Source organism: Plectropomus leopardus, chromosome 1 (genome assembly GCF_008729295.1).
Source record: "Plectropomus leopardus isolate mb chromosome 1, YSFRI_Pleo_2.0, whole genome shotgun sequence".
NCBI classification, from domain to species: domain Eukaryota; kingdom Metazoa; phylum Chordata; class Actinopteri; order Perciformes; family Serranidae; genus Plectropomus; species Plectropomus leopardus.
In genome coordinates this window covers 35,565,628-35,709,806 of record NC_056463.1, presented here as the reverse complement: position 1 = coordinate 35,709,806, position 144,179 = coordinate 35,565,628, and the positions used below count along the sequence as shown (strand labels likewise).

Below are 144,179 nucleotides of genomic sequence, written 5' to 3'. Positions count from 1 at the left end.
TATATATATATATATATATATATTTATATAATGATACAAGATACACACACACACACACACACACCACTCACCCAAAAAAACGTCTACATCACCTGCAGAGCTCTATATTAGTTACATTGAGGGTGGAGAGAACAGTATAACTTCCTCTGCAGCCCACCAACATTCCTTGTTAATGTGCATGAAATCGAAGCAAGACAGTTAGGCTAGGGCAGCAGGCCCCTAAATCAATAAATCCTCCCCTGATAACAAAGAAAGCAGCAGAGAGCAGCTGGATGAGAGATGAAGCGATGAGTCGTTAATTTATAAAGAATTCCATCTCCAGTCTGACTAAAACTGGGACTAACACAAAGTCTTCTGTAGAAGTCTGACAGAACCACTTCTTACCGCTGAACATTTGACTGTTAAGATGCTGTGGAGCTCAGAGGAAAAACTGCTGTTTGTCTCCCTCTCTCACTGATGTGGTATTTGTTTTTATTAGGCTTAATTTTTTGTCAGTTGCTGAAATTCATCTCTTGGGCCCAGTTACCTGGGTTCGGACAGAAATGTACTCGCACTCTAGTTACCAAATGTGCAGACATCTGGCACACAGTCTGTTTACAGGCAAGTTTTGTAAAAACAAAACAATAACAATTTATGTTTATTTTAGGTATTAATTCTCTAACCAGCTGCTGGATGGTCAGTAAAACACAGGACACAGTGGTAAGGACTGTGCACCACAGACAGTGTGCATTTGTGGATTTTATCTGACAACATAATGATAACCTGGTCCGTTCACAGTGACACGGTTCAGCACTATCACCTGATTGTTTTTTTCTCAGATGTCTTCTTTGTTTTGTTTCTTTTGTGGTACATAATGCCACTACGTATGGTCGACAGAATGCTTCCTCCACCCAACCGAGCGTTGTAATTGAACACACGAGCTTGAACCCGTATGATGGATGCAGAGGTGGGAAGTAACAAAGTTCAAATACTTTGTTACTTTACTAAAGTAGATTTTTCAGGTATCTGTACTTTAATTGAATACTAATTTTTCGACTTTTTACTTTTACTCCCTACATTTGAACACAAATATCTGTACTTTCTACTCCTAAAAACAGAGGGAAGAAGGCGAGAGAAAGCGTCGAGTGAGTGTTGCTACAGTTTATGAAAGAGAGAAAACTTGCAGCAGCGACATGGATGAAGAAAGCGACCCAGAGAATATTGCAGATGACGACGCTTCAGTTTCAGAGAAGCTAAACATTCCCCATCCATGGCCTTCTTTAAGAGGACTGTTTGATGTTGTTGGCTCCAGGAATGATTCGTGGCAAATGAGTTGTCTTGTGCCAACCTAAAAACCACAAACTTCTAGCGTTCAAGAATTCTCTATCTAATCTGAAAAAACACATACAGGTAAGGTGTATTCAGTTGTAATCTTTAGCTTATTTACCATTTTTGGAAATCAGTTTACAACATTAGCAATGCTATAGGAACACATTGTTTTGATAGTATAGTAGCTAGCTATACACTAGCTAGCGCTCAGTTAAAAAAAACAACAACAATAACAACCTGATAATATTCAATTCATTGCTGTTGTGCCACTGTTTTGAGGTGATACTCTTCATGGCTATCTGCCAGAAATCCCCTTTTGGGTAAGTTTAGGGGTTGAGTGGTGGCTTTGGTTAAAATAAACACATTTTCTAGTAGAAAAGGCTTTTATGCTGAAGGTTTGCTGAAGGCTAACGTCCCGTGTGCCAGTAGTAGTTAGTCATCTATGTCAGCTCCCCATGAAGACAATGTTAAACATTAATATAACAATTGTAATTCTGTCAGATGAACCACTTTTCTCTTTTTTGTGTATGTCTGTGTCTTATTGCTACTCACAGAGAAAGCATGTGAATCACCTGGAGAGATACAAAAACTTCGCTGCGCCTACTTTGAAGAGGAAGTCCACCTCAGATGAAGGCCCATCCAAGCAGCTTAAACTGTGGGAAACCAAGAGATTGTCACAGAAAAGTGTGGATGAAGTCATCATGAACTTTGTCAGTCAAGTTTTGCACCCTCTCAGTATTGTCCAACAGCAGGGTTTTAAAACTCTTGTGCATCACCTGCAACCGGATGTGGTCGTAATGTCCCGAGGCACCATGAAAAACAACGTTGAGAAAGCAACACTGGAAATGAAGAATAATCTGAAAGCTGCCATGAGTGAGGTTGAGTTCCATGCTACCACTGCCTATTGCTGGACGGCACACAGGAGTTTCCTTGGAGTCACAGCACACTGGAAAGAGCCTGAAACAATGAACAGATGCTCTGCTGCATTAGCATGCAAACAGCTCAAAGGATCACACACTCTCTTTACCTGCTGGTGCCCTAACTGACATTCACACAGAGTACAACATCCGTAACAAGATTGGGTGTACAAGCACTGATAATGGCTTCGATTTTATCAAAGCTTTTCGGGTCTACCGACAGCTGGATGAAAATGATAACCAGATTCCACTTGAGGAGGCAAGGCCAAGTGAATCAGCAGAAATAGAGAACAGCGAAGAGGAAAAGGAGGAAAATGTTGACCTTCTCGAGTTTGTTGTAGCAGAAACCTTGTTGGAAGAAGATGATGGCCTAGTATATCAACTGCCAAAGAATCAACGCTGTGCCTGCCACCTTCTGAACCTGGTGTCAACAGTTGATGTTTAAAAAGCAAATTCCAACAGCGAATCTCTCGTTCAGCATTTTCAAAGTGCTGGAGTCTATGGAACAAAAGCCAAAGATCCACTACAGCTGCTGAAATAATTGAAGAAAAATGCAAACTCCCGCTCTTGAGGCCAAATGAGACAAGACTGAATTCTGTTTTCCTGGCTGTGGATTGTGAGGATCATGAGAGAACAAGAAGAGGAAGCCATTACAGTTGTGTGCAGTGCGCTAAAAATTCCCATGTTAGTAGCTTACATTTTCACACTTTAGTGACTGTTATTAATTAGTTAATATTAATTCCATTACGTGTGTGCAACATACATAAGTCATATGTTACATGTTTGACTTAGCCACTGATATGTTGTGTTTTAAATGTTTTCTGGCAGGTTCACTCCTGCTGAGATTGCTTTTCTTACAGAATTTTTCAAGACAATGAGCCCATTTGCAAAGGCAGTTGATGTTCTTCAGGGAGAGCCCAGTGTGCAGATAGGGTGGCTGGTACCCATAATAACACTTCTCAAGACTAAGATACAGAACGTTCGACTTTCCTCCAAGTTCTGTGTGCCATAAGTAGATGCTCTTCAAACAGAATTTAAAAGGCAACTGGGGCAGATGCTTGCTGATCCAGAGCTGATTGCTGCTGCCATTCTCATCCCCAAGTTCAGGACATGCTGGACAAGTGACAACAACATCCTGAAACTTGGTATGTGCTAAAGCATTTGCTTAATGCTTAAATTTACTGAAGATAAAGGAGGAAATTTTGGAATCTGAATTATCCATATCATACTGGGTAACTATCATACAGTAACAAATGAAAGTCATGTTGAAAATTAAAAAAAATCATTCTGTGTTTTTGTATTCCATAGACCTTGACTTTATCGAAAGCCATCTGAGTAACCTATAGTGCATCCAAGTGACACTTCCCATTCTTCTTCAGAGGAGGACTTCTTTTCCCCCATTTAGCAGGGAATTGTTCAAGAAAACTTCAAGCAGCTAGAGTCCTATCTGGCCTGCCCAGATGACACCATGGAAGTCCTGAAATCTTTCCCAGCTGTCTGCAACTTGTCACTCAAGCTCAACACACCTCTACCTGCCTCAACTGCTTGCAAGAGATTTTCAGACCCAAAAAGACACCTTCATTCAAAGAACTTTGAGAACCAGCTTCTACTGAGGCTTAATAAAAGACTTTGGTAGATCTCTCAGAAGAAAAAAAAGGCTTGATTAGACCTGAAGTTTCCATGTTGATCATAATGTTACAAATGTAAACGTTAACAAGTTCTGTTGCTGACATGGAAAACTGATTTGCACATTTGTTTGTTTGTTTCTACTTAAGTATAGAATGTGAATACTTTTTCCGCCTCTGGATGGATTTTTGGGAGGCACAAATTTCCCTCTTTCTTATATTGGGGTGGACATGACCCCCGGTCCCCCATGGAGATTATGTGCTTGGTGGAGGGCCTTGAAATTGAGAGAAATATGGAAGAAACTTGATGGGCACCAGGGACATCAGGAAAGGGGAGTGAAAAACACAAGTCTCTCGGTAGAACTGGGAGGGTTGACATGTATGTCAACAATACAAAATCCTCATCAGATGCACACATTCATTCTGTGCTCTCTGAACTTGAGATAATACAGTATATATTTCCCTCCCTTTAATAAAATATTTGATGTTTGGCTTTAATGTTAACTTCTTTTTGTTATTCCATGTGTACAGTAGAGATGGCATGTGCAAATTCATATCCACTCTACCTTTCTATTCCCCAAGGATCGGCCCAGCTGACTTCAAACAACTGCATTTGCTCCGGGCGATGTGGTTTGACTAATTGGTTTCTAAATAATTAAAGAGTTTCTTTCTAAAATGACACATCTACCATTTGTACAAAAGTGACACCTACTTTTACAACAAGATTGATAGCACCATTTAAAACATATTGTGGCACTTTGAAAGTCCTTGCCTGACAACATCACAATACTTTCACAGACTAGATTTACATATATGAGGGTAAAAGGGATGAGTGTATTGTTTGGGGAGAGTCTGTGGTAGCAGATGTTTGGACAAGAAAAGAGAGCGCTCTGGTGAGAAATAGGTCAAGATCAAGCTGCCAGTTTCCTGACCAATCATGTCCTACACTTTTTTGTTTGTTTTTACTGGAAAGGGTGCAGGAAGGATCAAGGCACAAATATCTATCCTTTTTACCATGAAAGACAAAATCCTGGCTCACCTCCCACAATGCACTGTGCCAGGGGAGAGGGCTGGTAGATGGGCTGACCTCACCACTTGGCTAACTCTCTCTTTCTTTTTCACCCATGCAGTAACGTGCACTGCAAACTTAACCAGTAGCAGTGGTGCAACTGTAAATCACATGGCAGTGGAGCTAATTAGCCTTCTAATGGGGAGGTCACTGTTAAAGGCAGGTGAGCATGCATTAGTGACATGGTCGCAGTATTCTGCATAGAACATGCTTGTTACATGCTACAGTGTGTTTCACAACAAACTCGTTCATTGAATTCATCACAGGAAACACAGGCTTTGCCACCACAATTTTAGTTTAGACAACAAAAGTAATTGCTATTGCTGCATGGGCCTGTTTAGAAAATAAAAGATTATGGGTTGAAATAACTGCATTTGTTATAGTAACTCTTTACAAACGTTTTGATTCATGCGGCCTGACATGTGGCTAAAAAAAACAAATTTCTTTCACACAGATTGAAGGAGAAGAGGGAAGCTGAGTGACAGCACCTCAGAGTGAGGAAAGAATTGGGAAATGGGAATGAGATAGATAAGTGTGTATGTGTGAGTGTGTGTTTTTGTGCATGTGTGAGCTTGTGTGGTTCATGCATATGTGTGTGTGTGTGTGTGTGTGTGTGTGTGTGTGTGTGTGTGTGATAAAGAGGTGGTTTTCACAGAGGCTGTGTAATGGAGTTACGATGTTTTTTTAAAGTTGGCCATATGGGTCTGGACCACAGAGCGAAGTGTCCAGCAGCTGGTTGTCTGTAACCACAGACGGTGTTCAGATCAAATGCTCCTCACTGCTTGCAACCTGCAGAGTATCTGGTTCAAGGAGCATGGCCGACTTACCCATTACAATCTGTCTAATTCAGACAGCTTCGTGGAATATTCAGTTGCACACAAGAAAATATTGCTACTGGCAGGAGCTCTTCCATAAGACTAGCTAACTGAAAACAGAGCATTCTTACATGAAGCTAATTGGTCATAAAAATACACCAGACAAGAGCTTGATATAAAATACAACCATGTTGTCTGCCTGAATCAGGAAGCAGGGTTGAAATCCAGAAGAGCATCCAGTTCTAACTAAATCACTTGATGGCTCAAATTAAATTGCGGTGTTTGGACGGAAAAGTGATAACTCAAAATAAATACATATAAATTCTCCTCAACAACACTGTGCTGCACTCCAACCAGAGAATAATGGATTCCCCGACATTAAACCATTAAGCTACAGCCCGATTGCTGGAAGAAAATGTAGGCATTGTTCATTTCTGCAAGCCATGGATATGTTACATTTACACGATAGGCAACATCATATCAAAATTTAAAAAGTGATATAATTCTGATTACGTCGTTACACGTTATGTGTATCTGTGGTTTGCAGAAATGTATAATGCAAACATTTGTTCTTGCATTTGGGTTGAAAGCTAAATACCTGTAAAGCGCATGTTACATTAGCTTGGTTTAAAGTAATCAACAGTTATGATATTACCAGTGCGTTTATATGATGTGATGACGTATGATGTGTAATTTGAAGGGTGTCATTTCAGCATGTCAGTATTAAATAACAGTGAGTTAGTCTTTATAAAATCAGAACTTTTTGACAGGATTGGTAGTTTACACCGAGGGTCATACCAAGCCCCCATAACAGTCGCCCAGCCTTGCAGCAATTTTTTTTTTTTTTTTTCAGTGGCCACTTGCAGTATTGTGAAAAAGTTAGGAAAAAAATGATCTACAACCTAGAAAGCTTCTTTCCGTAGGCCACTACATCTGTTAAACTGTTAACAGGACACCTCAAACTGCAAACAATGTCAATTATATATTTTTTTATTCTGAATTTTTGAGCCACGGTGGCTTTATATTTGTAAACCACTGTTGGTGGTTTTGCGGAAGTGGTGGTATTTTACAAGTTAGAATGAGAAGGTGCTGCTATTTCTGTACATAAAGGGAGTATAATTGAGTCCTTGGAGCCTCCAGTCAGGGAACAAAAATCTTCCTTGCACAAATCCATGAATACATCTTTCTTTAAAACAAAGAAAACAAAGTGCAAGCAAATATTTTTAAGGGATGTTGTCTGCATGGGCCTGTTTTCAAAACAACATCATTATTTTTCTTATCAATATCTGAATTGTGACAAGTGAAGAAATAAAGCTGAACAAGTATTTTTAAACTTCTTTAAAGCACCCAATGCATATTAAGTCAGCATGACATCAGAGTGGCCCCTATGGCTGCTCACTGAAACTGTGAGACGCTACAGAACTACATTTCTATGTCTTGTATTTGTCAGTGCAAGTTACCTTTCACAGCGATGCCAAAAATATCAGACAGAATTATTCATATGGAGGATTCTTCACTCCAGTAAGATTGTCTTTCAAAAATTTCAAGTTTCTAGTCTCACGGGGAAGTCAGAGAGGTTGTACCAGTAGTTTATGGCACATGCAGTACTGTATCAGTCACCGTCAGACAACTGCGACTTGTAGCCAGCAGGGAAAACATCACATGAGCTAAAAGCAATACAAACACACACCCACAAAAAGTCCCACAAACACAAGCCATTGTTTGTAACACACAATACCCGATGTCCTTAGGGATGTAGACTTCATTGTAATTCCCCTGATGAGGCAGAAGACCTATAACTTAGCCTTGTATTTCTCTCCCCCCTCAAACCTCTACTTTTTGTCTGCTTGTGGTTGAGGTCTCACTTCATTACATCCTAAGGCTCATTTTTGACATTCTTAACTCGCGTTCTCATCTTGTACTTCTCGTTGTTGTGATGTACTCATTTAAAAAACAACACACTTAACATTGTGTTTATGTCATTGAAAGAAGTCCATGAAGATGGTGCTCTGAAACAACATGACATTTTCCACTGTAGCATCCCTCTTGTTGCCTCTATTACAAATAGTCATACCTGCAACACCTGTCACACGAGCCTCTGGGCTTAAAAAAACCCACTTTTTTTCAGTTATTACCGCTTCACTGCACTAGATATGGAGAAAACAAAGTAGGAGAGTTGCAGAGATTACGCACAACAAAGGTCATGAACCAGACAGTGCGATACGCCTCTTGTGGCCTGCTGTACCCCCAGGGAACCCGAGAAACACAATTTCCCATGAAATGTCTCCGGTTGCTTCAGCATGTGCAATGGTTGCAACATGTGGAGCACGACCTTCGGTTCCTAATATTTCCGGCCAGGTCTAGCCACTCAACATTTAATGGCATCTATTCTCATTAAGTGCAATGTACTTGTGGCGTGCATCATCCAGGAAGGGGCTTAATCCACACCTACGCAGCTGCATGACAAGAATGGATGAGGACTAGACAGACGCCCGACTGGCGCAATAAATAGGCCTATAAATCTACTGAGCTGCCTACTGTCTGTGTGTGTGTGTGTGTGTGTGTGTGTGTGTGTGTGTGTGTGTGCGTGTGCGTGTGTGTGTGTGTGTGTGAGTGTTGGTGTCACCCCAGGGGTGTCTGTTAGTGGTCAAAACAGAGGTGATTGCTAACTTACTATCTGTCTGCATTCCTGAGCCAGTTGAAATAACAAGACAACACAATGCAAACACATTCCATGCAACAGAGAATAAATGGGGTGGCGGAGATGTTCTTATGCTTGCCGATACATCCTTTTTACTTGCTGTCAAAAAGCTACAACTGATCCTTGGTCTTTTTTGCAGCCTTGATACAATGAAATGCTGATTAATGAAATGAATGTTTTTTTATAGAGGGAGTGGGATTAAGGGTCTCATCTACCAAATAATAATATTATATACAGACTGTGTTTTTGCAGAGGTTCATAATGTTTCTACTGAAAATTTTTAAGCTAAAAAGTGTTATTATAAAACCCCAAAAAGCCAATAGCAAATGCATTTTCATTACTGCAGTATTTAGCAGTCTCTTACTTCACCTCTGAATTTTTCTTTCTTGTTTCTGATAAATCTCTGCTCTAAAACTCCATCTCATTTCTCTCTGTTTTGAAGGTGTGACTTCAGTATTTATCTTTCAGTATTTAATAAAAATTCTGAGAGTCTATTCCAGCTAAAGAGTTTAATGTTGCCACCGATAGCTATCCTTTAACACTAGGTTGATCATTTGAATTTGGGAAATGAGTCAGGCAAACTGTTTATCTGCTTTAAGTCTTTGTGCTGAACTAAGCTAGTGTTCTGTTGCACAAACCTTAGTTTTTTAACCTGTCATTAGCAGCAGGTTGCATCTGCAAATTTTTGGAATGTCACAAATTTCTATTTTCTGCCATATGCTCGGGGTGAAACCAAATATTAAGGGAGCTATATGTGAACTTCAGAGCATTCATAGAAACAGTGTTAGCTGCTAGCTGCTGGCTCAGCCACCTTCATGTTGAAAACTGTGTGCAGACAGCCTGACTCTGAATCGTATATAAATATATATTTAGACATAGTATACAGCTCATTATAATCCAAAGAATGCACATCTTCTTTGCTGCAACAGAGGGCTGAAATCCCAAATGGGCCTACAGTAGCTACTTGCCTACTGGCTCTCACTCCAACTTAACATACAGACTTGTAATTAAGATATTTTCATCTAACTCTCGGCAAGAAGGTAAAAACAGGCTATTCGCCAAAATGATGCCTCCAAATATTATTGATAAGCGAATAGTGTAGGAGCTAAGGTCAGTGGGTACACCTGCTCTCTTGTATGCCTAATAAGCCAATGAAGTAAAAGAAAATGGTAACAGAGTCTGGATTTAGTCTACAATTAGTGAAATATCTAGTACACTAAGAAGCCTATCGATATTAAAATTCCATTTTAAAAAAAGATGGCTGTAATCAAACGCAGGTCTTGTGTAGGGTGCTCATGGAAAACAACAAAAACAACAATCCAGGCACTCAAAAGATGTGAAAAACTTGATAAATAAGGAAGAATTACATTGAAAAGCTTTTATTATAGTGGCTTAATAATTTAAAGAGCCAACAGGTTTCGAGGTCTTCATCAGGGTTTAAAAAACATATGCAATGTAGGTGTTGTCCTACTTATATAGGACAATATAGCAGGAGCTGGAACCAATAGCAAGCTTTTTTGTAATTCCTCCTCATTTTTCATGTTTTTCACATTTTGGGAGTCCCTGGATTTCCTTCCAATTGAAATTCCATATTGAAGTATTTTAAACACACAGCTCCATTTTTTTTCAAAGCTTTACATCACATTTCCCTGTTTTATAATTTCTGGACAGACTTAGGCCTATTTCTGCTGATGCTGCAGCTGGATTGCCTTAGGCATTTAATAAGCATACTATCTTATGGAATAGGAATCCCCCATAGTTATGGAATAGGAATCCCCCATCTCTGTTGGCAATGAAGGCTGCTGATCTCTTGGATGTGATTCGGATAGGTCACAGTGTGAGGACAAAGCTGCCATTCAAGCAGCCAGCAGCTGGCCAGACAGACATCCTGCAGGTCAAACAGTCAGTATGTCAGCAAGGGCTTGATTCAGAATGTACAAAGTATTTTTGCCTTCTGTTAACTGAGATGTGCAAATGTCTGATATTTAAAGAGTGGAAGTCTGATGACGTCTTTTCATGTTAATAAATTTAAACAGCTATTGTGAGCCAGGTGAGAATGCGCTAAACTGGTGGCGTTGTAATTATACTTCAGCGGACAGCTGGACAGCACCGGGTGCGTCCTCATGCAACACGTGCAGGTGATTTCACTTGAGAACAGCGAGATAGATCTGGTCGCATGCATATAAAACGCCAAAGGACAGCGTCAGGTAATAACGCTGCTGGTAACAGCATAATATAAGTGAGTGCGTTCATAAAGTGGATGGGAGTGGAGGTGGATGGGTCCCACAAACAACTGACTTCTGTGCAGGAGTCTGAAGATTGCTAAGTGTGTTAATGTGTGCGTGTTTTTCTACATCTTACCATGTACGTCTTTTAGGCGTCTAACCATCTGTGACTTTGTTGCTAAATTCTTACAAGTGACAGTTTACGTTGGCTGTCATGTGCTGTTGTGTAAACACAAGGACGATGCTGCTTCATCCCACCACGTGCATTTATTGACATCACGGTAACAGAATCCCAGAGTGTAAACTGCTGATGCAGAAAAATACCTAAAACGTCATAAAAAGACGCGGAAGGCGACTTAGAGAACGGTATCATTGGACGAGTTAGGATGACAATGTGTTTCATATACAGTATAAGAGCCATTGTAACGTGTTCAAATCTTCCCCCGGTATCAATAAAGTCATCTGGGTTTCTGATTTCCAGAAAACTGCATGCACCAGCAAAGGTGGCTGCAAACAATTTGTAGTTTTGTTTCATTGTCAAAAAAGGATCAAAATCATAGAAACTTCTGAAATTGCTCCTGTAGCATAATCTCCACTCTCTGTTTAAATTAATGAATAAATAAATACATATGTCAACAGAAGCAGGACAGTCATTTGTTTTGGTGAGAATCTGAATATTATGACTGAAACCATCATTGGTCTTGGTTATTTCTCACTAATTCTGAACTCATCAACTTTAAAAAGTGAAATGGGACGAGTGTCAAACTCTCGACAAGCAAAAAACCTCAACTCCAAAAAACACCCACACTTAGCTGGTTATGAACCCTGTCAGCCTGTTAGAAAGTCACCCAGGCAGACTGCAGATAGACAAGCAGCCACCTACTCAGCCCACTCAGCCAGTCAAGAGTGCATCAAGACTGAAGCCATTGCCCTGGGCTGAGATGAGACGGAGGCTGGAATGCATGCAGAGGCGAGAGTTGGGCCAGACTGCTCTTGCTCCACACAAGAATCCTTTATTCTGAGGGCAGACATGAGAGAAAGGCACCGTTAGACCAACGGAGGGAGGGGGTGACAAGAGCCTGATAACCAACTGGCTCCAGAAAATGAGATGCAAACATCAAAAACAGTGAGGGGCATCATCTGAAACACGATTGGCCTCAATATGTTTTTGCTCAATTAAGAGTCAGGAAATGGAAGTTTTAAAATGAGAAAAAATTCACTTTCATTTCCAGTCTATAAAACATTACAAAAAGATCAGTTTTCCATTATGTTGTAATTTGCACTTTTTTAAATTTAACATTTAAATCAAGCAAATTGAAAGTGAACCGCCAACAGGGACTCGGAGTCTTTCTCTCCGTCTCGCTCTCTTTCGCTGACTTTACACCCTCTCCTTCTCTCTCTTTCATGTGTGTCAGCGCGCAGGCATATCTTCACTTTGAGGAAGCTATCACAGGAATCCTTCTGGCCCCAGGCGGGGTCTGACGGAAAACGAAACGAAGACAGAACAGACTCGCCTCGACAGCACGATGAATGAGCAGGAGTGATAGAGGGAGATGAAGCGAGCCGAGAAGTGTTTCTGCCATAAAAAAAAAGATGAAAATGGGGGAGAATGAGAGCTGAGATGTAGAAGCCCGAGCTGAAAAGAGTTCTTATCACTGTCAGCGTGACAGTGAGAGCCGTCCAACAATTGCATGTAGCAACTAAAGACGTTATTCTCATAGATAGAGACATACAGAAAAGCAGCAACATATAATTAGCTACCTGTTGCATCAGTCTTTCCATATTAATTGCTTTAATCAGCATGAACAAACGAGACTCCGTTCCAAATAATTATTGTCATGGCAGGCAGTATTGTTCATGCTAATGTCTCTTGAAATAGAACCATATTTTCTGAACCCGTTGCGTCTGATAAACAGGATGTTGGTGCTTGGATCTATTTATGCTGAAAGTGCAGCACGTCTTCCTGTTTTGTGCCTTCAAGCACTCTGTGCCATGCAGCAGCAGATATACAATCCACGGTGCAAAATGACTGGAAAGCTATTAGATGACACTCCTCAGCGGTCTCTTTTGTATCCATTATCCTCTCTGGATTTATGGTGTACTGATGCCGAATGTCAGAGGAGTCAGAGGCAACATAGTTAGTGCAATTTTGTTGCACAACTTCTAACTCTAGAACAGGTTTCTACAGATACAAAAGCTCTCTTGCCGAGAGTTTGATGAGCAGCTCAATACCGTGTTTTGAGTCACATGACTTGACTTTATTATTATTAGTCATGCCTCCACTGTCAATATACATTTTGCATTTAATACTATATGCTATCATACATTACATGTATTCATTTTTATGTCTGTTACTATTGTTATATGTTATGTTATTGTAAACATTATTGTTGCTGTACATCTTTACCCCTATCTCCCTCTCTCTTCTTTCTCTCTGTCTCTTTTTTCTCTCTCTCTGATAGATCATTTTGTCATCTGCTGTAATTTAATTGTTTTATGATATATTTTGCACGTTCTGGAAGAGGGATACCTCCTCAGTCACTCTTCCTGAGGTTTCTATCATTTTTTCCCCATTATAAGGTTTTTTGGGGGGGACTTTTTCATTTTCCACTGTGAGGGTCTAAGGAGAGAGAGATGTCATATGTTGTAAAGCCCTCTGTGGCAAGTTGTGATTTGTAGTAATGGGCTTTATAAATAAAATTAACTTGACTTGACTTGCCTTAGACTGGTATTCAAGACTTGAGGCTATACTTAAACGACATTCTCCCTGCACAAAAAAACTGCTAACGTCTGTCTTTTAATGCAATGGGAATGCGTATGATCGGCATTTACACCTGGGTCAAATGACTCTGCAGTACACAGGGGTTTTTATCGCCTCCAGCATCAATGTGATCACAACCTGGGTGAACGCAGCAATTTCAGCTACTTAATCTGCGATATGCAATGACAATCCGTCACTAATTACTGTCCATCTCCTCCTAAGCAGCGCTAAAACATCCAAATTTTTCAACATCTTCAAAGACCTCTGTTTCTGCCGACCAACAAGACAACACTCACACGCACACACACCCCTAAGTCAAAAAGCATCGGTCACAATTTACGTGACTTAATACATATTCATTTAAAAGCTTTTACACTGTAATTTTGTTGTATGCAATTGTATATTACACTGTTAGACTTTCAAAGAAGATTTTTCATATTAAAGGCTGACTCGCTCTCCAGTGGTCAGTTCACTGGCAGTGGGAATACTTAAAAACCTGCATGCACATGCTAGTTTAGGTGGGAAAGGGTTATGGGGACTTGATGCAGATGACTAAAAAGGATGTGACTTTATTCATTAAATATTTATGTTGTCCAGATATGTTTTTCCAACCAAGCTGTGACTATTTATCTTGTTGAAGTGTCCTTGATCAAGAGTTCTTATCCTGAATGTCATCAGTGATTATTAATGTTTTTGTTGATTCTTGATATAAATTATTTATATCCATCATTGGCTAACATCCTGTGTGATGGTGAATTTTCCCACTAAGGCAGAATTAGAGGAATGGGACCTGCCTGGGAAACCACCTGGTGTGTAAAAGTTTCTCATTTCCTGACACACAGACACACATGCACTTGTGCGTCTCTCTTTCGCCATTTGGCATCTGCTTGTTTTCTGCCAGTTAGAAGCCCGCCTCACCATCCCTGCTCCAGCTGCTGGAAAACATGACGGCATCTCCAGAGCCTCTCCAGGACCATGGGCTTCCCTCCTGCTGTGTGGCCCACTAACGCTGCGTCTTGTTGGACTCGGCTCCAGATGTCCCTGCCCTGATGGAGGCAGAGTTTCTCGAGACAAAGGTACCGTGTGTGTTTGTATAGCTGTGTGTGTGTGTGCGTGTGTGTGTGTGTGTGTGTGTGTGCATTTGTTTGTGTGTGTGTGTGTAAGTCTAACAGCTGTTAGACAGCCTGGAATCATGGTTGGAGAATGTTTGACTAATCTTGTACCCAGATGCTGAGAGTATCTTTGTGTAGGTGTGTGTGTGTGTGTGTTCTGTAAAATCGGTTGAATAACTTGCAATAAACACACTTATCACAAAACAGTCCCTCACAACAAACACACACATGGCATTTGCAGACCTGAGCCATTTCAAAAAAATGCAAATTGAGAGTAACCATGAAAGAACAAAGGAAGAACATGTCATAGTTTTATCTAAGCTTATAGTCATGTTTGGTAGATGCGCCCTGTGACAAACTCTACTTATAGGACATCTATTATCTTGGTTTATATTGAGCTCATGTGGTTTATATTTCTTTAGAAATAAAAGGTTTAATTTAAATACCACAAAGTAATTGACACACACAACCTGAGCCCAGGTAGTCTGCTGTATGCACTATGTTTAAAGGGACTTTGGAGGCAGTAGGTGGGACAGAGCTGGGTGATGATCATGACCGATACTGTGCGACAGGAACCTGATGTACCATCCTCACACATCCTCAAATTCTCATGATGATTCCCAAACAATGAACACACAACAAGACAACATGAACATAATTCTGAACATACTTTGCTTCCTGCAACCTTGAAAGAGGCAAGCAAAGACATCAAGTCTGACCAATCACATACTATTGATGTATTGATTGGGGACCACCTTTAACAACAGTAAAGCCTCATCTAGCTTTGAAGATTCACTTTCAGTTCAGTTTGAATTAGTACAGTTTTAGCAAAACTGTTTTTGGGAAGTACTAATATGACTGGATAAATAAGGCTTGGATTATACTGCATGGGTGGTGTGAGAGTCTAAAACTAATGTTTTATATATATATATATATATATATATATATATATATATATATATATATATATATATATATATATATATATATATATTTGTTATATATATATATATATATATATATATATTTGTTTGTCCCCAATAGATTAGTAAATCACCATTTTCTATGGAGAAGGTATGACGTGACTCATTTACTTAAAAAAAGGTTAATTGGGTGAAGTACTCTTTAAGTCTGTCCTAGTAAGCCAGATAAGATGCACACAGGTAGGCGTGCTATTTTTAGACCTGGTTCAGGCTTACAGATTCAATGAAGGAAAAAAAGGATCTGTATATTGGACTTCAAAACTTCAAAAAAGACCATCCAGGTCATCAATGGCCATTATATAATTATAGGCTCAAATTGATTACAGCATGTTGACTTGAGTTGAACATGTTGACTTGAGTTGAAGACAAAAAAAAGATACATTCAGCAACACATGGAAAAGGGATGGATGTGATTATGTACAGTATATACATGTGTTGCTGATCAAATGACTATGACTCCGCAATTAACAGGATGTATTCAGTTTTATGCCTGCATACACCTTGTACTTTCTCATATTGACAATTTGCCTGTTGAGGACACACTAGGGTTGAAACTTTTTTCCACTTCAGCAAAGGCCGTGACACACCAAACCAACATCAGAGAACTAGCAGCGAAGAAAGCTTCCTGCTGCATTGCCTTGTGTTGCCGAGTCTTGGCCAAAAAGTTGCACGGGAACACACCAAACCAACAGTCAACAAGCACGTATGTTTATCGTCTGCGTGAGAGGAGAATGCGCTCCAAACCAGCAGATGGCAGTCGTCTGTATTCATCAGTAACACAGCTAAATGGTAAAAAGAAAACAATTTTGCCACATAAATATATACCTCACTCCCTCTTAACCATTTGTTTACATAATTCACTTTTATTTATCTTCTCGTGCACTGAGCTGAACACCAAAGAATGGCAGCTGATTCTACATGCTAAATCAGTGGAATAAAAGAAGGAACGTGCAGGATAGCCGTTGGCCCAACGTGGGTGGACGGTCAACTATCGGCTTGGTGTGTCACAGCCTTAAAGTTTTGGGAGCTGCAATGGTGTGAGCTTATCCCAAGCATTATTGGGATAAGTAATTCTAATGTAATTACTCAATTAAAATTATAATCCATTATAGTATTTTTTACAGGGAAAAGTAACCACATCACTAAAGTGGAACACAATAATGTGTCACTGCCCAACACTGCACTTCAGTACTCCTCTGTAGTCTCTGACACAAACAGAGTACATCCTCATAGCTTTCTCTCAAGGCAGCCACACACACTCGAACACACACACAGCTGCAGATACACACACCATATGTCCCTTGTGATGTTTTGGTCATTAACTTTATTACATCGCATAATTTTATGAGCTTTCCTGCCGGTTGTTATGATAATAGGTTTAACATCAGTGTGAAACCAGCCTGTGCAGGATCTATCCATGTACACATCCTCAAGTGTGCACATAGGAGTGTGCACTCACACATATATAAGTTTTATTGTGCAGATGGGGGAAACTACATATCATAATAAAATAACACAGACACAGCAGGTTTGCATTAAATCTCAACACCTCGTCTCAGTTCTCTTTGTAGTCTCAGCTTTGTAGTGCACATCAATGCACAGTGCTGCACATCAACCGCTGCAAAGAGTTGATGTAGGATGTGATAAAAGTTTAGAGACAGTAATATAAAGTCAGGAGAACATGATGACCAGGTAAGTCTGCCTGTGATTGTTGTGAGATTTCCCTGTGGATTCCGATGTGTGAGCTGAATCTCGAGAGTTTGTTAGCTCATCTTTTTAGGCTGCAAATGTTCCCCACAGGCTGAGCGATGCTTTCAATATTTTGGTTCATCTGTAAGGAATGTAAGGGTGGAATAATTGGAACGACCTGTGGGAAAGGAAATGCTTTTTTCCCTCAAAGTTTCATCACAAGAAAACAAAGCTGTTTAATTATACAATTCCGTATTTATTGAGCCTTTAACACCTGGATCAACATACATTTTCACAACCATTAAAACCTCTCAAAAATTAGTTTGATTTCTTTCAAAAACATGAGAAAAAATACAGTGAGCAACTTGGCAAGAAATGTCATCCATACTGACCCGAAAAAAATAGCTTGTTGGATTATTAGATATTATGTTTAAATATACTTTTTTTTTTTTGCTCATCCAGGTAATTTTTATTAATTTCTTGCTATTTTTTTTTTCTGGTTCAATTGCTTGTTGCCTCCTTCCCATGTCTTTCAAAGAAATCAAGCACATTTGCTCAGGTTTCAAAGGGTTAAAATTAGTCATAAATTTGGCAATAATTCTACATTTTCTTTTAGTGAACACAGTAACTTCACAGATATCAGAGCAAATTCATCTTACAAAATGTGTCTCCTACTAGTTTGTCTCGTCTCTCATGGGTCTGTGGAGGTCAAGGTTCATAACATGAGGGATTGTGGGAAGTGAGGAGTCTGCTTGTCTTTTAAAATTCAGCTGCTGTGGAGATGAGGTCAGAACTTTCTCTCAGGGACATGAAACGGACTGACTGCGGAAGTTTTGTGGTTGACATTTGTGAAACAGCTGGACCATTCAGCCAAACAAATACACATAAACACACGTACAGTATCTGTAATGCTTGTTGTTTTAGGTTTTTATAGATCTTCACGTTTACCATACAGCCCACAGCATAAAGCAATTCATTTTCCATCACATTCACTGTCACTAGCTGTAGTTTCATTTCTTTTATGCCTCCACACTGGCAGTAGTCATGGCCGGAGGCAATGTTTTCAGGTTGTCCATCTGACTGTACATACTTATGTCCTATTCTCATGAAAGCAAATCACAAGAGCACCTTGATGGAGCATACTGAGATTCAGCACAAATGTCCACTTGGATTCAACAGTTAACTTATTAGATTTTAGTGGTCATAGGTTAAAGGTCAAGGTCACTGTGAGCTCTTCTTTCTCATTCTTGCGAAAACTTTATCTCAAGAACACCCTCACTTGGAATCAAGGATGAACTTATTAGATTTTGGTGGTTGCAGGTCAAAAGTTAAGGTCACTGTGACGATGCATCCACCCCATTCTTGTGACCTTGATATCTCACAAACACCTCGACAACATTTCTTCAAATTTGTCACCAACATGGGGCGCCCATTGGCTTAGTGGATAAAGCAGGCACGCCATTAATGAAGGCAGTGTCCTTGCCACAGCGGCCTCAAGTTCAATTCCAACTCGCAGCCCTTTGCTGCATCCCCTCTCTCACCCCCTTTCATGCTAGTGATCTGTCCTATTTTTTTAAGGCAAAAATGCCCAGAAAAATTATTAATTAAAAAAATGGCACCGATATTTAATTAAACTTAAACCTTAAACTTATTAGAATTTGATGGTCCAAAGGTCACGGTGACCTTGCATCCATCTCATTCTTGTGTGTGCAATATCTCACGAACACCTTGGGAATAGTTGTTTGTTTGTTTTTTTTCCAAATTTGGCACAAACGTCCACTTGGACTGAAGAAAGAACTTATTAGAATTTGGTGGTTGATGGTCAAAGGTCAAAGGTCATTGTGACTTCACAAAACTTCTTTACAGGAATTCATATAATTATGACAACATTTAACACAAATGTCTAACAGGATAAAATGATGAAGTGATGACATTTTATATGCAAAAGGTTGAAGGTCAACATCGTAATTGTGTACACTAATCTTGGGTGTCCACCTTCAAAGCGTGCTGATTGTAGAGAAGAAGATGAGTGTGAAGTGATCATGTTTTCACAGACATGGATGTCAACTGTCAGTGAAACTCGACTGGTGCATGGAGGCAGATAACTGTGAAGTTGTAATTTTAGTTAAAAATCAAAATGAACAGATAAGAGCCCAAAGAATCTTATGATTTGCTCTTTTGACATCCACCTGTGTGTTTGTGTGTGTATGTGTGTGTGTGTTTTTCTTAAGTACTCATGCACCTGTATCAGCATGTGTTAATTCAGGAATTCTTTGCATGTTTACGTGTCCAGATGGAATTGGTGAGTACATCCAGGTGTTGCTTGTGGTCCCATGCTGGAGGCCAGCTGTGCTTCTGTGTCAGCTAAGTGAGTTAGACATCTCTACACACACAGAGTCAAACACACTATAATGACACACAGGTACATGCTGAGCAAAGTCTAATTTTTGACTTAAAAGTTTCCCAAATGGCTGAAAGGTTTTCAGTCTGACGGTAGTGCTGGGTGTAAAGCTGGAGGAATGCTCTCTATGTTTGAATAAATAAAATCAGACTTTTATGCATCATTTTTATGCCAGAAATGTTTACCACAATTTTAAGATGATTTCCTGTTTTTATCACTGTTTAGAGTTAAAATTCTGGCTTGTTATATTAAGCTTTGATTTGTAGCAAATGAAGCCTTTTCGAGATCAATTATATTAAAGCAGGAAGGTCTGCAAGGTAGATAAGAAAGGTTTATGTCTTGGTTTTATAGCCTGGTGGTGGAGACAGAAAAACTGCAGGACCCTTTGACAGATTAATTAAGCCAGTGCACGCCGTGTCTTTCCCAGAAACAAGGAGGACTGGGGGCACTGATAGCTGAGAAGACAAAGTCAAGAGCAGGCTGCTCTTATGCTTTATTTGTACATTTTGCTACGTAAAGTAATTCACGACAATTTGTTGTCCGGAAGGCTGCAATCATGTGACCAATGCATTGATGGGAGTAAATAATTAGATTTAAAAACTATATATTTTTAAAAAGCTAAGGAAAAAAGTGAAAAAAAACTATTTTTATAATTAGATTTAGACATTTTACAGATTATTTTCAGATCATTTCCTTGTTTGTTTTATTTAAATTTTTTGTTGTACTTTTTCTTTGTTTTTTCCCCCCTTCTATTTTTTAGGTATGCCTCTTGTACCTTTTATTCACAAATTTTTCAAATTTTTCAACAGCAGGAAAGCAATTTTCAATCATCACTGATGACTGACTTAACCCTTTGAAATCTGGGCAAGCTGCTTTGATTTCTTTTTAAAAAAATGGAGCGAACGCAATGAGCAACTTAACAAGACATGGCCCAAACATTTGCGAAAAAATAGTTAAAAAGTTAAAAGAAAAAATAAAAAGTACAAAGCAAAAACAAACAAGAAAATTACCTAAAAAGGTGCTGAAAAAAGTGTTTATGTTTTTTTGTGACATAATTTAAAATATAAAAAGAATATAATTATAAATAAATATAGTTCTCTGGACACTTCTCCCTATTTTGTGGATGATTTTCTAATAATCAGCTTTTACTACTTCCTTGTAATTTGTGGTGCATTTCTTGCCAAGTTGGTTTTTGCCTTTTTTCCTATGTTTTCAAAAATGTTTGCTCAGGTGACAGAGGGTCAGATATCTTGCGAAAGGTGTCTGAATGCAGCACAAGAAAACTGATGTCAATCCAGGTTTCAAAGGGTTAACACATCATGCTTTGTTTATGCTGAGTTATCCTTAATAAATGACTTGCTTAATTAAATTGTTGCTGTGTGGACCTCCCTTCTTTGTTATGGCCTGAACGAGCCAGGCATAACAAATATTACTACACCAGCAATGACTACACCAGCTTTTATAAGCATCAGGGAATACTGAAGCACCGACCAAAACATTGGCGATCACACCAGCCAGCCCGTGCCACCCTGCAGTAGCATGTCCACACCCTGCACTGTAGTGATGTGTGCCAGAGCTGGCACAAAAAAAAAAAAAAAACACTGGACCCAGCTCGATTACACCTCCAGATGTTCCCACAGCATTACCTCATTGTGACATAATAAAAATGAAGGAGGGAAGGGGGATGTACCAGAAAAAAATGGAAACTATGTTTTTTATGGTGGGGAATTTATACATCACTCACACATGTGCAGCACAGAAAACATCCTGAGGCTGTTTTATTTTCTTATTTATATTCATTCAATCTTCAGTGTCTTTTACCTTTGTTTCAAATGACAAATATTGTCATGCTCAATCCCATGTTCGTAATATTTCTTTTCTTTGTCTGACTATGATCACATGCTGTATTTCTGTACATCCCGGGTGCTTTGTTCTCTGGATGCTCCTCTGCTCTATTTTTATTTTTTCTTTGCTGTATCCCATTATCTACCGCCTCGGATCACCCCAAGGCTCATTAAAGTTTCATCTCATCTAATCAGCTAATCTAAATAAGTTATATTACACCTAAAGTAAAGTACAATAAAAGAACTTTGGAGTCTTTTAGATTTATAGCACATACACTCTCAGCTAAAACTTTTGTATATTTCACTAAATAGCTTTACAATGCATGATGTATGCAATTATGTTTAGACATAGGCGTGTTATGGAGCCATAATGGAAAGCCTATTATACGTGGGAGCGGCCACGTATGGAGGTGATAGTCCACAATTTCACCGAGGAATTGTGGATTCAGAACAAGGATCCAGTCAACTTTTGAAGAGTTATGCGAGGCAATAACAGCTCTTGTAGCACCTGCTGCATCAGGGAGCCAGTTCCTACTGACAAGCGAATAGCCATAGCATCACGTGACCTGCAAAAGCCAAAAAAAAGTGTTTACATTGCAGTATTGCAAAATCTGACTTTTTTTAATTGCCTGAAATAACACCTCTTGTGAGCGTGAAAACTTTTTGCGATAAATGAAAGGTTTTTTCAACTGAAGTGTTTCCATTAAGGGGGAACTCTATATTTGTGCAATTTGAGAGTTAATGGAAACCTGCTTATTGTGTTCAGCACACAGGATGCCCAACAGGTGTAGTAATCTGAAAGCATTCTTGAACAGGTGGTTCAGTTTCACCACAGACACACCACAGCTGCTAGTGATTACTTCTTCTGTGTGTGTGCACATGCACATATTGTGTGTGTGTGTGTGTGTGTGTGTGTGTGTGTGTGTGTGTGTTGTACGGCTAAAAGTGAGTTAATTTTCACCACAGAAGAAAGAGATGACTGCAAGTAATCACAGTGCTCCACAGGGTGCACCCAGTGATAACTGCAGAGGATGGATTTAACAAGCAGTGATCTTGGCCAGAGTCGGTCTTTACATACACAGCAGGAAAGCATTAAAACCATGTAAACACTGTGCAAAACAGGCCAACATTCAGAAACAGTGTGTACACACAACATGCTTCATTAAAGTTGTTTGTTTACAGAGAGCACAGAGGTATGTCCAACTTTCAAATAACATTTAATGTTGACAGCACATATAAGGTAGGTCAATAGGAGGCAGAAAGTTTGGTAGTACATGCATCCTCCTCCAGTATTACAAGTCAGACTTGTTCTCTGAAGCAACTTGATATCCTTCTATATGGGGTTACTAAGTTTCCCAAGAAGTTGTCAAATAAAATACAATTCTCAGATACCTGTGTTGCAACCCGAGGACTAATAATGCTCATTAGAGCTGTCCTAATCAATTTTTCATGGTAGAGGGGTTACGCAAAATGTGAAAGCTTCTCTTGTAACTAACCCACAGAAAACTATCACCTGACAGTTCTCATCACCTTTACGGAGCATTTAAGCGTCTTTCAGCTTGTTTTGCTCTAGGGTCGAAATTCACTGTTTAGATTGACTCCCACCACTCTCAGTGGAGTCCTCCTCTCGAAAAAAACTCCATTTATCGCAAAATAGTTTTTACACTTGTGCAATGTAGTAAGGCGAAAGAAAAAACAAACTATTTTTCGCAAAACTACAATGGAAACACTTTTGGGGCTTTTATACATCACATGATGCTATGACTATGTGCTTGTTGGTAGGAACTGGCTCCCTCAGGCATGATGCAGCAGGCGCCACAAAAAGAGTTACTGCATCACATAACTCTTCAAAGGTTGAGTGGATCATCGGGAAGTTTTGAATCCACAACTCCTCCGTCAAATTGTCATGTTGGTCATGTTTTGAACATCGTTGCAGTAAATCTTGGAATGACAAGTTTTGTGCAAATCTGTAATGGAAACCTGTCTTGTGTTTTCTGAACATGTAAAAAGGCAACTTTTTCCTAACATGTTTGCCAATGTCATGTTTACAACATGTTTTACAACCTTTGTGCTGTCCCAGAGTTGTTAAAATTATGCTGGTTCAAAAACCAAAATTATATTATTTTGCCGTACTTTGGTATCGCATGGAAAAAATATGAGCGCCTGGCCCATGCTTGGACTGTGAGACGGGATCATGGTTGGAATCAAATATTTTGTGGACAATAAGCTGCAGCATACTGGTCTGCATATACACTCCTGTTTGACTAAAGTTTACTTAAAAAAAAAAAAAAAAAGTGGGTATAGTTCTGACAGGGAAGGGACACCGCAAACTATTCAGGAATGGACTAATTTATGCTTGATTTTTATGGGATCTATTTACAACATATAGTTAGGATTCCTATTCTAGGGGCTAATTTTATTTACTATATATCAACTATCCATCCACTGTCTGGTGAGATATTTCACCAAGGGCGAGACAGACATTAAGAGATGTCTCCAGCATGTCTTGTTTCCTCTGTCTCATCCTACTGATAAGTGCCTTCTTTTTAAAGGCTTTCAGTCCTCAGATAGCCTCAAAAATTGATCACGAGGACTCTGATGAGAACAAAATAACTATCATTTGGTGTCAATTTTGGCCAATTACACCCACCACAGGATGTGAGTAGGTGTCGCTTCATTTTCAGTCTTGGCAGCTACTTATTCCCAAAGACATCTCATTAAAGGCAGCCGTCAGTCTCTGTTCTGTAATTTTGGTGTTTGGATAAAATCCATCATAAAAAAAGCCTTGTGGTGCTGTGAACAATGAATTTCCTCTCTGCGATGACAGTATGGCTCTGTCGCTTTCTTACAGGCTCTACAAGCTGCTCGCTAACTTCCTCCCTGCTCATGTGGCTTCCTGGCAATCAGCCAGACCCCCTCTCTCTCTCTCAACATCTCAGCCCGCTGTGCTGCCTGTCCCGTGTGAGACAGGAAGCAAGGCCCTATGGACAGTGACCTCACCGCAGGAAGAGTGTGTGTACTGTATGTGCGTGCAGAATTGTAACTGTATTGTCTTCAGATACTTCAGAAAGCACAAAACGTAACTAAAAAATAAAAATAAAAAACTCCACTTTTCATATTTTCAGAGCAATTTTTAATGTGTACATGTCCAGCATGGCTTGTTAACACACTCAACTAGAGGTAAACACACAACAACACAAATGTATAAAATTTTACATTTTCTACAGAGAAAAAAACCCACTAACAACCAATCAAAAAAAAACTAATTGGAATGTTATTCACAAAAAAAATATCCTATCAAGTTTGGAGAGAAAAAAAAGCACAAATAAAATCAAAATTAAAAATAAAAATTACCAGACAAACAAAAATCTAATCAGTTTTGATCGACTGCTGCTTTCTTTTTTTTCCATTTTTGTTTTTCAGAAAGTCACTGAACCATTACTCAGGTAGTAAGAGAGGCCTATTGTGAGATATTTCTACTATCAATGATCAGCACAGAATCGTCTGAATCCAACAAAATCTACTGTCTATTGTAGCTGCAGTCAGTGGATGAACACTTTTCTTGAGTGGGCTGCTCAACAGTTCGGATGCCTGCGTGAAGCACCACGAGAGCTGCACTCGTTCCAGGGCAAAGCCGCGACACATAAGCTGAAAGTCACTTGTCAGCCATCTTTTCCGTCTCATCCGCAGCGGCGAGGAGTCGAGTGGTCATTTAAAATGAGTGGCTTCAGAGTGGATGGGGGTCAATGAGCAAGGTGAGATGCACTCTGGGAAAAGAGAGAAGCATCTGGACAACCCACGATCCTTTGGGTTTGAGCCATAATTAAGCCACAGGGGTGACCCGGGTGAAACAGAGACCCAGTCGTACTGTCAGTCTTTTTTTTCCTTCTTTGATCTGTTCAGTCTGTTATTTATTGATCTGGTTTCTCCCAGTAGAGTTCAGACTTTGCACAGGGCTGATGCAATGACTTTGAAGCTTGTGGTTATAAGGAAGTGCAGGGATACACGATGACCACAGGAAACACAAAATGTGCACAGAGAGAAGACCTGCCTTCTGAGTGAGTGTGGAGATGTTCATTAAAATAAAAGACAAAAAAAATGTTCAGAGCCTTAAGAGCAGGGTTGAATGAGGAGTGCTTAGCATGCAGTGTTTACAGAAACACATCCTGAGAGAGATGAAAGCTCAGACAAGCTCAGCATTCCCCGACCTCGCCTTAACTTTGCGTCTTTGCACCTGTGCTTCTAACCAGGTCTCACTTCCTGTTTGTCAAATGTCTTCACTTGGTCAGGGGCCCGTTGGTGTCAAAAAGCACAGAAATACTTTTTTAGCAGTGGTATGAGACTACCTGGGCAGTGGCATTTGTTGTTGCTTAGGGCAACTGCAGTTGTTTTGTTTTTTTGTTATGTAATTTTCTTGTACTTTTTTTACTGATTTCTTGCTAACCTTTGGATCAGTTGCTCATGCCTTTTTTTCTCCATGTTTTTTGGAATAAATCACATTAATTTGCCTGACATTGCATGTTACGAGCATTAATTGACAAGCCATCCCTAAATGTCCAAGACTGACACAGGAGGGGCATCTAGTGCGACATATTATCACAGGCAACTGACCAAGTATTTGACAAGCTGGGAGTGAGAGTGTTGGAACTTCAAAATGAACGGGGTATTAACATAAAAAAAACAAAAAAAAAACAACTTTGCAACTTTGAACCCAAAGTGACACCATGTTGCTGCGTTCAACAAACCAAACAGGTACAGTGTTTTCTTTAGTGAATCCCTCCACAGTGTTAAATGTTGCTGAACAAGGTTCTAAAAACAGACGTCTGCTGTGTGAGGCTGGACCTTGGACTGGACTAGTTTCCTAAAGGGGGTGGAGGAGGAGAGAGAGGAAGGTGATGTTGGGGAAGACAATAATGTGTTTGTGTGTGTATGAGGGAGAGAGAAAATAGGGGGAGGAGAAAGAGAGTGTGTGTGTGTGAGAGAGAAGGCCATTGTTGTTATTATGATCCCCTCGGGCTTACAGGGCTGGGCTGAGTATGTGGAGGGGGAGAGAGAGTGTGGGAGATTTACAGTCAGAACACAGGCCTCGCTTATGGAGAGCAGAGCTGATTAAGTGAACACCTCGACACACACACAAACACGCATCAATCAGCCGCGTTGGAAAACCTGTCACTGCTTCTAGCCGTGCGGAGACAATGAGCATCAAACCGCAGAGAATCTCTCAAACTGCTGAATCGCACAAACTGTGATTTCAAGTTAAAGACTTTTTTCAACTTTCAAGTGGTTATTTTTTTTTTTTTTTAAGTGGTTCACTCCCTATAGGCTCGCTGTCCCGAGGTTACAGAGGAGAAAAGGAGGGTTGATAAACAAGAAGAGCGCGCGCACAAATGCTGCGTCGAGTGCAGTGAGTCGACATTTTCTGAGCCTGTCCAGACACCGGGCTGTCTGAGCGCTCATTGATGTGCCTGCAGGAAGAACAGGACAGGAGAGGATAGAGGGAGCAGAGGGGGAGGTGGTTGGAGGGGGTGCTTTTAACGCTGATTAGCTACGTCCGCCAACCACCCCCCCACTCTTCAACCCAACCTCTGATGGCGAGGAGGTGAGCGATGGACACAGGACACCGTTTCCTGGCAACCGCTATTGACCGGCCACAGATCAATCTCCAGACTTCTGGTGACGGCTGATTATGCGTCTTCCTTTTTCTTCCCGTCAGTGAGTGTCCTGTTAGCTTTGCCTGCGTTAGGTGTCTCACCTCAGCCTGTCTGCACCTCGCTGGAGGTATCCGCCTGTCGACATGTGGCGCTAAAAGAGAGACGGATGAAGCACGGATGCTTGTTTTTTTGCATCCCTCACAAGCACGGTTGTTTGTGAGGGATGCAAAATGGGTAGATTCACATGCAAAGCACTTCTTTCAAAAGATCTGTGGCCCAATGGAAGCTAAAGTTTCCTCTTTGACCAGGGCTACTCTTGAGCTAAGAGGAGAATCTGGGTCACATGAGCCATTGCCAGTAGGATAGAGCCATCAAAGTCCTCTCTCTCTTTTACCCCTCCTTATTGTTGAGATCCAAACTTTGAAAGCTCAGGGAGAAGAGATCAGCCTGCCCCTCCCCCTCTTTTCACTTGTCTCAACCACAAGAAATCCAGTCTCTCCTCACCCTCCCCGTCCACATCTGTAACCTGAGCCGGCTGAGCTCAGCCCCCTCTGGTCAGATTGGCAGCTTACTTCTCAGATAAGCTTTCCTCCCATTCATATTTGAAGTGGCACTCTAAAGCCCCGCACACTCTCTTGTTTCAGGCTGCTTTGTTGACTTAAAATCGACTTTTTATTGAACAACTAGTGATGATGAGATGATTTCATGTTTCCCGCTGCTGCTACACTTATTGAGTATTTTGAAAATATTTCACAAGAATAAGGTTAATTTCATCTGACCCGAGAAATTCTTAAAAAAATGTATTCTCAAATGGGTCAGAAAATTTGCTTGTCTTTGATTTACGTTGTTTTGCTTCTTTTGAGAAAAACAAATCTAAAAAACAAGCTGTAGCCCCTTTGCCTACCGTAGCGTAGAACTGCCAGGCCAGAAAAAACCCCACAAAAAACAAAACCTGACCAGTATCAGGTCATAACATGAAAAGTTTCTTGTTACAACAAAATATTTTTCACATTTTCACAAGAAATTTTCACGTTATAGCAAGATTTTTTTTAATGTTATAACAAGAAATGTTTCTTGTTATGAATAAATATCTTTAAAAAAAATCTTGTTTTAACAAGATATTTTTCATATTCTGCGAAAATAAATGAAAATCAAAGGCTATAAAAATTAACAGTAAAAATAGCAGCCAAAGTTCAACATCTTTTAAAACTGACAGAGTTCAGATGGACATTTTTCTGTACCCTTTTTCCCCATCTCTGTTCTTGCAAGATGAAAAGGGCCCAGGGAGTGTTTTGGTTTTCAGGAGTTCAAGGTTTAGTTTAGGGGTTGCAAGGGGTTAACAGCAATATTGTTTTACTTCTTTTGAGATAAAAAAAAGAAATTTTTTTCAGGATAACATACCGTAGACTCTTAACTACTATTTAACAATGTTTTAACAATGTGGGGACTATTTTACAGCAACTGTTTTTGCAAACTCTGTTTGGGTTTTTTTGGTTTTTTTTAGATTTTTCAGTGCGTTTCAATGGCAGCCATTGGCGTTCATTAATTTTCTTCCAATATAAATATCAGAAAGCAAACTCTAAAAAACTTGCTTGAGGTGCCTCATTCATCCAAGTGAATTATTTTTGCATTTTTATAGTCTCTTACTTTTATATTCTACAAAGATTAATAGAAATCATTGACTGCCTGGAAAAATACAACACATACTGAATACAACATTTTTTTTAAACTGATACAGTAAGTAGTTCATATTGACATTTTCTGTACCTTTTTTTCCCATCTCTGTTCTTGTGAGATGAAAAGGGAGCGGGGAGTGTTTTGGTTCTGGGAGTTCAAGGTTTAGTTTCGGGGTCGCGGAGGTTAACAGCATTCGCACACACCTGCTGTTTTTTAATGAAGAGGATTAGTCTTTGTTCACATGAGCTTGCCTGGCCTGAGCCCACCCCGATGCTTCCAGCTTTGTTTTATATATTTACAGCAGATAGACCGCAGGTCATCTGTAAAGTCTCTCAAATTGTCCTTTTAGAAAAACACTAACAGTAAAAAGTCCATTACAAATTGCACGGTACATTAGCTGCACCCGGCCACTGCTGTGTTACACTTATAGTGCTCCATCCTGTTCTGGAGTTAAAGGCTGCGGCTTTGCTTTGTTTCTCCCTTGTTTTATGTCACGCACACACACACACACATACACACAAACAGACGCAATGAATGCTCCCTCTCTTGTGTTATTTCACAGTGAGCTGACTCTTTAAATTAACCATTAGTCCGTCTCTTCTCTTGCACAAAGAAAAGGTCTTATTGTTGACTGAGAGGAAGCTCACAGAATTAGCCACATAAATGAAAGTTAAGGGAAGAGATCCCCTGTAAAGTCTGAACCCTTTCAGCCAAGGAGGTCTTTAAAGGGTTTCCAAATAAGGAAAAGAAAGACGGTGGACCCATTGTCTGACTGTGTGAGCACAAGATAAAGAAGGAAAACAAGTCAGTCCTTATTTTTAAAGCCACAGTTTCTATGTGATAATATAACATTGATCTTTTTCTTAAAAACTGGAGGCATGGGGAAACAGCTTCCCTGGCTAAAGTGTCCTTTTTTCCCCCTTTCTTTGCAATTTACAGGACATTTAGTGTTGCTGATTGTCTTTTTTCCCTGTTTTTTTTTTTTTTTTTCTAAACCAATTTGCTCTCGTCTCAAGGGTTAAAATGCTTGTGAAATAAGTCTGAATGCAACACAGGAAAACTGAAGGCGATCCAAGTTTCAAAGGGTTAAAAATAAGATCTAAATTGTAGTAAAAATGCACGTATTCTTTAAAACCAAAGTGGTGTTTGTATGACAACGACTGCGAAACAGCCGAAGCCTCATCACTGTCAGAGGGAGTCAAAGGGAGGGTAATATTTGGGCTCAAGGCAGGCCTCAAAATACCTCTTAATGTCAACTACAGTGACAAGTCTGTTGTGACTAAAAGCCTGTTTCTCTCTAAGTCACCTCCCACCACATGACACTCTGTACTGCAGAGCAAAGGAAGAAGAAGAAAAAGGAGATAAGGAGGGAGGATCACTACCGAGCCCTGCTAGAAGCACAGTGGTCCGTCTATAAATCACTCTGTCTTTTCAGACCCTTTGCATTTCTTTCTTTTGTTGCAAGTGTGATAGCAAAAGCAGATGTCAAGTTATCGGAGAGCACAAAGCCTCTACTGAGATTAGAGGGCGGAGGAAGGCGGTGCAGGCAGAATAGAAGGGAATTCCTGGTTTAGAAATAATAATAATAATAACAACAAATAATCACACAAAATGAACCAAAACAAAAACATGAAAAAAAAAAACAATGTGCAAACTTCTCTCATATAAATAGACTACAGTCAACGCATTGTAGAGCACCATGGGAGGCAGAGGAGGTTAGGGTGGTGTATGTGTGTGTGTGTGTGTGTGTGTGTGTGTGTCAGTACAGTATTGGATCTTCTACCACAAGAGCTGCAGGAGCCACTGAGCACAGAGACGTGAGACAGATGGAGGAGGGATGGATTAGAGGACGGGTGGTGGTGTCTAAGATTTCAATTGAAGTTCAAAGTTCAGTGTCCCCCTAATGTAGAGGGTCAGACCCAGTCCTGCAGCGAGCGTTTGCAGTGCACCAGCAGTCGCGGCGCCCCTTTGCTCTGCAGCGTGTTTATGATGGCATAGATCAGTCCCAGGATGCACAGCACCAGGACCAGTGGGATGGTTACCATCAGGATGTTCATGGTCCGCTCCTCGCTGTCGTCCACCTTCAGCACCACGTCCACCTCGTTGGTGTCTTCCTCGTGGCCCTCGCGGTAGTCTTCGTCTTTGTCATCCGACCCTTTACCTGTATCTTTGTCTGTTCCGCCTCGATCCGTTCCCTCTCGGTCCTTGCCCTTGTCGCCATCCCGTCCGTTCACGTCCGGGTTGAACGGTGGGCGGTTCACATCTGGGTATTTGCGTCCTGAGTCCGTGTCTGTGTCTCTGTCTGGGTCCAGGTCCACGCTGCAGCCCATGAAGTCTTTCAGGATGGACTTGGGGTAGCCTGGTTCGCTCTTCATGCGGTGGTTGTCAAATTTCCAGTACTTGGAACCCTTGTAGAAGTAGGTGTAAGCTAGAGAAGGCAAGGAGAGCAGACGACGTCAGCAAACACAACGATCTGAAGACGTACAGTTTAAAGCAACATTTCGACATTTTCTCAAACTCTTATCAAGACTTTGATGAGAAGATTGATGCCACTTTCATTATTTAGCGAGGTATTACTCCTATACTACTCCTATAAAATATCAAATTGATTATTTATTCAAAACATTTTCATGTATAAATGTAAAAATGTTTCCATTCAATAAAAAACACTCTTGGAGACTGGATCCGTCCTCTCTATTTTCACTCTAACCAAATACAGCAAATCAAAAGACTCTTCACATTCAGGCTCAAATACACACACACACACACACACACACACACACACACACACACACACACACACACACACAGAGAAGCCACTATTCTTGTCTCAGCTCACCTCCATCGTCGCTGAGGAAGGCCCCCTTGGGCGAGGAGGGCACTGATGATCCCCAGACGCTGATTGGTTTCGGGTAACCTCGGTCAGCCAAGCGGGACTGCTCGTTGAAGCGCCAGTACCTGCGGCCAGTGACAAAGAAGATGTTTTTTAACTGTCCGAACAACAATACAGCAGACTTGTGAAGAGTAAAATTTCCCCAGAACATTCAAATCTGTCTGCGTGTAAATGCACTATTAAACCTGAATAAAGTCGGCCAGTCAAACTGTGCTTAGTGAGTTTATCAAATTCACAGACCTACAGTGTAATTATTTTCCAATGAGTATTTTCTCAGATATGTTAGCCCTTCATACACTTGAGTTATTTCTGCTCTACAGCAGCTCGTACTGTTCAGAGAACTTTCTAACATTGTTAACAAAGAGCTGAACAAATGCAGCTGCTGCTACACATCTAGTATAGCTTAACCCTTTGTCACCGCAGAAAACTGGCTTGATTTATTTTAAAAACATGAAGAAAACACTTAGCAACAAAAGATACAATGACCCACAAATTTGCAAGATATTAGTAAAAATGTACAAGAAAATCAGTAAAAAAAAAAAAAACAACCAACCAAAAAAAGGGAAAGTAAACATCAAACAAGGCAAACAAGACTTTGAAAAGTGTTTAAAAAACCCTTAATTTTAACATAACATAATACAACTTTAAATATGTAATTATGCTAATTATAATATAGTTGTCCTAAGATTTAAAAAAAAATAAATCTTAAGACATTTTCCACTAGCTTTTATTTTTATTTTTTAAATCTACGATATTTTTGTAATTTGTGAAACATTTCTTACCATGTTGCCCATGATTTTTTCCTCATGTTTTTGAAAGAAATCTAACCAATTTGCTTAGGGTTTAAAGCTTTAAATTAGTGATGTCCCTCAAGGTTTCAAAGGGTTAATACTCACAGGGCAATGCTGTGAGCACAAACTGTTCCTGTGATCTCAGTCATTTCAGTCTTGAAATCAAAAGTCTGAGCAGTGTTTGTCTTTGCATCAAAGAGTCGTGACACTGTGTCTGCTGTCCATGTGAATAAAGCCAGGTTGGTGATTAGAGTGGACTGTTTTGAGGGGAGGGGTGGGACGCTCTGCTGTGATTGCTTGTTAGGTCATTAGCTGAATTTGACCACAGACACAAGCTTTTTTCTGCTATCACTGATGGTTGTTTAATTCATCACAAAACATCATTTTTTATAAACTCTTCATCTGTGGGTTGTAGAGGCAGTCACGGCCTGTGAGAGCAGATCCAGGACCCACAGAGCATGCTGGAGGCTCCATATCCAGGGATGTGAGGACAACAGCGGGGACTCAGACCCCGCAGACCTCCTGCACTCTCTCTGGTTCTTTAACATGTTTTGCGGGGCCCTGTCTCTCCATGCACTCACTCTGACAGCCTCTTCATCCGGTATGCAACGGGGGCCCTGCCTTTACTCTCAGCCGGCAGACTCCCACAGCCCCTTAGTAGCCTCCAGCAAGCCCCACTGACCCGCACTGTGTTCTGCTCCTCTGCCCAAAAACCAGACGGAGTGCGGCGGGGCCCACGCCCACAGCCGAGGGTCTTCTGCAGGTTTTCCTCCAGTGTCCACATACCCCAGGATGTGGAGCTGTGCACTTTGCCATTTTGTTTTCCCGGGAAATAGTGCGCTCCTGATTTCCAAACACTGGTTCACTATGATTGGACAAACAACGCTTCGCACTCAAGTCAATCACATTGGGATCCACCGTCCCAAACCATCCATTCTAGCATCGACCATAATGCTGATCTTTCATACATACATCACTGTAAAATCTGACAAGTTGATTCTACTTAAAAAAAGAAAAACTAGAAAAAAATGTGGGTAAATGTAACTATTAGTCTTAATTTAGGTTTACTTTATATGTAATTGTTAAGTTTAATTAAAATTTAAATTTATTTACTTAATTTTGTGAATACGTTGCAACTTAAAAATAAGATGAGTTAAATCTATATCTCTAAGTTTTAGTAACTTCAGTAAACCAAGTTTACTGTGCTATATATCTGGATTCTGGATTTTTTTGACTTGCTGTAAGTGGGAGCAGCTTTTGTGGGGTCTTGGTCAAGCAAAAGTGTTGGACTGACAAACTAACACACCCCTCCATAAAGCAAAACTGCTAGTATTGCTACAAAATAAATAAATAAAATAAATATGACGACTGCCATCCATGTATTTGGGCATATGCAAATCATTCTGAATTTTGTGATCGAGCTTAATGTGTAAAAGTCTGCCATAGAACTGGTCAAACTAGTGATATACCAGTACATAATATACTTATTAACCCTTTGAAAACAGAGTAAACTGTGACCCAAAACTTACCAAATATTAGTAAACAGTACAAATGTATTGCAATTTGTGGAACATTTCTTGCTAAGGTCTCATTGCTTTTTTTTACCATGTTTTTTTTTTTTTTTTATTGTTACAGAAATTGGACCAATTTGCCCACATTCTGAAGGTTTTAATACTAAAGGAGTCTGAAAAGCAGCACAGTGAAAGTGATGCCACTCCAGTTCAAAGGGCTAACTGGGAAGTAGGTGAATGACACTGGATTTCACATTGATGTAGACAGGTTAAAGGCTACGTTACCAGTCTCCTTGGAAGAAGTAAGTGTAGCCCGACGGCTCCCACCAGATGGCTGTGTCTATTCGGTCGTACGGAATATCTTGTCCATAATCAACCAGCTCCATTGGATAGCCCTGCTCCAGGTTAGCCTCCCTAAAAAGCCAGAATCTGTTCGCTGGAGAGGAAAGGACAAGTAGAGGAGAACAAGTGCTTAATGATCCTTTATGGTGCATACATCTGTACATTCCTCATCCAGCCCCACTCACGGCCCTTATAGACTCTGGAAAATGTTAGCACGCACAATTATACTGCACATGTCATGTACACTTTATTACACACACGTCCACGGACACAAGAACAGATGTATCCGTGCACACTCTGCTCATGCACGCACATTTTAATTTGCTGGCACAGAAAATGTCAAATAATTGAAACTAAATGAGAAATAAAAAGAGAACAATAGGGACAATCAGAGAGAGCAACCCAGCATTTACACACTTGTAAATTATATGAAAGCAATAATGATTTGCTGGCGAGCAATCAAGAAACACAGCAGAAATGAGTTCATCATCGACTAAGGAGTTTTGGTTTAGCTTGTAATTATCCATTAGGAGCGCCTTGTCTCATGTCGGGCCGAAGCAGATTTCTCGCTGAAGGGAAGGTTTTATTGTGTTTGACTGTGTCAGACAGGGGGACTCCGTTCCTCCTGGCACCATTACATCTCTCCTCTTGGCTTCAATTCCACTTTTCCCCTCCCTTTTCTCCCCCACCACCACACCCACCAATCCACCCACCCACCTCCGGCCCCTTTGCTCCTTGTTTAAAATGAAAGCTCTACACTCAGCATCTGGAGAGAACAAGAGGTTGATGCAATGCTTCCCAGGGTTCCTGCGGCGCTCAGCCCTGATGTAAAATCCCATGACTTATTTCCATGACTTTCCATAACTACGCCGGAGCGCTTCAGTGACCTACAGATCTGATTTCTTCCTGCTGTGAAACCGATGTTTCTCTAAAGGGATAAACACTTTGGTTTCTATTACAGTTGGGCTTGTTTGGGATAAAGACAGCTGTGAAATCTCTGGATAATACAACAGCTGTGTAAGATGAGTGGATACATCATTTTAAAATAGATTTTTAATAAATACCAATATTTTATGTCTAATATTTCCAAAATCCATTAGGCCCTTTATGCATCCATCCATTCATCCTCATTAATATAAATTAACTTGCATTAATCAATAGGATGATTCTGCCAAATTTTGACTTTTTTTTCACTTAAAAATCTCCAAATTAAATTTGGCAAATAACAGTTCAGCATCCATAGAATGGACTTAGAGTTTTTAAACTTGGCCTCTAAACTCTGGCCTTGACGCTCGCCGCTTTGAAAAATCCAGTTTTGCACAACAGAGAGTGGGAAGTGACGATAACAATTTCCTCCAAATGTAAACTGTGATAGTTGTGGGTTTTATTGTTCACCATTACCACTAACTGAATGTAACATGTATGCTGTGAAACGTGTCTATCTCAAAATCACACAAGTCAGCTCACAAAGCATTCACAGGAACAAGAAGACTTAAGTCAACAAGAACAAGAATTACACGAGAATTACCGCCCCACAGTTGTATGCCTTTACACACCAGTCAAATTACACTTACACTTTTCATCCATATCTGTGAAAACATGTCACCATTTCAGTATCTGACCAAATGTCTGCCCTTCTGTTCCTGACATATGACACTGAGTCATGGCCAGAAATGTGAACTTAACTTACTTTTGAACATAAGATGGCATCACTTCATCAATTTATCCTCCCAGCCATTAATGTAAAATATCTTAATTACATGTGAATTCTTGAGTTATGGTGAAAAACAGACTTTGTAAAGCATAGTGACCTTGACTTTGACCTCTAACCACCAAATTTAACTCGGTTCATTGACATTTGTGCCCAATTTGGAAAAATTTCCTCAAGGCCTCTTCAAATATTCACATGAATGTGAAGGACACAAGGTTATGGTGACCTTGATCTTTGAACACCAAAATCTAAGTTCATTGTTGACACAAATTGGACATTTGTGCAAAAAAACCCAAAAAACCCTCAAGGTGTTCTTGAAATATCACATTCACAAGGATAAGACTGATGCAAAGTCACAGTGACCTTGACCTTTTACCCTTGACCACCAAAATCTAACCCTTCATCCTTGAGTCCAAGAGAATGTTTTTGCCAAATTTGAAGAAAGAGTACCTGGGGCCAGATAATTAGAGATACTGATGTTCCCATCTGGCAACTTAAGTCACTGTTGTGTGCATTTTTTCCTTTTTGTTACTGTTATAGGATAAACATGGTTGTCTCTATGTCCGGCTTTTTTTTTCTTTTCTTCTTTTTTTTCCTATATGTGGGTTATGTGGTTTTGTTAGTTAGTTTGTATTTGTTATTTTTTGTAATGAATATTATTAATATTAATTTTTTAAATAAAATAAATTTATAAATAAAAATTTGAAGAAATTCCCTCATGGTATTCCAGAGACATTGCATTTACAAGAATGGAATGATAAGACAGACAACAAGCAAATATAATGCCTCCGACCACAGCTATTGCTGGCGCGGACGCAGAAAAAATGTCTCAGCTAATTATCTAAATAAAATTTAATTAAATTAAATTTGGGAACAACTTTTCAGCCAGCCAGCACACCTAACACTGACTATATTGTCAGTGTAGAATATGTTTACTGTTGGTGTGTCTAACAGCAGGGAATGACGATAATAACGTCCCCCCACAGGGAACAGGAGACTGTAGTTGTGGGTTTTATTTTCCAATGTTTCTGCTGATTGGATGTGAAAATGTATGCTGTGATACTTGTCTATCTAAAAAATCACACAAGACAAAGCTCACAAAGCATTCTCAAGAACAAAAAACACTTGCCCACATTTTGCTAAGGGCCACAGGAACAAGAACGGATAAAAAGAAACTCAGATTGAGAAAGGATTGCTGTCTTCATGCTGAAACAGTCATTGACTATTCTGATTGATCCATTTAAAAGTCTGCCTTTGTCTATCCTTCTCTCAGGTCTGCCAGTCCTTCCCTCCTTTTTTTCTTTCCTTCCTTTTCACTCCTCTTGTTCTCTCTCTGCTAATGGCTTGCAGCCAAGTGTCACACTGAGAGGCTTGCCGATGACATCATCCTCCTCATCAACAGCTGCCCCAAAAGCCTGAAGCTCTCAGACTCAGGCTGCATTAAAGACTAGGTTCTTTTCTTGTTCACCAACTTTATCCACCGTTAAGACTATTCTCAGTGACTCACGGCACAAATAATGAGCTGTGCTAAAAAAGATTCATATTCTGCATGTAGAATACATTATGCACTTACTTTCTCGAGGAGGTGGGGGGATGTATATCTGCAACATAATCTGAAGAAGATGAAAAAAAGTTCCAGAATCTGTTTTATTGTTAATATATGACAGCATTAAGATATGGGGGTTTGAAATGACCATGGAGCATTATAAATGTATTTAGGCTGTAAAAAAGAAACCAGATGGTGGATGGTTTTTCTATGCAGGAGATAATGTAAAAGGGTATATTTATGCTCCATATGCTAGAGATATGAACCCTCCATAACTGGAGCATTGCATTATCTTATCTCCAGAGAGGAAATGAGAAGAATATTTTTACCTTAAATGGCTGACATGTTGCTAGAGTGTTCCTGCAGCTAGAAGCAAGTTAGATTTCAGACTTTTAAAGGCTCTTTTAATGCCACTGGGAAGTTTTAGACTGTTCTTTTTAATAACCAAAATTGAAGAAAGAGAATTTTCATTTTGCCCAATGTTTATTATGACGTAAAACATTAAATTTCTTTTTTCCAGTGGAAAAGTTTGATTATCTGCGTCAAATGTTGAAATAAAAACCCTTTTGTTAGTGAAACACATGGCAGAAAATGAATATATTATCATAAAAGTATCTATTTGCTTTATTGTGTCTAGTTTCATGGGTGTTTTTCAATGTGAGATTCAACTGCTTGAATGAGTTTAAAAAGAGGAATTTATTAAATTATGTAAAAAAAAAAAAAGATGTTACCAATTCTTTGAATTTTTAGAATGCAATGTCAAGGAAAGGAGAAAAGGATTCATAAGACTTTTGAAAAAAATAATTTAACACGTTTTAATACCAATTAAGGGCTTATTTTATATCAATGCCTTTTTAAACTTTTTAAGGATCTGCAGGAACCCTGTGCTATATACGGTATGTAAGACCTTGTGTGAGATGTTGTGAATCTAACTTTGATTGTGTACTGGCACAGAAGAGTAAACAGCATTGCTTCACTGGAAACTGAATCCAAACACTGGAGTTGTTTGTCATTGAGCATAGCAGTGCTGCGAGACAAAGTTTGTATGTTACTTTCCTGCATACTGTAAGGCAGCTAGTACTCTAATTTCAAAAGTGGTCATATTCTCAAAAGCCATTGTTGATACTGAAAGTCTGTCGTGCTCTAAAAGTGACAGCTAATAATACCAGAAGACGATTATTTGGAACAAGCCCGGGGCCTGTATTTACAGCAACAATAACCAGAAACACAGCAGATATTTTCATTCCCTGAAGGAGAAGTTGCAGTTCACAAGCTAAGATAAGGGTATAGATGAAGAGGTGAATGTGAATCAATCAGTTTGATGATCTTTCAAAACAAGTGACCACATTTAAGAACCCCCCCCCAAAAAAACAAAAAAACAAAAAGCAAAACAAACAGGAGGAACTTATTAAGAAAATTGTGAAATGGTGGTAAAAAAGATCCGGGTCCAGGCACTCAGGATGATTTGAAAAGCATAAAAGGCCTTGAGGCCCTAAAGAAGGTGCAAGCTGTTGGAGGATTTTTAATGTTTTAACCCTATGAATTAAAGGCCTTTATGCTTTTCAAACCATCCTGAGTGCCTGGACCTGGATCTTTTTTACCACAGTTCAAGTTCCTCCTGTTTTTACTCTTATGAGCACCTGTAGTTTGAAGGACACCAGATGCGCTCCTGTTGTACCATAAGAATTTAAGAATTTTTACAATTGCATGAGAGTGAAGTATAGTTAGTATTATTACACATCATTCAGTACTTCTCAGACCTGGAGGATAAAAGGTAACAGGAGTTGACAAGTACAGGAGCTGACCAGTTATTCTCTGCTCTTGTTGTTTATAGTTGGGTTGCAGCACTATGAGATATTCACAGTAAGACAACCATCTCAGAAAATGACATGTTTTCATGCTATCACACTATTATTATTATTATTATTATTATTATTATCATTATTAGTGGTGGTAGTAGAAGTAGTCTTAGTAGTAGTAGTAGTATCAGTTATAACACAGACATGGTTTAATTGGTCATCTAACTGACTCTAACTTTTTTTGGTTTGTTTATTTGCTTTTATACTGTAAAAGCCTTGTATTCTTCTGTATTTATTTGTTTTTAAGTTAAATGTTGTATGTACCTTGGCCAAATTGAAAATGAGGCTTCCCCCTCAGTGTGTTTTCCGAGGCTTTAAATAACATAAATGAATGAATGAGCCTTAAAGGAGGCTTTGTATTGACAGAAACTTCAAATAATTTTTAATAAATGAGTGTGTGTCTGAAAATAAATTTTAAAAAGTCATACATCTCCAATTTGAATGAAATAAATTAGGAGGAAAAAAGGGACAGCTCCTTTACATGTGAGCAGCACTACAGCATGTTAAATTAGGGGCAAAATGAAAACTGACACCTGCTGTGAGCTTTTAAAATAATGTTCTGTGATTATTAACAATTAATGTATACTGTGAATGAACAACAGTGCAGCCAGGCTGCTCCTGTCTGTGCATTTAACTCATTAATGTCTGCTTCCCCCGAGCCACAGAAGTTTGTGTGTGAGTCTCATGAGAGTTTCAAGTTATAAAGCAGACACCTACCTTAACCAGAGGTTACTGAATGAACACACAACACAGATGTAGCCAGGGGGCCGGGATGTGAAAAATGATTTCACTGGCCTGTTTTATGATTGGTGTTTAAACAATCACATTTTTCATGAGAGTTTCAAGTTATAAACCAGACACCTACCTTGACTTGCACTGCCTGTGCTAGGCATTTACACTGATAGCAGTCAGTTTTCAAACTATGGTATTCCACTGCATATTCCCTTTACAGTCATGAGTAATGAGCGATCAGTCATAATCATTCAGGCCATTTGATTTTTTTACCCCCCACTAGTCACTGTAATGTTTTCATTTTGGTGTCACAATTGCTTCATCTAACTTATGTGGAGACAACATAAACAAGTATACAAGAAACGTATTTACCAAACGTAAAACTGGTGACCTCAGGTGATGCAAAGCTTGTTTTCTGTTACAAAACCAACAATATAAATACATGCAGCAAGGTACGGACCAGTGTGACCTTCAATGCAAGTAAATCTAAATCTCTGTCTTCATCCACAAAAAATGTATGCGTGTGTGTTTGCTGCTTACCTTTAAAGAAGACGAACCTGCCGTCATGTCTCTCATAGGCAGCATCTATGTCTCCAGGCAGACCCCTCCAAAAGTGACTGATGGGCATGGGGTAGTTATCCAGAACCCTGTTCCTACGCACCCGCCAGAACCAACGGCCCTGAGGAGACATAATTTAAGAATGTGTTTGAATTCGCATTATTTTTTTATCACAGTTAAACACAACTTGGAAGAACTCCAGTTGCTCTTTTTTTGTCTTTCTTTAAGAAATACTTCACCCCCAAAATAAATATTTGTATAATTGCTCACCCTGTGTTGCGCAGAATTTGTGACAAAATGTTTGATCAAAAACTGAGAAAATTCTTGACGAATTGAAGCCACAGGCAACTTTGTTTAACAACAGTAAAACTATATCAAACATCACGTTTTCACACAACTCCTGATCAATAAATGAGCTAGAAGGTGGGATTTCAATGGAAAGCACAGGCAAAGCTCAAACATAAGTGCTTGCCAAGGCATGTACCTCATCCATGCGTGAGACTGTTTATGTTTTAACTAGTATGTTTTTTAGCAAAAATGCATGTTTGTGAAGCACTGAGTATAGGACTGGATGAATGCGACTGGGATTATACTGCATGAGTTGTGTGAGAGTGTGTAAACTAATGTTTTTAAATAGTTTTGCTGTTGTTAAACGTGGTCCCCATTTATTTCAATTCATCAACAGTTTTCTCTTTTTTTGGATTCTTTCTTCTCCGTGGAAGCATGTTAAAAAAATTAAGTTTTCTTTTTCAAAGTCAGTGTAACACAGAGTAAATAATTGATATGCAAATGATCATTTTGGGGGTGAAGCATTCCTTTAATTATTGGCTAAGACTCATTCATTCATTCACTCACTCATTTTCTGTAACCTGAGACTCTCTGAGACTCATTGCATACTAATAAATCAGAACCAATACACGAATAAGTTCAAAACTTATGGCGTCATCTCTCATTTACTGTATATCCCCTTGCCCAGCTGATGTTCAGGTACCTGCTATAAAAAAAAAGGTATTCTCTTTTGTGATGCCACTGGGCCACTTGTCAGCTCCCGTTTGGCCTGCCTGTGCTTTTTACTTTCAGGTTCTCCATGCTTGACTGGCCCCTCCCACCTCGTTCCGGGCTTCACCTCCCCTGCCACCAGTCTATATAAGCTCGGCCACTCCCAAGAGGGCTCTGTTTCTCCCTCCTGGAAAGCTGGAGCCTCTCAGACACACAACATGGTTTTTGTTTAGATTGTTTGTGTTTGTTTAAGTTAACACTCACACACTTCACGCACACAACACTCCCACCTCACTACTGACTACTTCTACTTCTACATCTTAGTTTGCTTTTGTTGTGTTATCTTTAATAAATGTATTCTTACTTTAAAAGGTTACTGTGTGGCGCTCCCTTCTTTGTTATGCTCTTGAAGGAGCTGGGCATAACACTTTTCATTAGTCAAGTGATTCTAACTATTTGACCCACTGAGGTCCGACAGCGCTGTGCAAATGCTTCATGGTCATCATGCCAGGCAAACTAAGGTCTGCAGGATAACTAGACCAGAACGTACAATAAACCAACAATAGCAGAGCACTGGCAGGCTAATAATAGTCAGTCTCTGCTCTGGTGGCTTTATCATGTCCCCTTATTGCACTCTGTTGATCACTGCTTGATACAAGATAACTTCTGCAAAGAACTGTTAAAGTGATTTCAGCATCAAGTCAGCAGAACAAGGGAAATCACTACTAACACATTTTAATTCGAACGCATAACATTCATATATTCTCTTTATGCTGCGCACAGATAGATTTACACCAGTAGCCCTCAGACTCATTCATAAGTGGTGAGTCAGTGGCCCTGCTCGTCCTGGATAATGTAACGCTAAAATGCTCAGTGCTGCTTCTTTCTGGCAAGCTCGCCTAGTTTTGTCCTTCACGCAGGACACTCTGGCACACGAGATGGCGCGGCTCGGTACGGAATGGAAGAGAATGGAGATGTGTTGGTGAGAGCTGAGAGAAACAGAAGAGGGCTGAACCGACCAGACTGCCTGCTCTTCGATCTGTGTGGTCTGACAGCTCCTTGCGTTGACCAGATTAAGAGCGAATTGACCATATTAGTCCTCAGCCGAACAGAGCAGATCTCAGTGTGGGAGTCTCGATACTGAAAGCTGCTCTGTGTGCTCTGCTGATTGTCTTTATGTCCAGCCCTCTGCTGTGAGGACATACTAAAAGAGAATAAAAGAAATGACAGCTTCTTTCTTCTTGTAAAAGACAGCACTCTGTGGAGAGGAGAGAGTGGTACTGATGTGCTACAGATTCCTCCTACTCATACAGTAGTAGGCAGCGATGAGCTAGTCTGTGGGATATACATCTGCACACTGAGCCGGACCAGCTCACTACAACAAACCATCAACAAAAGCTTGGATTGCAATTAAGGGTGGAAGATAAATCTGAAATACTCTGTGTATCATGGCTTGTTCCATGTGGGATATGTAAAACTACTGTAAACTGTAACATCATTTTTGCTGGTTTTAGCCACCGGTGTGAGACTCAATTTGGCGTTCGGTTCTCTCAACTTTATTCTAACAGTATTTATTTTACTTTATTCTAAAAGTATTTTATTTTACTTTGTTGCAAGAGTACTTTATTAAACTTTATTCGAACAGGATTTTATTTAACTTTATTCTCACTATTCTATATTTTAGAACATTACTTTTTTTTTTTTTACTTCATTATAACTATTGTATTTAACTTTGTTAGAACAGTACTTTATTTAACTTTATTATAACAATTCTTTATTTAACTTTCTATAATAGTACTTCATTTAACTTTACTACAAAAATGTTTTATTTCACTTACAGTACTTACAGTCACAACAGTACTTTATTCAAATGTATTATTATTTTTAACAGTACTGTATTTAACTTAATTATAAGAGTGCTTTATTTCACTTCATTATAACTATTTTATTTAACTTTGCTACAACAGTACTTTATTTGCCATTAAGATAACAGTACTTTAGTTAGCTTTATTATAACAGTACTAGAATAATGCTTTATTTAACTTAATCATAACTATTTTATTTACGTGTTTTATAACAGCACTTTAGTTAACTTTATTATATGGCAGTAGCTACTTTATTAAACTTGATAGTAATTATCATTCATGTTATAATTTAGTATTTTAGTAGTCTACAATTAATACAGGAGATTTGAAAATATCATGATCTGTATTGTGTATCATGATATAGCCAAAAAAATATTGCAATATTATTTTAAAGCCTGAGGCAGTTACCCTGAGGCAGATTTTTTTATCATCACTGGTGGGCAAAGACGGAAAAAAAGTTAATTTTGGACACTGATTAATGCTATCTAGACTAGCTTCATGACTGTGAATGAAACCCAAGAACACAGACATTACTGGCTGAGATGAAACTGGAGAGCACAGATATAACTGTCTCAAAGTGTGCAGCACTTGCCCGGGCAGCTGTAGGCCAAGCCCCATAACTACTGGTCAGCGTCAGACACACTTATAGTCTGAGATAAGAGATATTCATAGCCTGATCTCTGTGTGTTTGTGGGGACAGTGGGGACTCATTATTTTTTTTGATACTGTTTTATATCTTCAGCTGTTTGAGTCCCTGCCACTGCGGTTCCCTGTGAAATGCCAAAAAGTTTAGATATCATGACGACATTTAATGGAAGTAAAGCTGAAGCTCCTTTACATTAAACCCTGGATGTTCTCTGTCCAGCTCTGTGTAATATCTGCCAACCTCTTCAGGGTTCAGCGCTGCCAACACTGGACACCTCCTCTGACCTCTCTCCCTGAAACACATCACTGCTTATCTTTGATGAGCTGCACTATGTATAGAGCATCACGGAACAAACCCTGGAGAAGAGGAGTCCCAACTGCTCACTTCAAAGTCACGAAAAAGCTTACATGTATGATATTTTCTTACACAACTTAACTGTTATACAACTTGGTCACATACAAAAGCAAGCACTTTAAAACCCATCAAGTCTCTTTTCAAGAAAACTCTCAAAATCTTAGACAGGAAAACTTTTTTTCATTACTGCTACATCCTAAATAAGTATGATATTTTAGACATTGATAGATAACAGATGTTCTTGGATGTTTGCTTTTTTTAAGTTTTGAATAAGCTTGATTTCATATACAAGAAAAAACAAAAACCAACAATGGAATAAACATTAGAGCGTTAACTCGTGGAGACTTTAATATACAGAGATGCGGGGCTAAATTTAGTCAAATGGTGGTACCTGTTAGAGGCACACATTCATGGAATAAACTACCGGCACATAATAGGGACTGTGACAGCTACTTAACCTTAAAAAAAAAAAAAAAAAACCTCTAACATTGGTTGAAAACAACAACATAAACTGCTTGCTTCTCTGATGCCTGTTCCCAAGGGCTTTTTTGGCTATTAATATGTTAATTAAAGGTAGTTATGTTATTTGAATGAAATATGTCCATTTGTAATGACATATTACACATACGTGAACTATTTGTGTAACTGTTTTTCATGGTACTTATTTTAGGACGGATTAAATTTAGCAATTGCACTAATTCCGGCACATTTACACTGATGCTTACTGCTGATGATTAATGTGCACTGTCCTAATTCAATAAAGTAAATAAACTAAACTGCTGTAGTAATTTCAGTTAATTCAACTTTAAAAATGAACACTTGAAGTTCTTACATCATCGACACTGAACAAGAACATCCACGATAGGTAAATAATTTAGCAGCTGTATCATAACATGACCAAAGGGCTGAGTTGCTTAATATTACAAGACCTTCAATAAAAAAAATACAACCCAGCTGAAAGAAACTGCAGCCAACAGTGAAATGACCTGTAGGCTAATAGCTCACTGCTGCTTCAGAGCTCGTGAAGGTTTAGTGTGAGTCCAGAGGCTCTTTAAGGCCAACACCTGATCACACCACGCCCTCTTAACAGTGTTCCGTCTCATAAAAAACACAGGCCCCGTTGGTTTACAATCCACAAGGACCTGATTGAAAACAGAGCCCTTGTTGGCTGTGCACACGCCATTTGTTTCAAAATGATTCTACAGAAAAGTATAACTAATTTATTGACCCAGTTAACTTGTCAGGACAGCTCCTCTGCTGGAAGCTGCCAGAATTCCCAAGCAAGGACATGTAATAAACCACTGTGAAGGTACAATAAACATCAAATGTTTAATGTTCACAGCATAGATCAAGATAGAGGGCTGGGCCTGAAGGTAAAATGACGCTAATTCCTGATTCCTTATTAAACCATTTACCTTGAAAACAAACATCTCTCCTCGGAGCATCGCTACAGTGTCAAAGTTTCCTTCGCAGATATTGGGTCCATAGTGATCTGGTCTTTCTGTGGTCCTGGGGCGATCAGGATGCCGGGGAGGTGGTTGCGGTGGTCTGGGCTCCGGGCGGCGGGGGGTCACGGTGGGTAGTGCTTGGGTAGGGCCGCTGTCTGGTTGACCTGCAGAGACAAACAAACACAGTGGGTTACACATATTGTATCACATTATACATAATGACAAAATAATTGCAGGACTGGCTGACAGAAGCAAAAAAAAGAAGACAAAACTAAAGCATCAGGCTCAGAACTGCCTAATTAATTAAATGAGGGAGAGATCACGTTTACATTACAAATAGGTTGAAATTTCGGGAAATGTTAATATCAAAGTTAAAAGTCAAAAATGCTGAAATCTTTACGGAATAGTTTGACATTTTGGGAGTTACACTTACTCACTTTATTAAGGAAGTTCGATGAATGATTGATTTAAGTCTCATACAGTATGTTTAATTGTCCTCTAAAATCTGAGCAAAATGGTTTGTTTATTTATTTGAAAAAAAAAGAAATCTTGTCTAAAAAAGGCAATTACCAAATCATCACCTTAGTAAGTAATGTCCTAGAAATTTCAAACGATCACTAAAATGTGACAAGAATATGACCTTAATATTAGTAATAAAAAAGGGGGCGAAAGGGAGCACAAAAATAATTTAAGTCTTGATTATTTATAATATAAATACTTTTTTCAAATAATTAATAAAGATATAATTTTGTTACAGAAAAAAACATATATTTTTAATAGTTTTCTTTTCTTTTCTTTTTTTTGTTGTCTTTTTTCACCTATTTACAGATAATTTTCTTATAACATTTTTTACTAATTTCATGTTTTGTTAAGTTGCCCATTCCCATCTTCCCATGTTTTAGAGAGAAATCAAACCAATTTGCACAGGTTGCCAAGGGTTAAAAACAGACAGATACAATGAGAAGGTTAGCTCAGCTTAGCATCAAGAGTGGAAACATGGTAAAACAGCCCGTTCAATGGTAAAAAAAAATCAGAATTTTGTCTGTCTGCATGATTCAACACACTAAGAATTGTACACACTGGACACCAGGAGAGTGATCCAATAAATAACATCCCACCATAGATCTGCTGTATGCCTCGCCGGTCGTCCTCAGGCAACTGGAAGTCGTCCGTCTCCATCCATTGGTAAAAGGGAGCCATGATGGCCAATGGGTTGTTGGAGTGCTCTAAACCCAGGGCGTGGCCAAGCTCATGGACTGCCACCAGGAAGAGGTCATTACCTGTGTGGAAATCACAAAGCAAAGACACAAGATAGGAAATTTGAGAAAATGCACTTATTGTTTTACAATCAGTTTCCAAAAAGGGACTGTTTGAGTACAAACGCATGTTCATCTGTATTCAAACATGTGCGTGTTATGAAAAACATTTACTGCATAACAGAGAGCTGAAAGCCCTAATAAATCCCCACAGTCAATGTATAAGAATGGCTCCTCATGGTTCTCTCCCAGTTACGATGTCAATAAACATCTCCATAGATCTGACACATAAATCACAGGCAGGCATGCTAATGATGGCTGATATGAATCAACATACATTTCAAACATTTATACCAGTCAAAGGATGCTTTTGTCCACTGCCACTGTAACATTTACACACTAACAAATCTGCTACAGAGCTGTGACACACTGACCACTGACCACACCATCAACTTCCTCTCTAGCACATCTAATGGACTTTTGTTTTTGGTAGAACAAAAGCAGAATTGACCAACATATTCCTATTAGTTCATCTTTGAAGTGAAGCCAGCAAACATTTGGGTACTTCCTCTTGGTCAATACCTCTTTGTTGCCCAGCCCTGCTCTCTGTGAACTTTGACCTTGCAAGGCTTTTTTTTTTTTTTTCCATGAGAATGCCCATGCTGATTGGTCAGATTTGTGCAAGTGACATCATGCTATTAGGGGACTGGGACTTGGTGATGTCACTGCTGTGCATTCAAGGGGAAAGTGGGGGGATGCTGTGGATGCCTGTCCTTGTGCATCTCCTCATTTCCTTTTCGCAAAAACACAAACACACACACACACACACACACACACACACACACACACACACACACACACACACACACACACACACACGGACACACACAGTTCATCTCCTCCACCATCGATAATTTCAGAGTCACATGAACGTCCTCATGGTGTACTAAGCTGCAGCTCACACTCAAGGAGAGAAAACAGCAGAGGGCAAGACAGAGTGCCAGAGATAGCTGAGGATGGAAACAAAGAGAGACAGAGGGAGAGCACTGAGAGCAGATAAAGAGGCCTTTGTGAGGTAACTGTGACAACCATTCAGTTGGACAGTGTAAACTTTAAAAGTCTCTGCAAAGTTCAGGCCGTTCTGACTCCCCCACACACACATATTTCGTCATTCCAGCACTATTTCCAGTCTTTGAAGCTTTGTCCACTTGTTTATCGTGTCTCACAGCTCATTCATCAGCAGCCGAGGGGACTACCTATGATGGACACACAGACTAAAGCAGCACCCTGACAACCAGCATGCACCCTCCAAGTCATTTGCTCTGCCTTGTGCAGTTGACTGACTCACATTCTCCTCATCAGACTGCAAAGAAGCACAAATCATCTGACCTTTTACCGCTATTAGCCTTCAGTGTTTCATCTGCGTGAGGTGTGTTTGAGTGTGCAAGTCAGCAAGTTATCTGTTCCAGGAAGGCTGATTAATCACATTGTGCATCACAAGATTTACACCAAAAAACATTCAGCCCATTACAATTACTCCTTACAGACAAATACACTGAGGTCAAGGAAAGGGAAAGAATAACTGCAAAGAACGAATGACATGGATTTGTGCTTTTAACAGCATATACATTTTTTATGTGCAATTATTGATCCATTAGCTAAAGTCTGTTTCTGTTTGATCCCAGCCAAATGGAGGTCAAAGGTCAGAGCTGATACTATCTTATACTCAAGGACACTTCAGCAGGACCACCAGAGACTTGAACATGGCTCATCAGGCCTCACTTCTTACTATATACAATTTATGGATGTAAAAAATATTGCTTTTTTAATCATTATCACAATGTGAATTTTCACGTAAACACATCAAAAAACACAGCGATGTTGCACTCAGAGATTTTTGGAGCATTTTGAAAGACTACCAGAGTATTTTTTGTGTTCAGTGTTTAATAAGTTCAATAAAAGAATGTTAGAAATAATTTCCTTTCATTTTTTTTAAATCAAAAGCAATTTGTTGTATTTTAGCCGAATACTGAAAGCAGCAGACAGACAGAATTCAGTTTGACCCTTTGAAACCTGAGCAAATTGGCTTGATTTCTTTCAAAGGCATGAGAAGCTTAATAAAAATTACCTTAAAATGACCCAAAAAAACCCCACAAAAATGACCACAAGAAAGTATAAAAAAATACATATAGATTTAATTTCTTTTTTTTGTGTGTGTTTTCACTTAGTTTTTTGATAATATCATATAAACGGAACCACCTGAGCATCAACGCCAGCAAGACAAAGGAGGTGGTGATTGACTTCAGGAGGAAACCACCTCAGCCTGTACCGGTGAACATCCAGGGCCTGGACATTGAGATCGTGGAGAAGTACAGGTACCTGGGTGTTCACCTCACACACAAACTGGACTGGGCACACAATACAGATGTCCTGTACAGGAAGGGCCAGAGTCGTCTCCACCTGTTGAGGAGACTGAGGTCCTTCAGTGTGAGCAGGACTCTGTTAAGGACATTTTATGACTCGGTGGTGGCATCAGCCATCTCCTATGCTGTGGTCTGCTGGGGCAGTGGAAGCACAGAGCGGGACAGGGAGAGGCTGAACAAGCTGGTCAGGAGGGCCAGCTCAGTCTTGGACTGTCCCCTGGACTCCATCGAGGAGGTGGGTGAGAGGAGGATGTTGGCCAAGCTGACATCCATCATGGACAACCCCTCTCACCCCCTTCATGAGACTGTGGGAGACCTGAGCAGCTCCTTCAGCAGCAGACTGCGGTACCCACGCTGCAGGAAGGAGCGCTACCGCAGGTCCTTCCTTCCATCGGCCATCAGGCTATACAACACCAGCCTGAGCCAACAATAACCTGGACTCACTACAATAATAAGTTGCATTCTCTGACTTTTGTATTTACAACCTGTACATTTTTTGTTTTCCTTGATACATGCCTATTTTTGCACTATTGTATATTTTATATTTTATATTTTGTATATATTGATATTTTTATATATTTTTTTCTGTACATACGGCTGCTGTGACAAGTTAATTTCCCACAAGTGGGATAAATAAACGTGTCTAAGTCTAAGTCTAAGTCTAAAAAAATCCCCCCAAGCTAAATTTCAGATGATTTTCTTATCACTTTATAAGATTTTTTTAGCAAGTTGTCAGACATTTCTTTCCAGGTTTTATAGGGTTAATATCTTTTCATTTATCGTGAGTATTATCATTATTGGAAAATTCAAAAAGGTTATAATATATTGCATATTTTCATCATGTCATGTGGCTCTCATACAATTCTACATTTCCATGTCAGGGTTCAGGTACAGTCTCCTTTACTTTTGTTTGCACCAGCACAAGAACAGTGGCAGTTTTGGAGGAATGCCCCTATAATATCCCAATTCTGAATCAATACTGCAAAGATGATGTTTCAGTACATGTTTGAAAATGCTATTAGAGCTGCAACTAAGGACTGTTGTCACTGCTGATAAAGAAATCAGTTATTTGTCTGATTCATCATCATCATCTTCATTTAGTCTAAAAAATGTCCAAAAATTATATTTTCAAATAATTTGCTTTGCTTGGCAAACAGTGTAAAAAACCTAAAGATATTTGATTTATTTTTATATCAGAAGAGAGAGGTAGCATTTTTTTATATTTAACAAGCTAGAATCATAGATCAGCATTTTGATCACCATTTGCCTTAAACAGTGAACTGAAAAAAGCTTAATTATTGTTCATGCTCTGAAGGTCAGAGCAGAAGAAACATGATTACCACACATCCAAACTGATGGATCAATCTGCATCTATCAAAGTTTTGCCAGCTGTAAAAAAAAAACAAATAACAAAGGACAAGGGCTTCATTTTAGCAATAGTGCAACTGGAGGCCAGCAAAAATGCTGGAGTTAAATGAGGACTCTGTCTGCGAAAAGTTCAACTAATTAGATATGTGTCTAACTAGTGTCAGAGCGGTTTGTAATTTGGTTGGACTTTGCCTCTGAGCTGTTTAAGTAGCGTGGTGCAACAAAGGGAGCAGTCTACAGATCTCCCCAAGTGGAACACACTCCCACTTACTGTGGCATTCCACCGTCCCTGTGATCTGTCCTGCTACACATCCCACACACAGCTGATCACACAGATACACACATGCACGGTCATACACGCGCACACACAAAGTTGAGCTGTCTGTGTCTGCTGTGTGTATGTTGATAACAGGGCAAGGAAGTCCATTGTCTCAAAAAAAAAACCCTCTAGTCAGCAGGGTTAATGGGTTCAAAGCCAGAAGAGGAAGAGCTCTTAAAAATAAGGATTTTGCATTAATCCTCTCTTCTGCATATGAGTAGTTTTTGCTGAACTAAGAGTTGTAATTGGGTTGAGGGTTCATCTTAAGGAAGGTGTAAAGGTTAGGCATGGGTTTAGGCAATCAATTCAGCAAAATTAACCCCTAGAAACTTGAGCAAGTTGACTTGATTTCTTTCAAAAACATGGAAAGAAGGCTATGAGTAATGAAAGATTTGACCCAGAAATAACCAAGAAACTAGTCAAAGGTAAAATAAAATTGCCTAAAATTATTTTAAATAAAAGAAATTAAAAATAAATAGAATTAAATACATAGTCTCAGATTAATAAATTAAATTAAATTAAACTGAAAAAATAACTGGGAAAAAGTGCTTAAAAATTATAATAATTTTGTAAAATAATTGTAAATATGAATTTTTGATGATTATAAATATAGTTTGAAAGGTGCTCATGAAAAGTGATGTCACTCCTGATTTTGAAGGGTCAAGTTCTCAAAAGCTCACAAGTACAAACTTCATCGATTAGTGTGTTACTTAAAATTGTTGGCACCACTTGATTACTATAATGAGGTGCACAATGAGGGCTAAGACTGTGATGTCACCAAATGTCGACTCAGAACTTTAACAGAGGTAAACGGAGCAGCGCAGCCTGACAAATGAGAGATGATGTAGCTGGCCGAGCCATGCCAACTCTAGTTAGGTGTGGAGGAAAGCGACAGGGACAGCTGTTTGCAATCTATTACACAGATCCATTACAACCTGAACAACATGGCATGAGTGCACTGCTGCAAACTGTCCATCAGCTGAACACTCACAGAGATGATCCAGGCCCTAAAAACCTCTCAGTCCTCATTTCCACCTGAAAGTTAAGAAATGACTGCGTCTGCCCTCAACAAAAAGCTTTATTTCGCAGCAAGCTGTCTGTGTGGCCGCACATACATAAACACAGACACACCAACACGCCATGTGCAGCAAAACATCCACCCACCTGATGCCAGATGTTTTCCCTAAAAACCTCTTAGAAAGGTGTTTATATATCCTGAACATGGCTTTCTTTCTCGTTGTTATTAATACTTTCTCGTTGGGGTCGACTGAGATTGGTTTTTCAGGGCCGATACCGATTATTAGTAATCACTGAGACTGTTAACTAATATTTGGAACCAATATGCATTTACAATAAAAGTGACAATAATCCTGTCAATATTTTGAAATTTGGAATATAACTTTCAACATCATATAAAGCAAGTTCCCAGCAACTTCTTTTATAAAGTCAAGTGGAAATTTAAATAAAAAGAAATTAATAAAAATAGCTCCCTTTCAAAGTGAAAGTTCCTCCTATGCTGACATTTTCTTTGCACTTTTTAATTAATTTAAACACTGATACAGATAAACGGCAAAATGTCAAATATTGGCCCCAAATCTGCTGGGCCGATAATCTGTTGACCCCTACTCTCTTGTTACAAAGTCCACAAACATTCCAAATAGTGCTGACAGTAACCGTTTACCTTGTACGTTCTGGTTTCCAATGGTCCACGGTTCATCCGAGTCAAAGTGTGTGTCCCCGCCCATTCCAGGTCCAGGAAAGTAGGCATGAGCTAGGAAGCCTCCTTCCCCGTCAAAAGGAGAGCTGTCTCCGTGAAAACCCGAAGCAAAGAAGATCATAATGTCCGGCTCCTTGCGGCGTCCATATTTGATCTCCTGGTAGGGAATTTCGTCAAAGGTCAATGGGGTCACCCTCTCCCAGACTTTAAACGCCCGACGGATGGCTTCATATGAGTTATACTCTCCGATCTTGGGGGTGTAGTTCTGGATACTGTGGGAACAAAGAGGGGGAAGAGGGAAAATAATCTTTAAAACATTTCCTCAACGGAAATGAAAAATATGAATGAATCCCAACTTGAATGCATAATTTTCTACAGTAGCCACGTATTGCTTGCACAGTCTATTGTGGCAGATCAGATTTTCTTTAAAAGCAAAACATTTGTTACCTGTAAGTGAGGTGGCTCTTGTTCCATTTATGTCCTGTAAGGGCATAGCGTTTCCGCCGCACATTGGTTTTGATCTGGCCTCCAAACTTGTCAGGCACACCGCAGCGGGGTCTCTTCATGGCACTGACGGAGTTGAAAGAAGTCAGAAGCAGGGAACAGATTTATGTGTATGTGTGTTAAAGGAAGGAGCACACCGGAGAAGAGATGAAGGGAAGCAGGACGTTAAAGCTCCTAGTTTCTCCTCTTGATGTCTGTGTTCTTTTTGTTTAATTTAAGGTGTACCTGTGAGCTGCCTCAGGCAGTCTGGCTACTGATCCTGCTCCTCTAAAGCAACTGAGGATTTGACTGGCAAATCATACACATCCCACATCTCTAAATTTGAAGCAAATTCATCCTACTAAAAAAAATTCCTGGGCTTTTCAAAGCTTAAAATTAAAAGTTTAACTAAAGTTTGGAATACAAAATGTTTTGCAGGACAGGGTCTTGAGGGCGGATCCATATGTTTTTTTTTATATGGGTGTTAGTCTAAATTAACAAAAACATCCTGGTTAATTCCTGCTAACCTTATGGTCTGAGGGTCCATCTGTCCGGTGACCTCCAGGCCGTAGAACCGCTGCATGTCGCTGATGGCGTTGGACAGGATTTGAGCTGATCGCATGGTGGACATCTGCCTGCTGGCCTGGGGCAAGTAACCGTACATCCTCAGCCATGCCTGCAGACACGAAGAAAAACATGAAGGAAACTGTTACATATATCATATATCTGTATATTGTGATACCAACTTGCTTGAATCAAAACTCATTAGATATATATTACTGAAGTTTCCAACATCAAAAATAAATTAATATATACATAAATAAATGAATCAATAAATAAGTATTTACCATTTGACAAGTTGTGTCCACAATTAAAGCCATTTCAAAGTACTAGGGTTGGGGCAAAAATTGATGTAGCATAGTATCACATTATTTTGTGCGTAAATGATTAATATTGCCAAAACAAAATAAACTTTGGTGGCCTGCTAGAATAATAAAAAAAAAAAAAAAAATGTTTTAGTCTAAAAAAATGACTTAAGTGACATGAAGGGGCTGAAAAGTTTGTCTTATTCGATAAAAAACACGTTGATTAAGGATTTGCATTTAAAAAAAGGTAATAAATTGCAATATATTGTAATATATATTGTTCCTGTCATGCTTTTGTAGGGTCATGTTTTTGTTTATATTATCATTTTGTCCATTTCCTGTTTTAGTTTTATTTTGTTAGTCTCTGTCTCAAGTCATGTCATGTCCCCACGTGCTGTCAGGTTTCCCTCCTGTGTTTTTACCCGCCTCTGATGTGTTTCACCTGCGTCTGATTGCCACACCTGTGTCTCGTTATCCTCCTCGTGTATATAAGCTGTGTGTTCCCGTCCCTCTGTGCCAGTTTGTCTTTGTCTTGTGTAGCAAATGCTCAAGCCATTTTTTTTTCATTTGCTTTTGTGTGCTTGTTAGTTTTGGACTGATGTTTGTCTCTTTGTTGGAATTGTTTGCCTGGCTGACTGAACACTCGTGAACCAGACCTGTTTTCTGATCTGTCTCAGAGTTGTGCATGTGGTTCTGTTCTCTGTGAGCCTGACATGTGGGTAATGTTAGTTAGGCATTGAATGAATTAATACATGAATGAATGAATCTTTATTTCTAACATGTAAAAAAACAAAGCACAAAAATGAAAGCAAACAAGAACAAAAAAGATTTTGAAAAAGGCCTATACAAAACCTATTTGTCAATCTTGATCAAAAAATACATAAGACACTTAACTTTTATTATCACATGTTCGAAAAAGGAGTAGTAAGCCATACAAACTTATTTATTTCTACCCCTTTATACCTTATACATTTATATTACATATAAATGTTTTGTCAAATTTTATATTCAACCCGCTACGATATGGACAACTATCCCAGTTTTATTCAATCTCTAAGTTTTTGTTGTGAGAAAAGGATACTAATTGGGCCTCATTCACAAAACTTGCAGATCATGGGACACGGCAACATGGACAATTCACACCAGAGCCAGTGTGCATAGTTATGCAGAAAACTGGCATGCTGTTTATACATAATCTGCACTGCATTTTTGCGTCGCACTTTTGAGAAACAGCTTTAAGCTTTTAATCCCTGGTATCTTTTTCTACACATACAGGATAAAATCTCAAAAACAAAATAAGAATGACTGATCGATTTGAAGCAATCTCAGTCAAATGAGGGTCTTTGATGATTCAAATCTACGACTTTCGAGGGGCAGCCCTCTTATACCCCGTACATCTGCGTATACCCTCTACGACACCACTGACTTTCTGTATAATCAGTAGGCAGGTTTCCATTAACCCTCAAATGGCACAAATTGAAATTGCGAATAATTTTTAAACTCGCATGGTGGTATTTCAGGCAATATGAAAAAGCCATGTTTCGCAAAACTGCAATGGGAACACTTTTTTGGCTTTTATAGGTCACATGTTGCTATAGCTATGTGCATGATGTATCAGGTGCTACAAGAGATGTTATTGCATCACATAATTCTTCAAAAGTTGAGCGGATCACCCTCAAGTTCTGAATTCACAATTCCTCGGTGAAATCGTGGACTATCTCCTCCCAGAAATCCCTCAAAGGTGGCCGCTCTCACATATACAGGGCTTGCCTTTCAATATCGCTCGCATAACACGCCTACGTTGCCTTCAAATAGAAATAATGACGGCTAATGTAGTGACTGCAATAGAAATAAACCTGCTAATGTTTTGAACATCCATCACCATGCTTCTTGGAATGTTATCACCAGAGGAGAAGTCGTGTAACATCACTCAATGGAAATTCAGTCATCTCGTAATTGTGTTTCATCGACATTTCCAAAGTATCGCTCAAGTTTTTTGCGCAAATCTGTCATGGAAACCCGCCTACTAAGAAAATTATGACAAGAAAAAGCTTCTGTAACATGATGACATGACAGAGATTTGCCTTTGTACTCAGAAGGCGGGGAGGACATCAACACTAGAGACCTACTGTTCCCTGGGAGTGTGTAACTGGGAGGACTGGGAGATGGGGGATGGTTAATGACAGACTCACCGAAACGTGATATTTTGATCCAATCACAGATGACGCAAAGTCTATCCCACCTGTTATGTAGAAACCTAATATCACACGCACGCTCACTCACAGGCAAGTACTTCGTGGTTGTCTGAGACACTAGATATGCCTGCACATGGACACACTCCCCACGGTGGTGCGGGGAATGTCAGAGGGTGTGTGTCTGAGGGGTTAGGGTTAGGTTCGTGTGTGCTCATCCATGTAGCTTTGTCTGTGTGTGCAAGTTCACGCCCATCTTTCAAAACACTGCTTGATAATCTGTATTGACTTATCCACTCCTTAAAAGCCAGAAAAACAAAACTCGCCCCTAAAACTCACACACACACACACACACACACACACACACACACACACAATACACACATCTTATAAATCTTGAAATACTGTACATAATAAGGGCTCTGGTCACATAGCTGCCCATCAAATTGGTTGGTGGCGGTGGTACCCAACACCCCCCCCACCAGACAAATGCTTTATTTGCTGTATGTGTGTCCTACACAAACAAAACGTCCCCACAGTCCAATGAAAACAAATTACAAAGGGTCTCCCAGACCTGCCTTGATTTACTCTGTTTCCCTTCTGCCTGAGTCTCCTGCACTGTATACACAGCTACAATAAGACTGTGTGTAATAAAGGGAGAAGGACCTGTGCTCCTCTCTGAAATCACCCACTGATGAGAGAAGTTGATATTATCAACACAGAGCTACTGACGTTACAAATACAAGCCCAGTCGCTGATACTAAACCTCAGCATGACAAACCAAGTACTTTGCTTTGAGCATTGACAGCTGGAGATAAACAACTATATTTGGCCTGCATGTGTTGTGTTTCTACACAGTTACACCAGATTACTTCTCTTGAAGTTAATGCAGAATGATCTTTATAAATTACTGAGCCGATCCTGACGGAATCTCATCCTTTGTGATCAGTTAAAGTAGCAGCTGACCACTGGCACAAGTTAATGAGCCTTTGTTGAAGTAGTCGATCTTCTCTTTTCCCCACAGGGTTTTATATGATATGTGTATTGAGTTTTGATAGGACAGGATAATTCATGCCCAAAGGGGAAACTTATTTTGCCACCATGGTCAACATACAACAAGGCATAAGGCAAATACAGTACAACTATAAATATAGCACCAGGCATAGTCACTGAGGGAACTCACTACCACATCAACAATAGTAAATGCTAAAAAAGCACTAAAAAGCACTGCCTCTGACAATGACAGAAAAATAAAATGATAATTAAGTAACCAAAAAAAAATCATTCTAACACCAGTAAAAGAACTGCAGGAAATCCGTAGGTGAGCTTCAGTGAGTTCTTTTGCCAAAAAAAAATTTAAAAATGCATTGAAATAAATAAATATCAAATGTTTGAATTAAAGCTGATGATCTGTGTTGTTATGAACATTCTTGTCTCTCTTTGATAAAACATATTTATAAAAATACATTTTTTAAGGTAAACTATAGACAATTACCGCCTTACGATTATGTGCCTCCACAAGCAAGTAAAGTTGAAGTTACAGTTAAAATCCATGTCTGTCCAGACTCATATTAAGCCATGACACTACACAGTGTTTCAAATATGGATGCTGCTGCAAAGAAGCTACAAATTCCAAAATGTGAATGTGCCACACTTCTTCAACCCACCATTACGCAAGATCTCTACAATCAGCACAGTTTCAAGGTGGACACCCAGGTTTAGTGTCACCAGCTGAATCCGACCCAATGTCTCCCCTTCTGTTCCTGAGATATGTTGAAGGATGACCAATGAAGTGTTTTTGCAAAAGATTATGATGTCACAGTGAAGCTGATCTTTGACGTTCTGGATATAAAATCTCATCACTTAATCTCTTAATCCTATTTAGACATTCTTGGGAGATTTTTGACATGATAAACATGTAAATGATTGAGTTATGGTAAAAACATGTTTTGTGAGGCCACAGTGATCTTTGACTACCAGAATCTACTCAGTTAATCCCAAAATCCACATGGATGTTTGTGCCAAATTTGAAGAAATCTTCTTAAGTCCTTCTTAAGAGATCCTGTTCACAAGAATGAGATGGACGAGGTCAAAAAGACCTTTGACTGCCAAACTTTGATAAATTCATCTTTGAGTCCAAATGGTCATATTTGAAGAAATACTGCCAAGGAGTTTTTGAAATATTGCATTCATGCAAATGAGACAGATAGACAACCCAAAAATGTAATGCCACAGCTGTCGCCAACACAGAGGAATAAGAAAACAATGTATAGACTCATACAAGAGTAATCCCTCTCAATCATCACTCAAGAAGTGTTAGGTGGCACATTTATCTGTAGAGAGTCTACTCTCTGTCTGTATTTTCTTCTTATTTTGCTGTATTCAGGACATTTCTAATCATAGAGCACAGGTGAGGCTGGGACTTTATAAAAAAAGGTAGTGTCCAGGTGCAAGACTTTAAGCAGCAGGCATTCAAGGAGAAGCTATGGAAATAGAAAAGACGTTCCAAAACGAGTGAATCTGGGGTTGCCTTTCACTTTCGCTGGCGAGCATGTTTACAAACTGTAACCGGCAATTCCTGCATGATGTTGAATGAAAGAGAATTCAAAAAGTGAATAAAGTCAATGCAGAACATTTCTTTGAATTCACACATCTCAGGGAAAATACAGCTAACTCAAAGGCACAGGGCAATGATGGAAAAAAAAATGTCTTTACAGTCAATCCACTGGCCATCAGGAGGTCAGAAACTTAAGTGTTTGAGCCCTCAGCTTTGGAGAACTTGGCCCGATGAGCTCAAACCTTCAAAATCACTCACATCTCCAAACACATTTGTTCACAGAGGCAGCTATGTGATGATGAGCTTTTTTCACCAGTATTTCCTTCAGTATTTGGCTTTTTCAGTAACTCTTATGTTCATTATCATTGTTGTTTTTGGAGATATTGACACTTATTATGTTATTATTTTTCAATGTAGAACTTTGTTGGTTATTAATTGTACTATGTATCCGTTATCCATCAATAGCAGCAGTAACATTAGTTGCAAAGAGGTTAACTTCCTGGGAACATTAACAGTGTGCACTGTTTTGCTACGTGACAACAAAATAGACTATATGAATTAAAAAAAAATAACGCTTTATTTCTGTCATTCAAGCTGCAATTCAAATTCGACCACAATGTGAGCTGCAGTAGCAGAGTGGCGCTGTCTGTGTTTTCACTCATTGGCTCCAAAGGCAGAGGAAGAAGCAAGTCAAATTTATTTATGAAGTATTTTAATACAAAACGGGCCAAATATGATTTTAGACTACTCCATTTAACTGTCTCTTAACTGCATTATGATAGGAGAATTGCCCGTCAAACACGGTTCCTATACTATCTATAGTTTTTTATATTACCTTGTACATTTTCACTATTTACGGTTTACCTTTTTTTCTAACAGTGTGAAGATTTAATTGAATTTTGTGTAGTAGGGCTTGGCAAAACGGCTTTAAAATAATTTCACTGTTACTACAGTTACAAATAAAGTAGCTAAATAAAGTTACATAAACTACTGTTCTAATTAAGTTTAATAAAATACTGTTCTAATGTTGAATTAAAGTATAAAATTAAATAAAGTACTGTTTAGTAAAGTTAAATAAAGAACTGTTGTAATTAAATAATTCAAAGCGGAACCCAGTGTGCTTTTATTTTGAAGGACCCAGCTAAATTGATGTTTTTCCTGTGGACTGAACAGTTGGATGTTAGCGTTGGCAGAAAGTTACTGCGGTATGAGTATTCATCCACCACTGGAAGAGAATTTAAAATTAATGTTAGCGATAAAGTCATTTTATACATCAAAGGTAGAACAAGTCATGGTACATCAAGTATATTTGATTTGCTGCCCACCCCTACTGTGTAGTTTTCCTCATTTTTATATCTTTTATTCCTATGCTTGCACTATCTGTTTTGTACCTACAGTATGAGGCATGTTTCTGCCTGTGCTGCTGTAACATCTAATTTCACCCCAGGGATCATTAGTGTTATCTTAATTGCCTTTTATTTGCCCCTTTATTACATACTCCTTTACAGAGCTGTAAAAATACAACTCCCAATATGTTTTTGTCTCTCTTTATCTTTCCCTCTTTGTCAGTGGCTGTATGAGCTCTGTGAGTGAGTGTGTAGGAGCAGGAAGAGATTTAGAGAGCTGTGAACTGGACATGACCCTGACCCACCTCTGCCTGCAGATAAGGAAGCTTTAGATACACAATTACATACGCGCACGCATACACACAAACACACACACATACTCTCCAAAACAAACACGCACTTCCTGAAACACTATCTACTCTTGCTCTCCAACACACACACACACACACACACACACAGACGAGGGAAACAGGTGGCAGGATTTACAAAACCCCTTTCATCTTAAACTAAAGCACATGTTTTCACTGTGACACAATAACTAAGAAAACAACATCAACAACATCATCAGTATATCAGCTGAGGAGTCAACACAAATAACTGATCAATAACTGATTAAGCCCCGCCCCTCTCAGTTACTGTTTTTCAGCCTGTAGTTTTCCGATCTTGATCACGACAGCAAATTTACCATCTACATATAAAGTAATGTTTAAAAACCATCCCCTAATTTTAGACAGATGTCAACAAAAGCAGGCTTTTCATTTTAGCCAGTGACTACTGATTTTGCTGGCAGATATTATCACGTGGGTTGAAACTCAGTCTCAGACCAACTTGTTTTAAAACAAAAATCTTATGAAGATGTAAACGATGTGAATTATGCCATGAATTATACATACAATATAATTTTAAAAGTGCTTTTTAAGTCAATTAAGTTACTGTTTGTGGTAAAACTGTTTCAGTATAAAATGCTAAAAACACACAATTAGAAAGACTATCACATGCGGCCATATTTGACAAGTTGCGAATAGAATGTGTTTGATCATCACTGTTTGTGGAAATGACCAAATTGTTCTGTACTTAATATTCAGGGAATACCTTATCAAAGAGTTTGATTTCATCACAGTGGCATTCAATTTTTTTTTTGTTTGTTTTTCAGAAAAATGCAAATTCCATTGGCTGGATTCCATTAGATGACAAAAACATGGCCACAAAAAGACAGAAAATCTTTAAAGAGGTGATTAGTAATGAGCAGTATTGATTGTCGCTTCATGTCAGCTAATGCTGTTCATATTTCATACTGACTGAAGATAAAAACAAAGCACTCGCTGAAATGCACCCACTAACACTGTTACTGCTGTTACAGTCATCCAACCACAACAGACACTGTGGGAGGAAAAAGAGGAGTAAAATCACAATTCCCATCAGAATCCCAGTAAATGTAAAGAAAAACCCCAAGCTCGTGTTCTGTGTAATCCCAGCATGCCTCTTTTCACATTCTACTTCCTCCCTGCTCCTCTGTGATCAGCATCTCCGCATGGTCGTCACTGTTGCAGTGATAGTGCTTGATGAAAAAGGGAAATGCCTTTGTGTCTGTTGATGTTTGTGTCTTGTGTATGTAGGAATTTGTTTTCTCTGAGCTCTCTTTCTCTGTCCCTCCCACACCAGTCTTTACAACAGGCTGCAGCTGGGTAAAAAGGAAGAGCTGCAGTGCTGTTGGGAAGATGTATGGAGCCATATGAACTCCTGCCACCCCTCATGCCCATCGTCTAAAACAGAAAAGTACTTCAATCTGGCTGCTCACCTTCTCTCATCAGCTGGGCTGAATACAAAACAAGTCTTAGACAACAGGAGCAATAAGGGAGAGCTTGTGTATGTGCGCGAGTGCACGCTTGGCCTCGTCTATTAAATGGTCTTTCAAAGAGTCCTTGAGCTTACCTGCCAAAACCAGACCCAGCAATATACAAGGAGTTGTAAAACCTGCCAGGAGTGTGTGTGTGCATGAGTGTGTGAATGTGTGTGTGTGTCCACCGCAATGTCAGCCAAGATACTAACAGAGCTTTTATTCTGAGGCTTGGTCTGCTGCCATGTCTTACCCCCAAAGTCCTACAGAGAGGATGGATAAGTAAATGGAGTAGTGAGAGAGAAAGAGACACAGAAAGACAGAAAGAAGAGGATTTAATTTGTTCAACTTAAAGATTTCATGAAGCAAACATGGAGGGAAAAACAGAGATGCTCCTTTTTTTTTGCCAGCAAGACGACTGTCAATATCTCTGGACAGACATATAAAGCAGTAGGGCTGCATGATTTTGGAAAAAACTGACACTGCGATTTTTTAAAATATATTTTGAACCATAAAACGCTGTTAGAATTGTTAAAAATATTATCACTGTTAGCATCATTAGCCATGTCAGTAAAAATTGTTGACAATGCTAAAGGATTTTGTGGCGTTACAAGCTATAAAAGCGAACGAGCGGCATTGCCTGCTAGCTTCCACCAGACCTGGCTGGTGCACAGTGCAAAGCGGCCAAGGGTAACGCAGGCATACTAGTGGAGACCAAAGGGTGAGCAGCGGGCATTACAGGGTTTCCCACACATTCTTTTTTTTTACTGCAGCCTGCCACAATTAAAACATTTGCCACCATGTACTGATTTTCTGTTTTTCATAGCTGGACCATTCATAAGGGGCATTCTTGTAAAATACATACTGTTTGGTTACTGATTGCACCACACTGTCAGAGAGAAGACTGTACTCTGCGCACAGACAGAGCTGCGCTGCCTTACGTCCCTCTGTCTTGGTCAAAAAGTTGCACATGAACACACCAAACCAACAACCAACCAGCACGTACATTCTGCTCCTGCATGAGCAGAAATAACTCTCCACACCAGCACACAACTTTCATTTGTAATTATTCAAAAAGTGAAACCAAAGGATTGTCTTGACGCAAGTTAGCCAGTTGGCACATTAACAACACAATCTAACGTTGAAAGAACAAAACATATTTACCAAGCCAACAACACAACCCATCAGCTTAAGAGCTCAATGACTAAAAAGAGAAAAACAAACTTACCTAATATAAGTTTTAGTTAGTTAGTTTTTTTTTGGTTTTTTTTACCTTACTCCTTCTTGACTTTAGACCTTTGTTTGCTTTTTTTTCCTCTGTTTGTCTTCTCGTGTGCTGATCTGAATGATTTCATTCAACGACGGACTCCATGGCCGCCACTGCCACCGATTCAACCTGATGAATCGGTGGAAAAGAAGCAGATGAGGGTCAACGAGGGTCAACATGGGTCAGTGTGGGTTGACGAGGGCCAACGGTGAGGGACACACCGCAGCGACGAAGGCCACCGACGCTCATCAAAAGCCCAAATTTGACTGATGGCCGACCGACGGCTTAACGTGCCAGAGCCTTTAACCGTTCACTGCGTTTGGTCTAGAAGTTTGCTGTTTTCAGCAGCTGCTCCTCTAAACCACTGATCTGATCTGCTCTGACGTATCAGTTATCCACCCTGCAATTCAAGTACCTCAAAACTGCTGTTGAGTGAAAAAAAATCAAAAGGAATTCCACCTGTGCTGCCTTCACATTCCCGCAAAAATGTCAGAAACTACAGATAGGACACAGAATGATAACAAAGGCACACGCACGCACGCACACACACACACACACACACACACACACAAGACATGATTTACATCACAAAACTTTAAAACTTCAGCACCACTAACTGGTCATGGTGAATGAAATATGGTGCTAAAGCTCAATGAGTCAATGGAGTGCATGACCAAATTCCGAATTTTTTTTTTTTTAACTAGCCGCTTAGTTACTGGTGAGTGTGTGTCTGGCTATCTTAAGCAGAATTACTTGAAACTGACATCCCTAATATTGCGATATGAAAAAATACTGATTTTGTAATGAAGTGCATCTGCAGAAATGATAATTATTTTTTAAAAAAGCTTTTTTTTTAACCATGAACCATCTCCTTTATTGATTTTGGAGGGCGAAATTAGGTAGTTAACTTCAGTGGTTGACTCACCATAATACAATTGTTTTCACATAAAGTTAATGGGGGAGACCAGGAGCAATTATAACAAGGCACAATTGTAACATGCTGTTGAATCACCCTTAATCACCATGACAGTCCTAACTTCCCATAACCAATAACGCCTGTCTACGGCACATACACACGTCACCTGTTTTATTGGGGACAGGCTCTGCCGGTAACATCCGTCACAGAAAATAAGAACCGTGCAAGTTTTACTTTTGTATCAAGCAGCAAAAATGTTGCAGCATGATGTGTTTAAGTTAATTTGCTTTACTTGACATAGCACATCCTGCAATGTGACTACTGCGCACATACCAGTGTGGATGCTGAAAAGATACATTGTGCAGCCCTATAAAGCATACAAGGACACATAAACACACATGATTTTGCATAACGCAGGAAATACCCACAAACATATAAATAAATGCACAATTACTCTGAGACACAGAGATAGTTTCCATCCAGTCTTTGTGGACATGGTGATAGCCAATCACAGGGGAACAGGGGGGAAGTGGCTGGAATGTGAAGAGACAGCACGCTGCAGATTACATGGATATAAAGAGGATACGGATTGAGGAAGCTGTCTAGTTATCTGCAGCAATAAGTCATTCATTATCACTATTATTACTAAGCTTTACCTACAAATTGCCATTGCACACTTTTTGCATTCTTTTATCACATCTATGTTTCTTTCTGTGCTCTCTCATCCTCTTTCTCCTATTCCTAAATTTTCTCTCACAGCTTTCTCTTCAGACAAGAGGGTCCATTGTACTTCCTAGGATGCCTTGGAGTCCCAGGCCCAGCATGCCTGTGCACTGTGTGTGTGTGTGTGTGTGTGTGTGTGTGTCTCAGTTAGAGAACAGCTGTCACATTCAGCCATCACATGCTGCACAGCTGAGACTGACCACCACCGTCCCCGTCAACTTTCTCTCTCCGTCTTTGTCCCACCACAGGTTTCTCTTAGCTGTGACAGTTCCATTTTTCAGTCATTTCACCAATGCTTGTCACACTCACATTCCCTCTTTTTTTCCCTATTCTTCCAACCTCCCACTTCATCCTTTTTGTCCAGACACAGTAGGAGTTGAGGTCTCAGGCCAACTTCTAAACACATGGATTGATCTACTTGAACTGAAGTAGGTGTATGATGTAGTTCCTATCCATCTCACACAGTCTGGGTTTGTTTTGCAGATACAGGCTGCTTTGATTCACACCAAACAAGGTATCATTTTTACATATCAAGTTATTTATTTTGTTGACTTTGTTTGGTATGGTAGAGATCAACGCTGAATACTCAAATCTTCAGTGTGGAGTAGGGCTGCTGAAACCGAGTTGTTTTTTTTTAACTATGTATAATGTCTAAATATTATTTCACTGTAGAGATTCACTCCACCCCTCCTTGCCCTGCTCTTGCTTTGTCTGTTTATCATGAGACTGCTGTGGGAGTGTAAGCTCTTGATCGAACACAGTTAATTGAAGTCCACCACACGTGCACACACGCACACGCACACACACACACACACACACACACACACACACACACACACAGCGACAGGGATAAGAGTTGGCATCATACGACTAATGTTACCCAGCGGGGTTTCACAAAAGATTTGAGTCATGTTGGTGTCTTTCTGAGTTTGCTAGAAATGTGTTTAGAGTTGGATGTTAGCCATTATTGCTGCGTAAGCTCACGCTGACCAGATCATTTGCCGGACATCACTAGAGACTCAGTACTGTGTAAAACGGCAGCAACAGCTGATCATTGGCCACCTTGTAAACATAGTGAAACCAAAGTGCAGAGCTCCAACAAATTTTGGAAAAGCAATCAAGAAAAAACATTTGAATCCCAAAACGGAAAAACAAATATGTACCCAGATGACAAATATCCAAATAGTCAAATATTTGGGTCCAGCTCTACTAAACTGAGTCCTCCTCTACCTATGCTTTATTTAGCAGAGAAGACTATACATCATGTGTTTTTCCAGCTCCTCACCATGATAATTATTATCCATTTTTTGTTCTGGCAAACACATTTCTATAACCCCTATAAAGGCTGTTATGAGTGAAAACAAATGTTCCTCTCAGACTCCAGAGAAACATTCATCAGCCACAAAGAACACCACAGACTTCATAAAAGTCTTTCCTACCATAAAGATTAATGGGCAGGTCACAGAGATCAGCAGACCTGTCAACAAACCAACAGCATGACATGTTACAGTCATCAAAAAGCACTTGAAGTCTTACTTAGATACCAGCCTCCACTCATTGCAATATTTGCCAGAACAATGCTGATTTTCAGCAAAAGATATCAATGCTCACACTTTCTGTTGCTGCTGCACATTAAAATCACCTGAACGTGTCAGATGGAGAGTTACAGGCGACAGGTGCTTATTACAATTTTCTCCAAGGCAACGCAGCGCTGTGTAAGATGCTGTTTTTACCATTTGGAAAATGACTCGATACATCACAGGCTCTGGTCAAATCTGCGTAAGATATGGCGTGACACGGGTGTCCTGCCCATATGGATATTTAGCATATCCTCATATGCAAACCTGACCACAAAGTCAAGGCAGTTCTAACACTGTCTCTTAATTTTTATACAAGCAACAGTGTTCAGAGCGTCTACTTATTAATAAAACACTCATGCATTTCAAAATTAAAGATTTTCAAGAGACCAGTCTGTGGAGTCCTCTTTATTTTGCCCATGAAATGCTTTGTAATAAGTTTTGGTTATTAAATAAAAAGCTATCCAGTAGAATAACTGCTCGAGGGGGAACACTTTTCGGTGTTGGCTTGATTTTCATAGACAGTCAGTTCCTTTCAACAGCATTTTGGAGTTTTAGCAGGGCAACAATACCCTATTTAGGAGGTTGTCAAGTCTTTCTTCTAAAATTAGTTATTAGCAGCCTTAATTTACTTTTGTTGGAACAGCAGCCATCAATAAATTGCAAGGGCACTGTGTCCAGGATGCATTATACTTTCAGAAATCTATACTTGTATGGACCATTCCAAATGTTAAGTAGGCAACATGGGTAATGCAATTATTTCTACTTCAGCAGACACACACAAACACATACACACATTTAGCAACAAGTGCTTAGGAATTTCTCATCTGTCTACACATTGTGCAAAACCTTGTCTCTTGTCTGAGTAAGACACATTAGCAGACACCTGTGCATAACCACAAACACACACACGCACACACACAACCCCATCAGAATATGTTCTAACCTGACTGACAAGCAGACCACCCCCGGACACTGAGTTTGGGAATGCAAGCTCACTATCAATGGCCAGACGGTGTCTTTATCTGTCTGTCTGTCTCTCTCTGTCAAGCAGCAAACAAAAGCTCCACCACCACTAATTACCTTCTTACAGGTATAAAGCTAGCTCCTATCTCTTCCATTGCGTCTCCAAACAAACAAGTGTGCTGGCTAACCAATGGACGGGCCAAAGAAAAATGCAAGAAATGCTAGTTCAAGTTCCGGCCTGTTATGGTGCACTTTGGCTAATGACATGCCTAAATAAGTGCAGGCATCCCTAATGGCTGAGGGGTCAGTGAAAAGGAAATTATGAGCCTAACAAAAAATGACTATCCGAGAGGAAAGACTCCACTGGGTATCTTGTTGGAGAATGAGCTGAGTCTTGCTTTGTATTGCTATAATAACTGAAAAGACTAAGTTTGATTTTAAGAAGTTTAAGTAGGAGTGATGAGAAAATAAAGCCATTTCAACTAAAATATGTCTCTGAGGGGTGGTGGGAATTACATTATAGATGTAAATGTTCAAATAATTAGGTGGCTGACCAAATGATTTTTAGAATCCTTTAAATGTAAACGACAAAGAGTTTAAGTTCATACAAACTGCTGTTTTGCAGGTGCCCTCATCACACCAGTTTTGAGGTGTGATGAGGGCACCTGCCAGTCAATCTACTTTGTAACCACAGGAACCACACAGGAAATGTGAGTGTGTTAATATTGTAATAATGTAATTATTCCATAAACCAGAAGTTGTGCCCTATAGAGTCCTTTATTGATTCTGATGGCCTTGGTGGTGTTTGAATCTATTACAAAGGTAACAAATAAATGTACAGGCTAACTGTAGCAGTAGGCTGCTAAAAAGAATTGTAACAAAATAAAACTTACCAGAGGATTCATATTTGAATAGCATAATATTATGGTCTTCCCAATGTATCTCATGTGAGTAAATAAGCCAAACTTACTTGCAACAATGAGCAGCTGCTTTACAAAGTGCCTTAAATTGGTCATTTTCAAATTGTGCAGTGTTAAAATCGTTATGTTCATATTACAAAGTCGTCTTCAACATCTTCTGCTCCTGGGTACATCGCAGTTGGTTAATGACGAGCATTATTTAGTCAGCTTTGTCATTCAGTGTGTTTTTACCTCTGAGTTGAAGGTGCTGTCATCGTCTGCTCCACGCGCCACAAGCGCGCACAGCCACAGCGCGAGGAAGGTCCGTCTCCAGAGCAACCAGAAGCAGCTGTTCCGCGAGGTGGAGGCCATGGTCCGAGCGAAATCACTCGTCGTTCGTCTCGGTTCACTCCCGACGGTGTAATACGAAGTGTTTGACGAGTTTTTCCCTTTGCTAGTTGCTAGTTTAGGCGATAAAACCCCTAATATAAGAAACACTATAAACTGTCCCCTAGCAAGAATGCTACTACAGTGTTCAACAATGCACTTGCATCCTAAAAAAGAGCCCCATTCCTCAGTCAGAACCACACTACAAGCTGAGCCTCCATAAATGTCGGTGAGTTATTTTCACTCGTGTGAAACTATGAGCCCTTACAGCTTTCTCTTTCAAGTTTTTTTGACAGACCGTTTCACCTTTCTTTGCGTACTGTGCTCTGTTATCTCTAGCGGGAGCTACCCACTAGAGCGCATGTCTCATTTAATACACATCAAAGTCGCTGCCTTCTTAGTAACCTTGGAAGTGCACTTTTCAAAAGAGCCACAGTCTCCAGCAGCGCCGGTGCTGCTATCAGCAGAGTGGGTCTACCGCAGAAATGCCTAGTAGAAAATAATTTACTAACAATGTTCGAATCCAGTTAATTAATAACCTCCTCTCGCGATAATGCCTATTGCAGTGCAGTTACATGTACCCTGAGAAAGTTGCAAACTATAAAACAACAACAAAATGATAACTTCACCGCACTTGACCGACTCCTTCAGCAGTAGCTTCAAGCAGTGTCGTAGCAGTGAGCGGCTGTTTTAGATCGCGACCTCTCATGTAAAAAATAAAATATAAGACGGTTTCTTTGCCCTCTATATCCAGTTTTTCCCTTTTCCCAGAGGAAATCTTGTCGGAAGCCGATACTCAGCTAGTTGCTATATCACTCCTGTCCTGAGTAAGTGTCTCTGTGTTGTCTCCCGACCGGAGCAGGACGGACAGTGGACTGCTGCTCGTGCCTGTTTCGGTACCTAACGTGGAGATGGCAGCGTCAAGCGTGACAACACGTAACGAGGTGTCCCTGTCATGACTTTCAAAATAAAAGATAAGTAGTATGACATTCTAATGTCTGATTACAATGAAAGAGTAGAATATGCAGAAAGAGGGATGAATGCTAAATAATTCAGGAAGTTCTTTTTTCCACACAAATTCTGACAGTTTTCCAATTATATTTTCCTTGACAACACATAACAATTGAAAACTTTGAAATGTTCCCAGGAAAATACATATTAGCTTTTTTTTAAATCAGTGCAATGACATTTGACATAAGCAGTCATGGATCATTTAACTGCAAACTACATGCTTTTTTTATTGAAAGTTATTCTTTGAAGTTTGATTACTTTTTAACTTTTATTTTGAAGGAAATATACTTCCGGTAGTGCCTTGTCTTTCTGTGGCTGACTTGATTTAATGCTCTGACCACTACAATGCTCTAATCAACTGGACGGATGGAGGTGTAAGTAGGGAGGGTGCAGAGAGCCGGACGCCGGCACAGATGACCCTCCCCCCTGTGTTCTACATCTTCAGCACAACGACTGGATAGACTAGCCTACATTCACTCGTGCACACATGCAATCTGAATATTGCAGGGAAGTATTGATAAGATATGAGACTTAAAACCACAATCATGTATGATAAACTAACCATAAAGTCACCATTCTTTAACCAGTATGAGAATGTTGATACTTAAGTTTCGTTCAGGATGACAGGTACACACAAATGGGCCCACACAGCAGCACACACAATGGTTTAAAGGATAGAAGATAAGCAGTGGAGGGGGCCGCAACAAAACATGGGTTTTAGGCCTACAACAAATTCCACCAAATAAAAAAAGTCATTATCAGCGCCTTTTGATGGCAATCTATGGTCTTGTCAAAGCCACCAGACTCCATTGAAAAAATACTAATTTTAGCCCTCTGAACACAGGAGGTGTTGTTGCCACTGCTTCAGTAAGTTAGTCTGTGTTATTGTATCCAAACTAACCCTTTTAAATGCCAAGGTGGCACAATAAGATAAACAAGCTAACTGATCAAGGGAGTGGTGCAGCTCCTGTGTTCAGCAATGTTAAATCTCTGATTTTCTAAACTAGACTAGAACAGTCATATTTTCCCATCCAAAACAGTAAAAATTTGCAATATAGCATACACTTAAACTGATATTTGTTTTTCAGCTTTAGCTTTTTTAGTGGCCAGTTTTGTTGTTGACCCCTCCACAGCAGTAGATTACTTTTAGCTGTCATGTCGGACTCCAATCTGCATAACCAAACTGGGTGCATGCTGTCCGCCATCTACTGTTTGTAGTACATTGACTATGGATAAGTCCACAGAAAATCTGAACTATCTCTTAGGATAGTTGGGATACTTTATGTTTGCCGTGGCATCTACCACGTCTCCTCCATTCTTTGACATGTTTGTAAGCAATAATAAGCAACTGCAACATTAACTGCATATGCTGTACTTCACTTTCAAACCCTCATTAGAAATAAAGTGTCCCTCTTTTGTATCTAAAAAAATCCTTATGGTCGTCAACACTTGCCCAGGTGAGAAGGAAGCACCTGTCATCACTGCAGATGGGTTAACAGGACAGCAGAGAATGATCCTATAGTTCCTCAGGCAGTCCCTGTCATTTGCTTCCTTTCTGAGACTTTTGTCTATGTAATTAGTTCCTATCAATGGATCTGATCTGAGGCAAAAGGAAGTAACTACTTGCAGAATGGGTATGTTAACTGTCAATGATTGTCATTCCCACAGCAGCTACTAAATGTCTATAATTTTATTTTGGCATTTATGGAAGTGACGTTTTAATGACTTCTTATGTCTGCAGTCTACAGCGGAAGATTTAAGAGTTGCAGTTAGCAGCTAAGTCCAAGAAGAACACCAGCATCGGAAAATGTCTGCACATTTGTTAAACAATGAGATTTGGGAGCTACTTATCTTCCAAAGAGAGGGGGGGGGTCAGCTGCAAGATAACAGAGAAGGTAAATGATTGTAACTGACATGTTATGCTGTTCTTATTGTTTATAAAGCACTGCTAATGCATGTGTTATATGTCAAATGAGAGGGTGATGCTATTGCGTTAAATGTTACGTGTCTCACCTCTTTTGGTTCCACAATGCTGGCGCGCTGTCTAAGATTACACACTGGGGCAGCATGCTGCTGCCGTTGTTTGGATATGTGTAAAAATGTTGCAGCCCTTTAGCACAATCTTTGTCTAAAAAGGGCTTATTATTCAACCCAAAACATGATGGTTCCATGTATTAAGCTACAAGGATAAGAGACTCACTTTTTATGCCCTTCCTGTTGCTTGGTATTGCAGGGAAGAATGTCTAAAAGGCTCACTGGTCTTAATAGCCTGAGGTCAATACGGGGGGAGGAGGTGCTGCAGTCTACCAAAAACACACAAAGGTCGCGGGTAAAGCCTTCTCAAAGTGCTTATCAATATTTTAGCCTCAGTGCATGTTGTAATGCTATTTCAAGCGATTCCACTTGGGACGGAGGCAAAAAGCAGCAGCAGATCAGCAAAAACATTTTGCCAAAAGTAAGAGTGCGCCTCTTTGGAAATCCCCACGGTTTACTGTGTAGCCATTTTTGCTGACAACTGAAAATGCTCCATTCACTTACAAATAAAGAGTATGTTTTATCACCGAGGGTTTTCCAGTTAGTCATGAGGATCAGCACCTGCTGTGTGAGTCATTCTGCTTCACTGCTCTTTTTGTATCCAGGTGAGCAGGCCACGATGGTTTGTCACCGGTAGGATCAAACCCCAGAGGCTAACATCAATCGTCCCCTGCTCGCACAGCAGTGATCTCAACTGTCTTGGCATCAACCAGCCAAACATGGGGAAATCTCTTCAGTAGACCCCATCCTGATACATTTTTAGGGGTTCAAGCTCGGAGAGCTGAAACCCTATAATCTTTGTGCTGATTTAATGTTTTTCTTTAGAAATACGTTTGCAAATTCCTGTGAGATGATACATAATAGATACATGAAGATTGGGAGTTGTGTGCATAGGCTGCCCATTAATATGACCCCAATCAGCTGATGGAGTGCTATATTTATAGTTCAACTTTGAACAGTAGAACTACACTGTAAACTGGATTGACTTTAAATTTGACACAGAAGTCCAGCTCACCCAGTTGGACAAAGCATATCAGAATTTCTCAAAATATTTTAAATATTGAATTGTTTTTTTGAAGAGAATGACTAGTGCATAAATAGACCTAACTGCACAACACTTTGGCCGATTATCACAAAAACTTTGTTACATAACAGTGTTTAACCACGTGTGTAAAATTACTTTGAAACTGTGGGTGCCACCTGCTTCAAACAAGTGCATTGGCCGAGTGCAAAATGGATTTTTGCATGTTCCTGAACAGTTTCTGCAAATGGTGAAAAGTAGAGCCCAGAACAGATTTGGACAAAAGAATGATCGTCCATCTGATGGTCATGAAACTGTTAGCTATCTTTATGCAGGTGTTGTGAGCTCTTCAGAGTTTTCAACTTTAAACGTTTTATGCTGGCTTGAATCCCAGAATCGCCACTTGCAGCTATTTTTGTAATGCTGTGACTGCATTTCATTGTCTTTCTTAGTGAGTAAATACTGACAATGTTTGTCTCACAACAAAAAAAAAACGTATCACTCAAAACAGGGTGAGCCCAAAAAACACTAGCAATTTGTCATAGTAACACTATTGTCTTTCAAGGGTTTTTTTTAAACTTACAAAATATGCCATTTTAATCAAACAACTGTCATCTCTTTACTGCATGTCTTTTGTTATTTTACAGTATGTGTTATAGATATGAATCAGAAATGCAGCAATACACTTCATTTTCTAAACTGTTAAGTGATTCAGTAATGCGATACAAAGCAAACAAATGTTATTCACTATATATACACTTATGGATTAGCTTCTGACAGCTGTGCTAGTCAACTCTGTCCTCTGTATTTAGCAACAAGGTTTCATTCACATTACCCCTTGTGTCCTCCTTACGTCCTCTCTTGCCTCCTCTCCTCACCTGGCACAGTGCGGAAAGTCTTCCATGAAGGTCACACAGGAATGAAATGAGGCACTCAAAAGTTGTTTGGTCCAGTTTAAAGTTGTAATGTAGGCCTATGTATGTAATGCCGTAGAATGTGGCAAAGTGCTGTGTATTCTTACAGTAAATCACTGCAAAATAGACAACAATTACTGTAATGATGTGTTATGTTAGTTCAAACAACATTTCTTCAATTAGTATATAAACATCCAAAATTGACTGCAAATACATACAACTTGTCTGACGGTTGAGTTTGAGTGAGAAAGCAATTCATAAAATTTGACAGATGTGGTCAGTGAACACACTCTGTGTCAAAGCAATGAAAAGTTGTTCACTGTTTTGCTGAATGTGTGAAGAGTTTAGGAGAAAAATGAACTTGTTGAGAAATGTGTAAACAATTGTAACATAATGTGTTCTATTCTTTTCCACTCTATTCTATTCTGATCAGGTCTTGTCTAGTCTGCTTTGTTGGCTGTTTGCTGTACTGGCCACCTAGTAGAAGGGCCACCTGCATGCCCAGCCCCTAAACTTGGTGATGGATAAAGCATAATGTGTAAGACACACATAGACACACACACACACACACACACACACACACAATGCATTCTCAGCATCACAAACCACGGGTGGGTCTATAAACACACAAGAGTTAGAATTAAACATATTAACAGATAAACTGTTTAGAATTAAACAGGCTTTAGTTGTTATGATGACAATACCAGCTCTAAACACCACCACCATCACTGCATCCACAAATGTAATGGGCCTGACAGCTATGAATTGTGTTTAATAGCAAACAAATAAATAAATAATTCTGAAATAAACAATTGCATAAATAAATTGCAAATATACTGTACGTGTGATTATATTACAGTTAGTTCCAACAAAGCAACTTGATTGGTTGGAGGCATTCTGATATAAAACACAACATCACTGGGTATTTATTACTCTGCTTTGCAGGTACTCTAAGCAGTTAATTAGGCATACAATAATGGTTGGTAGTTAAATAACTTTACCATAGATTGTAGTGTAACAGACTGTTCCATATTGTTTGTCCCTCTTGAATTGCAAAAGTAAGTAGGGGGGGTTGTTTTTGGGGCTCATGCATGTGTAACAGTTTTGGTTAAGGAAAATAAAAGGGCAGCAGTAGCTGTTGAAGCTACTACACCGTCTTGTGAAATTGTGACATAACATTCATAACAATCATCATCATCATAATAATGACTTGAGTTTTGATAAATTCCTCACTAATTTCCAAATTTTGGTTTTATAGATAGAGGACTCTGTTTAATGCTAAAATTCATCTCGTTACACTTGATTTTTTGATGTGCTACTGCCCTCTGTTGGTGGTCGTAGTGAAACGCAGCCATAAACCAAGAAAACACATCTTTTTCATGCACATGCCAATTTTGAGATTTTGGGATGTTTTGCCTCCACAACTTGTCCTCTAGGTATTTCTTGTAGTTCAGACTTTTGTTTTGTAAATGCCAAAAAAGTGCATATGCAATTAGATAATTCCTTATTTGCTTTTTAAACATAGCATTTCATAAAACTTATAATACAAAAATTGTCCTAGTATAGGTAATCAAACATTTCATAGTGATATTTATATTTATATTTATTTTATATTTATATTTATATTTATATTTATATTTATATTTATATTTATATTTATATTTATATTTATATTTATATTTAAAAAATGTTAACCCCAGTGTTGTTGTTTTTTTTTTTCGACAAATGTATTGGATGTTACAACACATATCCTTAAAGGCCTGTCTCAGATTTTTTTTTTTTTTCTTATACAATGAGTCAAAAATCTCAGCATCAGCAGCATTTATCTACCAAACTTTCTGCTTTTATTTCTATTAATATGTTTAGTTTTTGAGAGAGGGCTTTGGTCATATATCATTCATAGCCAGATTTATAGAATATTTTAGTCCTAAAACATGGCAGAAATGTATTTTTTTTTAATGGCTGTTGACTATCTTCTGGAGTGATAATAATAGTGAGAATAATAATAATTCCCTCTTTGAAAACCTTCAACTCTAATATGACAATACTACTACTACTACTACTACTACTACTACTACTAATAATAATAATAATAATAATAATAATAATAATAAATAATAGTTGAGCCTAGCTTTATCCAATGTTTAGACATTATTCTGGAAATGTATAAAGTCATTGCCTTTGTTTCATGGCAATATCTATTAGGCAACAGCTGAGGCAATTGATGCAATGGATTTAGCTTTCTGTCTGTTGCAGCTTCCTCTTTTATTTCAAAACGTCAATTTGCATGTTTTGTTTTTTCCCTTTCTATTAAGCTCTTAGATTACAGAGAGTTTTCTCTCCTACTTTAGTCCTGTTCTGACATCAGTTCAGGCACATCGATAAGATGAGAAGGTAGGCAATGTTTTTGTTCTCTTCAGGTCAGAACCATAAAACTTAGCTATCTATACCAGTGCTGATATTAGGCCTACGGGATTTCTATTGGTTATTCAACTAAGTGTATGGAAATGACAGTAAACATACTTGCATTTGTAGTCCCAATTGAGATCAGTAAATGGGGTCAGTAGATTGTGTTTGTACCTTTCTCTGTCTGTGTTAAATAGATGACATCAGAGGGGTCACATTTAATGTCCGCCATACATTTATGCAATATGTTTGTTGGTAAAGTGTAGACATTTTTTTTTTTTTTGTCTAAATAAATCGTCTTCACTTCACAGGATGGAGCTGTGGCTCCTCATCAGTTGTGTGGTCCTGTCTATGGTGTCTCATGTCAACACCTGTAAAAAGCCTGGCAAAAATCAGTGTTACAATGGGGGTGAAAATCAGGGTTTAGGTCATGGTGGAAATCAGGGTTTAGATCATCATGGAGATCAGGGTTTAGGTCATCGTGGAGATCAGGGTTTAGATCGTCGTGGAGATCAGGGTTTAGGTCATCGTGGAGATCAGGGTTTAGATCATCGTGGAGATCAGGGTTTAGGGTCATCGTGGAGATCAGGGTTTAGGTCATCGTGGAGATCAGGGTTAGGTCATCGTGGAGATCAGGGTTTAGGTCATCGTGGAGATCAGGGTTTAGGTCATCGTGGTGATCAGGGTTTAGGTCATCGTGGAGATCAGGGTTTAGGTCATCGTGGAGATCAGGGTTTAGGTCATCGTGGTGATCAGGGTTTAGGTCATCGTGGAGATCAGGGTTTAGGTCATCGTGGAGATCAGGGTTTAGGTCATCGTGGTGATCAGGGTTTAGGTCATCGTGGAGATCAGGGTTTAGGTCATCATGGAAATCAGGGTCAAAATCGTTGTAAAAGGGTCAAGAAAAAGAGACATGGTGAGTTGCTACAACATACAGGACGGTTTCTTAGAAAATGTCCTTTTTTGTACAGCTTGAATATTAATCAATCATTCTTTTACTCTACAGGGCCTTCGGAGTCCAGATATTGCATGGAAGATGTAAACCACATTTTGGAAAATGGAAACCACAATGAAACTATCGAGTAAACATTTTAATTGTCTATAAAAGAAAACATTTTATATCTGTTTGGATTTTATGTTTGTATGAGCATCTGTTTATGAGTGATAAAAAGTGTTTCACATATGTACATGGAAGGAAAAACCCAGCCAATATGAATATTTTGTAAAGAGTTGAAATCAGATTTAGGGTTAAGGCATTAAGCGCTCCAGAATTAATTAAAAAGTTTAAGGAAAGTAATTGTAAATTGGAATGATGTGAAAGTGATTATAAAGTTCTTGTTATCTTCTACAAGAGCATTGGAGAACCTAGAATACGTTCTAGAGGAGACAGAGGTGGAGGAGACTACATATATGTCTGTCAGCCGTTTGGTGGCCATCCTGCACAAACCCAAAGGCCCCTTCGCAGGCCTTGAAATTTATGCCAATGAGAATGAGGTAAGGATGCCAGTAACATAGCACTATATTGCAATGTCAGTAATGCCCAGACTGACTGAAATATCTCAACAACTACAGAATGGTTTGCCATGAAAATTTTGACAGACATCCATTGTTCACAGACAATTAATTCTACTAACCCTTGACCTTTTCTCTAAGGTCACCATCAGGTTAACCTTTTTGGCTTAAAAAACTTTTGGAAATCCCCTGACTTCTCCTCTAGTGCCACCGTGAGGTTGGCATGTCATTTAGAGTGAAATGTCTCAACAGCTTTAGCATGGATTACCTTGGAATTTGGTACATGCATCCATGAATGAATTGTAATTACTTTGGTGATCCCCTGACTTTTCCTCTAGCTCTACCACTACCACCACCTGAGCCTGCTCTGAATCAGCATGCTAGCCCTGTCTTGCGATCTAGCTCAATTCACCCCTGTGCCTAAGTACAGTCTCAACAAGATGCAAGCATTGTAGGCTCTTGGTCTTGTTTAATATTCTTTCTTTGCAACAACTATATGCATTTATATGTTTATCCATCCAGCATGCCAAGAGGAGTTTGCAGTAAAACAGAGGCTGACAGGGTTACGCTTTTTACAAGAAATCTTCCTTAATTATTCTTTTTGTTCGGGTTGAGTGTGTCTAGGTGTATTCTCATGCTAAATAACCATGGTAGTTGTTTAACAATCACACATTGTCACCAGGACCTATTCAAAATGTTTACTGCTGGATTACCCATCAAAATAATGACATCATATTAAGCATTGTACTTTTTAAATGAGAATTATTATCCTTTAAAGGGAAAAAAAGCTCGTTCTGCTACAGCCCATCCACAGGAAAGTCAGGGGTCAGTGTCAGCCACAGAACATTATCCCAGATTAGTAATTACTGGGCTTTCACCAAATATACTTTAGCAAGCTGAATGTTTCCCCCAAGGACTCCTGACTGGTCATTTATACTGTGCTGAGTCAGCATTGTTTGAATATTCCCTGATGGTGGTAAGATAAAAATGTAGCTGTGAGAGATGCATTACTCTGATACATGTGTTTATATGCAATGTTTTCCTGTTTTTGGCTGTGTGCCCTATAGGCAGTGTCAGACAAGGCTATCACCAACAGCAAAGTGAGAGTTCGACTACCGAGAGAACTAGATGCTGGATCAAACAACACCATTGTGTTCTGCATGCTTACCTGGCCTGAGGCAAATGGGGTTAGGGACTACACTTTTTTAATGTCAAATTTTGTAGAAAAAAATCTAAAGAGCTACTACTCTTGGGAATCCGCCTCCCTATATATACTGTGGTGTCTGTATGTATTCTGGTTGGCACAGCGCTTTACACAGCAAAGCCACTCCTTGGCCTGACCTGCAGTTCTTAACCATAGCTGTGGTCACCTGCAGAACTTACAGTGGACATTTCAGGCACATTCACCTTTGTTTAATGTTTATTGAGACTTAGATGACGGGGATAAAATGGGATGAATTTGGAATTGGCCTGATCGCTTGTGTTAGACACTGTATCCTCAATCAAGCTAGTGAGTAAAATGTTATCATAGCAAATACTAACAATGGCCAGATGTATTTAATGTAACATTTTTTTTTAAATCACAACATGTTGTATATATTTTACATAATTGGCAAATGTATTTTAAACTTATTTATTGTATTCTGCCATTGATTGCCACTTTAACCATGGAAGGACACATTATGTCAAGAGAGATGAATATATTTTATCAACGACCAACACTGTTGTATTAGTCATTAGATTTTGTCAAAAAGTTCTAAGCTGGTAGAACTACTATAAAAACAACTGGACACTGCATTTGTAGGCGCGTTTAGTCTTTGATACTAAGCTTTTTTTCTATTCCAGTGTTATATGGACATGAGTAATGTGGCATTCACAATGGACAGCCAGAGCTAAAACTCATTGTAATAGGAAAAAAATGATGTAGTTATAGGTGTGGTTTTTTTAGTGCGTCACTATGAAAAAGTTAAGGCCTCTCAGTGACCATTTTTATTTTTACAAATCTTGAACAATGACTGAGAGAAATCATAACCACAAAAGAGGAAGTGATGTCAATTTTGGAAAAATACAGTTTCCTCAAATGGTGCAACAAAGCATGCAATAGAAAAGAACAACTGCCACTTTGTTTTTGCTCTTTTGCTTCACTTTGCAAGAACATGCAAACCATGATTAGTTTTATAAGGTTTTTATGAAGAAGAGTGGGTACACTGATACTGATAGACAGATAATATCATGAAGAAGGTGACAGGGTGGCTTTTTCCTCTAAATACAGTAAAGGTATTTCAGGAAAGTGGTTACAATTTACACAATAACTGTCTTACCAAACTAACTCCCTGACTGTATGTTGTCCCGCAGACCATATGGGGAACTGAAGGTGTATTATATGAAAGCAGATTGTTTGGCCTGAGTGTGCGGGGCAAGAACATTTCAGGACTACAGGAATATGTCAACATCATAGTGAATCTTACTGAAAATGTAACTACACCTTTTTTACTCAAATCATTTACCATAACTGTAACTTTTGTAACCTTTCAGATTTGTATGTTTTGTCCGTTGAAATACTTAATACATAAAATATCAAATGCAAATGTAAATTTAGTATATTGTGTTACAGGAAAACAAAGAACCACGCTGTGTATTCTTTAACTTTACAACAGAGGGTGAGTATCCAGGCATCACATCTGTTATGAAAAATAACAACTTAGGCCTTTTTTTTTAATAAGGAAGTTGAAGTGTCAGGGTTTCACACATGTCCAGCAAAGTAAGTTGACAAATCACAATTCAAATGCGGAAGGATCATTTGTACAATGGATCTGTCTGTTTGGCTTACCAGAATTCAGCAGTGATGGCTGTCAAACGGTGTGGAAACGTGGTCAGGTCAACTGCTCCTGTGACCACCTCACATACTTTGGTGTACTGATGGTAGGCTCGACCCTCTTCATACAAGTAGAATTGTAGAGAGACAATCACAAAAAAATGTCAAACATTTATAAAGAATGTATATTCAGTGGAGCATCTATAAACTACTTTCACATATGTGTGATTTCTTGTTTATGGTAGCAATTTAAAAAAAATCTATATCTTTGGCTTGCCCTGATATTCTTACCTTAACCAATCTCACTCCTCAAATCGAAGTATCCTCATATAAAGTTTGGTGTACAGGATGTAAAAACAAGCTACTGTGACAAAATGGCTTTAAAGCCGGTAGTTTTTCCTGGAGTCTTGGCTGTAACATGATCCACTGTCCACTGTTTGACGCGGTTGTACTAGGGAATTTATGAGTATACCACAGCAAAGGATCCTAATTGATTTTCAGCTGAACTGAACTATGAATTCAATTCATACCAAGAAAATTCACAAAAAACAAAAATATATCCTAAAAAACACCCCAAAACAAACAAAAACAGTCATAGATCAAACACACAATGTGGTGTATATATAGTGGATACCCTTTTAACATGGCCTCCCCACCATCGGCTCTTTGACCAATCACAAAACATCTTAAATGTCTACAGTATACACTTTATGACTGCCTTGACCTGCCAAACATTTCTGTCAAAGGTACATTGTTATGAATTGTGATACTCTTCACTGCTGTGCGGCATCTCTCATTACTGCCGACTGTGTTGTTATTCTTGATGCTACCACTAAAACAGCACAAAAGTTCCACATTAAAAAATTATGCACATTATGACTTTAAGTAAAGATTTAAAGTATAAGTATAGTAGAAGAACTCATTATTATTTCATGTTTTATGTTTTATTATTCTGTTTATTACTAGATTAATTATTTAAAATAATTTGAATTTGTAACTCTGCATCATAATGTATTAATGTATCCTATAGTTACACTGCATGTTTTTATGTAAATCAGCTCTATCAAACAAATGTCACAAATGTAGTCTTTGTACTTTTTCCTCAGGTGTCTCCTTCTTTCTCACCTAAAGACCAGGAGATTCTGACATACATCACTCTGATTGGCTGTAGTCTTTCTCTTGTTACCCTGGTCATCACTGTTCTGCTCTTCATCACAAACAGGTATTTTTTTCTCCCCAGGTGAATGACTGTACTTCATCCCTCCTTACCTTCAGCTATCCTTCCTCTGACATGTGTTCAGCAGCAGCCGTTTGTCCTTGCTCCCTTCACTTTTTCAGTCAGCCTTCTTCTTCCTCACTTCTTTGACTTTTTCTTAATGCTCTTTCTTAAAGCCTTTGTCCATTATTCCCTCTGCTTTATTACTTTCCTTCTTTTAGTACATTTAAATGCAAAGTGCTCTACCACTTTTTCAACAGAGCTGGCAGGTATACATCAACCAGTAACTGCTGTCAGTATTGCAAGATGTAAATATCAGGGCAAGGACAGACATAATAAGAGGTTACATACAAAACAATTGGACATGGTAATAAATGAAATACATATTTGACATTCTCTTAAGAGATAAAATGAATCATTTATAAATGTATGCATCATGTGATACAGCTCAGAGTAGAGAAAGTAACAAATACAGGAAAGTAACCAAAAAGAAAATACACCTGCATCTTTTTAATGTTCCTTGACCCTAACCTGTCCTTTGAGTCTTTCTCCACCTCCAATAACACATTTAAAAAGCTTTTTCGCATATGCAGTACAGATTTTTTTCATCATTTTTAAAATTTTTAAAGTATGAATAAAAATTCATATAATTTTTCAAGCTAAGCTGAGTGCCTTCTTCCTGGCCTCAAGCATAACATGCCCTGCAACATTTATCCTAGCAACAGGGAGCTCCACAAATCTCAATTTAAGGATAAATCCACTTTTTTTTATCAGTGCATGCTGATAGCCACAACAGCCTTCAAGTATGGTGAAGCTCTGCTTTGAATTTCATTCAGTCAATTTTTACACCAAAAATTTCAGAGAAACGGTTTGTTATTTGTTCCTGAAAAATTTTAACTGATGGACTCTCCCACGTGATATGTAAGAAAGTCACCAAATGATTTAAATCGTACAGTTTACAGTAGATATATTCATTATATATTGCTGCTTTGGTGACAAGTCTGAACAGTGTGATACATGAAATTCAGGTAAATTTATGATTAAAGTTTTGAGAAGAACAGGAAACATTTCCCCAAACTCTGGTCCAGTCTATTTATGATTCAGAACAGTTCTTATTCCAAATCGTTATTACACCAATCAGAATTTGCGTGTGTTCTAATAAAGTAATATAAATAAATGAGACTTAACATTTAGGTAATTCTGAGCTCTGCCTCCTTTCTGATTACATTTTGTCTCTCCTGCTTTTAGTAAATGTCATCCTTTCATCCTTACTATCTTTCTCTCATCCATCCTTTATTTCTATGGAGTACTGAAACTGACAAAATCAAAAATAAATAAAAAGATGTGTCAATAAATATTTACAATGCATACATTTGATTATTCAGTCCAATACATTCAACACATTTATGTAGTGCTCCCTTAATTATTTATGTATTTATTTTTGATCTTGTCCGTTTCAGTCCTCCGTATTTTTCTTCTCCAACTCAGCGTGACTTAATTTCAGTGTTACCCAAATGATGATGAAAATTGCACATAATTCGGTGTTAACCACAGATCCTCTGTCTGACAGAAAAGTCAGAGCAGATGTTTCTATGAAGGTCCACATAAACCTGGCCATTGCCCTGATCTTCCTCAACCTGCACTTCCTCCCGAGCCAGACGGTGGCAGCACTGTCCTCCAATGGGCTTTGCCTTTACATGGCTCTTGCTCTTCACTACTCCCTGCTGGCCACTTTCAGCTGGATGGCCCTGGAGGGGTTCCACCTCTACCTTCTCTTAGTCAAAGTCTTCAACATCTACGTCAGGAAATACTTGCTCAAACTCAGCATGGTGGGATGGGGTGAGTAGAGTCGCCAAGGCCAGAGACCTAAATATCTATCAGTCAACAGACCTCATAGGCGACTGAGCCCCTTGCTTCATCCTTGTGTTTCAGGTGTCCCTGCAGTCATTGTATCCTTGGTGGTCATCATCGACAGAAGCTCTTATGGGCGTGTTCCTCTGGACTTAACTAACCCCAACAGCACTGAAATGTAACAGAGACAGGAGCAAATTTGCAAACATGTGCAATCTAGACTAATAATTAACTTAGCTGTTTTGCATCAGAGTGCATCAGAGTTCCTGTGTATTTGAATGCATTTGGAAATGATGCATAAACCCTGTTCCCAATTATAACTGTTAGAAGGGGTACATCCAGGGGAACTTTGTAGATTGATAAATGTTTAGTTGCCTGATTTTACATTTTAAATACAAAATTCATATTTGATTTTTCAGTGTATGAGATTGAATCCTTGGCTATACTCTCTCTCTTTCGCTCTCTCTGTTTGTAGATGCTATATAGGGAATACCACAGTGAAGATGGTGACTACAGTGGGAGTATTTGGCTTGGTGTTTGTCTTTAACGTGATCATGTTAGGGGTGACAGTGAGACGCATTGTGAGTCTCCGCCACTGCAAGGAGGTTCGAGTCAATCTGTACTCTTTGCATTCTGTTCTTCTTATCCTTAAAACTGATCTTTGAAAGAGAAGTCTGGTGATATTTTTCGTATTTCTTGCTGTTAACTTATCCCATGAAAACACCAGAACCAAAAATAAATTAATCCTACTAACAAATAGTGTGTGTGTGTGTGTGTGTGTGTGTGTGTGTGTGTGTGTGTGTGTGTGTGTGTTTAAGGCCTGATATGATTTATTCCAATGTGCCATAGTCCTCATCCCCTGTCACCATTTAACATTTAAAAAGCTATTGAAACAAATAATTGAGCCAACCCATTGATGTGCTGGGGGGCATTGGTCGGCTGTTCCAGGAGTCTTTTTAAAATTTGCATATTTGCAGCCTCTTTGTCAAGATTTACATCTTCAGTATGAACCAATGGAATTGAGGCTGAGTGCCACAAACACAGTAGGAATGTTGGAAATATGACCAACAGATTTTTTGTTTTGGTTTTTTCATGGGATTTGCGACAAAAAGAAAAATGTAGAATATCTTCTTTATTTTTGACTCATATTTAAAGGATACATTTCCCTTCGCCTTCCACATACACCGAGTTGTCCAATCTCTTTTTGCTTTTATGATGACTTTCATCATAAAATTTGTTCAGTCTCCCACACCAAATAACTAGTAGTATCTGATTGTCAATAACCTGCATTTTTGTGTCATTTTTGCAACTCAGTATGGGCAGAGTGACCGTGACAGAGCCAAGCGAGACATCTGCACCATGCTGGGAGTTACCACTCTGCTTGGCATTTCCTGGGGCCTGGTCTTCTTCTCATTTGGCCACCTGACCACTCCTGGCCTCTACTTCTTTTGCATCCTGAACTCACTTCAAGGTCTGAACAACCTGCCTCCACATGTTTATGTGGTGATTTTACTGTAAATAAAACGAGAAAGGTTATTGGTGGCATAAGTTAGTGACAGTCATATGAGCAAAGTTGGTCCTCTTCGTTCAAAACTTGTTCAGGATGAGGCACAATGGTGGGTAGCTTCCGTAACTGGAAGTTGAACATATTACGTTTTTTTGTTGATTTACATATTTATGCCAATATTACTTGATCGGGAACTGTATATTGTGTAAATGCTAGACCCTACATGCCAACTTGGGACTCTCCCACTGTGAATGGTTAATGGAAAAACATATTTGTGCAGCAGCATGAATACCTTCACAATACATGGTTGTAATCACTAGATATTTATCCATGCCACAGGTTGAGGAGTTTTTCAAACTGATCAGATTACTCAAATGTCAAGAATAGATGGCTTAAGGCTGCAGGGAATCCATTGTCCAATAGCATATGGTATCAACACAATATTAAATAAATTTTACAAATTGTGGAGAACAGGGTGATTTTTTAAGGAACTTTAAAAAATCTTTTTTTATGGAATTGACACATGAACAGTTTTTTGCAGTATGCCCAATTAAAATATTTTTTCTCCAATGTCTCAAAGAATATTTTGACTTTAACTATGAGACAAAAAAAAAAAAAAAAAAACTCAGATTCTTATCAGTAGAGATGTCTCAGGTTTATACAACATTTTGCTCCAGTACTCCTCAAATCCCAGCAATCATTCAATAGGAACATTATTTTTGGGGTTGAATGCACTTTAGCTGAATGGGAGAATATTTGGAGAGACATTAAACAATTTCAAAATCAGTTAGAGGTAGAGTCATACAATTGAAAATCCTTCATAGAGTTTATATCACTCTATATCACTCCTGGACTTAAATGTTTCATATGTCTGTTGGCATGAAGGTGGAGAAGTGGGAACTTTGTATCGTATGCTGTGGCACTGCCCTGCAGTCAAGTCTTTTTGGTTTGAAATGTGTCATTTAACTAAAGTTATTATGAAGATAGATATTTCACCATGTCCAGTTACTTCCCTACTAGCGCACAGAGCAGCACAGCTCAAGACAAAAAAAGACAGAGAGACAATGGGCGTAGCCTTTTAGCTGCTAAAAGAATGATTTTGTCAAATAGGAAAACTTGCGAGCCAAAATGTTTCTCAATTGAAACATGGCTACTTGAGTATTTCAATCGTCTTGGTATGGAGCAAATAGCTGACACGTTAAATGACACTAATCTTAAGACCAAAGCCATTTGGAACCAGGTTTAGGAATGTGTCCCAGCATAAAAAATAATAATGTAATTCATTTCAGTGATGAGAAGTCCAGTACCTTTGTTTTGTTCTGAGGCATGTATCGGCCCTGTACAAGAGTGGACCTCGTGATGATGAAATGAATACTTTTATTTATTTATTGTAGTTAAGTGGTGTTGCATGACTATATATCCCCTTCTATGTTAAATGTTGTCAATGAATGTGTTAATGTCATGTTATGTTTTCTCTGTTGTTGCCCTTGGTGTTGGGTAGTGGTTTGGATTTGTGTGTGTTACTTTGTTATATATAAATGTAAAAGTGTAAATTTAAAAAAAAGAAAAAGAATAGATGGTGCATAATACTATAATATTCTATCTGTAGTGGATTTTGACCTGCCTGTTTGTGTACTGACAAACAGTGACATGAAGCAGTTGTTTATCAGTCATTTACATGTCCTCTAACACGTCTCTTGTCTCTTTCACTCCTTTGAATCAGGTTTCTTCATCTTCCTGTGGTTTTTGATGTCTTTGAGAAAGACTGGAAATCCACCCACTAAGACGAGCTCTGAAACACGTAGCACCAACAGCTAAGACTCAAGCCAACACACCAAGACATGTTTGGTTTTGTGTGTGCATGCATGTGTGTGATTGGGGGATTTTTACAGAAATACTGTCTAGTTTGCAGTTATTATTTATGCCTAAGATCATAATGTTTATATATAAAAAAAAATGTAGCAGAGAAGTAAAACTGCTAGTTAAAACAAAGTCATCCAGGTGACTCTAATATTAAATGTCAAATATTTTTATTATTGAAAGTTTCAGTGGGAATTTTTTTTTCATCAGTGTCATAACCAGGTGTGCTAATATAAACTTTGTCTTGAGGGGTTTATTAATACTCTCAACCTTAGGAGTTTGTCTTCTTCTTTATGTGCACAACTGTGTGAACCTGCAAAAAACAAGCAAAAAAATGTTATTTGAACAATGGACTGTCTTCGTGGAATTGACACACCCTGAGAATCCTTGCTCTTTATCTACAAAGAACACTCAGAAGATGTTAAGAGGTTGTCATTCATAACTTGTCTTAGCCCTCACCAAAATAAGTTTGCTATTGTACTCTGCATCCTCTAAACTTAAATGCCTAGTGCAAGTGTAACCTGTAATTGTGTAGATTCATCGCAAGATATCTGGACACTATCCAACACCATCCCTGAAGCGAATTCTAATGCAACATAAGTAATATGGTTAAGCATTTATACCTTTTTCCCATTTCAGGGAGTGTGACATGGGTCTTTACCATCTCATGCTTCTAGAGACAATGGTGCAGTAAGGAACGACAGTTCAGGTAGAGAGACAATGCATCAAGCAGTGGCTTGTCCAGAGGTGAAAAGGGAAACAGTAAATGGTGCAGATTTGATTTCCTAATTTAAAGCACCAGCCCAGTCACCAGCAGAAAAATATTACCATTATACATTTGTGCAAACCACAGATACATTACATTTCTATATTTTGTACTTGTCAACATTTCTGAAGTGTCATCATTGTTATTGCGTGCCAACTGTCATCAGGACTTGGATGGGATGGTGGATGATATGAAACCCCACTGCACACCACTGTTCGAGATCAATGTGCAACAGAACTGGTCATTTTTTAGGGCGACATCGACAGCATTTCCAGCTGTGATAGTGACAATACTTTTATTCAATACATATTCTTTTCCGACATATAACCAAGTAGTTTTGTGCCTAAACATAGCTACACATTAACTGCAGCATATTGAAATGTAAAAGAACACAGAGCTTAAACATATCCGCTACATAATATCATAAAAATGTTATTCATCCGTACTAAGAAATGTACAATGCCAACATTTATTCTGGTGATTGGGTTGAAGGCACACAATTGCTTTAATGCACTGCGTCCAGATGTGATATCTGATCTGACACTGACTGAGTGCTATAACAGAGCATATTTTCTTTGAGTGTAGATTCTGTCTGCCTACAGGAAATAGTCTATTGCGTATGTTGTATATTTGTGAACATTTTCATCATGTATATGTATTAAAACTTTAGTTGGCACTATATGTATCTTTCTGTATTGCTTAAAAGCTGTTCTTTTTAACCTTTACTAATTCACCAAAAGCTGATACACCAGCACTCCAGCAAACTTTACAATCTCGAGTGGTTTTCCAAACCATGAGGTTATTGTACATGATACCACCTCTCTGTTGACAGACCTGTTTTACTGTGGCAGTGGAATTTTGACTGTGACATCAGTTCTCAACATATAAACAAGAAACAAACTCACCTGAAGTAATTTCATTGCACTGATAAGAACATTTTTGCATTAAACAAACACATCTGACAGACCGAACACAAGCGCTACTGTATTTTACTGACCTACTAATCATGAGATAGCCCACACAGTAGAGTTCTTAGGTGTTTGTCTGGCTCATCCTGTGCACTTCAGAGAGAAGGAGAGGCCTGCTCTGCATCCACTGAGTAATGTAAGTTTTTATTAAAAATATTCTTCCTTGAATGAGGTGTACTTTGGGTATTGGTATGAGTGTATTGTGGAATTCTTGTATAAGTCTAAAGAACACATTTTGGTAAACGTAGTCAGTCAGTCATTTTCTGTATTTTGGTAAATGTAATCTAATTAAAAAAGTTAAACATTTAATTAATTTCATAGATATAGATATCTTGGCGGTGAATTTTAAACTTTCCTTTAGGTGCAGCTGAACAAAAGATTTTGGCCAGTAACATGATGAATCATAAAAGCCATGTTTGATTTATGTGTTTTGAGTTTTGAGGAGTTGGAGATGTAATTTCTGTTGTGTTACCATGAGGAGAGTCGACCCCATTTCTGTCCTTGTTATTTGGGACTGGACCTCACTGCTGTAAATGTATGTAATGAGTTAAAAAAATAAATAAATAAATAACAACAACAACAAAAAACTGTATTAATCTTTAAACAAAGTTAAATCATTTGATAAAGGGTCAACCTGCTTGTACCTTTTTACCACTGTTTGAATCTGGGGAGTTTAATATTTGTGGGTATTTGATCTCATAGAGAGCAACAAAGAAAGCAGGGGGTGGCATATGTAAAACTTTGTTCTATTCTGACTCTGACAAATGTGTATATATATATATATATATATATATATATATATATATATATATATATATATATATATTGAGTGTGAATTGACTCACAACTGTGATACAGTAAATATAATGTCTGCACTGAAATGTTAATTCTACTTTTTTATGTACTCCATCAGTCCTGATTCGGAGGAAGTAGCAGAATGGTGCCCTTACTGCTGTTACTACTGCTGCCTGAAGCGCTGTCTGACCAAGGTATACGGATGTCCGTTTATGTTATGTTATGCTTATCAAATAAAGAGTAATGCTAAGGTTTATAATATGTGGAAATAGATATGAATCGTCTATTTATTTATTTCTAGGATTTTTGCAACTGTGTTCCTGAAAACGAAAAAGGTCATTATTATTATTCAGTCAGTCAACAGCAGTAAAATAGCACACAGTCAGTTATCTAGCACAGCAGCACACAAAAGAATCAAGAAAGAGTTGGCTTGGTGGAGTTTTGAAAGAAAAAAAAACGATGGATAGTTTTATTAGAGACTATTATAGACTGCTGACATATTTATGGAGTGAAAAAAAAAAAACAACGTTTTGGTCTAGCACACCTTTATCAAGTACAATGGCAGCATCAGAACATTCCCACGTGTATATATATATATATATATATTAGTGCTGGGCCGTTAACGGCGTTAACGTGCTGCGTTAACGCGGGATTCTTATCACGTGATAAGCTATTCACTAAGTTGGGTCTATACAGTGAGCAAGGCACCAATTTCACTTTGTTGTTTAAGCGCGGATGTATACCTGGTCGAATTACGCGGAGGGGGCGTGAACAAGGCGGAAGCTGGTCTGCCTGAGTGACTGGTGGAAAAAGGAGAAGCAGAGACTGGAGTGATTGGCTCAAGCCGTGTCACAAACACAAAGCTACTGACTGTTAATGGTCTTCTTCATGACCTCTAATGTAGGCCCACAGTTCAGTTAGGGTCATGTTATCAGAGGCTGCGCCCTCTGCTGTTCATTCCAGTTAGCAGGAAAAAGCTTTTTCCACATGGAGACAGAACCTGTGTTCCTAAATGTCTGTGTTTAACAAAATAAAAAAAAAGTTAAACACCAAAGTAAATCTTATGGAACATTATTTTTCTTTACCAAATATTATAGTAGAACAGCTTTCTCAAGCAGTTTGTGATGCATTTTCATCATTTAGATAGATGATGAAAAAAATTCAAATCTATAATTTTAATCTAGATTAATCTAGATTAACTACAGGATTGCAGTGAGATTAATCTAGATTAAAAAAATTAATCTATGCCCAGCACTAATATATATATATATATATATATATATATATATATATATATATATATATATATATATATATATATATATATATATATATACACAAACAGAGACTGCCTTAAATCTTCCATCATCCAATCAGAGGACTGCTGAGAATGATGATCAGCTGCAACTGCTTTGTATCTTCAGCTGAAAAAAACAGACACAATTTTCACAAAATATCACAAGTTTCAAGCATCTTAACAAATGGAGCAAACAGAGTGAACATATCATTCAGCATCCATGCAATCCACAGAAAAATGACACTGACAAGAGGGGTTTATTTCTTTGGGGTGTATACAGTCATTCTCCAGAATCACAGACTCCAGCTGTAAATAAAAGAAAAAGTCATCTTTCATGTCTTTGTTACTGAACATATGTAAGATAGTGTGAGTCTTATCTTGTATTCTGTTTCTGTGTTCAGTTTGCCTCAACATTTCAGATGGTGAAATTACCATTCGCATTAATGCTACTGACATTGTTGAGAAGCGACCTGGTAACCTGAATTGCTCGGTGGATAACTGTCCCTGCCACATTCAGTGCATGTTCAGCAACCTGACGGAGTTGCGCAATGTATCGTCTGTTTGCTTAGACTCTGAGGTGGAACATGGTCCTCAAATGGTGGAGTACAAAATAACAGACTGTAAGTACACTATCTCTGAAGCCCACTGATCAATCATGAAGCACATATTATCTTATTATCATATTATCATATCATATCATATTATCATGCAATACACCGAGTCGCTCTACTCATATTTATTATTTAACTTATACCTCCACACCCATGTACATAGCTGTATATAAGTCTATTTTTATTTTTTATTTCTATCTCGTACTTAATTCTGTAAAAAGCTTTTGTACTTTGCACTGAAGGAATGGAGAAGCTCTCCAATCTCGTTATACACTGTATAATGACAATAAAGAGCATTCTGATTCTGATTCTGATTCTGATCTTTGATGAGTTCAGAGATGTGTTGATTCATATTCACCCCCAACTGCCCTGTCTCCAAAAACGTCCAATTCCTCTCTCACTTCTCAGATAGCACTTGCAGTCTACACTTATGCACCAACATAAGCATCTTGCCAGCCATTGGTTCGCTGGAAAGTGACAGCTCTGACCAGTCAGGAATGAAGCGTCTCCTCCTCATAAGGAATTCATGTCAAAACCTCTTCAGTAGTGACTTTCAAGTCAAGAAAGCCTTTATAAGGTAAGAATCCAACTGCTGCAAGTATTTCTCTGTCTGCTGCTTTCTAGATTCAATGGGTTTCGTTCATGAGCAGGATGAATTTGAGTGTTCACTGTTTACAGAAGAAAATTTATGTGTATTCTGACATTCATCAACATGTTAGTAGCTCCAATCTTCCCATAGTTATTGACAAAATCTGCACCTGCTTCTGAGTGCTAATAGTGCTTGTGTGTATAGGGAATGCACATAAATATCGCTTGTCATTGTAAGAAATTACACTTTTAATTTGTATTGTACTTGTTTATATTCCGTTTTGGCCCAGAGACCAATTAAAGACCCAGATTTATACTGTAAAAATAGACTTATATTGTATTACATTTATCATAAAATAAATTGTTTTAATATTACAATATGTATTACAAGCTAAGGGCTGGCGTGTTTCCTCTGACCAATCCTTCTTTTCCTTCTGTTAGTTTTTAATGTCATGCATGACAGTTTCGGTAAAGCAGGCTGCGCCCTTTGGTGCATCTAGTATGCACGGTGGTGGCGATGCAGTGACGATCACCACTCCCCGCTGCATGTTACGCACATCTCTCTCACTGCTGGGGAGGCAGAAGCAAACACTGCCAACCAAGTCACCTTGCAGCCCTCCTTCCTCTTTCTTTTGTTTTGCATCCATCTCTCGCATGCCTTTTTTTCCCCCTCTTCCCATCGGTTTTCCACATGCTTCACTTTCCCTCTCTTCCCCTCTTTTCTCGCTCTTTTCCTCTTGATTTAGGCCATTGAAACTCGATTGTGCAATTAAAGCCTGAAACAGCTCACACCAGTTTCATAAAAGAAAATGAAATAAACACTAAATCAACGAGAACCTGACCTAATTTAAGCCAGACGGAATAGTGAGAAATTACAGCCCGGCCAGGCCCGAACCAAGCAGTTTGGGTTGGGCCCAATTGGGATCAAGCAGAGAATCAGAGCTCTACTTTGATCTGTCCCTGTCACACCACTACCAACAGGAGAAAACAAAATAATTTTTATTTTTCTCTTTTTTACTCTCTTTTCTTTCTCTCCCTCTCTTTCTTTGTTTGCGACATGGGAATGTATGCTGATTGGTGACTTGTAGGAGTGTGCTGTCAATTTATAATTGATTGGCATTCATGAAGATACACACAAGCCTATGATTAAATACAAATTTCCTGAGGCGCCCATGTAAGTTTTAGGTACCATGGTGTTTTATGTGCCAATCTACTCCGAGATTTACTAACATTTTACAAGTGGGAACCACAGACTTCTTTGTTTCTCAGGAAAATATTGTTTTTATTGGTATTAATTGTACAGCTGTATATGATGTGTCATCATATACTGTAGCTGATTGTACTGAATGCTTTCTATTTGACTAAGTGACTCCTCGCTGCCCTCACTGACGTCTCTTCCCAAAACAATGTCTAATGATATGATCAACTGACCAATCAACAAACAGATTTTGAACACAGGACTGCCGCCTCCCTTTTCCTCATTTTGCCCAGGATGTATTTAAGAGATGTAAATATCCTGAATGATAGTATACCTTGATGAGTTTCGGGGTTTAGATTGAGCAGTCATGAGTGTGTTTAGACCCATTCAACAGGTCTGGATGACTTGTGAATTTTAATTGTATGAAAGTACACAAAAAAATTGTTTCAACATGCCACTTAGGATCTAATCTGTTTGAGGCCCATTGTCTTTCTGCAGAATGGAAAGACAGATGATCCATAAAATCATGGAAACATCCCACCCTGATTCTGGAGGTTTCATAAACTACAGCATGCAGGAATTGTCGCTGAATGTATTCAACATCAGTGAGGCTCAACTTGACTCCAGCAACTCCAGGATCCAGTTAGAGGCTCCACAGGTACTCAGGCTGGGATGGAGATGGTGCTGATGAATATAGAAAGAATCAGTAATGATGCTGAACTTGTTAATGTCTTTGTTACGTTAGGTTGACATGACATTTGATGGTGCTCAGTTCAAACAAACCTTGTTGACCAATGTTAACATAAATTCTGAGGATGTCTTTCTTGTACTGTGACAACCACAAACTGCACTGCGTAACCTTGTCTGCATTGTTAGCTGCTGCCCGAGAACATGTCATATATCCCTGACATTTGGCTGCCTGCACATGCTCTGCACAATATCCCAAAGGACGAGAGGATCATTGGTTTGGTCAGCTACACTCAACACAGCCAGTTCCAGGTATTTTCGTCATCTTGCATCATCGATTCAATAAACAGTCCTGACGCTCTCATGGATCCATTTAAAATGTTGTCATTAGCACAAATATTCATAGATTCTTTAATTATTCTGGGTGTGTAGTATGTAGCTGTGTGTGTATACAATATACTGTATGTGTTTCTTATAATGACTGTACTGAAACTGTTTCCTAGTTTGATAAGGAAAAAATCTCATCGATGGTTGTCAGGATAGAGCAGCTGGGCACAAAACACCTTCATAATCTGAGGACGCCAATCAAGATGACCTTCAGAATTCCTCCAAACACAGATATGGGAGTAAGTCTGATTTTGTATGGATGTTTTAATGTTTTTAATATCCATCTGCTTGGTTGTCAGCTAGTGCTGCATGTGATAAAGATGCAGATTTGGCAAATTTAGAGCCATATAGAAATGATTGACTTGGTCTGACTATATTTTGATGATGGCCCATGCAACCCCCATACCAGAAAAGAATGTTAGCACTGATTCTGTAAATCACGGATATGTTACATTCACACGTTATTATGTAGCGGATGCATTTAAACTTACACTGTTTTTTAATGTGTGTTGAGCTTTAGCCACAAAATGTAACATTTTTTAACTATATTTTTGTGTTTTTACAGAATGAATCAAGGTTACAGTGTTACTATTTTGATGAAAATGGTAGGTTGTGGATCAGTTTTTTTGTTTACAGCCTGATAAACACCAAAGCCCTGGAAAAAATATTCCTCCTTATTGTTATTAACACTGACAAATTGGAGAGTACATAATCATGACCAAGGTGCATCATCATGTTTTACATTTATAACAGAAAATGATTTGTACACATTTGGAAGTTTCCTCAAGATAAGAAACACAGCAGAGAAAATCTATCATATATTTAACTTTGTGACAGGTAATATTTGCCTAATTATAATGTGTTGGGATGTTTAAAAAAAGTATTAAAAATTTTTTTTAAAAAACAATAGGGAATTAAATGTTTTTTGTTGATCTTGCTATTTAGAAAACCAACTTGTTTAGGCCTAATTAAGTTAACTAACAAATGTTCACGTTCCCAGATGGAAACACAGTTTGGAAAACAGATGGATGTGAGACCAGTGGTAACCAAACTGAGATCATTTGCAGCTGTGACCATGCAACACCTTTTGCTGTCCTGTTGGTAAGAAGATACATTTGATTTGACTGATTTGTCCCTGGTGATATTGCATGTACTGATTTACCACCTTTCATACAGGAAATAATACATTCAACAGAAGACAGTCATCTTTGACCAACTTTATTCAGTATTGGTACACTGCTGGTATTAACCCAATATGAGAAATACCTTTCTGACTATTTCCCAGATGGTTGTGAAAGTTAACATATAAATTGCAAATAGCTTTCACTATTCCATATTCTCTGCAGACGAGAGAGCCAGTTGCAGAAATCCACTGGGAGATCCTGTCATACATCAGTTACATAGGCTGCGGTCTGTCTGCATTCTTCACTGCTTTGTCCCTGGTGATATATGTTTTCAGTCGGTAGGTATACAAATATTACATGCATTCTCTACAGCTAGCTTTCAGACAGCTTTTTTAATCCTACCAGCCACTATTTTACAGGTGCCCACTTGCCCACTGGCTCTGACTAACTGGTGTATTATCCTATGTTCATACATCCATCAGGAAGAAGAGAGGTTCACTGTCAGAAATTTGCTATGTGTATTGGAAGACTAATGATTTAAAAAACAAACAAACAAAAAAAAAAAAAAAACATATTGAATAACACATTTCTGATAGCAACTCTCTTCTTCTTCTGGTGATCTTACCAGCTAAACAAACCCTGCCATACATAGTGGTCACTACAGTGGGCAGCTATTTAAAAGCCATTTTCTTGTTATGGGATTTTGTGCTGCAATTGCATATAAGCCACTCCAGTGGATCCTAGTGTGTCATGCCATACACTGCCACCCACTAGCAAGTCATTGTAAGTGCAAGATAAAGCTCTCAAAACCAAGATGGCTGATGGAATGAGAGAAATGTTGTGCAGCTCAGGAATATCTTGCCAATACTTCTATAACAGCAGACCCTTGCAGGTAATTTAGAATAACAGATCTGCTGATTGTGTTTTTGAGATCACATTTTTTTCATCAAGAAATGGCCCAAAATCCTGTCTAATTAACAAAAAGCACCTATCTTACCTGTGGTCTTGTCATATGTTCTCCTTTTGTCTCTTCCAGAAACCACAAATTGGATTACTCCATCTCTATCCATGTATCTCTGAGCGGGGCCTTGTTTCTGCTCAATACAACCTTCCTGCTGACCGAGTGGGGGGCCACAGTGAAGCTGGACTGGGTGTGCGTGTTTGTTGCAGCTCTCATGCATTACTCCCTGCTCTGCTGTTTCACCTGGATGGCCATAGAGGCACTTCACCTCTACCTGCTGCTGATAAAGGTGTTTAACACATACTTCAAACACTACCTGGTCAGACTGTCTCTGGCTGGATGGGGTGAGTGAAACATGAGCACTTACTGTTTTCACAACCTGCTGATGTGGTGAGATAACTACCATGATGACAGTAGTTAAGCCTATGACAGGATGTCCCAGGAGCATGTTTCAGTTTTTCAGGAACAGGAAATCTGCCAAGACTGTTTCACAGAGAGCTGTCTGAACTTGAGGCTGGCCAGTATAATATGAGTACAGCTGCCTCTGTGATGCTTTTCTTCATATTACTATTTAAAAAAGGGAAACAAAAACAAAAGGAGGAAAGAAATTGTGACAACAAAATTATTCTGATGATTGCTTTCTGTCATGAAGCTCCATCGTAGCATAACGAGAAATATGTTGACATGATGCCATATTATGTGTGCTTGATACATTAAAAGTCCATCAGGCCAATGTATCCTCGTGGAACAGTTGGTATGGTTTCTTACAAAAAAGCAGTTCATATAAAATCCTATAAATAAGTGTTCCATGAATAATGTTATTTCCTTAATGTAAAGTTCTGTTATTAATGTTAAGTTACTGAGATGAGGTTTAGGCATTAAAAGTTACTGTGGTTAGGTTTATGGCAAAACAAATATGTTGAGGACATACCTTAAAATGATGAGTTAACAAGTTCACATTGTTCATTGAACACCAGTGTCCTGGGGAAAGTCCCAAGGGAAAGCCCAGATTTTTGTGAACTGTCCACCACCCCAACCTGCCTGCTTACAGACCACTTCCTTGTTTATTCTCGTCAGAGCATTGGTCATGTGATCGCAGCCTTCCAAAGTATGTTTATGCAAGAATTATTGGCTCATGATTATGTGGGATATGTACAAATTTGGTTGCATTACTTTTCATTAGAAATTAGTTTATGAGAGCAGCCTGATCAGGAGCATAATGCCTCTCTAATATCAGTAACACATTAACAATGTTAAACTGTGTGTGTGTGTGTGTGTGTGTGTGTGCGCGCGTGTAATTCTAAGGGATCCCTGGTGTAATCGTGGCGATCTCTTTGGGAGTGAAGGATTTCAAACAGTTTTATGGAGTTACACAAATGACCATGGCTGATACGAACCAAACTAATGCCATGTAAGTAAATTAATGGCTTTTGGCAAGACAACAGAAATGATCATTTTAACAATATGAATGCAAAGTTTTTTTCAAAAAAATACAATCTGATCTACCTCAATCACAGGGCATGTTAAAATGTGTAATTCTTATGCTTTGTACATGATCATACAATATTTGTGCATTTGTGTTGTGTGTGTTGGTTTGAGCCGTTTTGGTTTATCACAAAATGGTTCTTTTACTTGTGTTATTGTTTATACATACCAGATTTTTCTGCATATTAGAGACATATCATACAGCAGACATAATTTGCATGAAAAATACCTTTATAGGATAAGTGCTGTATATCACATTCAAAACTTTAATAATGTGGCTAATACAATGAAATGTGCCTTGTGCGGTCCTTGCCTCACCGTCGGCCATGCTTGTTAAAAAAAGGAGATGTGGCTCCACTACAGCTCACTTTAAATGATATGGTACACTGTGATTGGCTTATAAACATCCCATCAAATAGATCTGTGCATCTGGGTGGAGTCAGGTGGCAGTAATTTATATCTAGGCATCCTAGAAAAGTTATGTCCTTTGGAAAAAACAGAAGATCTAAAAAAGGATAAACTTCTATCAGATTTGTAGAAAAAGGAGCTTAAAATTATAATCTAGGTTGATTTGTTGACACCTGTGGTTAGTGGAGGTAACATCAAGCGCGGTTTATAGTTATGAGAAACAGTAACATGTGTGAAGACAATTTGAAAACCACAAGGGAATGGCGGACCCCGCCACTAACAAAAAAAAATATAAATATATATATAATGTAGAGTTGAGTGAACACATTAAATGGCTATTACTAAAAATACCAACAATTAATTGTTAAAAAACTCTTAGATTTTCTTTTTTTTATTGCAACTTTAAATGGGTTTGATGTTATTTTTTTATTGTTAAGAATTTATTATTGACCAATGAACTGTTTTCTATTATTATTATTATTATCATTGTCATTATCATTATTATTATTTTTAGTAGTTGTAGTATCATTGTGGTTGTTTTTATTATATACTGTAATTAGTTCCCTTCATTATCTGTTGTGAAAGTATATTCTGACAGTCCACTGGGTTACCCACAGCTGCTGGATCACAGATGACTCTTTCTTCTACTCATTGAACCTGGTGTATTTCGCCCTCATATTCATCTTCAACTCTGGCATCTTGGTGGCAGTGGCTTCTAACATCTGCAGGATGAGACAAGTGTTCAGGAACAACTCGAAGTTTGGAGCAGAGGCTGAGGGAACGAAATGGAAAGACTCTGAGAGGTTTAACGAGTCCTGCAAGAGTGGCCTTACTGTGATTGGTCTCACCTGCCTGATGGGGACCACCTGGGGCCTGGCCTTCCTGGGCTCAGGATATATCAACTACCCCATCCTCTACCTCTTCTGCATCCTCAACTCCACACAAGGTTTGCTGTCACTTCTGTGTTTATCTCTTTTTAAAGGGATAGTTCACCCGAAAATGAAAATTCAGTCATTATCTACTTACCCTTTTGTTGATGGAAAGTTTGGTGACATTTTATAGTCAGCAAAACACTGCTGGAGTAAATGGTGACCAGGATTCAAACAGTAAAAGAAAACAGTGCACACATGTATTTTTTTTACATTTGATGAATGGTCACCATTGGCTTCAATTGTTTGGGAGAGGAGTGCAACGCCTTTTCCCTGTGAAATTCTGACAGTGTTTTGTGGACTATAAAACTTCGAGCAACATTCCATCAACATTAGGGTGAGAAGATAATGACAGAATTTACATTTTTTATTATTTTTGGCTATATGTTGACAGATTTGTCTTTATCAAAGATTCTCTTCTACCAGCTTGTAACCTCACTCAGTTTTACAATGTATGCGTCTTTTTATCAAGGTTTCTTTATTTTCCTGTGGATCTGCCTGTCAGCCAAGAAGCAGAGGAAGAGAAACATGGAGGACAGACTGACTTCAACACCTGTGAAGACTTCAGGAGTCAAATTTGATTAGACCCCCCTCTCCTGCCTTTGGTCCTGGTGAGAAAGCTGTGATAGCATAGTTGCGCTGGTAATCCCCTGCGTGTAACCACAGAATCTACTGCATGTAACCCTCCTCACATGTTAGGTTAAACATTTCTTAAAATGTTAACATTGTCCTTTGTAACTTTATTATTACCCTGAAATAAACATATATGTGTTATTATATTTATTGACTTATTATAGTTATTCCTCAGCTGCAGTGACAAAGCAGAGTTTGCAAAAGTGCAGATGTGAAAGACCCGGACAGTAATTGAAGCAGATTGGGTTTTTTCAGGAGGGGAACCTAGAGAGACGTGCTAAAAAGGAACATTTCAGACAGAGGGTGATTACAGGTTTGTTCGGGGTAGACAGTATGAGAAAAAAATATGTATTTTTTTGAGTATTCAAGCGTTTTAACATGTAGTAGAAACCCCCAAAACAAGTCCGAACCAGAAAATGAGCATAATAAGGAACCTTTAAGTGTATCTAAGTAAAGCTGTTTCTTTCATTATATTGTAAAATATTGTTCCTGTTATTTTTGAGTCTGAATATATCAAAATAGACCAACAGTTTTATGTTGCTACTAGCAAATCATTTACAGTATTCAGATGAATTTATAAATATGTGTGAATTGCATATGTGTGCTTCTAACTTTGGAGCAAATTAGGCAGTTGCTGTCTGAGTTTGACTTCCTCAGCAAGCTGTAAGTGTTAATACTTGTTTACTATTGTGACTTGACTCTTGCATAGTGGAAATAGCAACATTTGGAAACTTCCTCTTTTTTCAACACTCTTTTCTCTAATAGTGGATATTTAGTCATATTCATATCATTTGGTGGGTAAATGGTGGGTTTATTTCCTTTCTCAGTAATATTTTGTTACAATAAATCAACAGTGTGACCTGTCCTAAACAGATCAATAACATTTCACATCAAACTTAACATTAGCAATTTCAAAGAGTTGAGTCTTTACATCCCCTTTAAGAGGTGTCAGACGTGAATCACTTTTCGTCTGTGTGAGTAGTCCACCCCCATGCCGCCACCATGTGATATATGCAGATGTGAAACCTGCTGCTTATTCATCAGGCAAACCTCATGCAAGTAGAAAAACCCTGTGTGTTGAACAGTCACATCATAAAGTGCGACACGATGTGGATCTCTCTTTTGCTGGTCACACAGTGGTTTTCCACAACTCAAGCTGGTGGTGAGTTTTTCACTTTTTTATTGTGTTTTTATAGTTGTTTGCTAATGAGGCAAATGCAACTTAAACTGTTCATATACTAAGGTAGTAGCAAACCGAGAGAAAAATAAAGTCACTCATGGTTCTGTGCTACCTGGCATTAGAGACTCTTAGCCAAACTGTTATGCAACACTAAAACCCACAGTTTCCCTCAGTGAGTGGTGATCAAAATCTGCCCATGTGTCACGCATAAGATCCATATTATTCAGCTGTAAGTTTTTTCTCTGTATATTGTTCTACCTTTGACATTTTCACTCTCTTTCTCTGTCACTGACAGGCTGGTGTGAAAATGCCATCGATAACTGTCAAAAATATGGTGATGATGAGCCCTGGACGAGGTAACACATGGCCATACATTCTAAGCTCATGCTGAATATCGGTGAAACGTCCTTTTCTTAAACCAGTGAAGTGTGGTTGTCCCCTGCTGTGGAATGAATACTGGGAAAGCTTGGGCATGATTGCTAGACCCTACAACATAAAAAACAAAATTACAAAACTGAGCAAATTCATTATTTTAACTAACCATATTGTTGTGGGGGAGATATTTCTCATCTTCAGGTTGAACTAACTGTTCATGACTGCGCATTTATCTGGTTACACCACACTGTGTCTAAATGGCTGCATCAGCCAATGTGGTTTTCAGCTTCTTCAACCCATAAACTATTGTGTCATTAACCCTTTGAAATCCTGGCTCAACATCAGTTTTATTGTGCTGCATTCAGAAGCCTTTATAATCAATTAAACTTTTGAATTCTGTTCAAAAGAAGGTGGTAAATGTCCAAAAAATGAATTTATCATTGTCATCATTTTATATTTTTAATTATTTTACAAAATACTTTCCAAGTAAATTCCTTCTTGTTTTTAGTTTTGTTTTGTTTTTTGTTTTTTTATTTTTAGGTATTTTTTTGTATTTAACTTTTTATTTTGCTAATTTTGGGGCCATTTCTTCTTACTTATTGCCCTTTTCCCATGTTTTTCAAAGAAATCAAGCCAATTTGCTCAGATTTTGAATGGTTCAAATAATGTCAAAGTACAAAAGGCAACTTAGTTGTGTTGTTCACCGAAAATCAATACTTTTTTTTTTGTTTGTTTTGTTTGGATGCCTGAAATGCAGAAATGTGTTTACAGATGTTATGAGGACAGCATTGGGAGCTGTACCCTGAGATCCCGTGTCAAGACAGACTTCGTTGTTCTGCTGGTGAACTCGTCTCAAGAGGTGAGGACAAATTTTCAGCTAAGTGGCTTCCAGCTCTTGACTCATCTGATTCTCAAACAATTTGAAGCTTTGTAAGAACTGATTAAAAAAAAAAAAAATAAACATCCTGGGTCTTCAACAGGGGGGCCATGACCCCTGGGGGGTGTTTTGTTTTTTGTTTTTTTTATTTTTAGGTATTTTTTTGTATTTAACTTTTTATTTTGCTAATTTTGGGGCCATTTCTTCTTACTTATTGCCCTTTTCCCATGTTTTTCAAAGAAATCAAGCCAATTTGCTCAGATTTTGAATGGTTCAAATAATGTCAAAGTACAAAAGGCAACTTAGTTGTGTTGTTCACCGAAAATCAATACTTTTTTTTTTTGTTTGTTTTGTTTGGATGCCTGAAATGCAGAAATGTGTTTACAGATGTTATGAGGACAGCATTGGGAGCTGTACCCTGAGATCCCGTGTCAAGACAGACTTCGTTGTTCTGCTGGTGAACTCGTCTCAAGAGGTGAGGACAAATTTTCAGCTAAGTGGCTTCCAGCTCTTGACTCATCTGATTCTCAAACAATTTGAAGCTTTGTAAGAACTGATTAAAAAAAAAAAAAATAAACATCCTGGGTCTTCAACAGGGGGGCCATGACCCCTGGGGGGGGGGGGGGGGGGGGGGGTTCAAAGAGTTACTGTTGGGGGGCCGCCAACTAACCACTTGACAAATTAATTATATTATTTATTATTTTTAGTTTAAATGTATTTTTCTTAAGATAAAATGGGCCTGAAAATACCAGACCCCTGGAAGTGTGCCATTTTTTTATAGTAACCAAACAGTTGAATTAACAGTCTCAGGCCCGTCATGTGATGATATAAAACCTTTTTTGTTTTGTTTGTAACATTAATTACAGGATAACTGCTTCCCAATAATCACTGAGCAGCATCTTTTTTCCCACATATTTGCCAATTAGCTGTATTATTTCAAGTATATGGATATCTATGTGAGCCACAATATATACACACCTATGCTACAACTACATAGGTGGAATACAAGAGAAGACATGTAAATATCCAGTATAACCTTTAGTCTAACTCAGTTTTATACAATAAATGGCTTCCCTGCTCCATCTCTCTTGGAGCTAAAGAGTCCTTGATCTGAAAAATGTTTAAGACCCATGGTGTGCATCAGATATATAGGGTTCAATATGTTACAGCAGTTACGGTATGTTTTTCCTTATCACATGTATTCAGATAAATTAATCATCAAGTTAGTTTCCAGAAATCCAGGAACAGATAAATAGTTTACATCTTTTTTTTCTTTTAGTATGTTTTGTTGTTTACTACATACTTAATGCTTTTTTTTTTCCAGGCAGAAGTAAGTCCCACTGGTGATCACAGGGTTTACATCCCATCTTCAGCTCTCAAGAGAAGCACAAGAGCTAGGTCAACAGCGATGGTACGACTGGTGGTCACTGTGATCAACAGCACTTATTTCGAGGTCAGTACTTCCTCCAAAGGCTCAAAATTTAGGCCACAGGGCAACTCTAGGATGAGACAAAGTTGCCCCTTTTCAGTCTAAAGGATACAGAGGAGGATCTTCATAATTTTGCACACTGACATTGGCCTCCACATGACATAACTAAACCTAATGCATAATTACACAAGGCAGGATGTTGCTTTGCATGGATTTTCATACACTCACAGTAGCCATTGTGCACTATGAAAATGGAGTACAGGTTGATTGAGGAAGTTGATTTGCCTCTTTTTAATCACATTCCAGTATTAATGTCATGTGACCCCTCTGCCACTTGTATGTGTTTTTTGCACCTCAGAGAAAAGGACATGCGAGTCAGTTCATACCAGACCAGCCTGTCAGCCTGAATGGCATTGTAATGGGGGGTTGGGTTCTGGTTGTGAAGGCAGGGCACTCTCCTGTCCAGAACCTTCCAGAGCCCATCAAATTAACCTTCAAACACAACAAACAGGTAAAGTGACTAATGTGACTAATAGAAGAATGTATCAATCTGCTTCTCTCTTAAACTGACTACACTTTTGAATATGTTTCAGGTGGAAAATGGACAATGTGTGTTTTGGAAGGATTTGGAGGATGACAAAGGAACAGGTAGGCTACACTTGCAAGCCAGCAATCCTTTGGTTGTTAAATAAAAAGTCAGATTTATACATTGTACTGTATGTGTTTTTTTTGTTTTTTTTGTTTTTGTTTTTTTCAGCTGACTGGAGCAAGGATGGCTGTGAAACCTGGAATAACGGAGCTGAATTTATTTGCAGCTGCAACCACCTGAGCTTCTTTGCCGTGCTTGTGGTAAAATGAACTTTTTCTCTCATCAGCCAATCACCACCTAATGTAATAATACACCTTTAAAGATCATTGTCAAAAACACAAGAGTAAAACTGTAAGAGATGTATTAAACTCATTTGTTCGGCTGCTGAGAGAAAATCTGCATTATAACTCTTGATCAACAGTATGCTTGCTGACATTTTTGGCTCTCGTTAGAGTGTTTGAACATGCTGAGGGACTCCCTAAACTTGGTATTTTGCCAGAGGTGGTGCCTCACATCTTGTGTTGTGTGCTTGATGTGTCCTTCATTGACATTGTGTCATCTCGTCATTTTTTCATAAACTGGCTAAACCATAATCTCAGAAGTTGTAAATGACCCTAATCTTTGCAAGGACGAGGCATCAAATTCTGGGCTCTATGTATGAGTGGTCTCTGTGGGCCCTCCTCTCTCACACAATTTTTTAAATAATTTTTTTCAAAGCTAATTTGCTTTTTCCTTTTCTTTCACCGTTCTTTCCTTTTTTGGAGCCTCAATTTCCCTTTTCATTGGAAATCCGATTGGACTGCACATTTAATGTTCATCCGAAAGTTAGAATTCAGATGACTTTTACCTGACCTTTAAGGCAATAAATTCTTTTATTGACTATAATAATGTTAAACTTACAAGATGTGCACAACTAAATAGTGCTTAAACATATTGATCTATAGATGGACTAAATTATGTCAAAAATCTAGTCATATGGGAGGTTCTGATTCTGATATCAATATAGTATCTTGCATCAATAGATGCCAAAACAGGTTTACAAGGCAGACTATTAATTTCCATGTATGCAGGTGTGAGACTATAGAAATTTTGGAAAATCATGAATCGTTTATTCTGTATGCCAGCAAACTGACAAAAGAAAATGCTGATTAATGTCTGACACCCTAAGTTAAATGCAATTTGCACTTAAACTGCACATGAATATTTATTGTATCTTTTTCTGTTCCAGAACCCTGAAATATCAGTGGATGAAAGTGAGGCTATGAACCTTAGCTACATAACCTACTCTGGATCAGCACTCTCCATCTTCTTGTTGATTATCAGCTTGATCATCTACATATACCTACAGTAAGTTTTCAGTTTGACTTAAAATGATCACCCACAGGGAGGGAAATATATTACAAGAATATGGTTTAACAGAGATTATGTCATTTTATTTTTTATATTTATAATTGTGTTAATCGCCGGCCAACATTCCCATCTTTAAAAGGCTGTATTGGGCTGAGTTTTAAAGAGAGAGCAATGATACTGGTATCCTATGAAACTAGAAGACCAAAGGGATCCACCAACCATTTCATGCTAGCTGCTCACAAAGGGGGCCAGATAATGCTCCAAAGTTAGGATCATTTTTGGCGATGGAAAAATGGCATGGTCATTTCACAGGGTTCTCTTGACCTCTGATCTGAATGAAAATGAAAATTATAACTGTAAAGAAAAATAATTGAATTGAAAACGTGATTAAAAATGGGATTTATCACTATTAACTATTGAAATAATGCAATCAATCACAATTACAAGAATTAATTGTCTGAAGCCTTAATTTCTACAACATATGAGGTTTGGTTGGAGGTTCAGTTATCTTGGTGAAGATCTTGTAATTTTGTCATATTGACATGTTGACCAATTTAATCACAATGCTTCACTGTTTCAACTATCTGGTACATTTTGCTTGTCCAAGATATATAGATACAGTAAATACTTTTGTCACTCCTAGGGGAAACGCTTATGTCTCACAGAGTGTGTGTCTTAAAGTGTTGCAGTTTTGTTGCCATGACTGCAAAGATTGCAACGATGGTTGTCTGGGGTTATAGAGGTTTGTCATGAGGTATTGCAAGTCAGATGATTTCTGTGGTTGATCCAACTTCCTATCCGGAGGTAGACTTAGAAACGGAAAGAACAGAGATATGTTCATACAAGTATCAATGAAACCTATCTGATATCACCCATACGTACATGTTCTTTTGTTAGAATTGTAGCCCACAGCTGTCTTCACACAATGGTGCTTGATACTCAACATCAAACAACAAATTGGCCAAACACTAAAGTTTTAACAAACTGTCATGACTGAAAGTGAAACACCACGTCACCAGTTTTTTCTGATGTCATGCTGAACTTACAGAGAACTTTAAATTCCAAATACAACCAGTATAGCACTAGAACTTAAGACGTTACTATGCCTGTAGGTTGGTTAACCTACATCTGAAACCTCTCTCCCCACACCTTACTCACATCAGAACTGGGTTATATGCATTCATTATTTCTGTAATCCAACCTGACAATATGACAAGTATGCTTCTCTTTCAAGATCTCTTGTTTCATTTGAAGGAGTTTTTCTCTTGGTTGCTGCAAGTAGAAAAAACTCTCACCCTCCCAGGGTGAGTGCTATGTTCAGAATTCTTAAAAGCAACTCAATAAACAGTTAATAACTGAATGTCCACACAGAATTTAGAATTTTGAATCCAAACCTTTTAGTGAATCTTTTCAAGCAAGCAATGAGCAGTTACAGAGCTCTGGATCAGAAATGCCTCTCCCTAGCCGATAACATCAGCTAGTCAGCCTGCATTCTGACAACCTGTCTTTCCCTGATCCAGTCTTTTACACTATTTACAATGAGGAAATGTGAATGAAAGTAGAATCATCTTCTGGTTGGTTCCCCTCATTATCTGGCTCCCCTTTCAGCGCGGCATCGTCTTTGGATTGGTCAACTTCAAGGACAATCCCTAATTAGGAATTGTTTTTCTCTTCTGGGTGTCCTGTTGAACAAAATCACAGATACCACACATCCACGCCCTTTTGACCCACATCCATTCCGCACATCTCCTCCTCTTATCTCCACATATCAAGTTCTCTTCACGTCATGCTCCCACTCTCACAACTGACCCTCAAGGTTAGATTATCATCCAGGACACTGATTATGCAGAAATATATCTTCTCTCTTATCCTATTTGAACATCATGTTTCATCTTTCTTTAAGGGGTGAACATGAACACTGAATCATATACTTACATACTCCAACACATTGTTAACACAACTACTTCTGACACTTTTTGTCAGTACAATATACTGAAGGCATTGTGGCACAGTAGCCAGAGAGTCTGCACTGAGTGAACAAGACATTATTAAATCAGCAGCTAAAACAACATCAAAACTGTTTGGGTGAGAAGTGGGAGTCAGCTGGGTTGAGATGACTTCAGGTCAGAAATGGTTAGATATAGTACTGTATCAATTCAAAAATTGGGGGAAAAAAAAGTTTGTGCTCTATGTTCATACAAAGTATGGATAGATTACATTTGCACATGAGTTTGTAGCAGATACCATGAAAGTTAGTGTTATGCTGTGGTGAGTATGGTAATTGGGTTTAGGCACAAATCCACTTGGTTATGGTTGGAAAAAGATCATTTTTGGGCTTAAAATGCCATATGTTTGGTGGCCAAACAGCAGGTGCAGGTCAAGGCAAAACACCCAGGTTGCTAGGAAACTCCAAAATGTGTTGGCAAAAATGGTACAGGTACAGGTAGAAACGCCTTGAAAGGTCACCAAAAAACAATCAGTGTTGCTGTTTGTTGGTCTTGAACAGTGGTCTGCAGCACCTGGGTGTCACGCCATCCACAGGTCAAGAAACATTACGTATATGTAAATGTATGAAATATACAAATGGTACATATCCATGGTTTGCGGAATGTACAATGTCAACATTTTCTTCTGGTGACTGGGCTAACTGTATCTAATAAAAAGCCCATACCAACATAATCATGATATGCCATTTCCCTTTCAGACGACGACGTCCAGAGAAAGCCATCAGTGTGCATTTGCAACTGACGGGAGCGCTGCTGTGCCTCCACCTCAGCTTCCTGCTGTGCAGCTTCTGGGTGTGGCAGCTGAAGGATAATGAAGAAGATTGGGTTTGCCAAGGTCTTGGTCTCTTGTTACACTGGTCCCTGCAGGCCACCTTCAGTTGGACAGCTCTGGAAGGATTCCACCTCTACCTTCTCCTAGTGCGAGTCTTTAACATCTATGTCAGGAGATACCTGCTCAAACTCAGTCTGGTGGGATGGGGTGAGTGGAACCTGGTTGACATGCTGTGTCTGTCAAATGTAGGTGGTGTAAAGGTGTATTAATCTGCTCTCTTTCAGGATGCTGTTAAAGGAGAGCTGCTGGGATGGCGATTATTTGGCCAACTCAAAAGCATCTCCCTGGTTCTCTTGTCAAAATGGCAATGCTTTTTTTTTCTCCATTCTACTTTGGGATTATTGCTGAAAGCTATGTGGCAAACAGTTGATGACAGTCACACGTTTTGTTCAGCAAAACAGTCTCAACAAATGAACACCACTCTCAGGATTTTTGAATCATCAAAGCAATTCACAGGAGTAAAGAGCTAAAACAGGCTACAAGTAAACTTTACCCCGATGGCTTGACTTAAACGGCATCATCACTAAGCTTTGATTTAAAAGCTTCCAACATAACTACAATTGGAAGAAAATAGTTTGCAACTGTGCAAGTATAAACACAAGAAGACTGTAAAGGTGGACTGGTGAGATAATATTTCAGTACAGTCTCATTTAGCCACTTGTTAGCAATTGCCTTTCTGAAGACACATTAAAGCTTTAAAAATTGAGAAATTATTGTGGGGGAAAGGAAGTGCAAAAATATTAATTCATGTGTGGGTTTTAGGACTAATTTCTGCACCCCTCTATAAGTCTAAAATTGAGCCATATCAAATGTCTGTGTTTAAACAGCTTAGTGGAACTACACTTTTCACAAAGGGTTTTCTTCTAAACTCTCAATTCTTTTTTCTTTCTTTCTTTCTTTTTTTCTTAAATATGAGAAAATTAGTGAATCCTTTTTTTGTTTTTGTTGTTGAGTTAGTTAGAATTGCACAAAAAGGTACTTTTTTCAAAATAATTTTTTAAAGCTAAAAGACAATTTGATAATAAAATAATTTTAAAAAATTGCAAAGTCGTACAGAATTTAAGAAGAAAAAACTTCATCACGTTTTGGCTCCAAAATCAGTTATTAATATAAGGATTAGTTCATTTGTTCACTTGTCCCTTTAAAGTCACTCCTTCAAAGAGTCAAAGTCAAAGGGAACCACGAGTTATTTTTGTCATAGCCCCCCCCCCCCCCCCCCCCCCCCCGCAGGCTAACCACCATGGCTGTGACTTACTTTTCGTCTGAATGTCGGTGTTACACAGAAGAAGCTGCAATATAGGGGGGGGGGGGGGGGGGGGGCTAATCACCATGGCTGTGACTTACTTTTCGTCTGAATGTCGGTGTTACACAGAAATAGCTGCAATATAAGGGGGGGGGGGGGGGGGGGGGGGGGTAATCACCATGGCTGTGACTTACTTTTCGTCTGAATGTCGGTGTTACACAGAAAAAGCTGCAATATAAGGGGGGGGGGGGGCTAATCACCATGGCTGTGACTTACTTTTCGTCTGAATGTCGGTGTTACACAGAAATAGCTGCAATATAAGGGGGGGGGGGGGGGGGGGTAATCACCATGGCTGTGACTTACTTTTCGTCTGAATGTCGGTGTTACACAGAAAAAGCTGCAATATAAGGGGGGGGGGGGGGGCTAACCACCATGGCTGTGACTTACTTTTCGTCTGAATGTCGGTGTTACACAGAAAAAGCTGCAATATAAGGGGGGGGGGGGGGTAATCACCATGGCTGTGACTTACTTTTCGTCTGAATGTCGGTGTTACACAGAAAAAGCTGCAATATAAGGGGGGGGGGGGGGGGGGGGCTAATCACCATGGCTGTGACTTACTTTTCGTCTGAATGTCGGGTGTTACACAGAAATAGCTGCAATATAAGGGGGGGGGGGGGGGGGGTAATCACCATGGCTGTGACTTACTTTTCGTCTGAATGTCGGTGTTACACAGAAAAAGCTGCAATATAAGGGGGGGGGGGGGCTAACCACCATGGCTGTGACTTACTTTTCGTCTGAATGTCGGTGTTACACAGAAAAAGCTGCAATATGGGGGGGGGGGGGGGGGGGGTAATCACCATGGCTGTGACTTACTTTTCGTCTGAATGTCGGTGTTACACAGAAAAAGCTGCAATATAAGGGGGGGGGGGGCTAACCACCATGGCTGTGACTTACTTTTCGTCTGAATGTCGGTGTTACACAGAAAAAGCTGCCATAATGGGGGGGGGGTCTGCAGGGGATGCAAAAATCACAGGTTTCACAAAATATTTTAAAACCATATCACAAATTTTTAAATGTTTAACATAATCTGCTTTTGGCCTTTGTTTTTGATAAAATAATATTAGAAAGCGAGAACAGAAGTGATCTGTTCTTCTGTCTGTGCTCATGCAAGCATATTGAACTGCAGTCGGAGCATGTCAAAGTAACTTCTGCATCTGTCTTGTCTTCACGTAGGTCTTCCAACAATGATTGCAGTGGTTTGTGGGATTTTGGGTGTTTATGGCAAATACAGTCTGCCGTCGAAGGATGCCAACGTCACCAGTTCAACAATGCAGATGTAAGAACTGTTATAAATGCTCAACCACACAGGAGGTTTGAATTCTTAGTAATCACATACTGCTTTATTCCTTGTAGGTAATTTACTTTAAAGTGAACTTGATCAAAATAGAAAAAAAGCCTTTAATAATTTTAATAATAATAATTCTTTAATAATAATAATAATGATATATATATATATATATATATATATATATATATATATATATATATATATATATATATATATATATATATATATATATATATATATATATATTTTACAACCTGCAGGTGCTGGATAAGCAGCCAATCCCAACAAAGGCTTTTGATCAGCTACATCACAACTGTGGCTTTCCCATGCCTGGTGATCCTGTGTAATTCCTGCATGCTAGGGCTGGTGGTGTTTAAGCTCTGGCAGGTGCGAGCAGGTAGTGGAGGCACTGGAAGCAGCAATAGCTGGAAGAAAATGAACAAAGAGAAAGGGATCAAGTTATGGAAGGACTGTGCCACTGTGCTGGGACTCAGCTGTATGCTGGGTTTACCCTGGGTGCTATTGAGCACCACCTACATCTCCATCCTTGGGATCTACATATTCACCATACTTAACTCCCTGCAGGGTCAGTATGTGCACGATCCAAATATAAAGTATTCACTGTGATTTTATGATTTTCTGAGGGAAGTCATAGCCTTTCTTTTCTTCTTTGTAGGTTTATTTATGTTCCTGTGGTCCGTGGCTTTGATCTACAAGTCTCGATCTGACAATAACTCCTTAACCAGAGACCCCTCCTCTCAGAAAGTGATGACTACAAGTTTCAATAACTGATATTCATCCCTGAAACTATTATCCATTACCTATATTAGGTATTTACTGGACTTTGAACTCGAGTCAGTTTTTAGATGATAACTAACGATACCCTCATCAGCTGATGTCTTGCAACTTCCTCAAAGAAAGATTGCATGGGCAAACATGAACAGTAACCCTTTTTTAAGTATTTATTGTCATTATGATTCTCGCGGTGACAGGATCATTATGGACAGGAAAAGATTATCAGTGTTGAATCACTGAAAAAGAAAAAGAAAAAAAACTTTGTGTCCTTTGAGCATAATAATACATGTCATGATAAGGAGGACAACATCAGCTCCATACACTTCAAGACACAGTGGTTTGCACGTATTTGTCACATTTGTTGCAGAAACTGTACCTGGAGACCCAAAACACAAAATTTCACAAAACAATGTAATAATAAGCACAAAGTATGAAGAACAAGGTGTATTGAGGAAATGACAAAAAGTCCAGAACAGATAGCTAGACTTGTGCTGCATTGACCCATAAGAAGGAACACCGATAGCATGCATTGTAAACTCTTACAGCTACCAGTGGAGAAAAGGCTTGTCCGAAGCACAGCCACACTCTTCAGTAATAGCAATTATTCTGCAAAACCCAAGTTTTTAGACAGTCAAATTACCAAATTTGGTAACTGTCATTTCACCAAAACAGCATGCCATATCATGTTATCTTACCCCAAATCTAGTGCTTTAAAAAGGACAGTCATTTATCATGCCATCAGTGTTTGTAATAGCTGCCCCTTTACACCAATAGTAGATCCCTATTTAGACGTCATTTAGGATTGCATTATTAAGCAGCTGATCAAAGGTCACAACTTGCTCTTGGTCTCTGGTTTAGCCTTTGAGGCTAATACATGGACTGATCACAAGCTTCTGCTTTCCTCTGTGAACTTCTACAACCACTTCATGTAACATAAACCAAAGTGCATAAGCAATGGAATTAAGGTAGAACAGATATGATGTTGTATATAGCGTCTTTTGTGATCAATGGTGCATCACAAACACACCTGTGTATATATTGAGATGATTTCAATATGATGTACTGGATTTTGGACCCCAGGAGGATTAGATGGTGTCATTGGCATCTGCTAAAGGGGCCCAGTTTAATATATACATCAGCAAGTTATTTTTTTTCCCCAGTATGTCAAAATGTATTGTCTGAATTCTTCTTTATAATGGTAATTTTCCCCATTGATTGTATACACAAACAGAATCAAATATCCTTTATTAAACTCAGACTACTGCAATTTACTAAAATGTCCCAATCACACCAGACAATCCAAAGTATACAAATAAATAACATGTAACCAGCTTTTACATGTATTATAGAGACACTTTTTTCGCTTTAGAACATCGACTTTAACAAGGACAAGGGTAAAGCCATATGTGATGCACATTCAACTCAGATGTAGCAGTGGCAGATGTGCGCCATCTGATGGCTATTCAGGGTCCTAGGTTTTACCTTGGACCATGGGTTCAACCATAAAGAAACGTGAAGCGTTTCCATATATATACATAATGTTTTATAAGTATTAATATCAGTGTAAAACAGATGTATTATATGCTACTTTTTTTCTTGCAAGAACATTTATTACAACATATGGAAATACAATACAAGTTTTTTTTTATATATATAATTATAAAAAAAATACTAATAAAAATAACAATTATTATAATTATTGTTGTTCTTGCTCTTCTTCTTCTTCTTCTTCTTATTATTATTATTATTATTAGTAGTAGTATTAGTATTATTATTAGTAGTAGTAGTAGTAGTAGGAGTATGTTTTTTTTTTTTTTTTTTTTTCACCATGCTCCGCCTTGCTGCGACGTTTGTGGTACCCGGAAATAAAGGCGGAGCTTTTCAGCCCCCCCCCCCCTCCGCCAGACAAACCAGACAAACAGAGAGACAGAGAGACAACATGGACCCGAACACGACTATTCTGCGAGTCAAGAGAAAACGGGGGACCGACCCCGCGGATGCGTTGTTGCTGGCGTGTAAACGTATCCGACCAGAGACGGCCCAGAGCTCGGGCGAAACGGTACCGGAGCCAAATGAAGCCGAGGTGGAAAACTCTGTCTTCAAACTCGTGGCGACCGTATGAGTCCTAACAGAGGCCCGCTGCTACAGGCTAAAGCTAACCAAGCGCTGCGGGCTAACGTCACGTAGCTGGCGGTGGAAATGGCAAAAAAAAAAACTAAGCTAGAGTGTCGTTACAAACTTATCAATTAAGTAAATTCGGCTGGCTGATCGCAAGTTTAATTCAATCACTTATACAGATGGTAGTTGTTTGAAAACAAAGCGCCTGCTGTGCTAATTGTTGTTAGCATTATACTCTGTTTAGGCAACGCTGTTAGCTAACATTAGCCGTACATCGACTACACTTATAATAGCAATTGTTAGCTCATTTTGTTGACGTTGAACGTAGTTGTGACGTGTTGCAGCCCTCGGAAACTATGACCTCATCCCAAATCATAGCCGTCATGGCTTTATTATGTCAATGTGTTTGATACACAATGCAAAAAAAAAAGATTATTCTTTCACGCAAGCTAATTAGCTTAGCTGGTAAACATGCTGGTATAACCCATAGACTGCATTTACATCTTAAATTACAATCTATGGTATATTTCTATTACGTATTTTACACCATTTTGGATATTATGTAAAGTAATGTTATAAATGAACATTTTTTTCTTGCTTTTTAGTTAAATGCTATATAATGCTTCATATAATAACTTAATGTTCATCTGCTTACTGCTACACTAAAGAGAGAGCAAGTGTTGATGTGGTGAGGATTGGATTTGACTTGGTAATGTTTGGATAGATTCCTTTTCTAAACATTTATTTATTAATTTTATAGAGCAGTATGAGAAAATAATAGAACACCAAAAGCAAATGCACAAACAACAGTAAAAAAAACAACTGTAAAAAAGCAAAAAAGACAAAACCAAACAAAGAAAAATAAACAATAGCAAAAAAAGAGGACAATGGTGGTGACACAGACTAGAAAAAAAATAATAGTAATAAAAAAGACACACGTTATCACTTGAGTTACAGGTTATTGAAACATTGATACGTTTAATCTATTAATCTAATTAATCTAAACCATTAACCTTCAATTGTACTATCAGAGTAATGACTAGTTGCCATTTTTTCTGAAAGAGTTTCTCCCAAGTTGACAACATTAATCTTATTTTCTCCAAATGTACATCATTTACTAATTCCTTCAGCCACATATCAAATGTTGGGGGCTTCTTATATTTCCAAAACTGTTGCAGCAATTTTCTCACTATCAGTGTGGACAGAGAGATGATCTGAGCTTCATTCATGCTTGACTCAACCACCTTTAGTGCAGTGAGAGGGACGGGGGGGAATCTTTCTTAAAAGCCTTGGGGAAAAGTAAAATAGATGACCCTAAAAAATTTTCAACATGTGGCATTGAAAAAAATGCTGAGACAGAGACAGAGTACTGTCATCTTTTTAACACACTGAGGGGTGATGTATCTTTAGATATTCATTGTAATCTAGTAAGAGAGAAATGCAATGTACAACTTTGAATTGCATCAGTGTATGCATAGCATTTATTGAACTGCTGTGAATGTTCTCAATACAAGTTTTTTTTTTTTTTTGGAAAAGGCAGTTTCAAATAACATTACTGCAAAATAGCATACAGAGAGAGCTGAACACAACTATTGCAGTACATTTGGCATTGCAGTTCTTCTACAATTAAGCTCTCATTTAACTCTTCCAATATTTTTTCTTTTTTTTTTTAAAAATTAACATATTATATACAAAACAACATGGGGAGCTTTCACGTTGGAGAGGTACAAAGGGGAAAGAAAAAAGGCTAGAAAAAGAGGTTTAAGCCATTTTCTTGTAATAGCTTTTTTACTTGCCATCAGAAGAATTTGTAATAGTTTTTTGTCATTAATGTTGCATTCATCAAATGAAATATCACCCATGTAAAATATATCACTACATGGAATATTAACTCCAAATAAGTTACTTATGTGTTTAGCAATTTCCTGCCAATAAAGTTTGATAATCGGTCAGTTCCAAAAATATGATAATGGTTGGCGTTGTTTATCCCACATAGACTCCAGGAACTGGTACCACTTGCTGTTGTCTCTTTTGCACTGGGAATATACAATACACAATACACGTTTTTCATACTTTATCTGTTATTTCAATACCTAATTCTTCCTGCCAGTTTTCCTGAAATGACTTAGAAGGACTCTGTTGTTAAATGCCAAATTCCCCACAAATTCTAGATGTGAGCCAAATGTCTTCTCATGTAGGTGCCTCATAAATTCTCGTCTTTGTCATCATCCCCAGGATGCTCCTGTTCAGACTCAGGTGCGACAGGCTTTGGCTCGGCCTCGTATGGCCCACGCTCTGCGCCCCTCTGCTGCCAGTTCACACCGGATAATTGGGGACCTGCGAAGCACTAAGTGGAGCACCCGGAGGGAGGAACGCTACAGGATACTCTCTAGCCACCGGACAGGCCTCTCAAGCCAAGCTGAGCGGCAAAGTCCCCAAACAGAAAATTATGAAGGCAGAGAGGAAACTGGGAAAGAGCAGGACAAATGTCTGGGTCTTGGTGCAATCCAGGTGGTTGATCTCCTACACGAGGATGCAGAGGACCAGGACAAAACCTCTGGCAAGGTGAGTTGAGTGTTATTGTAGCTGGTAAGAGATGAGTATTCTTTTTTTTTTCTGTAATGGTATTAATTACCATATTGCCTACTGAAAATGAATGGTCTACTTTATCACTACCACCACTTTTGGAGGATAAAACAAGAGTTTGCTACACTTAAAAAAAAAAAAAAAAAAAAATTACCCGTCAGTCGAGTAACAGTGTACAACAAATGAACGGGGCAGAGCAAACGAAATGGTGTAAAGTCTGATGACATTTTACTTGAGTTGCTTACAGGAGACAGCATTGGTTAAAAACCTGCCAATCGAGCTGAAAATACATTTGCAGAAATGTGACACCTCACCACAGTCAGCTCCCAGTTCCATCTTCATCCATTGGCAGTATGTTGTCCCTAGCCATACTGAACTTTTTGAGCTCATATAAAACTGCTGTGAACAAACTAAGAACAAAAGCTTACTGTATCGAACAGTTCTGCTATCTCAGCCTTGTGTTCTAAAGGTCCAGTGTGTAAGATTAAGGGAGATTAAGTGGCATCTCGTGGTAAGGATTGCAGATGGCATCGTACTGAAACTTGCTAATGCCTTCTAACACCTGCTAATGTGGGCTCACTTTTTTTCTCTGATAATTAAAGATCCAGATGTTAAGGAGGTTTTGACCGGGAGAGGAATTATCCACAGAGGTCTTTATCTCTCCAAAACAGACATGGTGATTTTGAAACTGTAAAAAAAATGAGAAAAATGAGTGTTTTTCCAAAGGTGCTCAACATAGAGGGGCTAGAAGTGGCTGATGCAAAACTGCAAATGGCCCTACCTAGATTTGGCGTTTGGTTTTCCCTTCAGGGCTAATATAGTTATGACAGTGCAACATGGAGATCTCTGTAAACTCTTCAGTTAATGAAAACACAACAGTTATTTTCAGATTATTAAGGGGTTATAACCCCTTAAATCCTACACACTGGACCTTTAAAAATCTGAGACTAAACAGCCCCACCCCTCCTCTACCAAAAGTACCTGCTAAGCAATAATTCCTTTGACACTTTTTTCTGCCCTGAATAAGGTCTTTTTTGCTAAGTAATCAAAAGGAACAGATGAGCAATACCAATGAAAAGTATCAATTCAATTATATTATAATTGCCATCTTGACAAGAGCGGAATTCATAATTCAAGTTTTTTTCTGTAAAAGATGATTATCTGTAAGTCAGCTGGGATATTTTTATAGCTGTGCAACACAGGAAAGTCTTCTCTGGAGAAGTACAGAGAGGAACAGGAGTACCAGAATCTGAGAATACGTATTGCATCACAATCTAATGGTGATACAGCGCTCTATCCTACCACTGAATACGTGATAGTTATATTTTGTTGAGGGTCAGCGCGGCAAAGGAGGGAATGGGCTATACCAAAGTTAGTGTAGCATCAGGTTTCCTAACACTACCCAAAACACTGCAGATTTATGACGTGTTGTCCTTTTGTGTTGCTGGTGTTATTGTCATTCCATAAAATTATTTTGCAACTGCAGTGAGCGTTAATGAAATTTTCATTCACCTTTGCTTAAGGTAGCCTCCAACTCTGAGTGTTTCCTGTCTGCCAGTGCAATGTTCAATTTCTAAACCTTCCCTCCTCAAAGTAAAACAGAAATCTAGCTAGAACCACGTATGTAATGAATAACATTTTTTATTGCCTGTGTTACCAAAGTTTCCAACAATAACAACAGTAAGTAGTGAATAGCTTATTAACCCTTAGGGACTGTTTGGTACATTTTAGATGCTTTGCATTCTTCATTTTTTGATAATTTTGGCTGTGTTCTTGCATATGGTGTAAATTTTGGCAAGACTGTATTTTTATTTAATCTTGGAATTTCCATTTCAGCTCCTACAATAAGTCTAAAATACACTGTGTAAACAAAACTGTTACATTCATACTGTTAAGTGCAAAACCATTGCACCATTGAAACCCATTCAAACTGCAATTTTTGATCCCACAGCTACCAAAGCATTAAAAACATAAACTGTATTATTTCTGGGTGTCATTCTGAGCTTTTGCCCTGGAATTTATCATTTTTACTATTTTCCAGCTGATGGCGTCACTTTTACCATATTCAGCATATGGAGAAAAATTGTGGTATTTCCACCAGGTGCACCGTCACAATCAATGTTGCTGTAAATCAATAACATATCCCAGACTGTGGTAATATGTTGGTAAAATGTTTTTTTTTCCCATCAAAAATCATGGTGGCAAAAACCTGTCAATTAAAGGTTTAAAACTCTGAACATTGAATGAATATTTAATATTTGCGATTACCATTAACGACTGATGTTGGTTAAAAATTAATTAATTAGTGAAAGTAGTAAATCATATTAATGTATACTATATTTTTTCAAAGCTTGATTTTGATTGTGCGCGCGGAGCAATACAAGTCTGTGAAATATTAAAGCAGATCCTAAGGGTTCATTCACAGTCGGAATATTGTTTGAATGCGAAAGATAGATGTGCAGCTCTGACATGAGGTGTACAAATTATGTCAGTTTAGCTTGATATTGCATAATGTATTAAATCGTTTTGTTAAATTCTTAGAGAGTTATGATTCAATGCATCAGTCAGAATTGCTAATATGATCTCTCACTCTCTTTTTGTTAAGATGCTGTCCCCAGACCCAGAAGTGATCCTGTGTAACAGCACCAAGATGCTGCGAGAGCGCCTGAGCATAAGTGGAGAGAGACTGGGCGAAGAGCACCGGGAGCAGGATGATGACTACGTCTACGATCTTTACTACCAGGAAACGGTCACACCAGGGTGGATCCAGGACATCCTGTCTGTCAGGGCCTACGCTGATGAGGGAGAACTGGTGTGTGTGGATGGATGGACGGACAGATGAATGAGTGCTGGAATCGGAGTGAGTGAATGAAGACATGGGTGAAGTAGAAAGTACACATGGATATAGCTTCACATCCGTTATGTGCTAACTACCTGTAAAACTGTTAAAAAATCAGCGAGTGTCAGCTGACAGGAGGTGGTTTTGACTAAGTTATATCTTTTTGCCTACCTTTACATTTTGGCTTTGCTGTTCAGCTTATATTTCATATTTAATTAACTCAAAGCAGTGGTGCTGGATCAAATACTACTTTAGGCCAGTCAGCACCAGATACAATTTCCTATCGGTCTATAGAACGCAGCATTCAGTACCACTTCCTCTAATCGAATTAATTTGGCTAAAACTTTCCCAAGAAGTACATTATTTATTATTACAAATATTTCTCTGAGGACAATAAAACAATAATTAACAAACAAAAACAAGGCTTTCACATAAATGGGTTATTGTTTGTCCCAGGTGCCCGACCTTGTGGTTCATGAAGAGGAGGTGTATGAAGATGAGGATGATGAAAACGAGGAAGGCAACTGGAGGAATGACTACCCTGATGAGGAAAGTGATGAAGACGGCAGTGACAGAGAGGAGCGCTATGGAGGTGCGTATTCATGTATGTATTATTGTGTTGGTACAGGATTGTGAGTACACTTTCTGTTATCTGATGCAGCCCCTGTTAATAACCCTAAGGGACTGTTTGGTGCATTTGACCCGCCTCTCATTTTACATTTTTCAGTAATTTTGGCTGTGTTCATGCATGTAACATACATTTTAGTGTAGCGGTTTAAATAGGGGACTTACTAATTAATTAGCAATTAATTAAAATGATTAATTAATTAATAAATCAATACCAGAATACGTAACTATGACTCATAATGCAAAATTATGACTCAGAAACATGAATTGGTATAGAAGATGAAGTGGAGTAATGAGACTCAACTTCAGCTATCAGGAACAATAAGTTTACATTAAAAATTAGAGTTTAAAACCTCAGAGCACCACCCATTAAGATAGAAATTTTAATAGCCTGTTTTAACTTATTAATCAATCTAGTCTCTTAATTTGAAATTTGCTACAGAGTTCTTTTTCCATGTATACAAGGACCTGACATTATACACACACATCACAAGATCGTGTGTTTTTATAAATTAAAGGTTTATTAAACTACTCACTAAGGGCAAAACTACTCCTAAAACTACAAATGACTGAGTTTAAGAGTAAGTATGGATAGATGATGAAACAGTGAATACAACAAAGACACAAAGTGAATAAAATGACTAAATGAACAACAAACTCATAAATGAAGTGACAATAAAAATGAGGGGATGAAAACCAGTGAGGAACTGAATTAGGTGTGACATCTGGACTTGATCAGGTGCACTGAAATAGTGCAAGATGATCAAGCAGATGAAAAGTTAAGATTAAAGAAAAGGCAATGTCAAGCATCAGCAGCAGAGAGGAAACCTATCCCATAAAACACTGAAGGAAAAGATAAAGAAGAGGCCTGATCAGAGAATAACCCATAATTGTATTAATGGAAGATCCTAACCTCAGTCTAACACTTCCTGTGTGTCCCTATCATTTAAGAGCATCAACCCCATAATAGCACAGGAAAGATCGTTTCACCTTCCTCAGAAGTATTGATGCCAGGGAAACAGTTTGTTCTGGAACGTTGCAGTGTGGCCTTTGTGAGAACGGGCACCTCGGTTACGCCTGTGCGGTTCTGGTGGCCGGCCTCGGTCGGTTTGAACGTGCTGTGTATAACTTCATAACTTTTCTAACCTTATGTATTTTAACACTACTTTATTTAACTTTATTATATGGCAGTAGTTAGCTTATTAAACTTTTTAGTAACTGCCATTTAATTAATAGTTATGTATTTTAGTAGTCCACAATAGTTTACAGGCGATTTGAAAATATCATGATCTATTTTGTATATCATGATATAGCCTAAAATACTATAATGTTATTTTAAAGCCAAATTGTACAACACATACAGAGGTAGCGTTACTTCATTCTCTCATTCTCTCTTTGCATACAGCAAATAGTGGTTTTCTGATATAATAATGTTCTGAATGTTGAATACAGAATCTTTAAAATTCATTGGTGGGCAAGGAAGGAAAAACAGTTAATTTTGTTCACTGATAAATGCTATCTAGACTAGCTTTATTACTGTAAATGAAACCCAAGAACACGGACATTGCTAACTGAGATGGCTTGTCTTTGCAGGATACTGGGAGGAGGAGCACTCATATAGCCGGAGGAGCTGGGATCGCTACCAGAGGGAAGTGCTGCATGAGCTGGGCTGCCGTGGTGAACATGACAACGAGGATGATGATGATGATGGAGACAAATATGATTCTGATTGATTTATCCCTAAACCCCCACCTGTCAGTGGATCTTCCCAACGCCCTCTCCTCAAATGACACCATACTCCAAAGACCTCTGTGTAGGTGAGAGCACACGGAAATAACTGCTACAATCACATAATGGAAAAAAAAGGTATACTTAAGAAAAAATCCCATGTTAAGGTGTAGCAATTTACGTGTAGCACTCATCAGATATGACGAAATTGACTGAGAACATCCAGTTCTGAAGTAAACACCTGTAGCAAAATGTTAAAAATAGTTACATTTTATGTGCCAGTGTATCAAAAATGTCAGTCATGAGGCACATCAGCCATAAAAGGCTCAGAAAATTGCACTGATATCATCTATTGGTATACACCATTTTAGGTTGAGATCCATTCCTGTCTCTACTACACAGATGGTGAAGGAGTAGGTGTTATTTGCCAAAGGACCCAGAGTGTCTTTTCTCTCTTTTTTTTTTAAAACTGTGGTGGAGTGAATTTGTGCGTGGGTGTTTGTTCAATGTGGATGTGTGTTAAAAATGTTGCACATTAGTGTGATATGCCTTGTATGCTTTGTGTTGTTAACACTTCTGTTAGTGAGACATCTTGGACCGCGTGTGGTTGCAATTTAGGGTGCATTTTGTGCATGGTAATGTGTGTAGGTATAACTGTGTGTTAGATTTTTGCATAATGTGAAAGCGTGATGCATACGTTTTGTTGTGTGCGTGCCAGTTCGGCTCTGAAGTTGCTCTTTGAAGTTCAGATTGTTTTTCTTGGATGCTTGTCGAATTTTACTTTTTGTAAATATGTAGATGTGTATAAAAAGAAAGCTTTCAAAATAAAATTGAGGTCTGGATTAAAGTTGCTAGCTCCATTGAGTGTGTGCTGTACCCTTTATTAAGCCTTTGAAACCTGAGCACATTGGCTTAAATTCTTTCAAAAGCATGGAAAGAAGGCAATTAACAGCATAAAAGCCTATTAAGACATTCCTTAGCATAGTTTGTTTTAAAAATGGCCAAAAACACCAAAATATAGCATGTTGAAAAAATGAACGAAAAAGCAAGGCTATAGTATGGCAAAAATGTCAAAATATGACATTTCACAAAAACAGCTGAAAACACCTCAAAACAGCATAAAAGAGCCTGCTGAGACACGCCATAGCATAGTTTATTTTAAAAACGGCCAAAAACACCATAAAAAAGCATGTTGAAAAAATGAGCGAAAAGGCAAGGCTATAGTATGGCAAAAATGTCAAAATATGAGATGTCCCAAAAACAGCTGAAAACACCTCAAAGCAGCATAGTTTGTCGTATTGAGACACGCCATAGCATAGTTTGTTTTAAAAACGGCCATAAACACCAAAATATAGCATGTTGAAAAAATAAGCGAAAAAGCAAGGCTATAGTATGGCAAAAATGTCAAAATATGACATGCAAAAAAAAAACAGCTAAAAACAGCATAAAAGAGCCTGCTGAGACACGCCATAGCATAGTTTGTTTTAAAAACGGCCAAAAACACCATAAAAAAGCATGTTGAAAAAAATGAGCGAAAAGGCAAGGCTGTCAAAAATGTCAAAATATGAGATGTCCCAAAAACAGCTGAAAACAACTCAAAGCAGCATTAAAGAGCCTCTTAAGACACGTCATCATATAGTTTGTTTTAAGAACGGCTAAAAAACACCATAAAAAAGCATGTTGAAAAAATGAGCGAAAAGGCAAGGCTATAGTATGGCAAAAATGTCAAAATATGACATGTCCCAAAAAAGTTGAAAACACCTCAAAACAGCACAAAAGAGCGTATTAAGACATGCCATAGCATAGTTTGTATAAAAAAACGGCCAAAAAACACCATAAAAAAAGCATGTTGAAAAAAATGAGTGAAAAGGCAAGGCTATAGTATGGCAAAAATGTCAAAATATGACATGTCCCAAAAAAGTTGAAAACACCTCAAAACAGCACAAAAGAGCGTATTAAGACATGCCATAGCATAGTTTGTATAAAAAAATGGCCAAAATAATACCAAAATATAGCATGTTGAAAAAATGAGCGAAAAGGCACATGTTGAAAAAATAAGCGAAAAAGCAAGGCTATAGTGTGGCAAAAATGTCAAAATATGACATGCAAAAAAAACCAGCTAAAAACAGCATAAAAGAGCCTGCTGAGACACGCCATCGTATAGTTTGTTTTAAAAAGGGTTAAAAACACCATAAAAAAGCATGTTGAAAAAATGAGCGAAAAAGAAAGGCTATAGTATGGCAAAAATTTCAAAATGAGACGTTCCAAAAACAGCTGAAAACACCTCAAAACAGTATAAAAGAGCCTATTAAGACACACCATAGCATAGTTTGTTTTAAAAATGGCCAAAAACACCATAAAAAAGCATGTTGAAAAAATGAGTGAAAAGGCAAGGCTGTCAAAAATGTCAAAATATGACATGTCCCAAAAAAGGTGAAAACACCTCAAAACAGCATAAAAGAGCCTTTTAAGACATGCCATAGCATAGTTTGTTTTAAAAACGGCCAAAAACACCATAAAAAAGCATGTTGAAAAAATGAGCGAAAAGGCAAACATGGCAAAAATGTCAAAATATGACATGTCCCAAAAATAGATGAAAACACCTCAAAACAGCATAATAGAGTCTGCTGAGACACGCCATAGTTTGTATTAAAAATGGTCAAACAAACCATAAAAAAGCATGTTGAAAAAATGAGCGAAAAGGCAAACATGGCAAAAATGTCAAAATATGACATCTAACAAAAACGGATGAAAACGCCTCAAAACAGCATAAAAGAGCATATTGAGACATGCCATAGCATAGTTTGCATAAAAATGGCCAAAAATACCAAAATATAGCATGTTGAAAAAATGAGCGAAACGGCAAGGCTATGGTATTGCATGAATGTCAAAATATGACATGTCCCAAAAACAAATGAAAACACCTCAAAACATTATAAAAGAGCGTGTTAAGACACGCCATAGCTTAGTTTGTATAAAAAATGGCCCAAAACACCAAAATATAGCATGTTGAAAAAATAAGCGAAAAAGCAAGGCTATAGTATGGCAAAAATGTCAAAATATGACATGTAACAAAAACAGCTGAAAACACCTCAAAAACAGCATAAAAGAGCGTATTAAGACACGCCATAGCATAGTTTGTATAAAAAATGGTCAAAAACTAACCATAAAAAAGGATGTTGAAAAAATGAGCGAAAAGGCAAGGCTATAGAATGGCAAAAAATGTCAAAATATGACATGTCCCAAAAAACGGATGAAAACACACCTCAAAACAGCATAAAAGAGCGTATTGAGACACGCCATAGCATAGTTTGTTTTAAAAATTGCCAAAAACACATAAAAAAGCATGTTGAAAAAATGAGTGAAAAGGCAAGGCTATAGTATGGCAAAAATGTCAAAATATGACATGTCCCAAAAATAGCTGAAAACACCTCAAAACAGCATAATAGAGCGTATTGAGACACGCCATAGCATAGTTTTAAAAACGGCCAAAAACACCAAAATATAGCATGTTGAAAAAAATAAGCGAAAAAGCAAGGCTATAGTATGGCAAAAATGTCAAAATATGACATGTCCCAAAAAAAAAACAGCTAAAAACAGCATAAAAGAGCCTGCTGAGACACGCCATAGCATAGTTTGTTTTAAAAAAGGCCAAAAACACCATAAAAAAGCATGTTGAAAAAATGAGCGAAAAAGAAAGGCTATAGTATGGAAAAAATTTCAAAATGAGACATGTCCCAAAAACAGCTGAAAACACCTCAAAACAGCATAAAAGAGCCTATTAAGACACGCCATAGCATAGTTTGTTTTAAAAACGGCCAAAAACACCATAAAAAAGCATGTTGAAAAAATGAGTGAAAAGGCAAGGCTATAGTATGGCAAAAATGTCAAAATATGAGATGTCCCAAAAACAGCTGAAAAACACTCAAAACAGCATTAAAGAGCTTCTTAAGACACGCCATAGCAATAGTTTGTTTTAAAACGGCCAAAAAACACCATAAAAAAGCATGTTGAAAAATGATGAAAAGGCAAGGCTATAGTATGGCAAAAATGTCAAAATATGAGATGTCCCAAAAACAGCTGAAAACACCTCAAAACAGCGTAAAAGAGCCTGCTGAGACAGGCCATAGCATAGTTTGTATTAAAAATGGTCAAACGAACCATAAAAAAGCATGTTGAAAAAATGAGCGAAAAGGCAAGGCTATAGTATGGCAAAAATGTCAAAATATGACATGTCCCAAAAACAGTATGAAAAACACCTCAAAACAGCATAAAAGAGCCTGCTGAGACACGCCATAGCATAGTTTGTTGCAAAAAATTGCCAAAAACACCATAAAAAAGCATGTTGAAAAAATGAGTGAAAAGGCAAGGCTATAGTATGGCAAAAATGTCAAAATATGACATGTCCCAAAAAACATGAAAACACCTCAAAACAGCATAATAGAGCTGCTGAGACACGCGCCAAAGAGCATAGTTTGTATTAAAAATGGTCAAAAAAACCATAAAAAAGCATGTTGAAAAAATGAGCGAAAAGGCAAGGCTATAGTATGTCAAAAAATGTCAAAATATGACATGTCCCAAAAACGTGAAAACACCTCAAAACAGCATAAAAGAGTGTATTGAGACATGCCATAGCATAGTTTGTTTGCAAAAATGGCCAAAAACACCAAAAATAGCATGTTGAAAAAATGAGCGAAAAGGCAAGGCTATAGTATGGCAAAAATGTCAAAATATGACATGTCCCAAAAATAGATGAAAACACCTCAAAACAGCATAATAGAGCGTATTGAGACACGCCATAGCATAGTTTGTTTAAAAAACGGCCAAAAACACCAAAAATAGCATGTTGAAAAAATGAGCGAAAAAGCAAGGCTATAGTATGGCAAAAATGTCAAAATATGACATGTCAAAAAAACAGCTAAAACACCTCAAAACAGCATAAAAGAGCCTGCTGAGACACGCCATAGCATAGTTTGTTTTAAAAAGGGACAAAAACACCATAAAAAAGCATGTTGAAAAAATGAGCGAAAAGGCAAGGCTATAGTATGGCAAAAATGTCAAAATATGACATGTCCCAAAACGGATGAAAACACCTCAAAACAGCATAAAAGAGCCTGCTGAGACACGCCATAGCATAGTTTGTTTTAAAAACGGCCAAAAACACCATAAAAAAGCATGTTGAAAAAATGAGCGAAAAGGCAAGGCTATAGTATGGCAAAAAATGTCAAAATATGACATGTCCCAAAAACAGCTGAAAACACTCTCAAAACAGCATAAAAGAGCGTGCCGAGACACGCCATAGCATAGTTTGTATAAAAAAATGGCCAAAAACACCAAAAATAGCATGTTGAAAAAATGAGCGAAAAGGCAAGGCTATAGTATGGCAAAAATGTCAAAATATGACATGTCCCAAAAACAGCTGAAAACACCTCAAAACAGCATAAAAGAGCCTGCCGAGACACGCCATAGCATAGTTTGTTTTAAAAACGGCCAAAAACACCATAAAAAAGCATGTTGAAAAAATGAGCGAAAAGGCAAGGCTATAGTATGGCAAAAAATGTCAAAAATGAGACATGTCCCAAAAACAGCTGAAAACACCTCAAAACAGCATAAATAGCGTATTGCCGAGACACGCCATAGCAAAGAAAGTTTTAAAAACGGCCAAAAACACCATAAAAAAGCATGTTGAAAAAATGAGAAAAGGCAAGGCTATAGTATGGCAAAAATGTCAAAATATGACATGTCCCAAAAAAAAAAAACACTAAAAACAGCATAAAAGAGCGTGCTGAGACACGCCATAGCATAGTTTGTTTTAAAAAACGGCCAAAAACACCATAAAAAAGCATGTTGAAAAAATGAGCGAAAAGGCAAGGCTATAGTATGGAAAAATGTCAAAATATGACATGTCCCAAAAACAGCTGAAAACACCTCAAAACAGCATAAAATAGCGTGCCGAGACACGCCATAGCAAAGAAAGTTGTATAAAAAAATGGCCAAAAAACACCAAAAATAGCATGTTGAAAAAATGAGCGAAAAGGCAAGGCTATAGTATGGCAAAAATGTCAAATATTATGACATGTCCCAAAAACAGCTGAAAACACCTCAAAACAGCATAAAAGAGCGTGCCGAGACTCGCCATAGCATAGTTTGTATTAAAAAACGGCCAAAAAACACCATGAAAAAAGCATGTTGAAAAAAAATGAGCGAAAAGGCAAGGCTATAGTATGGCAAAAATGTCAAAATATGACATGTCCCAAAAAAACAGCTTAAAACACCTCAAAACAGCATAAAAGAGCGTGCTGAGACACGCCATAGCAAAGAAAGTTGCAAAAACGGACAAAAACACCATAAAAAAGCATGTTGAAAAAATGAGCGAAAAGGCAAGGCTATAGTATGGAAAAAATGTCAAAATATGACATGTCCCAAAAACAGCTGAAAAAACACCTCAAAACAGCATAAAATAGAGTCTGCTGAGACACGCCATAGCATAGTTTGTATTAAAAATGGCCAAAAACACCATAAAAAAGCATGTTGAAAAAATGAGCGAAAAGGCAAGGCTATATAGTATGTCAAAAAATGTCAAAATATGACATGTCCCAAAAACAGCTTGAAAACACCTCAAAACAGCATAAAAGAGTGTATTGAGACTCGCCATAGCATAGTTTGTTTTAAAAATGGCCAAAAACACCATGAAATAGCATGTTGAAAAAATGAGCGCGAAAAGGCAAGGCTATAGTATGGCAAAAATGTCAAAATATGACATGTCCCAAAAACAGCTTAAAACACCTCAAAACAGCATAAAAGAGCCTGCTGAGACACGCCATAGCAAAGTTTGTTTTAAAAAACGGCCAAAAACACCATAAAAAAGCATGTTGAAAAAAATGAGCGAAAAGGCAAGGCTATAGTATGGCAAAAATGTCAAAATATGACATGTCCCAAAAACAGCTTAAAACACCTCAAAACAGCATAAAATAGCGTATTAAGACACGCCATAGCAAAGTTTGTTAAAAAAAATGGACAAAAAACCATAAAAAAGCATGTTGAAAAAAATGAGCGAAAAGGCAAGGCTATAGTATGGCAAAAATGTCAAAATATGACATGTCCCAAAAACAGCTGAAAACACCTCAAAACAGCATAAAAGAGCGTATTGAGACACGCCATAGCATAGTTTGTTTTAAAACGGCCAAAAACACCATAAAAAAAAGCATGTTGAAAAAATGAGCGAAAAGGCAAGGCTATAGTATGGCAAAAATGTCAAAATATGAGACATGTCCAAAAAAAACAGCTGAAAACACCTCAAAACAGCATAAAAGAGCGTGCTGAGACACGCCATAGCATAGTTTGTTAAAAACGGCCAAAAAAAACACCATGAAAAAAAAGCATGTTGAAAAAATGAGCGAAAAGGCAAGGCTATAGTATGGCAAAAAATGTCAAAATATGACATGTCCCAAAAAAGCTGAAAACACCTCAAAACAGCATAAAAGAGCGTATTAAGACACGCCATAGCAAGTTTGTTAAAAAATGGGCCAAAAACACCAAAAATAGCATGTTGAAAAAATGAGCGAAAAGGCAAGGCTATAGTATGGAAAAATGTCAAAATATGACATGTCCAAAAAACAGTGAAAACACCTCAAAACAGCATAAAAGAGCGTGCCGAGACTCGCCATAGCAAAGAAAGTTAAAAACGGCAAAAAAACACCAAAAAAGCATGTTGAAAAAATGAGCGAAAAGGCAAGGCTATAGTATGGCAAAAATGTCAAAATATGACATGTCCCAAAAACAGCTGAAAACACCTCAAAACAGCATAAAATAGCGTGCCGAGACTCGCCATAGCAAAGAAAGTTGCAAAAACGGACAAAAACACCATAAAAAAGCATGTTGAAAAAATGAGCGAAAAGGCAAGGCTATAGTATGGAAAAATGTCAAAATATGACATGTCCCAAAAACAGCTGAAAACACCTCAAAACAGCATAAAATAGCGTGCTGAGACACGCCATAGCAAAGAAAGTTTGTTTTAAAAACGGCAAAAACACCAAAAAATAGCATGTTGAAAAAATGAGCGAAAAGGCAAGGCTATAGTATGGCAAAAATGTCAAAATATGACATGTCAAAAAAAACAGCTAAAAACACCTCAAAAACAGCATAAAATAGCGTGCTGAGAGACTCGCCATAGCAAAGAAAGTTGCAAAAACGGACAAAAACACCATAAAAAAGCATTGAAAAAAATGAGCGAAAAAGGCAAGGCTATAGTATGGAAAAATGTCAAAATATGACATGTCCCAAAAACAGCTGAAAAAACACCTCAAAACAGCATAAAATAGCGTGCCAGAGACTCGCCATAGCAAGTTTGTTGCAAAAACGGCCAAAAACACCATAAAATAGCATGTTGAAAAAATGAGCGAAAAGGCAAGGCTATAGTATGGAAAAATGTCAAAATATGACATGTCCCAAAAACAGCTTGAAAACACCTCAAAAAAACAGCATTAAAAGAGCGTTGAGACACGCCATAGCAAAGTTTGTTTTAAAAAAAACGGACAAAAAAACCATAAAAAAGCATGTTGAAAAAATGAGCGAAAAGGCAAGGCTATAGTATGGCAAAAATGTCAAAATATGACATGTCCCAAAAACAGCTGAAAACACCTCAAAACAGCATAAAATAGCGTGTATTGAGACACTCGCCATAGCAAAGAAAGTTGCAAAAACGGACAAAAACACCATAAAAATAGCATGTTGAAAAAATGAGCGAAAAGGCAAGGCTATAGTATGGCAAAAATGTCAAAATATGACATGTCCCAAAAACAGCTTAAAACACCTCAAAACAGCATAAAAGAGCTGCTGAGACACGCCATAGCATAGTTTGTTGCAAAAACGGACAAAAACACCATAAAAAAGCATGTTGAAAAAATGAGCGAAAAGGCAAGGCTATAGTATGGCAAAAAAAAATGTCAAAAAATAGGACATGTCCCAAAAACAGCTGAAAACACCTCAAAACAGCATAAAAGAGTGCCGAGACACGCCATAGCATAGAAAGTTTAAAAACGGCCAAAAACACCATAAAAAAGCATGTTGAAAAAATGAGCGAAAAGGCAAGGCTATAGTATGGCAAAAATGTCAAAATATGACATGTCCCAAAAACAGCTTGAAAACACCTCAAAACAGCATAAAATAGCGTGCCGAGACTCGCCATAGCAAGAAAGTTTGTAAAAAATGGACAAAAACACCATAAAAAAGCATGTTGAAAAAATGAGCGAAAAGGCAAGGCTATAGTATGGCAAAAATGTCAAAATATGACATGTCCCAAAAAAAAAGCTTGAAAACACCTCAAAACAGCATAAAATAGCGTATTGAGACTCGCCATAGCAAAGTTTGTTTTAAAAACGGCCAAAAAAACACCAAAAATAGCATGTTGAAAAAATGAGCGAAAAGGCAAGGCTATAGTATGGAAAAATGTCAAAATATGACATGTCCCAAAAAAAAAAGCTGAAAACACCTCAAAAAAACAGCATAAATAGCGTGCTGAGACACGCCATAGCAAGAAAGTTTAAAAAAACGGACAAAAACACCAAAAAAGCATGTTGAAAAAATGAGCGAAAAGGCAAGGCTATAGTATGGCAAAAAATGTCAAAATATGACATGTCCCAAAAACAGCTTAAAAAACACCTCAAAACAGCATAAAAAATAGCGTGAGACACGCCATAGCAAAGATTTTGCAAAAACGGACAAAAACACCATGAAAAAAGCATGTTGAAAAAATGAGCGAAAAGGCAAGGCTATAGTATGGCAAAAATGTCAAAATATGACATGTCCCAAAAACAGCTTAAAACACCTCAAAACAGCATAAATAGCGTGCTGAGAGACACGCCATAGCAAAGAAAGTTGCAAAAACGGCCAAAAACACCATAAAAAAAGCATGTTGAAAAAAATGAGCGAAAAGGCAAGGCTATAGTATGGCAAAAATGTCAAAATATGAACATGTCCCAAAAACAGCTGAAAACACCTCAAAACAGCATAAATAGAGTGCCGAGACATGCCATAGCATAGCAAAGAAAGTTGCAAAAAAAATGGCCAAAAAAACACCAAAAAATAGCATGTTGAAAAAATGAGCGAAAAGGCAAGGCTATAGTATGGCAAAAATGTCAAAATATGACATGTCCCAAAAACAGCTGAAAACACCTCAAAACAGCATAAAAAGAGCCGAGACATGCCATAGCAAAGTTTGTATTAAAAAACGGACAAAAACACCATGAAAAAAGCATGTTGAAAAAATGAGCGAAAAAGGCAAGGCTATAGTATGGCAAAAATGTCAAAATATAGGACATGTCCCAAAAAAAGCTTAAAAACACCTCAAAACAGCATAAAAGAGCTGCCGAGACTCGCCATAGCAAAGAAAGTTTAAAAAAACGGCCAAAAACACCATAAAAAAGCATGTTGAAAAAATGAGCGAAAAGGCAAGGCTATAGTATGGCAAAAATGTCAAAATATGACATGTCCCAAAAAAACAGCTGAAAACACCTCAAAACAGCATAAAAGAGCGTGCTGAGACACGCCATAGCAAAGTTTGTAAGTTGCAAAAACGGTCAAAAACACCATAAAAAAGCATGTTGAAAAAATGAGCGAAAAGGCAAGGCTATAGTATGTCAAAAAAATGTCAAAATATGACATGTCCCAAAAACAGCTTAAAACACCTCAAAACAGCATAAAAAGAGTGTATTGAGACATGCCATAGCAAAGAAAGTTTAAAAATGGCCAAAAACACCAAAAATAGCATGTTGAAAAAATGAGTGAAAAGGCAAGGCTATAGTATGGCAAAAATGTCAAAATATGACATGTCCCAAAAACAGCTGAAAACACCTCAAAACAGCATAAAATAGCGTGCTGAGACACGCCATAGCAAAGAAAGTTGTTTTAAAAACGGACAAAAACACCATAAAAAAAGCATGTTGAAAAAATGAGCGAAAAGGCAAGGCTATAGTATGGCAAAAATGTCAAAATATGACATGTCCCAAAAAAGCTGAAAACACCTCAAAACAGCATAAATAGCGTGCCGAGACACGCCATAGCATAGTTTGTATAAAAAAACGGACAAACTAACCATAAAAAAGCATGTTGAAAAAATGAGCGAAAAGGCAAGGCTATAGTATGGCAAAAATGTCAAAATATGACATGTCCCCAAAACAGCTGAAAAACACCTCAAAACAGCATAAAAGAGCGTATTGAGACACGCCATAGCAAAGAAAGTTTTAAAAAACGGCCAAAAACACCATGAAAAAGCATGTTGAAAAAATGAGCGAAAAGGCAAGGCTATAGTATGGCAAAAATGTCAAAATATGACATGTCCCAAAAACAGCTGAAAACACCTCAAAACAGCATAAAAGAGCTGCTGAGACACGCCATACATAGTTTTATTAAAAAATTGCCAAAAAAACACCATGAAAAAAGCATGTTGAAAAAAATGAGCGAAAAGGCAAGGCTATAGTATGGAAAAATGTCAAAATATGACATGTCCCAAAAAAGTTGAAAAAACACCTCAAAACAGCATAAAATAGCGTATTAAGACACGCCATAGCAAAGTTTGTTAAAAAAACGGCCAAAAACACCAAAATAGCATGTTGAAAAAATGAGCGAAAAGGCAAGGCTATAGTATGGAAAAAAATGTCAAAATATGACATGTCCCAAAAACAGCTATGGAAAAAAAAAACACTCAAAACAGCATAAAATAGCCTATTAAGACTCGCCATAGCATAAAGTTGTAAAAAAACGGCCAAAAACACCATAAAAAAGCATGTTGAAAAAATGAGCGAAAAAGGCAAGGCTATAGTAGTATGGCAAAAATGTCAAAATATGACATGTCCCAAAAACAGCTGAAAACACCTCAAAACAGCATAAAATAGCGTGCCGAGACACGCCATAGCATAAAGTTGCAAAAAATGGACAAAAACACCATAAAAAAGCATGTTGAAAAAATGAGCGAAAAGGCAAGGCTATAGTATGGAAAAATGTCAAAATATGACATGTCCAAAAAAACAGCTGAAAACACCTCAAAACAGCATAAAATAGCGTGCTGAGACACGCCATAGCATAGAAAGTTTTAAAAAACGGGACAAAAACACCAAAAATAGCATGTTGAAAAAATGAGCGAAAAAAAGGCAAGGCTATAGTATGGCAAAAATGTCAAAATATGACATGTCCCAAAAAAGCTGAAAACACCTCAAAACAGCATAAAAAGCGTGCTGAGACACGCCATAGCAAAGAAAGTTTTGCAAAAAAAACGGACAAAAACACCATAAAAAAGCATGTTGAAAAAAAATGAGCGAAAAGGCAAGGCTATAGTATGGCAAAAATGTCAAAATATGACATGTCCCAAAACAACAGCTGAAAACACCTCAAAACAGCATAAAAAGAGCGTATTGAGACACGCCATAGCAAAGTTTGTTTGCAAAAACGGCCAAAAACACCATAAAAAAGCATGTTGAAAAAATGAGCGAAAAGGCAAGGCTATAGTATGGCAAAAATGTCAAAATATGACATGTCCCAAAAAAAACAGCTGAAAACACCTCAAAACAGCATAAAATAGCGTGCCGAGACACGCCATAGCATAGTTTGTAAAAAAAATGGACAAAAAACACCATAAAAAAGCATGTTGAAAAAATGAGCGAAAAGGCAAGGCTATAGTATGGCAAAAATGTCAAAATATGACATGTCCAAAAAAGCTTGAAAACACCTCAAAACAGCATAAAATAGCGTATTGAGACTCGCCATAGCATAGAAAGTTTTAAAAACGGACAAAAACACCAAAAAATAGCATGTTGAAAAAATGAGCGAAAAGGCAAGGCTATAGTATGGAAAAATGTCAAAATATGACATGTCCCAAAAACAGCAAAAAAAACACCTCAAAACAGCATAAAAGAGCCTGCTGAGACACGCCATAGCAAAGAAAGTTGCAAAAAACGGACAAAAACACCATAAAAAAGCATGTTGAAAAAATGAGCGAAAAAGGCAAGGCTATAGTATGGAAAAATGTCAAAATATGACATGTCCAAAAACAGCTGAAAACACCTCAAAACAGCATAAAAAAGAGCCGAGACACGCCATAGCAAAGAAAGTTTTGCAAAAAAAACGGCCAAAAACACCATGAAAAAGCATGTTGAAAAAAATGAGCGAAAAGGCAAGGCTATAGTATGGCAAAAATGTCAAAATATGACATGTCCCCAAAAACAGCTGAAAACACCTCAAAACAGCATAAAAAGTAGCGTGCTGAGACACGCCATAGCAAAGAAAGTTTGCAAAAACGGACAAAAAACCATAAAAAAGCATGTTGAAAAAAATGAGCGAAAAGGCAAGGCTATAGTATGGCAAAAATGTCAAAATATGACATGTCCCAAAAACAGCTGAAAACACCTCTCAAAACAGCATAAATAGCGTGCCGAGAGACTCGCCATAGCAAAGAAAGTTGCAAAAACGGGCCAAAAACACCAAAATAGCATGTTGAAAAAATGAGCGAAAAAGGCAAGGCTATAGTGGCAAAAAATGTCAAAATATGACATGTCAAAAAAAACAGCTAAAACACCTCAAAACAGCATAAAATAGCGTGCTGAGACACGCCATAGCATAGAAAAAGTTTTAAAAACGGACAAAAACACCATAAAAAAGCATGTTGAAAAAATGAGCGAAAAGGCAAGGCTATAGTATGGAAAAATGTCAAAATATGACATGTCCCAAAAACAGCTGAAAACACCTCAAAACAGCAAAATAGCGTATTGAGACACGCCATAGCATAAAGTTTTAAAAACGGACAAAAACACCATAAAAAAGCATGTTGAAAAAATGAGCGAAAAGGCAAGGCTATAGTATGGCAAAAATGTCAAAATATGACATGTCCCAAAAAAAAAAAACACCTCAAAAAAACAGCATAAAATAGCCTGCTGAGACACGCCATAGCAAAGAAAGTTGTTTAAAAAAACGGCCAAAAACACCATAAAAAAAGCATGTTGAAAAAATGAGCGAAAAGGCAAGGCTATAGTATGGAAAAATGTCAAAATATGACATGTCCCAAAAACAGCTGAAAACACCTCAAAACAGCATTAAAAGAGTGTATTAAGACACTCGCCATAGCATAGTTTGCAAAAACGGACAAAAAACAAATGAAATAGCATGTTGAAAAAATGAGCGAAAAGGCAAGGCTATAGTATGGCAAAAATGTCAAAATATGACATGTCCCAAAAAAGTTAAAACACCTCAAAACAGCATAAAATAGCGTATTAAGACTCGCCATAGCAAAGTTTGTAAAAAATGGCCAAAAACACCATGAAAAAAAGCATGTTGAAAAAAATGAGCGAAAAGGCAAGGCTATAGTATGGCAAAAATGTCAAAATATGACATGTCCCAAAAAACAGTATGAAAAACACCTCAAAACAGCATAAAATAGCGTGCTGAGACACGCCATAGCAAAGAAAGTTGCAAAAACGGACAAAAACACCATAAAATAGCATGTTGAAAAAATGAGCGAAAAGGCAAGGCTATAGTATGGAAAAATGTCAAAATATGACATGTCCCAAAAACAGCTGAAAACACCTCAAAACAGCATAAATAGAGTGCTGAGACACGCCATAGCAAAGAAAGTTGTATTAAAAACGGACAAAAACAAACCATGAAAAAGCATGTTGAAAAAATGAGCGAAAAGGCAAGGCTATAGTATGGAAAAAAATGTCAAAATATGACATCCCAAAAACAGCTTGAAAAACACCTCAAAACAGCATAAAAGAGTGCCGAGATTGAGACATGCCATAGCAAGAAAGTTGCAAAAAACGGCCAAAAACACCAAAAAATAGCATGTTGAAAAAATGAGCGAAAAGGCAAGGGCTATAGTATGGCAAAAATGTCAAAATATGACATGTCCCAAAAACAGCTGAAAACACCTCAAAACAGCATAAATAGCCTGCTGAGACACGCCATAGCAAAGAAAGTTTGTTTTAAAAACGGCCAAAAACACCATAAAAAAGCATGTTGAAAAAATGAGTGAAAAGGCAAGGCTATAGTATGGCAAAAATGTCAAAATATGACATGTCCCAAAAACAGCTTGAAAACACCTCAAAACAGCATAAAATAGCGTATTAAGACACGCCATAGCAAAGAAAGTTAAAAAAATGGTCAAAAACACCATAAAAAAGCATGTTGAAAAAATGAGCGAAAAGGCAAGGCTATAGTATGGCAAAAATGTCAAAATATGACATGTCCCAAAAACAGCTTAAAACACCTCAAAACAGCATAAAATAGCGTATTGAGACACGCCATAGCAAAGAAAGTTGCAAAAACGGACAAAAACACCATAAAAAAAGCATGTTGAAAAAATGAGCGAAAAGGCAAGGCTATAGTATGGCAAAAATGTCAAAATATGACATGTCCCAAAAACAGCTGAAAACACCTCAAAACAGCATAAAATAGCGTGCTGAGACACGCCATAGCAAAGAAAGTTGCAAAAAACGGCAAAAACACCATAAAAAAAGCATGTTGAAAAAATGAGCGAAAAGGCAAGGCTATAGTATGGCAAAAATGTCAAAATATGACATGTCCCAAAAACAGCTTGAAAAAACACCTCAAAACAGCATTAAAATAGCGTGCCGAGACTCGCCATAGCAAATAGTTTGTTAAAAAAACGGACAAAAACACCAAAAATAGCATGTTGAAAAAATGAGCGAAAAGGCAAGGCTATAGTATGGCAAAAATGTCAAAATATGACATGTCCCAAAAACAGCTGAAAACACCTCAAAACAGCATAAAAGAGCGTGCGAGACTCGCCATAGCATAGAAAGTTGCAAAAACGGACAAAAACACCATGAAAAAAGCATGTTGAAAAAATGAGCGAAAAGGCAAGGCTATAGTATGGGCAAAAATGTCAAAAATACATGTCCCAAAAACAGCTGAAAAACACCTCAAAACAGCATAAATAGCGTGCCGAGACACGCCATAGCAAAGAAAGTTGACAAAAAAAATGGACAAAAACACCATAAAAAAGCATGTTGAAAAAATGAGCGAAAAGGCAAGGCTATAGTATGGCAAAAATGTCAAAATATGACATGTCCCCAAAAACAGCTGAAAACACCTCAAAACAGCATAAAATAGCGTGCTGAGACTCGCCATAGCAAAGAAAGTTTTGCAAAAAAACGGCCAAAACACCAAAAATAGCATGTTGAAAAAATGAGCGAAAAAGCAAGGCTATAGTATGGCAAAAAATGTCAAAATATGACATGTCCCAAAAACAGCTTAAAACACCTAAAAACAGCATAAAAGAGCGTGCTGAGACACGCCATAGCATAAGAAAGTTGCAAAAACGGACAAAAACACCATAAAAAAGCATGTTGAAAAAATGAGCGAAAAGGCAAGGCTATAGTATGGCAAAAATGTCAAAATATGACATGTCCCAAAAACAGCTGAAAACACCTCAAAACAGCATAAATAGCGTGCCGAGACACGCCATAGCAAAGAAAGTTTTAAAAAACGGCCAAAAACACCATAAAAAAGCATGTTGAAAAAATGAGCGAAAAGGCAAGGCTATAGTATGGCAAAAATGTCAAAATATGACATGTCCCAAAAACAGCTGAAAACACCTCAAAACAGCATAAAAAGCGTGCCGAGACACGCCATAGCAAAGAAAGTTTGTATAAAAAATGGACAAAAAAACCATAAAAAAGCATGTTGAAAAAATGAGCGAAAAGGCAAGGCTATAGTATGGCAAAAAAATGTCAAAATATGACATGTCCCAAAAACAGCTGAAAACACCTCAAAACAGCATAAAAGAGCGTATTGAGACATCGCCATAGCAAAGAAAGTTGCAAAAACGGCCAAAAAACACCAAATATAGCATGTTGAAAAAATGAGCGAAAAGGCAAGGCTATAGTATGGCAAAAATGTCAAAATATGACATGTCAAAAAAACAGCTAAAACACCTCAAAACAGCATAAAATAGCGTGCTGAGACACGCCATAGCATAGTTTGTTTTAAAAAGGGAAAAACACCATAAAAAAGCATGTTGAAAAAATGAGCGAAAAGGCAAGGCTATAGTATGGCAAAAATGTCAAAATATGACATGTCCCAAAAACAGCTGAAAACACCTCAAAACAGCATAAATAGCGTGCCGAGACACGCCATAGCATAGAAAGTTTTTAAAAAACGGCCAAAAACACCATAAAAATAGCATGTTGAAAAAATGAGCGAAAAGGCAAGGCTATAGTATGGCAAAAATGTCAAAAATATGACATGTCCCAAAAACAGCTGAAAACACCTCAAAACAGCATAAATAGAGTCTGCCGAGACACGCCATAGCAAAGAAAGTTGCAAAAACGGTCCAAAAAACCATAAAAAAGCATGTTGAAAAAATGAGCGAAAAGGCAAGGCTATAGTATGGAAAAATGTCAAAATATGACATGTCCCAAAAACAGATGAAAACACCTCAAAACAGCATAAAATAGCGTGCATATTGAGACTCGCCATAGCAAAGTTTGTTGCAAAAACGGACAAAAACACCAAAAATAGCATGTTGAAAAAATGAGCGAAAAAGGCAAGGCTATAGTATGGCAAAAAAATGTCAAAATATGACATGTCCCAAAAACAGCTTAAAACACCAAAAAAAACAGCATAAAAGAGCCTGCTGAGACACGCCATAGCAAAAAAGAAAGTTTAAAAACGGCCAAAAACACCATGAAAAAAGCATGTTGAAAAAATGAGCGAAAAGGCAAGGCTATAGTATGGCAAAAATGTCAAAATATGACATGTCCCAAAAACAGCTAAAAACACCTCAAAACAGCATAAATAGCGTGCCGAGACTGAGACGCCATAGCAAAGTTTGTTTGCAAAAACGGCCAAAAACACCAAAAATAGCATGTTGAAAAAATGAGCGAAAAGGCAAGGCTATAGTATGGAAAAAATGTCAAAATATGACATGTCCCAAAAACAGCTTGAAAACACCTCAAAACAGCATAAATAGCGTGCTGAGACACGCCATAGCAAAGTTTGTTGCAAAAACGGACAAAAACACCATAAAATAGCATGTTGAAAAAATGAGCGAAAAGGCAAGGCTATAGTATGGCAAAAATGTCAAAATATGACATGTCCCAAAAACAGCTGAAAAAACACCTCAAAACAGCATAAAATAGAGTGTATTGAGACATCGCCATAGCAAAGATAGTTTGTTTAAAAAAAAACGGACAAAAACACCAAAAAATAGCATGTTGAAAAAATGAGCGAAAAGGCAAGGCTATAGTATGGAAAAATGTCAAAATATGCATGTCCAAAAAAACAGCTGAAAAACACCTCAAAACAGCATAAAAGAGCCTGCTGAGACACGCCATAGCATGTTTTGTTTTAAAAACGGACAAAAACACCATGAAAAAAGCATGTTGAAAAAAAATGAGCGAAAAGGCAAGGCTATAGTATGGCAAAAATGTCAAAATATGACATGTCCCAAAAACAGCTGAAAACACTCAAAACAGCATAAAAGAGCGTGCCGAGACACGCCATAGCAAGTTTGTAAAAAAAATGGACAAAAACACCATAAAAAAAAAGCATGTTGAAAAAATGAGCGAAAAGGCAAGGCTATAGTATGGCAAAAATGTCAAAATATGACATGTCCCAAAAACAGCTGAAAAACACCTCAAAACAGCATAAAATAGCGTGCCGAGACACGCCATAGCAAAGTTTGTTTTAAAAACGGACCAAAAACACCATAAAAAAGCATGTTGAAAAAATGAGCGAAAAGGCAAGGCTATAGTATGTCAAAAATGTCAAAATATGACATGTCCCAAAAACAGCTTGAAAACACCTCAAAACAGCATAAAAGAGCCTTTTTAGACACGCCATAGCATAGTTTTGCAAAAACGGGCCAAAAACACCATAAAAAAGCATGTTGAAAAATGATGTGAAAAGGCAAGGCTATAGTATGGCAAAAATGTCAAAAATGACATGTCCCAAAAACAGTTGAAAACACCTCAAAACAGCATAAAAGAGCGTATTAAGACACGCCATAGCAAGTTTGAAAGTTAAAAAACGGCCAAAAACACCAAAATAGCATGTTGAAAAAATGAGCGAAAAGGCAAGGCTATAGTATGGCAAAAATGTCAAAATATGACATGTCCCAAAAACAGCTGAAAAAACCTCAAAACAGCATAAAAGAGCCTATTAAGACATCGCCATAGCAAAGAAAGTTTGCAAAAACGGACAAAAAACACCATAAAAAAGCATGTTGAAAAAATGAGCGAAAAGGCAAGGCTATAGTATGGAAAAATGTCAAAATATGACATGTCCCAAAAACAGCTGAAAACACCTCAAAACAGCATAAAAAGAGCGTATTGAGACTCGCCATAGCATAGTTTGCAAAAAAAACGGCCAAAAAAACCTAACCATGAAATAGCATGTTGAAAAAATGAGCGAAAAGGCAAGGCTATAGTATGGCAAAAATGTCAAAATATGACATGTCCCAAAAACAGCTGAAAACACCTCAAAACAGCATAAAAGAGCGTATTAAGACACGCCATAGCAAATAGTTTGTATAAAAAATGGACAAACTAACCATAAAAAAGCATGTTGAAAAAATGAGCGAAAAGGCAAGGCTATAGTATGGCAAAAAATGTCAAAATATGACATGTCTAAAAAAGCTGAAAACACCTCAAAACAGCATAAAAGAGCGTATTGAGACATGCCATAGCATAGTTTGTTTTAAAAACGGACATAAAAAACACCAAAAAATAGCATGTTGAAAAAATGAGCGAAAAAGCAAGGCTATAGTATGGCAAAAATGTCAAAATATGACATGTCCAAAAAAAACAGCTTAAAACACCTCAAAACAGCATAAAAGAGCCTGCTGACTCGCCAGCCAAAGATAGTTTGTTTTAAAAACGGACAAAAACACCATAAAAAAGCATGTTGAAAAAATGAGCGAAAAGGCAAGGCTATAGTATGGCAAAAATGTCAAAATATGACATGTCCCAAAAACAGCTGAAAACACCTCAAAACAGCATAAATAGAGTCTGCTGAGACACGCCATAGCATAGTTTGTATTAAAAATGGACAAAAAACCATAAAAAAGCATGTTGAAAAAATGAGCGAAAAGGCAAGGCTATAGTATGTCAAAAAATGTCAAAATATGACATGTCCCAAAAACGGATGAAAACACCTCAAAACAGCATAAAAGAGCGTATTGAGACTCGCCATAGCAAAGTTTGTTGCAAAAACGGCCAAAAACACCAAAAATAGCATGTTGAAAAAATGAGCGAAAAGGCAAGGCTATAGTATGGCAAAAATGTCAAAAATATGACATGTCCCAAAAACGGATGAAAACACCTCAAAACAGCATAAAAGAGCCTGCTGAGACACGCCATAGCATAGTTTGTTTAAAAACGGCCAAAAACACCATAAAAAAGCATGTTGAAAAAATGAGCGAAAAGGCAAGGCTATAGTATGGCAAAAATGTCAAAATATGAGGTGTCCCAAAAAAGGTGAAAACACTTCAAAACAGCATAAAAGAGCGTATTAAGACACGCCATAGCATAGTTTGTATAAAAAATGGTCAAACTAACCATAAAAAAAGGATGTTGAAAAAATTGAGCGAAAAGGCAAGGCTATAGTATGGCAAAAATGTCAAAATATGACATCTAACAAAAACGGATGAAAACACCTCAAAACAGCATAAAATAGTGTATTGAGACACGCCATAGCATAGTTTGTTTTAAAAAACGGCCATAAACACCAAAATATAGCATGTTGAAAAAATAAGCGAAAAAGCAAGGCTATAGTATGGCAAAAATGTCAAAATATGACATGTAACAAAAACAGCTGAAAACACCTCAAAAACAGCATAAAAGAGCCTGCTGAGACACGCCATCATATAGTTTGTTTTAAAAAGGTTAAAAACACCTTAAAAAAGCATGTTGAAAAAAATGAGCGAAAAGGCAAGGCTATTGTATGGCAAAAATGTCAAAATATGACATGTCCCAAAAAGAAATGAAAACCCTCTAAACAGCATAAAAGAGTGTATTAAGGCACGCCATAGCATAGTTTGTTTTAAAAACGGCCAAAAACACCATGTTGAAAAAATTAACAAAACAGCAAGAATATAGTATGGCAAAAATGTCTTTTACATGTCCCAAAAAACAGCTAAAAACACCTCAAAACGGCATAAAATAGCGTGCTGTGGCACGCCATAGCATTAAAACGTGCAAAAAAATGGTGAAAAACACGATAATATAACATGTAAAATGTCATATTTTGACATTTTTGCCATATAACATATAACAACTTATTACAGTTTGCAGAGACTGGCCATAGCATAACATGTTGAAAACAGGGCCAAAAGAAAGGCCAAAAAACTCATTATATAGCATGTTGAAAAAATTGCAAAAAAATGCATACTATAGAATGGTGAAAAAATTCTAATTTTGAGATGTCCCAAAAATTACTGAAAACTACTTATTATAGCTCATAGAGACGCACCACAGTATAGCACGTTGAAAAAAGGGCCAAAACCAGGTCAAAAAGTCATGATATAGCGTGTTAAAAAAATGGCCAAAACTGCATACTATAGTTTGGCGAAAAATCTCAAATTTAGACATGCCCCAAAAGTGGCATAAAACCTCTTATTATAGGTCATTGGGATGCGCCATAGCATAGCACATTAGAAAAAAAACAGCCAAAAAAGGTTAAAAATGCCTTAAACTACATATTATATTATGAAAAAAATGTCAAATTTTGACATGTCCCAAAAAATGGCTGAAAACAGCTTCTTATAGCTCATGGTGATGCACCATAGCATAATATTTTGAAAAAAGGGCAAAAAAGGCCAAGAAGTCACCGTAATATGCCATAATATAGCAAATAATATAAATATAGCAATTCAAAAAAATGACCAAAAAAAGCAAGGCTATAGTATGGCAAAAAATGTCAAAATTTGACATGTCCTCAAAACAGCTGAAAACACGTCAAAATAGCATAAAATAGCATGCTGAGACAAGCCATAGCATTAAAACAGACAAAAATGTTTAAAAAAAAACACAATAATATAGCATGAGGAAAAAATGGCCAAAAAGCGTACACTATCGCAGGGCGAAAAATTAAAATTTTGACATGTCCCAAAAATGGCTGAAAACCACTTGTT

General features: G+C 38.2%; 6 protein-coding genes across 8 annotated transcripts; 5 read left to right on the top strand and 1 right to left on the bottom strand.

The window, feature by feature from the left end:
* Window positions 1-28,242: 28,242 nt before the first annotated feature.
* mmp15b (matrix metallopeptidase 15b) lies at window positions 28,243-70,006 on the bottom strand. Its single transcript, XM_042484410.1, has 10 exons — window positions 68,998-70,006; window positions 54,127-54,275; window positions 53,564-53,686; window positions 53,081-53,388; window positions 47,152-47,313; window positions 46,001-46,197; window positions 40,704-40,842; window positions 34,259-34,409; window positions 31,618-31,736; window positions 28,243-31,206 (listed from the first exon to the last, which is right to left on the bottom strand). The coding sequence occupies exons 1-10, from the start codon at window positions 69,115-69,117 to the stop codon at window positions 30,692-30,694; spliced, it is 1,983 nt and encodes a 660-aa protein (XP_042340344.1). The 5' UTR covers window positions 69,118-70,006; the 3' UTR covers window positions 28,243-30,691.
* Window positions 70,007-77,143: 7,137 nt separating this feature from the next.
* On the top strand, window positions 77,144-88,721 carry LOC121941558 (adhesion G-protein coupled receptor G1). 3 transcript variants are annotated; one of them, XM_042484400.1, is made up of 14 exons: window positions 77,144-77,233; window positions 77,378-77,434; window positions 77,525-77,600; window positions 77,871-78,012; window positions 79,098-79,217; window positions 80,386-80,505; window positions 80,645-80,690; window positions 80,864-80,952; window positions 81,952-82,067; window positions 83,632-83,900; window positions 83,994-84,090; window positions 84,388-84,517; window positions 85,227-85,383; window positions 87,143-88,721. In XM_042484400.1, the coding sequence occupies exons 3-14, from the start codon at window positions 77,548-77,550 to the stop codon at window positions 87,235-87,237; spliced, it is 1,434 nt and encodes a 477-aa protein (XP_042340334.1). In that variant the 5' UTR covers window positions 77,144-77,233; window positions 77,378-77,434; window positions 77,525-77,547; the 3' UTR covers window positions 87,238-88,721. The 3 variants fall into 3 exon arrangements, with proteins under 3 accessions (XP_042340334.1, XP_042340326.1, XP_042340320.1); XM_042484392.1 differs by having other exon boundaries at window positions 77,144-77,305; XM_042484386.1 differs by having other exon boundaries at window positions 77,144-77,434.
* A 1,229-nt stretch (window positions 88,722-89,950) lies between these two features.
* Window positions 89,951-95,878, top strand: LOC121944322. The gene is made up of 8 exons (XM_042488073.1): window positions 89,951-90,002; window positions 91,507-91,725; window positions 92,125-92,293; window positions 94,001-94,160; window positions 94,379-94,501; window positions 94,693-94,815; window positions 95,142-95,181; window positions 95,862-95,878. The coding sequence occupies exons 1-8, from the start codon at window positions 89,951-89,953 to the stop codon at window positions 95,876-95,878; spliced, it is 903 nt and encodes a 300-aa protein (XP_042344007.1).
* A 1,047-nt stretch (window positions 95,879-96,925) lies between these two features.
* On the top strand, window positions 96,926-100,227 carry LOC121942194 (adhesion G-protein coupled receptor G2). Its single transcript, XM_042485338.1, has 4 exons — window positions 96,926-97,005; window positions 97,967-98,072; window positions 99,172-99,500; window positions 99,956-100,227. Exons 2-4 carry the CDS (start codon window positions 98,038-98,040, stop codon window positions 100,066-100,068), a joined length of 477 nt encoding a protein of 158 aa, XP_042341272.1. The 5' UTR covers window positions 96,926-97,005; window positions 97,967-98,037; the 3' UTR covers window positions 100,069-100,227.
* Window positions 100,228-101,176: 949 nt separating this feature from the next.
* LOC121943861 (adhesion G-protein coupled receptor G1-like) lies at window positions 101,177-112,516 on the top strand. The gene is made up of 12 exons (XM_042487446.1): window positions 101,177-101,278; window positions 101,592-101,652; window positions 102,443-102,530; window positions 103,873-104,001; window positions 104,336-104,488; window positions 104,571-104,625; window positions 104,735-104,826; window positions 105,795-105,913; window positions 108,621-108,901; window positions 111,231-111,333; window positions 111,606-111,931; window positions 112,022-112,516. Exons 1-12 carry the CDS (start codon window positions 101,224-101,226, stop codon window positions 112,135-112,137), a joined length of 1,578 nt encoding a protein of 525 aa, XP_042343380.1. The 5' UTR covers window positions 101,177-101,223; the 3' UTR covers window positions 112,138-112,516.
* Window positions 112,517-114,050: 1,534 nt separating this feature from the next.
* Window positions 114,051-122,879, top strand: slc7a6os (solute carrier family 7 member 6 opposite strand). The gene is given in 5 exon segments (XM_042484375.1): window positions 114,051-114,274; window positions 116,494-116,823; window positions 119,450-119,656; window positions 120,140-120,275; window positions 121,904-122,879. Coding segments are annotated over 5 exon segments (1,008 nt in total). The 5' UTR covers window positions 114,051-114,079; the 3' UTR covers window positions 122,044-122,879.
* Window positions 122,880-144,179: the final 21,300 nt, after the last annotated feature.

Excerpts from the sequence above, each read along its gene's own strand:
- mmp15b (XM_042484410.1), bottom strand. The coding sequence starts at position 69,117 with ATGGCCTCCACCTCGCGGAACAGCTGCTTCTGGTTGCTCTGGAGACGG. Across the intron at positions 53,687-54,126 it reads ATGGACCCTCAGACCATAAG|TGCCATGAAGAGACCCCGCT; the intron begins GTTAGCAGGAAT and ends CAACTCCGTCAG. Across the intron at positions 46,198-47,151 it reads AGGCATACAGCAGATCTATG|GTCAACCAGACAGCGGCCCT; the intron begins GTGGGATGTTAT and ends TTGTCTCTGCAG.
- LOC121941558 (XM_042484400.1), top strand. The coding sequence starts at position 77,548 with ATGGAAGATGTAAACCACATTTTGGAAAATGGAAACCACAATGAAACT. Across the intron at positions 82,068-83,631 it reads CTGCTCTTCATCACAAACAG|AAAAGTCAGAGCAGATGTTT; the intron begins GTATTTTTTTCT and ends TCTGTCTGACAG. Across the intron at positions 83,901-83,993 it reads ACTCAGCATGGTGGGATGGG|GTGTCCCTGCAGTCATTGTA; the intron begins GTGAGTAGAGTC and ends CTTGTGTTTCAG.
- LOC121944322 (XM_042488073.1), top strand. The coding sequence starts at position 89,951 with ATGGTGCCCTTACTGCTGTTACTACTGCTGCCTGAAGCGCTGTCTGAC. Across the intron at positions 91,726-92,124 it reads GGAGTACAAAATAACAGACT|ATAGCACTTGCAGTCTACAC; the intron begins GTAAGTACACTA and ends CTCACTTCTCAG. Across the intron at positions 94,161-94,378 it reads TCCAGTTAGAGGCTCCACAG|CTGCTGCCCGAGAACATGTC; the intron begins GTACTCAGGCTG and ends CTGCATTGTTAG.
- LOC121942194 (XM_042485338.1), top strand. The coding sequence starts at position 98,038 with ATGACCATGGCTGATACGAACCAAACTAATGCCAT. Across the intron at positions 98,073-99,171 it reads ACGAACCAAACTAATGCCAT|CTGCTGGATCACAGATGACT; the intron begins GTAAGTAAATTA and ends GGTTACCCACAG. Across the intron at positions 99,501-99,955 it reads CATCCTCAACTCCACACAAG|GTTTCTTTATTTTCCTGTGG; the intron begins GTTTGCTGTCAC and ends CTTTTTATCAAG.
- LOC121943861 (XM_042487446.1), top strand. The coding sequence starts at position 101,224 with ATGTGGATCTCTCTTTTGCTGGTCACACAGTGGTTTTCCACAACTCAA. Across the intron at positions 101,653-102,442 it reads GATGATGAGCCCTGGACGAG|ATGTTATGAGGACAGCATTG; the intron begins GTAACACATGGC and ends ATGTGTTTACAG. Across the intron at positions 108,902-111,230 it reads ACTCAGTCTGGTGGGATGGG|GTCTTCCAACAATGATTGCA; the intron begins GTGAGTGGAACC and ends GTCTTCACGTAG.